The sequence below is a fragment of the Rhopalosiphum padi genome, chromosome 3, assembly GCF_020882245.1.
Source record: "Rhopalosiphum padi isolate XX-2018 chromosome 3, ASM2088224v1, whole genome shotgun sequence".
Classification (NCBI taxonomy): Eukaryota; Metazoa; Arthropoda; class Insecta; order Hemiptera; family Aphididae; genus Rhopalosiphum; species Rhopalosiphum padi.
In genome coordinates, this window is record NC_083599.1 from 36,331,810 (window position 1) to 36,475,512 (window position 143,703).

Below are 143,703 nucleotides of genomic sequence, written 5' to 3' on the forward strand. Positions count from 1 at the left end.
GTTTAAAAAAAAAAATTGTTTTTTATTTATTTGTGGCCAAAATATTCGCCATAATATAGTTTTGAGAATTTATATTTCAAGCCTGTTGACAGCCAAAACCTTGCTATACTTAAAAAAAAACATTTTTTTCCCTTTAAAATGTATAAAACTACTTGAGTTTAAAATTAAAACAAGAAAAATTAAACTCTAGTTATTTTGTAAATTGACACATGGAATGTAATTTGAAGACATAATTTACACTATTATACTATAATAGTATACACTTTACACTATTATTTACTGCTATTTGGTAACTATACTATTTTTTAAATTAAAACAGTTTATGGACTTAAGCAATTATTGTCAATCCAAATGTTTACCTATTGATTGGTTTTTTATTTTACTAGGTCTAACAAAAAGTACTTACAAAATGTGGTTTACTCATGGAAAAGTTTACAAAGGCAGTAGTTGAGTGAATCTACCTCTGCTCATGTACATGATATTGAATAGACTTTGTTTAAAGGTCCACAATAGTTAAATAACAATTAATATTTATTAAAATTTGCATGGATTACTGAAACTTAAATCCCATTAATAAATTTAACAACTGAAATGAACAATTGTAAAATGATACAGCTATTGAAAAATTATCTATTTATTATAACTAGAGCGCGGATTTTTATGCACTTAAAAGTATCGAAATATGCCATATAATATGCAGTAAAGATCATGAAAATATGCAAAAAATATGCAAGAATTTTTTATTTATTTAAAATTTACAATAAAACTTATAATAATTAATTACTCAAATATTTAATAAAAAAAAATGTAGGGAATTTTCTGAACTTAATTTATTTTTAAAATGAATAATCATATGCACTTCGAGTTTTTCTTCTGTGAAGCTGTGTCGTTTATCGATTAACATATTTTTAAAGACTGAGAACGAACGTTCAATGTCAACCGAAGTTATTGGGGCATATTTGAAGTTTACGTCGTAATTGATTATTTATCTTATAACTAAATATATATATAAATTATTATTTAGTGACTATGAAATTTAGTTTTAATTTTTCTACTTGACAAAATAATATTTTATACATTTTTTTAAAATTATTTCTTCAATATACAATAAATTTTGAATTTTGCCAAATTATGCAAAAAAAAATTTCACCATTAGCTTCAAATTATGATGATTTGTGGAGATAACTGACAAAAATCCAAAAATATTAAAAGGAAAAAAATATGCAATTGCATAGAAATCCGCGCTCTAATTATAACTGATAAGTCGGTCGATGAAACTACTCAAATAGCAGAGATATATTTCTAAACCTAGAAATAAGTGTTAAAAAAGCAAGACTATTAGTAGAAATAAAAAAGTTGTGTTAATGATTTAATTCCTTGGAAGTCATCTTTATTTGTTATATTGTGTCACTCAAAGAAAAACCGACAAAAAAATTTAGTTCTTTGAGCAACATTTTTTAACTACAAAACATCACATCTAAAATAAATAGAATAATAAATACATTAAAAAAAACGAAATCAATAAGTAAATTAAATAGGTATATTCACAGAACATTATATTGAATTCTAGATCTTTTAAATTTAATTTTAATTGTATACCACCTAATTTAGTATTTAACATGTTCAGAAAATGCAGATGTACGATGTACCTATTAATATAAATTTATTAATATGTTTTTAATGACTATACTACTTATCTTCTTGTTTATTTTCTTTGTAATTCACATACATAAAACGATGAATAATCTGTGCATCTGATCAGTTTAAATAAAATTCTATAATTTACCATGACAATTAATGTGCAAAAAGGATTAATACGATAAAATGTAAATCATGTATAACTAATAAGCAATACGTCAATAAGAAAATTGTGAAAAAAAACTAGTTTTTATAAAAAAAAAAAAAAACGTGAAAAACAAAACATGTCCTACTTTCATTTGTTATATTACTATAGACAAAAACAATATATTTTACAACAGTTGTATACCTACGTAGTTTGTACACAGAATAATATTTAATATTTATTCTGTGGTTTGTAATCTAATCATCATAATTTTATTGAGCTGGCTGATAATAGTATTTACATAAAAATGATAACAGTATTGATATTGTTGAGTTGACGTGCACGTCGTCCATACGCTGTAAAATAGTGACAACACTGACAACAGTTTTGTCGTTTTAATTGTTATATTCTACTATACTCAAGTTGAAACATATTGGAAAGTGTAATTTGAACAAAATATTATTCACTAAACATAGTGTGAAGTCGATCGAGAACCGTTTGTTTTAATTGAAAGGTTGAAAAGCTAATAACCGACGGTATTGCATCTCATGTGTACGCGTACATGTAGTCATTATTTTTATTTAATTAATTTTTTTCTTGACCGATAGAATACTGTTGTAATAACAAAATGAGTACAACCACGGCTGCGGCCGCTGCGAAAATGACGAGCACCACGGCTGTAGCCGTGAGTCTAGTGTTGTCCAGTTGCGTAATAGCAAATGCTTTTCGTCAAAAGAAACAATTTTACCCATCAGTCGTGTATATATGTAAATCTAATCCAAGTATGGCAGTAAGTAAAAATACACAAAAGCATTTTGATTATTTTAAAATTAAACGTTAATATAAACCAAAAAACAATAATACTTAGGTACATTGTATTTATTCTCTTTAATAATTTGGTTATAAGTAACAAAAATATTATATATTATTATTATATGTTATTTTATATTTTAGATAATGTATATGCAGGCTTTAGTGGCTGTCTATTTAATTGGGAAATTAACCGGTAAATTATTTTTTGGCTCATTACGCCCTGCAGAATCAGAGGTATTTATTTTGTATACTTTACATTTTTATTATAAACTTCAAAGATCTACTTATAAGATTTAATTCATTAATTGTTTTGTTAATGTATTTATATTTCTAGCGTTTAATAGAAAAGGCCTGGTACGCTGTGACAGAAACATGTTTAGCATTTACTATTTTTAAAGATGACCTGAGTCCCAAATTTGTAGCTTTATTTACTTTATTATTATTTCTAAAATGTTTTCATTGGTTGGCAGAAGATCGAGTAGATTATGTATGTTTATATATTTTTACATTATAATTATGTTGTTATTTTGTATATATTTATATTATTTTTATATTTTTAGATGGAACGTACTCCAGTTATATCATATATATTTCATTTGCGCATATGGTGTAAGTAATATAAATATTTGTGTATTTATTCAAATGTATGTTTTAAATTTTTAGTAATTTAAATTGTTTTTAAATAGTGCTATTATTCATCTTAACTTTGGGTGACTTATATTTTGTCCATGATGCATACACTACTACAATGGCCAAAGGCCCTTCTGTGCAATTAGTATTTGGATTTGAATATGCATTACTTGTCACATTAGCAGCTAATGCAGGATTTAAGTATGTATTGCATGCAGTAGATGTACATAGTGACACCTTTTGGGAAAGTAAAGCTGTCCTTCTGCTGTACCTTGAATTTTTTATTGGTAAGATTATATTTTAAAATATATTTTCTAATCCATTACCAAATTAAAATTAAGTTTAAGGGGACAACACGTCATACAAAACGTTTATAATAATATCTTATCACATAGGAAAACAATAGATCTTGGTTTGATAAATTTTAATATTGATACATTATCAGTTTAATTATTTAATATATATATATATATTGTTTTTTAATAACTGAAGCGATTTTCAATAGATTTTTTTTTCTAATTGAAATATCAATGAATATAAAAAATGTATTTTTATCATACATTTGTATATTTTTATTTCAATATTTGAAATATTAAAAATTTGCTTTAGTTACAAGTACTTATAACATAGTTAACAATGTTAATTGATAATACACTAAAATCAAAATTTGTTCAACCAATTACATCTAATCTCTACAGATTTGTTGATTAATATCAATTTTTATATTGTTATGAGTGGTTTAAAAATAATGATCAATGATTATTGTTGATTTTTAATGTGTTCAGAAGTGTATCATTTACACGTGAACCATTAAGTTAAATTTGTTATAACAATTAAAGTTTTATTAATATCATTCATTAACTTGTTTATTTACTTATTACACACTGACTACGCATTAAAATATTTTCATATACATTTTCTTATATATTTTTTTTTTTAAATTGACTGCAGTCCCCTTAATAAGTATTGTTTCATTTTTTAGAACTTTAATTTTAAATTGATTATTTGAACCATTTTTACACATTTATGTATAATATACAATTTATTAGGTTTGTGTAAAGCTGTGATGTATGTGGTTTTCCTTATAATCATGGTTCGAACATATACAATACCACTATTTGCATTTCGACCAATGTACCATACACTAAGGTAAAAAAATAAAGTAACTTAAACAATACATTTTATATACATATATGCTCTAGTATTTCAGTATAACTAATAACATTAAGTACAAATTCTTAAGAAAGTCTTCACAATGAAGTTTATGCTTATTTTAGAAACAAAACAAAATAAGATACATTGTAAATTATTAACATAAACTTTATATAAATTATAGTACTTATATCATTTATTCTTTTAAATTAACATAAATATTATACGAGCAAGTAAAAATATATAACTATACTAATTTTCTAATAAAATTAAAACATAAACATATTATTTTGTAGAAATTTCAAAAAAGTATTCCAAGACCTTGTACTTTCTCGTAGAGCAATACATAATATGAATACTTTATACCCAGATGCTACGTTACAAGATTTACAAGCCATTGAAAATGTGTGTATTATATGCCGTGAAGATATGACAGCTGCAGGTAATTTTTGACATATTATTTACTTTATAAACATAAAATAATTTTAAAAATTAAATTGTAGCGATTACAAATTTTTATTTTATTAAAATGATAATAAAAATGTTTTGATGCTTTCAATATAATTATTTTTAGCTGCAAAAAAGTTGCCATGCAATCATATATTTCATACATCATGTCTACGTAGCTGGTTCCAACGTCATCAAACATGTCCAACTTGTAGGTTAGACATTTTGCGCCCAACACCTTCAACAACTCAAAATGTTAATGTTCCTGCACCACCAACACCAAATATTGGCAGGACAGTTCAAGAAGCACCATCAACTGATGCAGCTGCATCATCTTCTGCTACTGATAATAGTCGTGGACCAAATTCTATTAATCACGCTAATGTATCACCTGGTCAAGCTGGAACTAGTGGAAGTTCCTACTATAATCAAACGCCACTACAGTATCAATTCAGACCGTGCACATTTCAACAACGATCAACATCTATTGATGAAATTAATGGCAACAACAATGACAATTCAAACAGTGGTATACCTGAACAAAATAATATGAATGAATCATGGATTGCATTTATGAATGCAGCAGGACTAAGTGGTGGAATTGGGTTACCATCTCTATTCAGTAATAAAAAAATCCTAATTTTAGTGATATCAACATTTAAGGCTCTTAACTTAATATTTATTTATTTATTTTAATTAGATGATATACCGCAAACATCCTCAAATTTACCATTTACAAACATACCACGGATTCCACTTAATTTACCATTTGTCGGTGGTAAGCTAATTTTGAATTTTTTTATTTGATAAAAGGGGAGCCATATAATTTTACTTTAATGTTTCTAAAAAAATAATTAGGATGTATATACTCTGTTCAGTTTAAGTTGATCTATCTTTGCACATGCATAAAGTGCTGTCGAAACAGTTAGACCCCCACAGTTACTCTGATTGGTAGCTGGTGTGCGTTAATTGTTGTTAATCGTTGTTAGTGTCAGCCAGTGTGCATACAGATGCGAAATTCCTCACTAGTGTTGTTAGTCAATTGTAGTTTTAGGCAAGGATGAGCAGGTCAACATTAACTGAACAGAGTGTAGAAAAGCAAACCCTAATTCAAATAAGAAATCTTAAAAGGAAAAGAAGAAGAATAAAAATATATACAAAACAAAATAATTTTTGATTTAAAATTCTCAAGAAGGTATTTTACCCCACCTACACCATATTATGATAAATAACTAACTGAATAAGGTTTAGGAAAGTAGTATTTTTGCTATAAATTATTATTTTTACTCATCTATAAACATTATTAAGAGATGCTAAAATGTTTACAAAATAATATTTTCTAGTAAATGTTTATTATTTTAAGTAATTAAATATTTTGTCGATAAAAGGAATTGCAATCCAGCCACCAAATATACCTCCTAACTTGGATACATTAACTGATGAAGAATTACGTTTAATGGAACAAAATACAAGACAAGGATGTTTAGCACGCATTAAATACATTACTGATATAAAATGTATGCTGGATGCTGCTGTTGTGATGATGAATCAGTATTCATCAGCATGTCTTGTAGCTGGGTAATTTTAAATTTTATATATTTTACAATATTAAATCAAAGATATTAGTAATATTAGTTTTAAAAAATCTGAATACTTGGACCACTGTATAGTAGTATGACAACATAAGTAGGTATAATTACAATATATTAAATTTTGTCCAGTTGAGCAAAAAAAAGGTTGGGACGTGTAGTCTTTTGATTGGCTTATATTTGTGTATGTATAATAATATTAAAAACCAATAAAATACTGCAAAAGACTCCCATCCTTTTCCTTTTAATAAATACTAACTTGCAGTAGAATGGTATGAACATATTCTTATTAAATATAGTTAAATAGTTAATACAATATTACTTTAAAATTAATCTCAAATATTTCAAAAATTCCATAGTTTGTAATAAAGTATAATAATAAATAAACAAGTGTCCATGAATAATATTTTTGAATTACAATAAAGTAACTAAAATCTATATTTCAAACACTTATAAAAGAAAATCATGGCTCTTACTCAGGTATATTAAGTATTTTTAAATTGCTTTACTTACCTAACTTATTTTGTATTACATTTTCAAACTTTTGGCTAATTCTAATGATTTTGAAAAATTATAATATGCGATTAAATAAGTTATAGTGGAAGTATAGTATTATAACAGTTTTAGTGAAGTATTTCAAACTTTTTACAATTAATATTTTTATACTAAACATTTATTATTTATTATACGATTGGATACCCAATGTCATCTACATTTTTGTGGTTTTGTGCTAAAGTTAGTCATGACTTCATGAAAAGTTTAGTACACCTTTTTAAAATCTTAAGAATTTTATGAATTTTTATTAATGAAATAATTTGTCCACATTTTATTTTGATGAATTTCTTAGACATATTGAACATTAAATGCTTATAAAAAACTTTTATAAAATTTAGTTTTAAATTTCCAAGTTTTAAGAATCTTAATATCTATTAATAACACGAAAAGAACTTAAATATTTTGAAGTTTTTATTATTTCTAGTTAATGCTTAATAATTATTTGAGAACATTACTTGTCTACATTAATTCATTTTTAAAATTTATTAAAAAAACAAAATCAATTTTGATTTCATAAATTGATTTTGTGTGAAAAATCCAGTTTTTCTTATTTATTTTTATGTTTTGCCCAGTTACTATTAAAATGGTTCATTTTTTCACTTCTAAGGTATCAAGTAGGTTCAATTTAATACTAGAAACCATCTTTTAATTTTAAAATCGAAGTAAAAGTTAATGACAGACACTATAGTAAAACCTATGCATTTATCCCTCCATTCAAAATCTAAAATTATTTAGTATTATAATTTAATTATTTTTTGGGTTTTTTCTTAACTTTTAAACAATTCTTTTTTTCAATTTGGAAATATTCTGAAATGTTTTAATGATAAATTGAAAACAATCATTATTAATTTTTATTATTTTGTTTTCTAGTCTTGATAGTACTGATTCAACTTTGAACAGTGAAACTAAAACTGCAGATACTACAGAAAATGATGAACAATCGGAAACTAGACCACCAAGTAATATTTCTTCTGAAACTGATTGTAGTGGAGGAGTTACAAGGTATTTATAATAATTCAAAATTTTAACAATGACCAGAGTATTGGCAACTTTGTATATTTTTTTTTATTAAACTTCAGAAATTAATTTACTGTTTTATTTATTACTGTAAAGAGTATTATTTTGATTTAACTGTTTTCACTCCAGACTAATTACTAAAAAAAATTGTATGAAATTTAAATAAAAATAAGAAAATTCAATCTCGACTGTGTTTTCTTCAAAAACTAATTAGCCTAGTGTAAACAGATATAACTTCTAAAAACATATATTTTGAATTAGCCACACAATTTACTAAAAAACAACTTTTCCAATTTTTTTTTTAAATTTAACATTTTAACCCTTCAGAATTAATTTTTTAAATTTCAAATGTTACTAACATTTATTAAAAATGTATATTTAAAATGTAGAAAAGTTGATTTTTAGTTAATTTTATGATCAATTGTCATTGACATACTTCTCAACCTCACACTTCAAACTTTCAAGGTTAGGGAATCTATAATGTTATATTAAATTTACTATAGTATTAGTATTATACACGTATATAACTAAATATTTCAAATACATCAAATTTCATTTTTTCGGCAGCTACACTTTTTGAGTACACCTTGGAACTTTATATTGTAATCATGCATATTATATACATACAGTTCTTTATTTTGACAGTATCAACAACTTTTTTTTGCACATCTGCAAGTTCATAAGCAAATTTATTTATGCTAATTTTACAGTCTTCTATCTTATAGAACAGTGATTCCCAACCTATGGTCCGCGAGCCATACCTACAAAATTATAGCAATATTACCCCAAGAATATCTTTGTTAGTAAAGGAAATGCAAGCGCAAAAATCACATTAACTTGTTTTTATAATTAAATTTGCCTTTTATAAAAATAATAGTATGATACCCATTTTTTTTATTATAGTAATTTGTGTTGAATTGGTAATAGATGTAAAATTTTTACCAAATTAAATTATTTTGTATAGTAAAGTAGTAGAATTATAATATATAATAGTATAGTAATAAAAAGTAAAGTAAAATGATAAAAATTTAAATTTTTTGTATTCTTGTAAAAAAAAAAAAAGTCTTCCTAGTTTACGTAAAAATTGAGGTGGTCCGCAACATATAAAATATTGTCGAAGTGGTCCGTGGTGGTAAAAAGGTTGGGAACCACTGTTATAGAATAACTAAATTAAATTAAATAACAACAATTTAATGAATATTGCCAAAGATTGGGTTTAATATCATAATGGTGTTTAGTCATAAATTTTATACACTGGATGAAAATTAAAAGTGTGGTACAATGAATTTTCATTTTTATACGGTTTTATATTAAATTGAAAAGTTTAAAATTAGGTATTTAAAATTATTATTGAAATAATTAACCCATTTATCTACATTTATTTAAATTTTATTGAATTACAAAACAACTGAGTAAATAATTTATTTATATTAACAATGTTTAAAATATTTAGCAGCAGCAGTGGCAGTGGGAGTGGGAGTGGGAGTGGGAGTGGCAGCAGTGAAGACCAATTGCTCCCAGAAGAAACTGAACAGCAGCGAATTATTAGGTTAAAGAGGTTGGAAAAATTTGGAAGCAATTCCATGTAACTTCTGTTAGCAAATAACTAAGTATTCCATAATGTGATTAAAATGATGTAATAAGTATTATTATTAATTCATATTATAGTTAACTGATAGAATGGGTCTATGTTTGGTTTATTTCTTCAACTATTCTATCGTTTTGTAACATTTGTGTGTAAGTTATTTTTTTTAAATTATGTAGTTTATGTGTGTCAGGTTATGTAATTGTGTTTTAATGTTTATTTTCACTTTGTTTATTCAACTATATATTTAAACTATTTACCAATTTTTAATGGAAAGTGATTCTTTAATGGTAATTAAACTTGTAAATTATTATTTCTGACTAAAAAAATAATTTTCAAAAAACCACAAGATTATAATATAAAACTATTAATAATATAATTTTGCAATGATAATTTATGTTATTTAATTATTTAAAAGTTGTATTTTGCATCTATATACCTACATATAGATTATTTTATAAATTTATGTTTTATGGTCTAATAAAGTATAAATTGCTTATGTATATATTAAGACTGTCTATGTTACACTTAAAAATCATAAAATCAAGTACAACTTATTTCAGTTCTCAGCAGTAAATATTAACTTCTATGATGGTATCATACTATTTTTTACAGTACAGTTAGTATACAGTTAGTGTTTTCTTATCTGTCGACATTGAGTTTTTGTTCCTGTTTAGTGATTTAGAGATCTATTCATTAAAACCATAATGTTATATTTTAAGTATATAATAATAATACATCAGAATTAAATTAAAAAAATAATATACTGGGCTACTGAATAACTGTTGGCTGTGTGATCATATTGACTGAATGGTGGTAATGATATTTTGTATTTACTGTAATCCGATATTCTAGCCTTAAATCTTAAAATCATTGATTTGATTGAATTAGGTATCACTAAAGACTAGTTCACATAATCTAAAACTGACTAAAACATAAAATTAGTTTTTCATCTAATTTAGAATCAAAAATATATTTTTTCAAAAAATTTTGGATGAAAGTTTTTTTTTTTGTGTACCTATCTAATATAATATCTATAGTTTGTAGATCTTCAGAAACATATATTACTAATGATTAAAGGTTTAACGTTTATAACAAAACCAATCATATGTTTAAAGCCCTTACCTACTTCACTTCAGTAAAACACTACATGAGGGAGGACTGATTAAAATAATACATATAGTCTTACTTTGGTCTATCTGGGTTTACTTATATTTCAAATTTCAGTTAAACACATTTTACTTTCACATTTAGATAGGTACTTTAGTTAAGTTACAATAGGTATACCATACATGGATGAATACTGAGCAGTAAAAAGTACCTATAGGTTTTTTGGCGCCCTAGCATAGGCGAAAATAGCCGATAAGCCCCCCAAAAATGTTCTAAATTTGTTTAAGCTTTATCAGTATTCAGTATTATTATAGTGTATGATGCAAAATTCGTTTTAAGATTATATATTTTGTAAATGCACAAATTTTATTTGTCGTGGTATTATTTTTATTATTATTGTACATTGTAGACTTGTAGTCATAAGCCATAATACCTACCAAGAACGGCAAGAACTAAGAATACTAAGCATTCTTATTAAGGAATCTATAGTTTCAGGTTTGCAGCTCATATTGATATACTATTTAGCTATTATACATTTAAACGTCATGTTTTATACGCCTATACGGGCTATAAAGTATACAGTATACAATAATAACAGGTATATCGTATACGGATACCTAAATGTTGTATTAAAATATTTTTTAGGTGTTGATTACTTGCATAAATGCTTCATTCAATAGCGAGGGTTTCAGCCCCCCTCCCAAATCTCAAACGCTATTTGCGCCTATGCGCCCTAGAAAAATCTAATTTACACTGCCTCTAATCAATAGGCCCTGATTGGAATTTTTAACAAGAACTATAGCCATTGGTATACCTAGAATTGTTTTTAGGGGGAAGGGGGCACACACTATCTAAAATTTTACTAAATATACTACCAAAAAGAAAAAATTAACCAACTATTTAATATTTTTTATGAAAATACGGCTAATGAGGGGGCCGGGCGCGGGGGTCTATAACCCCTGTGTCCCCATCGGCCTTCATACTCCTCTGTATACGCCACTGATTATAGCTAGCCTACAAAATATAAATACATACTAAATGTGTATAAACGTAATGTAATAGGTAGGGCTGGTAGGAGTGAATAGGTGAAAACCTGTCAGTGGCTGAATGACAATATTGTTCACCAATGTGACGATATTTCTAAAAATCCATCATATATTTAGGTAAATTAACACTACCTAACTACCTTAGGCTTGGTTTAATTTTATCGTAAGATAAAAAAATGATATAAAATGATTATTTAGATATGCGATATTTCCCATATTTAAATTTAAAAAAATGTTAGTGTCCATATTATATATCCATAACCTACTATATAGGTACGTATACTCGTAATATTATTTTTATTTTTATTTTTATTCTATTATATTCTATCTCACTATCTGATAATTTCAATATAATTTTAAAGTATGATTCAAATTATTGTGAATTCTAAGGAGTGTGTGTTTTTTCATAATTTATGTCACTTTTTGGATGACGTGCGTATCTACTAGCCATAATAATCGTATCTATTATAAGTCATTAACTTTTCCTACAAATCAAAAATATACTACGGATTATCCAAATTATTTGCTAAATGTTGACGTAAATAAATATTAAAATGTCGTTATGGATTTTGGAGATTGTTGCCTGTTGGTACAACGAATGTGAAAAAAATGCTTCAATTTGCAACTTTTATAGAACCTAGTTCCTTTTATAAAATTTGATCCTTCGAAAGTCAAAAATAAAAAATTACATGTGTTTTTTAAAATGATTGAAAAAACTAATAACCAAAATTTTCAAAACACAAGTTTATTATTTTATTTTTCAATAAAGAATAATCATATAATATAGATTAGGTATATTAATAGCATTTTCTAGATCATTTTATATTTCAAAATATTTTGGCTTAACTGAACTATTTATAAATATTATATTTCTTTCGATTTATATTAACAAGTTATTTTTTTATCAAAATTAAAAAGCTTACAAATTTCTTTACAAGTAAATATAGTGGTAAAAATGATCTAAAATACCTATACAGTATACATCGTCACAATATAGTATTAGTATAATATATAATACAAGAGCTCTCATAAATTATTCTTATAACAATTATTAAATATACCTATGTAATTATGAGGCGTACATTTATTTTACTATATGAGCGTTTGAAGTTCAAATTTGACAAAATGTTTAAAATAAAATTAAGATTTAAAAATTATTTTTTAGTTATAAATGTTAAAATTATTAAAGCTTGATAACTAATTACAAAGTTTTCCATCTAAGTTATTCTTATAAGTAGCAATTTAAATAAACAAAATTTTTGTTACAAAAATACATATTAACAATTTTTGTAGATATTTCTAATTTAAATTTCGATAAATTTAAATACCATATTTCCTAATAGTAAGCTCGTTTTTGTAATATAAATATAATGAAATGAAATTTTTGAACGAATTATAATGAGTTTCCTTACAACGATATTATAATGAAATATTTTGTTGTAGGTAATTCAAATTCAAAACTAATAAGTAGAAAACTTTTACTGTTAAAACTTCGCAAGCATTTAAAATGTTTAAATACGTCATTACGTCAACTATTTTTTTTATTATGAACAACTATAACATTTTTCTATAATAATATTATGTCATAAAGATCAGTGAATCTCAACCGCCGGTTAATTGTATACCGTATAGGTACGTTAGGTACCTACCAGTATAAGTGTATAACAGTGGTGTATCGTATTCTGACGATTTAGGTCCATTTCGCCGAAATACATATAATTTCTTCAAATCATAATAAAATAGAATTTTGTTTTATTTTTGTTAAAAAAATATTAATAATAATTTGTATTGTCAAGTTAAAAATTATATAACAATTCGTCAACATTTTTTTAATTTTAATCGAGATGGAAATGGTAGATAATTGCGTCTAGATATTCCACTATTGTTATTTGTTCATTTCCAAATCTAAATTAAAACATAATATAATATTATCATAATTGTACCTATACGATTAATAAAAAATTAGTATTTACCGCTCTTTTGCAGTTTTTAATCTGTCTTTTAACGTTTCGTATTTTTTTTCTCATTTTTGGAGCTTGATTACATTTTTTTGGGGACAGAATATCAAGCTCAAAATATTTATGCTGATTTTTAACTCTTTAATCAGGACAAAAGTGTTTGGATGTGGTCGACATTTAGTCCTGTTAAGGAGCTGCATCATGCCAGCCCTCGAGGTGGTTAATTGTCCTAGTATAGTCTGTTTTGTATAGTGGTTCCACATACTACAATTAGTATGATTAAATATACAGATATCGCTATTTAAGTAAGTTAAAATATACATCATTATATGTGTAACATTTGTAGTCTTTTAGATATAAGTTTTTATTTATTTATTACTATTTTATTGTTTTCGCGATGATGTCACCTATACTATAGTTAGTAATAACTATATATTGTTAATATTCTGTCCAAGCTTTGATGAGTAAAAACACTAAAAAACTGCGTCTTTTCGGCAAAATGAGATTTTATATCAATCTATATATAACTGGTTTTTTGTCGGTGAAATGGGACAAAACGATTTTGACTCCTAAGTAAGGGTTTATTCATTTATCATAATTTATAATGTAATATAGTATTACGTATTTATCCCAATAAAAATATTTAAAAAAATAAAGTTTTATGTACTTTAAATTTACGGAACAATTGCAGTTTAGCTACCACGCGATTTTTTCAATTTTTTTTTTCGAAACATATGTATTTCAACGAGTTAAGAACAATGATGTAAAAATAAATTTCCGCAAACCGTTATTTTGGAAGTTACAGCCTTCCAAAGTTTGCGTTTTTGGTTTTAAACGCATGCGCGCAACGCTGTACCTAATGCATTGCCGCGCGGATTTTTTCAAATTTTTCTTTCGAAACCTAGGTAAATCGACGTTTTAAAAATTATGGTTCCAAAAAAAATTTGCGCAAACACTTAGTTTTTGAGTTATAACGATTTGAAATTCTTAAATTTTGAATTTTGAACTTATTTTTTTTTGGGGGGGGGGAGCTTATATATATTGATTATTTAAAAACGATGGTGTAATCAGTATTTGTCGATCGAACATAATTTACGCATAATGTTAAAAATTAGTTTTGAAATTATGAAACTTTTAAAATGCATATAATTAAACTGTTTTTATTATTTTACCGAAACAATAGATAGGTACGAGTTAATGACCTACAATTTTTATCTTAATGTCTTTAATATTAATATAATAATATAATATTAACATAATATTGTCTTAATATTCATTTAATAATAAGTTATCAGCTTAGTTATCACGTAACTGGGAATATCTGTTACATAAATATATTTATATACATTTTTGGCACCATCATTTTTAAAATGTCGATTTACCTAGTTATAGCTAATCAAAGTTATGTCGTAGTATAAAAGGTGATCACACGTTTTGCGGCACTCGTCGGTACGCTCCTCGGCGCCATCGCTCCGCTCCGCAAATCGAAAATATCCCTCGACTTGCTATGCAACACCACCTCAAGTAGGTCACAGGGTAATTACCAATTAGTTATTGCAGACTCGATGGCGAGTTAAAGTAACATAAGTATTTATATTAGTACCTATAGTATACATTTGAAAAAATCCGCGCGGCAATGCAGTAGGTACCTACAGCGTTGCACGCATGCGTTTAAAACTAAAAACGCAAACTTTGGAAGGCTGTAACTTCCAAAATAACGGTTTGCGGAAATTTATTTTTGCATCATTGTTCTTAACTCGTTGAAATACATATGTTTCGAAAAAAAAAATTGAAAAAATCGCGTGGTAGCTAAACTGCAATTATACCAAATTTATTAATAAATTGCATTTTATTTATGATTAGATGTACAAATTAGTTTTTATTTATTATTTATCATAACATTTCAATAATTTTAATCGAGTTAGTTTCAAGAAGTTAGATTATTCTCATATTTTTTTTATTTAAAGTAGCAAACAAATCAAAACGAAAAAAAAAAGATTATACACTATCGAACGTAAATAATACAAAATTTAAATATCTATTTGACGAATCGCAACTGAATGGTCATGCCCTTGGTGATTAGTGGTTACTGGTTAGTATTGCGGCTGCTAGTTGATCGGGTTTTTGGAATAGTCGGTATTTCACAACGATAACAAGTACTTATTGACTATAATTGTATAGCTTGCGCCGCCCGGCCATCGCGCAGTTATGGCATGGAACATGGTCTGTGAGTAAAATTTACGAATATACGATAAAATCATAATAAACAGTAAGCCCCATAGACGGCGTAGTCGTAATGTAAAACAACTAGATAGTCTACTTCATAGTTCATGATAATATATTAATATTGAAGTCTGCAGCCATATATGCTATAAGCTATAGCTATTATAATAAGGCAACGTTTACAAATTTCTGATATTATACGAAACTGTGAAAAGAAATCCGTTATTTGTATTATTATCAGTTTAGGTATATTATAATTTATAATAAGTATTGAATTATTTTATAAACATTGCCCCGTTGGCATATAGCCGCACAACTTCAATATTCTTATGGAAATGTATAAAATTATGATATGCAGTCAGTTTATCTAGGCAGTTGTTTTATATGGCTATTGTCTATGTGGTAAAAACAGATATATTGTAAGTATAATGGAAATAAATGTCATTTTTGTCATGGATACATTATGATTTTTTTTAAATACGTAATAATATATTATTGATGATAAAATTATCATTTTTTGTATGCCCGAAGAATTCGCCGCTGCTGTATAAGTTTATCAACCCCTATACGTATTGCTTATATAAAAGATTACAATAATATCTATTACCTATTTAAATTTTTCTAAAGGTACCACCTACCTAGCTGTATCTGCAAATTTAAATTGATACAGACACAATTATATCAGTGGGATTTTAATGTAAAATTTATTTATCATTTTTTATTTTACTCATATCATTATTTATTATTAATGTTTTATTCGTTATATTTTTTATAGCTTTATTATTAACAGGAAATAGTGACATAATAGCTCTACTATACTATTCATTATTGATAATTCTTTATCTACTAGGTATATGAAAATCAGTTTTTATTTCATATTTTAGATTTTGAGTGGAGCAATGAATGTATTGATAAATTTATTTTACTGTGCGTGTTTATATTTAATATTAATGTTTGTTTTATATATAATTAATTTGTATCTGTCACCACCAATTATTGGAGAAGTAAAAATTATTCAATATATTTTCAAGAAGAAAATTGATTCCAAAATTAACCTAGAGAGAAAGGGTCAAAAATAAAAAATTTCTATACAAAGTATTTTTCTTATAGAGAAAAACAAAACAAAAAAGTTACGTATCAATTATAATTTGTATGGAAAACGTGCAGGTATGTTGTGTTTTGTTATATCTACGATCTACCTAATAATTCTATATAGCAAAAACCGGAAATACTTGATATTTTAGCAAATATTCATATTAACATTTTCTATAAGTACCTACATAACCACAAGTAATATAATTTTAAAAATATAAAACAGGATCTAATGCACAAAACTTGATTTTGTTTTTTTTTTTATAATTCAAAATTGAATAAATATATAAAGAATTGAAGTATTCATCAAACGTTTATATTACCATTTTTTAGATGTGGTATAATTTTCAAAATATTTTATACTGTTATTAGGTATGGTCGTATGGACATGTTAAATTGTATACAAATATATATATATTTAAATGTTTGATTTGAAATTTAACTATTACTTGAAAATGTAATTCGAAGTTCCACATAAGTTGTTTTTAAAGCAATATAAAAGTAATAATAATATAATATAGCATAGGTATTTAAAATATTTTTTTATGAGCGTTTAAATTTAAAATTTTTACCAAATTTGTCAAAATCAAAAATATCAAATATATATATTTACTATGTTCATAACCATGGACGCCCGCAGGAAATTTATGAGGAAGGGACATAATGAAATCAAACACCAAAAAGTACGTTAAAAAATATATTCCTTAAAAATATAAATATATTCCATAAAAAAATGTGTTAGAATTATATGCTATTTATTCTTCGTTATTAAATAAAAACTGTAGTCTTCGTGGTTGTTCTATAGTTCTATTGCAAACCTTGTTATTGACTGTTTAATGAATTTTTGTTTTCTTATATTAACTCTTTCGCGATGGACACTAAACATGCATACGCCATTTAATCGGTCTTTGCCAGGCGTAGACCGAATAACTACCAAAGCTAAGTTTTAACCCTTTATAAAGTGTTAAATTGTTCAGCCAAAAACTTGTAGCTGGCAAAGATAGAAAAATTTCTAATGCAATTGTAATTCCAAAGAAAAATATTTTACTATGTTCTAGTAAATCTATTATGTCCATACTTTGGCAGTATTTTTTTGCCATAAACTATACCAACTTTCACTTTCAGCTAACAGATTTTCAATTTTATAAAAATTATAAACATTAGTTATGCTTTTAGTGTAAATACAGTATACTCTTGTTTTTTCATTTTTATAAATAATGCTGGATGAAGGTGTAGTGTCGTCGTCATAAGTGGTTTACACACTAGGTGATTAATATCAATTCATAGAATTTAAACGTATTTAATATTGCGCGATTAATGTAATACGCATTACGCCTTAAAATATATTGTTATTATGATCAACAACCCCACACACTAAAAGTAAAAATATCAATGAAATGTTTATAAATCAAAATAAAAGTTAAAATGTTCAACATTCTATTTGAATTTCAGGGGGGGAATGCCCCGTATTGCCCCACTCCGGGCGCCCATGTTCATAACAATGTTATTATTCATATCTAAGACTTGAAAATTAAATCAAATGTTTGTTTTACTGCAGTAGCTCAAAAATAAAAATTTAGAATAGGACCAGATACATTTTTATGAATAACTGAATTTCAAATTTTGACATTAGATATTCATATTATGTAAAATAATGTTTTCTTTCTCAAAGGATTTTTGATATTTGGTTATAATTTGAAGAATTTTAATCGTAGAAATTGAAAATATTATGCTGTTATATAAATTATAATTTTCTATACAATTAAATTGATAAATATTCAAAATAATTGTTAGCTATATATTTAAAAGGCTTTTTAAAAGAAATTTTTGATCTTAATTACCTAAATCTTTTAGGCTTGATTAAAAAACCTTGTACAGTTAATACAAGATATCAAATAATAGTATCTATAGCTCTTAATATTTATAGCAATTCAAAAATCTAGAAAATACATTGTTACAATTTTTTTTTATAAGCGTTTGTGAATTGTGCCAATAAATGTATTTTGATAATTTTATTTTTTCTACGAAAACTTACTATTATAGTATCAATCAAAAATGTCAAATGCATCTATAATTATAGCACAAAATGTGCCAAAATATTTTTAAAATTGTGTCATATTTAAAAAATACTTAAATAAATATTAATTGAAAATGTTAAGTTTTTACGGTTATTTATTGCTAAATTACAAAAAAATGTCAAAACAAAATATGATTTTATGGAAACATTTTCTACCAGAAAACACTCTCGCAGAACACAGTTGAAAATGGAAACATCCGAAACATTTTCTTCAACTACAAAACGTGTATTACCTATAACATAGTCACATTATAACACACAAAAATAAAAAACATAAAATACACATCATTGTAATATCGATACATTCATGAGTCATCACTCCGCTCAGAATCTCTAACAAATACTGAAATAGTGAAATATAATAGGAATTATAAAATTGATGACATTTTATATAGAGTTGTGATTATATTCAGCTTGAACTTTTTTTTTACATTTAATTCAATATATTACATTTATTGATATACCCTATATGTCATATACTCGTATGACATATATACGTATAATTATTTGATTCTTAAGAGTTAAGGTATATAAATAATAAATTATACTGACTACATGAGTTATGAGTACCTATGTTAAAGTTGAACTATCTAGTATCTACTACTACTTTGTCATGCGTTTGTCCGCCAACTATCTCCTGACTATTTTTCCTATGACCACTGAACTATAATTAATGCTACTACTAACACTGTTAGTACCTATGTTCTATGTATATAGTAATACCTATATAGCTAGGTATATATTTAAATTGTAATAAATCGTTATTTTACGCGATTTCGTAAAAAATTAAATTTCATACACTCATAAGTCATAACAATTTTTCTAGATTGACGCCGGAGTTTTTTTTTTATAGTTATTTAAAGAAAAAGTTATGGATAACCTTGTATTGGGTTTTTTTAACCTTAGGTGTAAACTACAAAAATGTTACGAATTTTCGCGATTTTGATATACTTCGTAATCATTTGAACTTTAAATGGTGAAAATTTCAAGTATTTAAAATAATTCGTTTTTAAGTTAGGTACAGCAAAATAAAAAAATCTATTTTGTCAAAAACTGGTTATGCGTAAAAATTTTCGTTTTTAGTGTTTTTCGTGACGTTTTTGAAAACTATTAGAAATTCACTTTTGACTCCCCAATGTATCTACCAACTAGATTCATTTTCCTTTTCAAAGAAGGGCAGAAGTCAAAAATCAAATCACTATTACTAATCCAAAACTTGATGACAGACACGAAAAAAAACATACATTATTGTAAAATCAATACATTCTTCTCTCCGTTCAGAATCTAAAAATAATAAAAATTAAAAATTTCTCATGCCTATAAAATAACTCAAAAAGTTGAAAGACAACTTTGAAAATTTTATCCTAAATAAAAAACGATAATATAAATATTTAATGCAAATTTCATGTATTTACAGTTGTTCGTTTTCGAGTTAGAACAAAAAAACCAAATCGATTTGGTCGAAAATTGGATTTGCATAAAAATCTCGTTTTTCCTGATTATAAAAATAAGTAGTGAGTTTTTAATTTTGACCTTTCCAAAATACTCTCATTTTTGAAAATCACACCATTTTATGGACAATTTTTCATCCTTTTAACTTTTATCATTTAAAAACATCAGTGTAAAATCAATACATTTATCGCTCCGCTCAGAATCTAAAATAATGAACGTCGTCACGTCAATGATAATAATATAACATTTCGTGGGTTTCGACTGGTTGATAAGGAAAACCCACGACGTCGTTGGCGATGGTCAGTAAGTCAAAACTATGACAATATTATAATATGCAAGTTGTCAGTGGTTGACAGATAAGGAAGAGTAAAAAAAAAAAAACTAATAATAATAATTTCAATTGAATTATTACTAATTATTAATTAATGAATAATCATCGTGTCTAGCTGAAAAGAAAATACTCCGCGCCTCCGTCATCCGCCGATAATAATATTAATATAATCGTGTATTTGACATTTGTGCCGTTGTGTCGTCGTCAACATCTCGCGGTCACCAATAGGCTCTAATTACAGAATTTATTATCGCCTTGGTCGTTACTGGTTAATTCGTTATTACATTATAAAATTTATTACATTCCGGTCGTCGTCCGTTGAGTTTATTGTTATCTAACAAAATAATAAAATAAATGTCATAATTTTCGAAAGTTCAAAGCACGGCCGATCTATCAGTCTATCATCTCTACGATATTCCCTGATTTGATATCAATATTTTCGTGACAATTTTATCACTGGCCAAATTTTTAATTATACTTTCGAATTTCGATTTTCGTGTCACTCGTTTGTGTTGTGGTATTGGTTATTGGTATTATACTAATCTGTTACTTGTTAGTGGGATCATCTAACCCGATTGGCGATCGCCATCGCTCGTAAAGTCGTAATTAAATAACATCCAATTCAATTATCGATACAAATAACAACTTTATAATTGTGTTATTAATTATTTATATTTCATTACTTAACTGCTGTGCCTGTGCGTCACGCGCGACGACGATCATTCGCCATATTGATCGCGTAACGCGTTATCAATATTTTATTATTATTGTGCTCGGTGTTTGTTTTGGGTCTCGCGCCGACCAGCCAGCCACACACCGACACCGCACGACGGACAAGTGTGAAGTGATAAAAAAATAATAATTTGCTGTAACACACTAACACGACAACGGAGCTCGAAACGCAGCCGCCGCCCGCCGTATACGGTAGACGGAAGTCCTTTTTACGACTTTGTTTCTATTCTACTTTAGTATTCCGTAGGCCGTTCTCGTTTGCGGCGGTTTCCTCTGTCGGCCGCGTCTGTCACCCTTGTCGACGCAGTTAGATAGTAATAATAATAATAATAATAACAATAGCTGTTGTATTGTGTTTTTGTTATTGCTGATTGCCGATCGTGAAAAAAATGCCGGACACGAAACCACTGTTGGACAACGGCGATTTGACCGCCCAAAAAGCGTCGGAAGCAGGTAAACGGATCTGATGTTAATTTATTTGTCAGATAGGTACTCTGTTTTTTTCTCCATTTGTCTTAAGTGCGTGAAAACCACAAAGGCTATAATGGTTGCATGTTAATATAATAACATCATGTGTATCAGGTAGTGTACATGTATAATCTGTCGATCAATAGGTGTAGTAGTGTCTGTTCGATTGAACTTAGAAAAGTTCTTTGCAAGTTACTTTTGTCTATATTTTTTGTATAGATATTATTATTGACACAAGACTATTGGGCCTTTTTATGTACTATTCCTTTAGTTGTATTTAACATTGTGTTCGTAAACATTTTTTGTTCATAGTTATTTTTCATTGTATGTTCAATTCTACGTATAATTATATTATATTATACTAAGATAATAGTTTCTTTCAATTATGAATTCATATAACAAAGGTACACAAATAGTGACTGTAAAGCTGTTCACGAGGTATTTTTTTTTTACCTCAAAACAAAATAACATTTTTAATTTTTTAAGTGTATCTACTTAAAAACCATATTCTTGAATAAGTACTTAAATTATTATATAATTCAAATAGTGTTCTATGAAAATATAATACTTTCTTTTTCTGAATGAAAACCTTCAGTGGCTTCTTTAAAAATTGTGATTTTAATTTCAATTTAGATTCATAGAAATTAAAATTTTGTAATTGCTGAGCTATGTAGGTTCTAAGGATAATTATTATTTATATTTATTTTTACATTTAATACAAAATTATGTAATATTTAGTCTAGAGTAACTGCTCTGATAAATCTGACAAACTATAAAATGCTAATATATTATTATTAATTACTAAAATATTCAAATCATCAATGTCTTTAAATCATAAATTATTATTGTTGGCCCTTAGTCCCTTAGTAATTCTTAAACATAGTCTAGTACTTGTTTGATTTATGTAGATAACTACTTATAAATTAAAAAAAATCATCTTAAACAAAAAACTATTGAAATCTCCTGTAAGTTTTAGTTTTTTAATCTGGTTTACTTGGTTTTTTATGTATAATATATATTAATTTTTGTTTTAAAACCGATAAAGCGCTATAAAAATATACAATAGAATGTCATTAAAGTCTGTGACCAATGTGACATTCCATTGTTTAAAAATGTATAAAATAAATAATTAACCTTTTTGTTTTATTTTGAACCTATCAGTGGCATAGTGTAGGTTTTGAGAAAATGCAAGCAGAAAAACTAGTATATTGTAAATTTATTATTATATTTTTACATTTAATTAATAAAAAACAAATGTACAACTCTTTTAACTTAATGGCATCTAAATTGAAAAATGAACTGTCTGGTTTATGCAAAGTCATATGTGTTTACAAATACACGGTGGTTTGATGCACAAATACCAAGTATTAATAGAATGAAAATAGATTTTCCACCATCAGATGTGATAACTGATAAATGCATCATTGTCGTATTCGTTAAGATTATTATCTTATCTTTTTAAACATAATTATCAAAGATTATTAATTATTAGATTATTAGTCAAAGATTTAATTTGTATTATAATCATAATAACATTATTAACTTTTTATTTTTAAGTAATAGCTGTGTTTACAGTTTTTACATGTAAACTATGCCCTTGGAACCTAGGTAGGTATGTACAATAATTGAATCAAAAATCTGGTTGGTAACATATTGGTTTATAATTATAAATTAGCTAATTTAATATAAACTATGCTCATTTTTTATTCTTTTAAATATAATAATAATGTTTAATATATTAATATAATTTTCTATATTTGAGAAACTTTAATTTAAACATTTTGTTGAATTTTAAACTACATTTTTACTTATATTGAGTAAAAAATATACCAGTAAGATTAAAAAAATTTAAAAGTATTTAAATGTTAAAAACTATGACTATTATTTAAATATTAATTATTTTATATGTTTGTGATATGATTCAATTTATATACTCGTCAATATTTTGAATCAGATGGGAGTTTTCAAAATTTTTGTTCTAATATCTTGTCCACATTAGAAAATTAAGTTCTTATAGTTTGACAGTTTGTCTAATAGAATAAAGTGCATGTGTAAGACATGTCATAATTTCATCAACAGGTAAAAAACATTAATTGTCACTGTGGATTTCAACATAGAAAAAGATAAAGATTTCAGATTATAAAACCTATGAAAATGTTTTAATTTAATTTGAAATTATTGTTGAGAATAGCTCATTTAAAACTTGTATAGTTGAAGAAATATGTAAAATAAATATAAGCTTATTGTGTTATGAATCTTATGATACAATTTTATATTTGTTCAAGTTGGTTAGTCATATTTTATAAAAAAAAAACATATTTACTTAGAAATCCTAATCCTAAATATACATTTGGATAGTGGTATATGAATTTATTTTCGTTTTCTTATTGATAATGTGAATAAAGTTTATGGGATATTTTTATTATAAAATAGTTAAGGCTGGTAAACTAAATGTTACTAAAGTGTAAGTACATTATAAAAGTCAATATTAAATTACAATATAGTTGTCTTATACTATGAAATTAAATTCCACTAACTAATATTGATTTTAAATTATTTATGTGTTTTCTGTAACTAAATACATTTATCAAGCTATACAAATGTAGGTATTAAAATATTTTAATAGTTAGTATTTTATTTATCAATACCTGATTTAATAAATATGTTTTATAAACATTTTATAGATATATAAAAAATATTTTAGATTTATTAACTGATGTTGATATATTTTTTTTTTAAACATTTTTCACACTAAAAAAGTCTCAAATGCCTATCTACACATAACTACTCACTTTAAGAAGAGATCTCAGTAGCAAACAGCTTACATCTGACATCAAAATAACAACATCAGTCCATACTCCTCACCTAGTCAATGATATACACTTGCTGTATTGTAAAGACACACCTTTGCAATTCGGCTGCCAAGGTTTCTTCTTAACATAAATAGAGTATAGTTTTAAATGTTTTAAAACAAATTATTCTTTTTAAGTGGATAAGATTAAGAGTATCTACTAAAATATTTGTTAGGTATTTTAATATATATTTATGATATATATATTTACATATATTTAGTTATATTGGAATGTATACATAACTTTTTATGTACAATATACAATTAATTATACTATTTTTTAGATTCTCCTTCATCATCCATTATTGGTTCCAATACATTTTCTACTAATGTACCAAATGAAAATTCAGATTTTACAGTTCCTGAGATGGGACCTGAAAATGCTGCCTCTAAAGTGACATGTAGAGTTTGTCAAGAAATGATTGATGTTATTGGTAAAAGGGAACAACATGTTGTAAAATGTAATCGTTGCAATGAAGCTACTGTGAGTAAAATTAAATTGATTTGGTTAACTAAGAATTAGAATTAGAATTTACAATATTATGTATTTTGTATATTATATTATATAAATGTTAAAATGTTATAAACGTAAAATGTACATTTTAAAAAAACATTCCATAATTTAAATTATAATTACAAATTTTAGCCAATAAGAAGTGCTCCAGCAGGCAAGAAATATGTACGCTGTTTGTGCCATTGTCTTTTGATTTGCAAAAGTACATCACAACGTATTGCTTGCCCTCGTATAAACTGCAAAAGAGTTATAAACTTGGCACCAAGTCCTGTAACACCACCGATTCCTCAGGTTCCAGGAATGTGTCGTGTTACTTGTGTGCACTGCCAGGATACATTCCTTGTAAGTGCTAAAAATATTTAAATAATTTTATGACTACTTTCAATATTCTGAACTAAAGATTATTTTAAGTAAATTATAAATTATTAGGTGATAACTATAGATATAAATACTTTATTGTTAATTTACTATAAAAATTATTTTTTAAATTATAGTTTTCACATATTAGTGGATAGTCAAATACTTGTTTTTGTATAACAATGCAATTTTTTATTTTATATTTAATAGTTTATACTGTTTATTATTTAAATTATTTTTGAGCTTATTTAACCTAAGAGAAGTGTCAAGTTGCAAAATGCAATGAGTGGTGTTGCTTTGGGTTTTTAACCCATTTATAAGTTATTTTTATGTATAATTATTTGGATATATGTATTATTATATATTATATACTATATATACATTATTATATATTATAGTAGATTTCAAAACTCATCCTCACTAGCTAACAAATAATACATCATTTTTATAGACAAAAATGTGTTCTGTTAATAGGAATCCAAAAAAAAAAATAATTTAATTATTAATTTAAATTAATTTTAAAGAATGAATCTGAAATCTGATTGGGTTTATGAAACTAATGACTGATTATTGATATAAACATTTACCATGATAAAATGAATTGATAATATTCATCTAAAACTATGTAAAACTGTAATTTTACACAAGTACAGAAAGTATTGCTAATTACCAATATGTTAAGCAATATTTTAATAACGTAACGACTAAAATAAAAATAATTTTGGTCTTAAAGATCAATAACACTCTCTAGTTAAACTCTGTCTAGAATAATACCCATGTTATTATTAAATAAGAAAAAAGTAATTTTATATTTTATATTATTTAAATTTGATTAATTATTATTCAAATTATATTTCAGTTTAACATGTTACAAAATGCATTGGCTAGATGTCCACATTGCCGTAAAGTGTAAGTAACCTCTTGTTTTTTTTCTAAAAAATAAAACTGATATTGCATTTTTTATAATATTTGTTAATACTATTTGTTATAGGTCTTCTGTTGGTCCTGAATTTGCCAAAGCAAAAGCCATATTTTTCCTCATATTATCTGTTATACTGTTTATTATTGGTGGGGGTGTTGTATTCTTTACATACTCAAATGCAAAGACTCACAACGGTTATTTCATAATTCATATTGGTTAGTATTGAAATAAAATATATTAAAACATAATTCTGGTTTTATAATGTTGGTATATTATATTGTTTCATAGGAATCCTCATGTTAACACTTTTAGCACTTTGGAAATGTTTATACTATTGCCGAATTAAAGTCAGCTCAATCGATGGACCTGTTTGAAAAATATTAATAAGTTGTATCATTAGAATATTGGTCATTTTAAATGTTAAAAAAAAATTATTTTATACTATGGTAAATAATTATTGTAGTTTTATACCACTTGTTTTTTTTTTTTTTTTAAATATTAAATGTATTTGTTGAATCTTATAATACGAAGAAAATGATTCTATTTACAAGTGTACACTTGTGCAGTGATGTTGAATAATAATAATAATAATTCCATATTATTATTATTTTTGATGACCATAGTCTTCTATTTTAAGTAAAAAAAAAAAAAAAAAAAGGATTAAGACATTCTTCAATCTAACATTTATAAAATGCATGTCTGTTCCAGATAACTTAAATTCAATAATTAAATTATATTATCTATTATCTAAAAAAAAAATATTATGATTTCTTAAACTTAATTGCTGACAAAAGATATCAATAGACATTATATTTATTATATACTATTTTTTACGCATCTTTTGTTCATACTTATTATTTGGATTATGTTATTTTATGCTGAATAATTTATATATCATTATTTTAATATAATTGTAATTATTATTAACATTATACTTGTACTGTATTCTATATATATATATAAAAAAAATCTAGTTGAAAATTATTATCAAATAACAATATATATATTTTGATGACGAGTGTTATTTATTATTGATAATGATTTATTAACATATTAGCTATGCTAATATAATTCATAAATCTTCAATAATACATGTATTTTTTACACATCATTTGACCAGTAAGTGTTATCATTTACCAGCTGAGTTAGAATACTAACTATTACTATTTTTATTATAATTTAATTTGGTATTTTGAAAGTTATTTTTTTATTAACTATTTAATGACGTTTTAGTGGCAAACATTTTTGCAGACACAATTCAAATTGTGTATTTATGAAACTATTGTTAGAACTTGACCTTATTACATAAAGAAAAATCACTAATATGAGTAATATTAATGAACAAACTATAGAAGTTGATCCAGTTGAGATTACTTATGAATAATTACATTACCTATCGTATTTAGGTAGGTACTTATGTACTGCTACAAAAACTTGGGACTCTATTGAAAGGATATAGTACCTTTATCTTCTTTATACTATTTTAGTTTTAGGACATCGCAAGTGATACAACTGTGCTCACCAAATATTTTATTGCCTAGCTTTTAAAATATGTTGTGTATACCAATCGGAAGAAATGCATTATATTTTGTCAAGATAGTATGCATGATACCTATGGTCAAGAAGTGTTTGATTTAAATTTTTGTGAATAGGAAAAAAGATTACCAGATAGTAATACAATCTTAACTTTAAAATAAATATCCTTGAAATTTGAATGCAGTCTTAGCTACGTTGTATGAGTGACATAATAACAAATTTGATACCTAAGAATTACTTTTAACATAGCATAGAAATTTCTCATTATTAGTGTAATTAATTAAATTATAGCCAGATTAACAATTTCTCTAGTCATTAGGAATATACAGTAGTCCACGACAAAGTATAGTCTGTATCTAATCTATGAGTTCTTAATCATAATAATATGTTATAAAATAATAAAAAATACAGAATATGAGGACGTGCCGATATCACATCATTAGTATTTTCTCTTTTTTGTACGCCTATAGTGTATACCGTATTACTATATATAGCATAAAATAGTTTTTCAACATTTGCAAACTGTCTAATAAGTAATCATTTCTACTCGTTTTAAAAAAACTCGACAAAAGGAAAACCAGTGACATTTAATTGATATATAGATGACTGAAACAAAATAATGTGTAAGGTTATGGTTCAAATAGAAAAACACAACAAATAAAATAAATATATTATAGTATATTTAGAAAATGTACAGAGCGTGGAAAATAGTATATACTTCTATGTAATAATTGCAATGGTAAAAATTAATAATACTTAACTGAATGATTTGTGTAAAATGTGTGCTACAAAATTACAAAATAATATAAATTGTTTGTACTGAACGAAAAAAGGGTTTAGCTTCATATTTCTGGCGGTCAAGCATAAATAAACTTAAAAAGAACATGTTTCTAATAAAAAAAATACAAACTAAGTCAATTTTTTTCAAACATTTCTCCTACCCACGTATTTCTTATGGAATGAAGTTCAATTAATGAACCATGATAAGTGATAACAGTTTGTTTAGAACCGCCATTCTTATCAATAGATAATTTGACGTCATACTGTATGTGCGTTGTACCCGAAAAACACGGTTTTATACTTTGATAACGCGTAACGGTTATATTATTTTTTTCGTGTAATTACTCATACTAATACTAATTAGTCATTTCTTTTAGTGATATGGTGTGTTCAGTGATCGCCGTTTCGTTCCAATCGTTTCATTCGATTGTCTGGTAAACACTAAACGTGCGTGTGGTGTGAACAAAATACAGTCTTGTTAATAAGTCTCTGTTAGTTATTAATTATTATCATCAACATCATCATAATTATTATTTTTGTTATTTATTATAATTTATAATCGCAACTCGTAAGTGTGAACAACTTGGACGCTTGTCCATTATCAAGTAAGTCTATTTTATAGTTTACACTAACCTGTCTATTGCTGTCTTAGCTACTTTTGTTTATCGTTTAGAGGGATTTGGTTTATTATTGTGACACTACGAATGAACGTTTTATTGCAAACCATTTTTATTATTATTTTCAATAATATGTTTGTTGTAATGAAATTATCCATTTTGCCTGTTTCTTTATAATTAACTTGTTGTCAAATTAAAAAATTGTTTCAAATTCTAAATTAAATCTACTGTTATATTTAAAATTTTATATAAAGCCAAATGTTCATGATATGTATAAGTGTATTACTCAGAGTATTATTTGTGATAGGTAAATAATGCATTCTTACGACAACTCAACTTACCATACGCTCTGATTAATTATTTTTTGAAGTATAATTATTCATTCTTTAGTATTTATCTACCACTATTTTGTGTAGGTACTACCTAACCATAAAATAGTATAAATATGAGTAGGTTAAATGCATATACATTATGAATTAATTGGAATGTCAGTTACTGTAATTTGAAAAATAATGCATATATTGTAGTGCAGTTTTTTCAATGTAATATATGGCTAACAGTCTACCTTATATAATGGTATAATTTAGTTTTACAATGGTTTAAAATTAAAATAAGTCGATATCCACTTATTTTTTTTTTTGAATTTTTTTTATAATTATAAACAGGGTTTCGGGACTTATAGCACTAAAATCATTAAAATAGGCGCTTATAAACATCATTATAAGCAGTCAAATAAGCATTTAAAATACTTAAATTTGAGCAAAAATATTTAATAATAATAAAATAAATTTTCTTTTTACATGATAAAGCAGTTACTTAATTTAATTTGTAACTATACTTAAAATTATATAATTAAAGATTACAAAAATGTTGAAACAAAATGATTAGGAAAAGTTTCTAACTAAAAAATCAAAACAGATAAACAAATCTTTATATTATAAAAAAATTAAATTTCATTTCCGAGACATTTTGCCTTATGTTTATAGATTTTCTGAGGATCTTCTGAAAAAACCATATTGAATGTGTTGTAACATGACATATACTTCCATAGCATTCTGCTACATTATAAGTCAATCTGTAAAAATAAGCAAATGCTTTAAATCCCGAACCCTGATTATAAAGAAACAGGCTATTTAATTTGAAAATAGCCATTTTGTAGTTTTTTATTTGTAATGAAAAAAAAATTAATTTTGAAATCAGTTTTGAATGAAACAAAAGAAACTTCTATTTTAAAAAAATAAATCATAACATTATAGTAAAATTGTATAGTTTTGGTAATTTACTACTAAATTTTTTTTAGTTATTTGGAAAAAAATCAAGAAAAAAAATTTAAGTGGTTTTTGACTTTATTTTATTTTAGATTGTTGTAAAATGTAGACTATTAGCCATCATATTACATTGAAAAAAACTGCACTACATTTAGTGTTTTATTCAAACCTTAGAAACTCGTAGAGAAGCAAAAAAGTATGCAAGAGCTTTAAAAAATAACAGATATTCGTATAGCATATCTAATTTAATATAAAATAGAGGGAAATTAATTAATTAATTTATTTGTGATAATTTTAACTTAGAAATTTAAAAAAATAATACATTTTATCATGATGCTATTATTGTTAAACCTAATATTAATAAATCAATAAATTATTTTTTACTTATATCTAATAATAATAATTTGGTAGTTATATCGATAAATTAAAACATACAGCTTAAACAATTTAGATACATAACTAAAGAAAAATCTGATTAAATAACAATTTATTGTAGGTAAAAATATATTAGCAGCTAAATGTAATTACTAATATGCATATTATTAAACAATAGGCCAATAAATTATGTCTGCAAATTTATCAGTATACAAAATACTATAAGTTATTATTTTGGTAATAAGTATTACCTTAACCTTTTGAGTATCTTTATGATGAAATTGAATTATTTTAGTATCAAAACTTTTACATTTTGATACTTCCGTAATAACAACTAAACTAATTGAATTTTAATAATAGATGGTTTTTTTTTTTATCAATAAAATAAATCAAACTGTGCTTTATGTTTTTAAAATTTTATTTCAGAATGCCACCCATCACTCGACATCAGTTAAAAAAAACCGGTTTAAAAACCGAACCTTATTCTAAAGAGAATCGTCCATTAGATAGAAGAGCTGCTTTGTTAGATCTTATAACAAATAATGTAAGTAGTTTTTCATTTTGTCTTTTATCTTATTATTTATATATTTAAAAATTATAGACAAGTTTTTGTTTTGGAATAACAAGTTATGATCATTATATTATATATTTTATTTAGTCATATAATTAAATAAGATTAACGGTTTCTTATAGGATTAAAATGTTTAGTTTAAGCAGTTAATTTAATTAAAAATGATAATATTTTGTAAATCGTCATCCTGATAATCTAATTTGTTTGTTAAAACAGATGAAAGTTATAAAAAAAATAATGAACTAAATAATGAGTGTTGTTAATATTATTCTAAATCGTTTTTAAGAAAGATAACAGTTAAAAATTATCCATTGTTTCAGCAATTAAAATTAGAGTTTTCCAACTAATTTAACCAATATAAAATTAATATTTGATAAATTTTAAAATGACATTTTTGGTAAAAATCATGAACTAATATTGAAATAAGACCGATACAATTAAAGATTATTAAGTAAATAATAACAATTTTTCAGAATATATTGTTTGAGGTATAAAATATTTTAATTTAAATAAATAGTAAATATATTTAAAATAACTTAAAATAAATAAATGTGTTTACTGGTGAATTTAATTGTATTATAATACCAGGTAAAATATTGATAATCATAAAAAAGAGCCATGTGACTTTATGACAATTTAAAATAATAATACTTATACATTAAAATGAGCTTTTAATTGTTACTGTTCTAGAAAAAAATATTTCAGATTAACATACAATATTTTAAAATGTAAGTTCTATATTATTTATATTTATAAATGCATAAACATAGCAATAAAAGGCTATCAGCAAAGATAATTGTAAGTGCACTCGAATACAAAAATAGGTGCAATTTTTGATTAATTTACTAAAAAACTGCATAATTAGTATGAATTTATAAACAGACCTACTGAGTATTGACCATTAAACAACACAACACAACACACCAAAATTAATGTTATTATATGGGTTTTATTAATGTAAATTTCATTTAGATTTAAACATGTACTTGTATGAACTATGAATATATTATAATATATTGATACATAAACTTGACATGACTTATGACTTGATACATATTTTTTTGCATCAAAAACTTTGTTTAAAAAAAAATTAATTTTTTATTTTGTTATAATTCAAAAACAAAAGACCATAGAAACTTAAAATTTTTACTTAGTGTTTATATTATAATTTTCTATATTTGGTATAATCAGGACCCGATTTAGAGCCTTGTGGCCTCTCTTAGACAGTTACTTAAGTAGAATCCTTCTTTGTTATAATATCAAAAAATGAAAGAAAAAAAACTGTTGAAGTAATAGTTGAATTAATTACCAGGTAAATAATACTATTTATTCAGGCTTATAAAATCTGGATAAATAGTCATTAATTAATTATTATAATTTTGTCCGTACAAAGATTAATAGATAAACCAGTAGTGAGGGCGAGCCATATGTGACGGCTGGCCAGTTTGTCAAATATTGATCTACCGACTATAATGTTAAATTGTATTCAGATCCAGACTCATGTAATATCTTATTTTACTATACGAGTGACATCATAATGCAACTTGGAAGCCAAACTTAGAATGGAACGCTATTATTGACACAAATCAATGTTAAAATATTATTATAATATGTATAGTAGGCACAATATTAAATCATTTAATTTTATAGGAAGATATGATTATTTACAACATAATTAGGAAAGTAGCGAGGAATCAGGAATAAATCTGTATTATTTTTTAAATTTTTATATTTTTTTTTTATTTATTCTTCAAGAAGATAATGGGCCCCACTGAACATGTTCGTGTGGGGGCCCACGAGTTCACAGTTTAAATAAATTCAATAATTATTAAATATAAAATTAAAAGATTACAATTTGTAATAAACATTTTCACTTAATTAAAATATCAGTATAGATAAGTACATATCTTTTCTTTGTTTATATAATATAATATTATAATGTGTAAAAAATTTTCTAATTAAATACATATTTATAATACTAAATTTATCAATAATTACTAAAATAAATAAATTAATATTAGTAAATAATACAATAATCCTATACATTTATTGTGAGTCTGTTGTTTATATTTTGTTCTTGTAGTAACCAAAGTGTAATTTTTTTTGTAGATTTTTAAGAATCTTGAAAGAGTTGCTTTGTTTAATTTTTTATGGTAATATATTGTAAATTTTTTTACTGATATATAAGTATGTGGATTGATGTTAATTTTTTGTGCATAGTTGGTACTTTGATTTTAGATATTTGTTGAGTATTATGTTCATGTTCAGTTTTAAAAGTTAGGTTATTTTTAATTATATACATTACTGAAGCTTTATAAAATAATTTTTTTACTGATAGTACATTCATATCATTGTATAAGCATTTTGTGTGGTATCTTGAGTCTTTTTTTAGAATAATTTTTAGTATTTTATTTTGTATTTTTTTTAATGAATCAATAGTTGGACCATAATTAATTATGGATTCTATTAATCCTTGATACACTACTCTAATATTCTTAAATTCTAAGATATTTGTTAAATTTTTAAATACAATATAAATAACAAATAAATTTTTCTTAATTTATTTGTTACAAATTTTTTTTGGTCATTCCATTTAAGGTTATAAGTTTAAATATAGAAATGTTTTATGACTTATAACTAAAGTGCGGATTTCTATGCAATCGCATATTTTTTTCCTTTTAATATTTTTGGATTTTTGTCAGTTATCTCCTTAAATCATCATAATTTGAAGCTAATGGTGAAATTTTTTTTGCATATTTAAAGGTTATTGCATAATTTTACATATTTTGGCAAAATTCAAAATTTATTGCATATTGAAGCAAAAATTTAAAAAAATGTATAAAATAATATTTTGTCAAGTAGAAAAATTAAAACTAAATTTCATAGTCACTAAATAATAATTAATATATATATTTAGTTATAAGATAAATAATCGATTACGACGTAAACTTCAAATATGCCCCAATAACTTCGGTTGACGTCGAACATTCGTTCTCAGTCTTTAAAAATATGTTAATCGATAAACGACACAGCTTCACAGAAGAAAAACTCGAAGTGCATATGATTATTCATTTTAAAAATAAATTAAGTTCAGAAAATTCCCTACATTTTTTTTATTAAGTATTTAAGTAATTAATTATTATAAGTTTTATTGTAAATTTTAAATAAATAAAAAATTCTTGCATATTTTTTGCATATTTTCATAATTTTTACTACATATTATATGGCATATTTCAATACTTTTAAGTGCATTGATATCTGTGTTCTACTTATAACACATTTCTATACCTAAATATTTACAGTTTTTAACTATTTTTACAAAGGTTTTGCATGTATATACATTTTGATTTTGGTTTAAACACTCATTCTCGTGTATACATAGACTTGTTTTATTTGGTTGATTCGATTTAACTATATAATGTGGTATTATGTATGTTTTTTCTAAGTTTAGAAATAAATTATTTTCACTTAATCACTTTTGGATTTTACTCAAGTCTGAAAGTACACTAGCAAATACTTCATCCCAGGACAGGCCTTCAACAAAGAGTACTGTATCATCTGCATAACAAACTATTTTTTCATATGTATTCAAGTAATTAATTTGGTTTACATGCATATTAAACAATGTGGGTGATAGAGTTGTCCCTTGAGGTACACCACTCACTATTAAAGTTTCTTCACTTAATTCATTGTTTATTCGAATGTGTTGTTTTCTATTTATTAAATATGAACTTAACAAGTTGTAAGCCGTACCAAATTATTTGATACCAAATTTGTTAATATTTCATACTAATATTTTATGATCTATAGGTATCAAATGCCATAATACCTGGTGACTACAGTCCTAGGATATAAAGAAATAATTTATATTATGTTTTCCCCAGGAATATAAAGATAACATTTTTTCATATTAAATCAATAACACTAAATTTGTTAAATTTGTGTACAATAACTTTTTTTTTCATGTGTCTATTAGAAAATTAGGCAATAATATTTATTTTTATATAAATGATGATAAAAATGTATAAATGAGTAAGATGGTTGAACATTTAGTAGGAGGTTCCTAATAAGTTGTTCATTTCAAAATTATCAAACTACAAATTATTTTGTAGTTAAAAATGTTCAACATATGTTCATACTAGCATTTCCTACACATAGTATAATTTTCTAAATATTTTTAATTTTTTTTAATTCTCTATAGATATTTGAAATTTTTGTACGATTCTTTATGAATATCAATAAAAAATTATACACATTACCAAAGAATTTGAAAATTTAATACAAAGGTCCCATAAGTAGTTATTTTTGGATTTAAAAATATTGTGTATAGGAATTTGGAACCCTTATATTAATATATTTTACTATAAACAAAACAAATTTCTAAATGTTTAGATTAATGTTAAGCTATGGACTATTTATACCATAGCCTAATTATACAATTTTAAGATAAGTTGGTATTGATTCAAAAGTTAATAACAATAATATATGGTATTAATTTAAACTATTTTATTAACGAATAATGAATTTTGAAAATATGTATTCAAATTTTTAGAGGATTCAATAGTCAATACTGGCTTATTCTGATTTTGTCTATTACTTTTTACAAAATTGGATACCTATTTAAACAAAAATAAATGATTTTATTTATTTTATTGTAACACAAGGATATTATTAATAGGGACTAGAAAATTGTTGTAATTACTCACTACTTATATACAATTAAATTTTCAAAATATTTAGATTAATTAAAATGTGTTTATGCCATGATTGTATTTATATTGTTCTATGTATTAACCCATTATTTACTCATTATTACTTTAATTTGTATTAAGAGGATGCTACACCCACATGTGTTATTTCCATCTTAAAAATGTATAACATGTCAAATTTTCGTTCTGTGGGATCAATTTTGTGTGTTTAGCTTAAATATTAGAGTGAAATGACCTATTATCAAACTTTAAAGTGAGAACATTATCAATGTTCTATCATCAGATTTTTACAGTATTTTAATTTTTAAGCAAGTTGTAAGTATGTAAATATTTAAATTTGAAAATGCTCATAATTCACTCAAAAATTAAAATATCGTAAAAAAACCGTAAAAGTTTGATAATAGGTCACAATGTTATATATTATTAACACAGAGACAATATATGCAGGTAGTGCGTCTTTTAACTTATCAATTAATAACCACTCATAGCATTATATGACATAATATTACTATATAATATTTGCAATTTTTTATTAAAACAATTATAGTTATTTGTTGTTGTTAAAAAAATATGAACTGCAGAAACCTAAAACATTTAACTGTTACCTAAGTTATAAGCATTTTATAAAAACTCTTATATTTAGTCAAAAAGCTTAAATATGTAAGACAAATTATAAGATGTTCTTATAGTAATTTAAAATATATCAAAATAGTCATATGTTTTTATTATACACATATTTTTAAATTTAAAAGGAAGCAAGATGAATATGTAAATGATTACTAATTAAAAATGCTCTTATTTAGCTCACAAATTAAAATATCAAAAAAGCTAACACTTAAGCTTAGACAACATTGATACTTTTAATTTTAATAATAGTTCAATTCACTCTTGTATTAAAACTAACATCACATAATTGGATAAAATAAAAACAAAATAACAATTTTAGTTATTTTGTTGTAATTCAAAAAATATTATTTATAAAGACAAATTTTATAGTTACAGGTGTATGATAAATATATTCTTAAATTATAATTAATGCAATATATTTTGGTTAAAATTATTAAAATATTTTAAGTAATGAGAATAAACTACCTTCACTCAATATCATTTTTAAAAAAATATGCTAAATGCAATGATTTATTATTGAAATAATTCAAATTTAACTAATCCTCAGTAAGTGCTCAATTACATTGTTTATTTGACATGTATAATACTGCAGAAAATCCCCTTTTAGTTTTGTTGTATGTACATTGTATTACACTATTACTCTTGTAAAAGAAATTGAAAATATTTGTACCTTTGTAAAACAGAAACAAAATATAAAAACAATTTTTTTTTATTGTAAATTATTAAATTATAATTTGCCTATTTTAATCTGCTTTAATACTTGTTATTATTAAATTGAATTCATATTTTTCAGGGTACTAAAACAACTAACAAATTAGAAATTGTCAAAGATGATAATTTTACGAAGACTGAAAAGACATGTAAGGTCACACAAGAAAAAAAAGAAATTTCTCAATCTATTGTTATTAAGAAACCAGAAACCCGTTCAAGTAAAAAAGAGTTAGTATTATTTTATTTATAAATTGTTATTAATTAATAATAAATAAGTAATATTGTGTGTATTAAATATTTTTAATTCCTAAATATCTGAATTATATTTAGAATAAAAATGTATTTTTTATTTTAATTTCAGAATTGCACGTTTGTCTTTAAATAGTTCAGAAGATAGTAATCTATTTAAATCAACACTTGAAGAAACAGTAGCTTCAAGGCATTCTGCAAAATCTGATGATCTTTATACAACTGCTGTTGATAACACTCACAGCTCCTCTCTTGAAATCAATCACTCAGATTTATATCACTCTGCTGCACAAGAATTGTATGTTAATAATTAATTACCATTTTTTAATTTATAATAATATTGTATTGGTCTTGTTCTATTATAGGAGTGTTAATAGTAATGCAGAAGAAATATTTGAAATAGATCAGGCCAGTTGGAATAATTTCATTTATGTGGGTTGTTATGCAAGAGATATTATAAAATATCTCAGACAAAGAGAAGTTAGTTAAATTTAAATTTTTATAATGAACTATGGAACCAATAACGATTGCAAAATATATTAATTCATTCTTTCATAGGACCATTTCATTGTTACTGATTATATTAGTAATCAACCTGAATTAACTGCAAAACACCGAGCAATTGTTGTTAACTGGTTAGTCAGCCTGCAAGAAATGTATGGTTTAAATCATGAAGTGTTGTACATGGCTGTCAAACTAATTGATCTATATTTAATGGAAAATGAAACGTTACAAAATAAATTTCAACTTTTGGCCTCTGGAGCATTATTGTTAGCTACTAAGATTGATGTAAGTAAAAATCATTTTATAATACTTATTATTTAATTATAACTAATTAATTTTGTTTTTGTGTAGGAGAGGGGGGAGCCAGGTTTCCCATATGACCTAGTCAAACATAGCAAGTACATTTATACAGAAGAAGAATTATTTGTTACAGAAAGAGAATTATTTAGAGCTTTAAAGTATGAAATCAACGTTCCTCTGTCTTATGTATTTTTGAGGCGATATGCTCGTGTAAGTGAATTGTTTGTCATTCATTGTTACTAAAATTTTAATTTTCACTTCAATTTTTAGTGTATGAAATGTCAAATGATTTTATTAACATTAGCAAGATATATATTGGAATGCAGTTTGTTAGAATACAAATTTGTGACTTTAAAGGATTCACTGAAAGCTGCAGCATCCTTATACTTGGCATTTAAAATGTGTAATAAAGTAATTGAAACAAAAGAATTCCTTAAATATACAGGTAATATTTATATTTTATTAAGAAATAAAAAATTAAAAAAAAAATTATATTGAGCTTTATTATTATTCCATCATAGAAAATCTTAATTATTATTTTTTACTTCAAACTTTCAATTATTCAATGAAATGACAAACAAAATTAAACATGAGAAATTAATATTTAATATATTTTTTAAATACAATTTTATAATAATTTTAAACCTCATAATTTTTACAAAACATAATTGTTGGCTTGTTATCCTGTAATAAACTATCATCTATAAGACAACAAAAAATTTTCTTTTGGCAACATTTATGTTGTCCAGTATGTTAGTTAAAATCTACTGGTCAATACTAAAATTCAGTAATCACAGTATGCATTTGTTCGTTTTTATGTACATTTTAAAAGTGATCTTATGATCATATTACAGAAATACATAATTGTGTTATTTACATATACTATAACAATATTATGATGCAACTAATGTGCAATATTATAATCATAACTATTAATTATATTTTCAACACAAATATAAAGTTTACAATGAAGTAATTATAATATAATAAATAACTTAAAATAAGGGACAATCTTAAGTTGCAAAGAAGAAAGCTAACTAGCTTCAAGTATACCCTACTAATTAATCAAATTAATCATATCAAAGTTATCTTTGCATTAAATCCTATTACATTAATTAATTAATTGTTTATTTTAAGATTATGAAGTAACGACAATAAAAGAAACAGTAATTGAATTAAACAACATGTTGCATACTCAAACTTCAAATCTGTCTGCTGTTAAACAAAAATATTCGCATGAGTAAATATTTTTCAAAAATCTATTTAAGAAAATTGAATAAAATGTTATATTGAAATTATTATTTTTTTTTTCAGGACTTTTTTCAAAGTTGCTAATAAGTCATTATTAAGCAATTCCAAACTTACTTTTGACTAAACCAGGAATATTCAGCATATTTGGAAATAAAATGCATTTTTGTTTAGTTATCTACAAATATAATAATCATTGTTTTTTTTTTACTTTATTTTTTTAATAAGGTTTTTTAGACGGGTACACTTATTCAACAAATTACACATATTATATAAAACGTACAATGTATATTATCCATTTAAAATTGTTTTGTAGTTAATCACTTTAAAAATAACTTGAACAATGAAACTATCGTTAATTTATATTTATAATTACTGTTTTAAAATGTTAGAATATACTCAACATGTACTTATATTATACGTATTACAATTTTTTTTTCATATCAGACTGTTGTACTGATTACACAATAAATGTTTTATTTTTATCATATTGATAATGTTATAGTCTGATGTGAACGAAATAACCTTTAATTTGTATTATCGCCTTTCATCCCACTTCGATTAAAAAATTGTATATCGTAGTATATAATATGTATTTTTTTTTTTCAATATATTGTAAGTAACTATATTATATAAAACTATAGTTGTATTGAACTCCTCTTTTCAGTGTTATATTTTTGGGTATTCATTTTTGTACTTGGGTAACTATTTTGTATTGTTAAATTTAATTTTAATAAAAAAAAAATTAAGTCAATTATGTTGTTAATCAATGACTAGTTTCATTTTATTTTAGTCATATTTAATCAAGGAATGGATTTATATGTAAATAAATAAATATTTATTAAAATAAGCTATTTTAAATCTGATAGGAATTGTGCACGTTTTAAATTATTCTTGTTAAAATAACACCAATTTATTTCATATTTTTTGCATGTTTCTTACATTTTTAGTTTCTTTTCTTTTTGCATGTTTGTAATTTATTAGTGGATATATAGTGTGTATACAATAAAATAGATTATCTATGATCTACAATATCAATAAAATTAGAAACTATCACTTATTATTGGTCAGATATAAAAAATTGTCAATGTGTATAAATGTAGGTTAAAAATGTAATCAGTAAAGACTGAAATTATATATGCTTATTGGTGATATTTTATATTTACAGTTTTTTATTTAATATTTTTTTTTGATTATAATTTATTAATATCTAATAAAATAAAATGTTTTAAATTATATTTAATTTTAAATCCATATTTTAAAATTATTTATTTGATAATGTGGTTTTATCCATAAGCTTAACTCTTGATAACCAAAAATAAAGTAAAAGCAATAATATTATAGGTACTTCCATTCTATTGTTCCTAATTTAAAACTACCTTCCTTTACTCTAAAGTCTAAATTATCCATATTGAAGTAGTAAATTTGACTGGGTCCATGGATAATATAACATGACAGTGTAATATTTATATTATTGCTATGAATTATATTTTATGAACAAATACAATATTCAACATTAGGTACTTTAGTACTTATAGTTTGACTAGTAGTGTTTTTAGTTAATATTTAGTACCTGTAAAATAAACATGAAATATATTTTATTGGTTTTTAATATTTTTATGTATATAATACAAATCGTACAATCATTTATTGATTTTTGTTTTTTATTTGACTAGCCTTAAGACAACTTATGAGACATATATTGTACATTTTCAAGATTTTTAAAAAAAAAAATCTAAAATTTTAAATTTACAAATAGCTAAAAAAAAATTAAAGAATAATATTATGCAGAAAATATACTAATAATTGATGAAAATGTTGTATTTATGATTTTTATTTTTGAATTACAAAAAAAAAGAAATTAGATTTTGTTAAAAAATTTGTGTACAACTATAAGTTTTATCTGGTTTTGAAAATTACTGAGCTTTATACTTTTCAGTGTCTAAAACTCAATAGTACCAACTAATTATTTTTTATTAAAAATAGTTTTCAAAATAAAAGAATGAAGTATTTTCCTGCTCCAAAACGTGAAATCAACTACATAATAAGAAAACATCGTTGTAGAGAATAAAAAAAATACAATTCGTGGCTCCAGTAAAAATCTATAATTTGAATTAAATTAATGTTGATTATTAATCAATTACAATTTACAATATTGATTAGTATAGTGAAGAAATCTGTTAAAAAGTTATATTATTGATACAGGACCAGATTTAAAAGGTATATATTATATTATATAATAGTATATATATATATATATATATAATATATTTGTATATTTATATTTACAAATACAACGTAATCACATCATAATATGCATGACAAATTATACGAATTATAATTTGTCATGATAATATGTAAATTACTTATTGAAAGCAATAAGCATAGATCAAAATAGTTATACAATGTACTCCATGCCGAAAGTAAATGGATACAAATGTGTGTATACATTTACAAGTCCGTGGTAGATATAAGATAGGTAACAAATAAATCGGGATGATTGCAAACGTCAACGTAAAAAATCAAACGCTGAAAGGGAAGTTACGCATTCTTCGTAGACCTGTTTTTACTACTAAAGATTATACGGTCCTAGGAAAAATCATTTAGCGGTTAAGTAGCGCCATCGTCTTATGACCCTGACAGTACAAATTATCATTGTTGATGCATCATGCTTGGTTGTATTTGTATATCCACTTTGATAATAACACTATCTTTCCTATTAAATAAATATCATTAAACAGGCCCACGAGGTATATCATAGTGCTACGAGACATTATAATAATTATCATAAGCCGGGCTTACAGCTAAACGTTGTCTGTCGTAGTGTCGTGTCCAAAAATTGAGTTGGTCCAACTTTGGAAATTTCACATGCCTATGAGGGCGTTGCTCGTTACAGCACAAACGCGCAAAATACGCATGAAACAAAACCGCACACAGATTTTATAATGCTGGATATCCGATATTCCATTACTGTACACAAATTTAGCCGTATATTTTTCACGATTATCGTTGCTTATCGATAAATAAATATATTTTAATTAAGATTGCACGTCACATTATTAAGCTTAATTTGTAAAAGATGTACACGATATGCGCATGTGTAATTGTAGTGAGTTTTCAATCTTCGAACCATCGCACGACGTGACATTTAAAACAAAATAAATATAATGCTTAAGCTTTTTACAAATGATCGTGGAAATACTGGAAATGTGATCGGCAACGAGAAGTTGAGAGGTCAATTTGGTACCTATATAAATACTCGCTTTTATTAACAAACTGACTATACAATGAAATATGTTACGAGAACAAGTTTAAATTTTAAACCAAATAGCCAATAGGTACCTATAATATTCATACTTAAATTATTACATTTGTTATTACAAATTATTATTACTTTATAAATGCTATTTTTAATCATAATATCAATGTAACGCACACAAATGTAATTTGAATTGTGTACTTTTATTTTAGGGAATTCGAATTAAATTCTATATAAAATTTTTATGTTTAAATTTTTATCGGTTTCAATAAATTTGTACGGTATTATACTTCTCTACTTTTTGTGTGCAGAATTATAGGCTATACCTATATTTTCACAATAATCTCAATCTGTGCGGTAATGGGTTTGCGCGGTAACGGAAAGCGTCGGCCCATAGTGGACTATAAAAATACAATAAAAAAGAAAAGACCGAAGTCGTAGCAACAGCTAGCCGCATGTGAGCCCACCGAATCAGGTTCTAATTCGTAGCACGTTTATGGTTAATAAATTATAAGTTTATATATTTTGTTATAATCGCTGACGCGGTCCGCGTCCGCCGTAGTAAGCAATATTTATAGCTCGAGATGTCGACATGTCGTACTATCGTTGCCGAACAATAGCGGTAAACAATACACCAATACAATTATAACTGTCCGGTATGGATTATTGGTTATTGTCAAATTTCATTTCGTTTTTTTAATTATTATATTTAAACATTATTAATTATTATTATTATTATTAGTATGTTATCAAAATTAATTCACCAACCGTAAATGTTATTATCAACGCGGATATATATATAGTTACCTTTGACAAAATAGTATTATTTTATTTATAAATTAAAATAAACCGACATAACCTCCTCATTCATAATACCACAATGGTATCATTCACTTATACGCCTGTACATCGACAGTCTTAGTGAACAAAGTTCGAGCTTGATTTATTTTCAAATGATTTAGATATTTTAAATTATTGACAAGCTACCAGTTTTTATTGTTGTTTTTTTACTATTGAGTGTACACACAAGTTAAATGTAGTTTTCGTTTAAAACACGTTTAATATTTGTTCTGTTAAATATGTCGGAGCTGAAGACCAACGACAATGTCAAGTTTTTTGTTTTAGTATCTGATGAAGACCCAAATCGAAAATTTATTCTACTGGATAATGAACCTTTAATATTGGGAAAAAAACAACAAATTGGAATGGTCAATAATAGAATGTCGAAAAATCAAAGTAAATAAAATATAATATTATTAATACATACTCCATATTAATTATGTTTATTTGAGATAAACATTTACCATATATACTAAAATGTGGTTGAATTTGTTTTTTCTCATCTGATGATCATGTAGTGACTTAATTATATGATATACATAAGTGTCGTTGTGATGTTGCCGACTGATGTATATGTATTTTAGATATTTAAAATACTTTCAATAATATATAAATATATATATTAATTGGTACTGTATAATTTTATTCACATCAATATTGTTTGAAATTTTACATACTTAGTACCAGTAATAGTGTAATACTTAATTATATAATTTATATAATTATTAATTAGTTAAATATATTTTAATTTTTTTTATATTGATATTTTGTCATTTTATTTTAATCTATTTAATTGTTTTGAATTAAATTAAATCATAAATTAAATTGCATGTTTGTATATCTTATATTATATAATCTTAATTCTTGAATTACATAACTATTTTCTTCTTCAGCTTGTCGGCCTTTTAAATGGCATTGCTTACTAATGTCATAACTATAGTTTATTCATTGGTTTTTTTTAGTGAAATTTATAGCCAACTATTCTACGGGCCAAATATGTGTTCAACAATTAGGTAAAAGCAGGTCAGCTGTCAACAATCAATCCATGTTAAAAGGAGAAAAAAGACTCTTAAGACACGGAGACAAAGTTGCATTATTGTATAAAAGCAATTACACCTATCGTTTTGATTTTTTAACACCTTCTTATGGTATAGATTATAACAATAATAATACTTATTGTATAAATAAAGAAATAATACCTAAAATACCTCTCTTAAACTCTACAACCGTGTGGGATACTAGAGATGGTACATTGTTGGTGTTTAATAGTACAAATATTGTTCATAAGGATAAGGTAAATATTAATTTATTTAAATCAAGTATCAAATTTTTTATTTAAGTTTTTATTTGATGTTTAAGATTGCGGCATTTGATATGGATGGATTACTTAATATTGCTCTATTAGGTAAAGCTCTCCCTGATTATGAAGAAGACTGGCCAATTTGTAATCCTAAAGTTATTAGATCTATTAAAAAATTGTCAGATAATGATTACAAAATAGTTATATTTACTAATCAAGAAGATATTGGAGGTAACAAAGAAAATGAAACAACATTTAAAACAAAAATTGAAAATATTCCTAAATTGATCAAGACACCAGTTCAAGTATTTATAGCTATTCAGAAAGATATATACCGAAGACCTGCACCAGGAATGTGGAATATTTTGGTGTCTGATGTACAGTTATTGTTTTTTATATAACTAAATAAATCTTATATACATTTATTCTTATTTTAGTTCAATGGAGGCATATCAGTTGACATAGATAAGAGTTTTTTTTGTGGTGACGCTGCAGGCCGGCCTGCTCGTTTTGATTCTAAACGGAAACCAATTAAAAAAGATAAGTCTTGTTGTGACCGTTTATTTGCCATGAATATTGGTCTCAAATTTTATACTCCCGAAGAATACTTTTTGAAAAAACCTACTGCAGAAGTTTTTGCATTACCAGCATTTAATCCAAATGATGTTCTGTCTAATATCTTTTATACAGATTTATCATCCAAAGTTTTGTTTTCTTCATATAAAGAAGTAAGTTATCTTCTGTAAATTGAATTAATAATTTTAGCAATAATAACAATTTATGTCTAGATGATCATCATGGTTGGTTGTCCTGGTTCAGGGAAAAGTTTTTTTGCAACTAATAATTTGTTCTGTCATGATCGTATGAAAATAATTAATAAAGATATACTAGGCTCATGGCAAAGATGTATTGCTAAGACTACCAAGTATTTAAGTAATGGTAGTGTGAGTGTAGTGATTGACAATACAAATACAGATGTAGAATCAAGAAAACAGTTTATTGACATTGCTAAAATTTTCAAAATTCCAGTTAGAGTTTTCTTAATGAAAGTTTCCAAAGAACACGCAAAACATAATAACAAAGTAAGTGTAATAACAATAACTTTTACATTTTAAACTCTATAACAAAATTTTTTTCTTTTTAAAGTATTTGATAAATAATAACCACAATTTGTAATTATTAATTTTTTTTTGTTTCAAGTACATATTAAAACTTAAATTATAAATTAAACATTTAGTATTCTAAATACATAACTATTATTGAAAATTAATAGTTTGCTATTAGCCAGTATCATCTTTGTTTTACATTTTTTTACTCTTTCTGTTGCCTTGAAATCGGTAATAACAAGTTTTTCAGTAAACTTTTTAGATAACTTATATAATTTTAAAATTGTATTCTTAAATTAAAAAATGTATTGTCTTGTTATTAAAATGGCCAGTTGGTTATAAAGAATAAAGCAAATCAACCAATATATTGTTATGTTAACATAGAGTTCACTAATGCTAGACAAGTTAACTAATTTTTGTAACTCATTAAGTTAAGTTCATGTAGAAAATGTAGGTAACCTTAAAGTTAAAAAAATTTAACCTATTTTAGTTAAAAAGCATCATATTTAAAAAAAAACTACTTACATAAGTTTATCGAGACAATATATGTTCATTGATGTCTATGGGGCCTTGTATTTATTCAATATATGTATTGTACTTATATCAAATGTAGTAGATTGCAGACATAGTAAAGCAAGTTCAATATAGGTACTAATTTTTCTAATTATTCATGCTACACCACTGACTTAACTAGTAATATTATTGTTGAAAGACTTGAAATAATTGAAATTAATTTGTTAATGAGAGAATTTAATTTTAGAAATTTGTATTCAGTTGTAATTAGGCATTTAAGTTATTTTTAATGAAATTAAAAAGTGCATTAAACATTGAAAATGTATTATTTAGAATTTACATTACATATGACAATTATAAATAATATATTTTATATATATAGTTCATGCAAAAAAAAAAATGTACTTACCTAACATCATGGAACAAACTTTTACTCGTTAAGAAAATACTTTAAAAAAAAATACTTAATATTTTCCATTTCAAGGAAAATTTATGAATCATAAAAAGTATATATGTTTTTGAGTTTTTCATTATTATTTTGCAGTTTATTTAGGAATCTGTATAATAATAATTATAATAGTTTATTATGTAACTTGCTAATATTAACTTAACTATAACTTTTTAACATGTTAAGTCTTGGTTTTCACCATAAATGAAATATTATTTAAAACATGTTTACTTTTATATCATGAAATATATTTTCTATATAATCAGTTAGGTAATGTAAAGATAAGACCATTTTGATTTTTAATAACTTCATTTTGATGATAATATAACTAATATAAGACAATTTAATATAAATAAAAACATTATGCATTAAAAACACATGCATGTTTTAAAATAGTCTTAATTTATTCTATTATAAATTATATTTATTATCCATAAAATATATTGTATATATTTGTATGCTGTATAATAATTTATACACATTGCAAATAAACTATTTAATTGTATTTATTTAATTACATTTTTTGATATTTTTCTTATAGTTTCGAGAATTAACTGATAAACAACACCAAAAAGTATCTGAAGAAGCAATAGATTTATACTTGTAAGTATAAAAATATATAATTTATTATATAGTTTCATTTTATACACATTTTCATTTTTAATATATTTGATATATATTAAATTATTTTAATACTTAGAATTTAATCTACTTTAAATAGCACAATATTAAAATACTTTTAAATATGTATTTAAATACAACAAAAAATAGATATTTATTAAAAAATAAAAAAATTTAAATACTTGTTGTGTTTTTGTAAAGCATATTATACTATGATATTTGATATCTTTAAATTTTAAATACAAATTATACAAAATAATTGTTTTTATCTTTGGAATTTGAAACTTTCAATTTAATTTGTATACTTGTTGCATTTATTATAATTTATTTTGGTGTTACATCATATTATAAACTAATCCACAACTTATTAATTTTTTGTGAAAAATTTTTAAATCAAATTTTAATTATTTGTTTTCCTAAAAACTATGCAAGGACATAAAATTGTTAGTGATCTACCAGTTTTTAGAAAATTTCAATAGCGACATTTAGTTTTAGCCAAATATTTTATATTGACCACTTATTTTGAATTTTGCAAATAGATAACTTTTAAATTATAAGTCTTGACAATATTATTTTTTCAAAGACAAATCATCTTATATTATAAATTTATAAGTTAACTGAAAGAAAAGCTATGTGCCTCAAAACAGTATACTATTAAAAAACCAACTTTATTTTATTATGTTTATATTAAAAGCCTGAAATAATATAATATTTCAATGTGTAACTGACCTAAAAATACGTATATCAGTAACTAGACTTATATAAGTAGTTTAGGCCATTTTGGTTGCTATATTTTTTAATTAATACTAGTTGGACCAACACTTAAATAACCAAGTTTCAATATTAATTATAGTGGTCTAATTATCATAAGTAAATAGCTGACTAATTTGAAAATAAAAGTCATTTGAACGTAATATAGCGGCTAACTATTATTTCTCAATCATAATTATTTAAGAATCATTATTTTTATTATTATATTAAAATAATGGATTTGTGGGATAAACTATCTAGCCTCAAGTCAACCATCACTGTAGTATATTAATTTTTAATTATTTAAATTAATTATAATTGTGTTTTTATTATATTATTATATATTTTTATTTTTCAGTTCTAAATTTCAGAAACCAACCAAAAAAGAAGGCATTTTAGAAATAGTTCCAATCAATTTTGTTCCTCACTTTAAAGATCCCTATAATGAAAAGTTATACAAAATGTTCTTGCTTTGATATGGTACTTTTTAAATTGTTAAAACCCATGTAATTATTTACAATTTTTTTGATTTATACAGAATCCTATTAGTCATACCAATTTTATGTTATTTTGAACATTAGTTCATATCAAAAAGTATACAAAATGTTTTTTGTTTTGATAAAGTTTTTTTTTACATTGTTAAAACAGAATTGCTATTATTTTTTAAAATTTTTTGATTTACACTGAATTCTATAAGTTATAACAGTATTATGTTATGGTAATTATTAGTTACCTATAACATGTTTATTTACATTTTTAAGTAACTTTGATATTTAATCATACGAAGAAAAGATGTTTTATAGATGACAAGAGAATTGTTTTTATTTATTGTTCCTTTTTATACATTTCTAATAAAGTACATTAACATATTTGAATAACCGTTTTAATTTTTATTATTATTATTTAAATTTGTTATTATTAGCAATTTAAAAAGATTTGCTGCAAGATATATTAAACATGTTGGGGGAGGGAGCTAAGTTAATTTTGTAATTTAATTATAAACTAAACTTCTAGTGTGGTTAAAATTCTTACTGGAGGAAAGAAGGAATATATAATATTGATAAATCTGATATATTTTACTGGTTAAACATAACCACAAATAATTTATTTTTAATTAAAGAAAAATACTCTTTCCTGCTTGCTTTTTAGAATATATTATAAAATTATTTTTTTCAGTAATTTCAACATTTGGGAATGTTGCATTATTACTGATTAATAATTATTGTTATTGAGATATTTTAATATTTTGAATACATTCAAACAATTATATTATCTGTCATCCCTCTTACCAAAACACATCACAACTGGCTATAAATAAGAGTATTATGCAATTTTTATTAAAATGAAAAACAATATATTGTTTAAAAATAAATTAGCATTTCCCAACTTAACAATAAGAGAACTCATTCATTAATTCAGAGAATGAAATAATTCGATTTTTATGATAGACATTTTCAGAGCAATTAAACGGGATGAACTAATCTAATGACGTAATGTTTGATGCGTTTCAAGACAGAAAAAGAATGTTTTTCTGAACAGTTGGTTTAATGTTTTGATAAATACTTTCTGAATATAATATTAGTAAATACTTAGATTCATGTACCTTTTGTTTTATGAAGAAATTAAAAAAAATATTGAATATTTATTATTGTTTTTAAAAGTATCTTCTGTAATTCTGTAAATAGCATGCAGAAAATCATTATAATTAGTCAGCTATAGTTCCAGTTTTAATATTTGCGGGAAAGTACTTATTAATAGACAATGTAAAATTTTTGTTTTCAAACATGTAGTTACAGAATTATATAATCAATTACGATCAAATATAGTATTCTTGTACTCAGATTTTCCATCAGATCCAGAATTCATTATTTTTAGTTTCAATAAACATTACCCCAGACCAACTTTAATACTTGGGTATGTAAACATGTAGTATTTAGTTATCAATATTTGAAGATTTGTTAATTGATCTAACTAACTTTCCTTCTCCTTTTCTTCATTTCATTTCCAAGCTCTACACATTTTTCGAAGTTAAATTTAAATTTAATAAGAAAGTTAATTTTAGTTAGTATTTTTTATTGAAAAAGTTGGTTTATATTTAGAAGAATATCTAAAGAAAGACAAATTAATTTATATGATTTTATTTTGATGTAGGTAATTGATTTTGTTTTGTGTTTAATAGCAATATTCTGGTTTTCTTTGATTGAAATTGGTAGAAAATTGAAAGTACAAGAATTCAAATATATCCAATATTAATTGATGTGCCGGTTGACCCACCGTTTGAACAAAGGTATGTTTTTTAGTAATGTTTGCAATTGGGTCTATAATTATTTATCTTAAATCACGATTATATCTACACACTACACGGCTACTCAAAGTTACTCAGGTTATGCAATGTATATTAATGGTGTCCATGATGTATATAAAATAGTAAACTAGTAGTGCTATAGGTAGTAGTATAGTCGACCCGATTTTAATCCGTTGAATATATTTGAATATTTGATCGAAATTATATTATATTGTTAATGAACATACATTAAATTTGAGAAATAGTAGTATACACGAGCCACAAAGTATAGCTTGTAGACTGTAGTGCACTGAAAAATAGCCACTGAATACGTAAATCGGGTTAAAATCTATAGATGATGTTATGAAATATCGATTTTGATTTTAATCAAACTATAGATCGTCGAATTAAACGTATGCGTGTCGTGAGTCGTGACGCCAATGGTGAAGCTAGGATTTTTTGGGTGGAGGGGGGGTAGACCCACTATAAACCTTCTACTCACCGACGGAAATAGAGACTTACCCGATTATTTTATTAGCTTAGCATAATTTAAAAGTTGTCAATGATTATTCTCATTAATAATTTAATAATAAATAACAGATTGAATCAAAAAAATGTAGATTGTTTCAAATGATGCAATTTTTATTAAAGTAGGTACTTACCTAAATGGCTAAATACGAAAGAGTGTTACAAAATATAATTATAAATATTCATTAATATATTATATAAGTACTCGTTACTAATAAATAATAATATACGTATTACAAAGTAAAAAAATCTTCTTTTCTTCATGACAGCAAACTTGTCAATAACAGCTGATGGATTATCCATAAATTGCCCACTTATTTCCCTTTCTATGGAAAGTAATGTCAAATCATTTAGTCTAAAACTTTTCATAGTTGATCTGAGGTATGTTTTCGTTCTTGTAATTATTAAAATTGAAAAGCTTCTTTCCGCTGAAGCACTAGATAGATACGGGAATTATAATAATAAGTTCAATAATTTTTTTTAATTTTTCAAATCCAACTTGATTACTGTACTTGATTCAACATTTCAGAAAGACAAAAGCTAGATGAAAATAATGTTTTACCTAATGCACATTGATGTTTTAATTTAATGAGAAATTTATCAGACTGATAAAATGGAAAAGTTTTTGCAAAATTACATAATGTTACACAGTCTATTTTTCTTTTTAAATTTAGTCTAAAACTCTAAAACACTTAAAACTGCACGAAGCTCACAATTTTCATCAATCGCCTGTTAATTTCATTACAAATGGATATGACATTATTAGTAAAATATTATAAAATATTATTTTTTAGTTCAGTTTTTATTCTTCATTTGAAAAAATACGTCTTTTACCAGTAATAGAAGTTACGTAATAAATTCTACTTGAGTCTTTATCACAAGAATTTTGTAAGCAACAATTTTATCGATTTCCTATTTTTCAATATTATTTATATGTATCGAATACGAAAGTGTCTGTGAATATAGAATTTTAAATATTATTGGTTTTTTTCTAAAGAAAATCTGTGTAGGTCCGGGCCTACCTACGGGCTGCGCCCTTGTCGTGGCCATTGACTTTATAATAGTGTGACTGAAACATTTTTATTATCGTATACCTATTGTATTATATTATTACTATTATTATTGTTTATTTCTTGAAAAATATAATGGACCTCATTAAAAGGTTTCATGCGTAGGCCCATAAGTTAATAATTTACAAAAATAAAACTTACAAACGTTCTCAGTGTGTGTGATTATTATTTGATTAATTTTCTTAAATATAAATGACTAAATGTAATCTAATTATAAATCATAATGTGTGTATCATTACAATTCTGAATGAAACGATGAATGTATTGATTTTATAATGATGTGTGTTATTACGTTTTGGAGTAGAAATAATGCTTTGATTTTTGACTTCAGCCCTTCTTTGAAAATGAAAATGAATCTAGTTGGTACTTTAGGAGGTGGGAGTGGTCAAAAGTAAAAGTTTTCAAGAAAAACCCTAAAAAAGTAACGGAATAACGTGAATTTTTATGCATAATCAGTTTTTGACAAAATCGATTTTTTTGATATATTACGATTAAATTTTCATTATATTTTGACTTTTTTTAAGCTATTCATTGACAATTGAAATTTTCGATTTTTCTAAGTTGTTTTTTTTGAAATGCTGATATAAAAAATTTGTGCGTTCCAAAAAATCTTTAAAATTTAATACAAGGTTTATTATAATAGTTGAACTTATTGTAATAAAAAAAAAAAATAAAAAAATCGTTAGTCACAATTTTTGTTTATAAGCATTTAAAGTTCCAAATGTTTACGAAATATGTCAAAGTCGCGAAGATTTACAAGGAATTTTAAAATTGAAAATTCATAACATTTTTGTGATTTATACCTAAGGTTAAAAAACCCAACACTCTAACTTTTTCTTCAAATAACTGTAAAAAAGAACTCCAGCGTCAATATAGAAAACATTTTATGAGCGTATGAAATTTAATTTTTTACGACATCGCGTAAAATAATTATATATTCTAAAACAATTTAAAATATTTGTAGTTATTAAAAAAATATAAGTTGTAGAAATTTTAAACTTTCACCAATAGTTGAGAAAATAAGTTACAATTTAAATATAGGTAATAATATAATATATCCTAGACTGACAAACCATCTCCGTTCAAAATCGTTTTTCGTATACAATGATACCTGCATTGCATTCAAATAACACATTGATTATAGTTACCATCTCTCCGTCTTTACTATACAGCAGAGCGATACCCACCTGCCCACTCTTTGTTTTTTGTTGTTATTTAAAACGAATAACTGTAGATAATTGAAATTTTCACTATATATGTTTATATTATCATTTTTTTTATACTATATAATTTATTAAAATATTTGGACTCTATAATTGAGCTATTTATAAGCATGAGAAATTTTCTATTTTTTTTCTATACGATTTGTATTTAAATAATATAATAATATTTTTTACATTTAGTATCAATAAAAATATATTTGATATGTCAAAAATTAAAATAAAACTATCTATATTAACCATACAGATTATATAATTGAACTTAGGTGGAGGTAATCAATAAATGTAAATGTTAATTTTTTTATTTGCGGTTTTATGGCACTGCTAATAGTATACATAATGATATTGTTACATATTTATACGAGTATAAGTACTAAAATATCATTAAATGAATAAAAGCCCTAAATGATGATTTTTCTTTTCGACACAACACACAACCAATCGCAAGTTCTCGAAACCAATAAGTAGTATTTATGCGATTATTACATTATATTTTACTATGTATTAATATTTTAAATATTTTTTCACTATACCTACCATGTTTAGCTGTTAATACATAATAATAAAAGTTATATTAAATAATAAATACAGCCAAATACAAGTGTGAGAACAGTTTTTTTTAAAGAAAAGTCAGCCTGCACTATATTGTTTTGTTCATCTATTAGTTCTATTTACATCATAATATGATAGTTTTAGCATATAATTATTCCGATTGACATGTATAGTTATTTATTAAGGAAGGATCCTAGGCCACTGAAATTGTCAAAAAAAAAAAATAAAAAAAATTGCTTAATATTCAAGTAATTATTATTATCAAATAAGTATAAATAAAACACAATGGATACCTAATTTAAAAAATAAAAATAAATATTTAACTTGTATCGTCGACTATTATATTTGTTTTTTTTTTAATTAATTGGTTGGTTTAGATTAAATTTAATGATTGTTCTCGTGAATCGCGATGCCCACCGTCATCAGTTCATCACTATACAGACATACGTCTAAAAAATAAATCTTAGATTTCTATAAGATATCGTACTCGACTAACTGCAAGTAGTAGCCAGTATAGGTGCGAACCACTGCTAACTTACTCTACACGGTACAGATAATATACCTACTTAATAAAAGTAATAAATTAATAAGTAATATAAATATTTATACATTTTAACTTCTATATAATCAGCGTAATAAAGTGTATAGTTACAATAAGGTCCATATAAAATTTAAAACAATTCAATTTTTTTTTTTGTACCCTTTATTTTATATGTTATTGATAGATTAGTAAAACATCTAAATTATAAAATATAATATATTATTATACTTACAATAACACTAAAAACTTAAATTATTATTTGTACTAAATTTAAATTTTCATATTATGAATGATTTTATTTATCAGCATCTTCTGTTTTAAGGATTTTAGTAGATGGTTCTTGTTTGATGTCTGTACTGTCTATGGTCAGATCGGCAAGCGTTTGTTCAATAGTATTCAAACCATTTGTTATTGGTAAGAAAGGATTTTCAACTGGGAGATTTGCATCATAGAAATAGGGATTAATCAAATCTTCATAAGATGAATATTTTGGATAGTTGTGTTCATTACCTTCTATAATCTCAACAATATATGGTTCCCATTCACCATTAGCATATAATGTTATTCCAAAGCTATTTTTAGGAAGATTTGAATCAGTAATAATATCAAAAATAAATTTATCTATTACCAAGTCATGGAATGGAATGGGTATCTTACAAACAGGGCATATCCAACTCGGTTTTGCCTTATTTGCAATAATGAATGTACACATATCAAAACATTTTAAGTGACTACAATTTAGAGATCTTGCTGGTAACTTCATTTTTGATTGGGTTATTGAACACAATAAGATGAACTCATAGGACGCTGAATCTTTACCTGAACTTTTCATTAATTCTATGGCCTTAGCTTTTGTATTTAGTCTCATACCATATAATTTATTGTAAAAATTTACTTGTCTTACCAAACCTTCAACCGACATGGTCTCTACAATAGTGAGCCCTATGTAATATGTTTTTTTACAAAATGGCCACAATATTGAGATCTCATTTTCAATGTTTAAAGTACTGCCGTCAAAAGTTATAGGGCTCTTTTTGGCTTTGGATGAATGCTTCAAATTGAAACATATATATATTTTCCCTGGTAATCCATCTGATAAATTACTTTCCTCTGCCAGCTGTTCTCCAAATCGGATCTGGAATTGGAATCTTTTTCCTTGTCTTTTTACCATATCTAATATTAACTTTGACAATGTGAATTTAAATATCAAATGAGTTTTGCCTGTAAACAAAATAAAATATATTGTTATTTTATTTAACAACTTCAAAATATATTATTTTTTATTTGATCTGTACCTTGTGATAATCCACATTCAGATTTAACTTCTGAGTCACAATTAAAAGCCACCGGTTCACTAATTGTATATATATATTTGTAAAATGGCTGAGGTATGAATGCTACATTGTATTTTGATTCAGATGTTAAGTTGACAGTATCGAGATAAATTAGTTTGCGGCTTGACGGTTGATGTTTGGCTATTTTGGATGCTACATCGCATTTTGATTTAGATGTTGAGTCGACAGTATCGAGATTAATTAGTTTGTGGCTTGATTGTTGAAGTTCAGACATTTTGGAATGAACACTCTTCTAATCTAAACATATTTAATAACACATAACTTAATTTTTTAATTACTTTCTTTGTAATCTTAATTTTTCAAAATTAATAAAAAATAATCAAAATATGACATGGTTTTGTGTGTAAAATGGAAAAAAATCAGTCTGGAATTAAATTATAGATACATAAACAATGTTCATACATTGTTGATTATATTAACTTTATTTTAAAATTTTTTTAATATTTTAGAATTTTTCTTGTTATAAAATGAAAGATAGGTACTTGTAATTCTATCATTTTTAGGTATTCTACATTTTTTCAACTTTATACTTAGGTCAAATATTTTTTTTAAAATTAGTTTTCACAGTCTTAATGATTTGTATTGGTCTTCTCAATCAAGATATTTTTTTTTCAAGTTTATTATAGCATCATTATGAAGTCTTAGTCCTTAGATCTGTTTAAAAAAATATTTTTAAATTAATTTTTATTTATATTTTGTGGTACAGCAATACTTAATTTCTTTTAAGATTAAAAATAGTAAGTTTAAATCTTGAGGATTTTGATTAATTTATTATAATATAGTCAAAAATAACATTAAATACAAAGATAAGCCTTTAATCATATAGTATTTAAAGGTATATAATTTGCTACTATATTATTAAAAATTTAATATAATATCAATATTACAGAAATATATATATTATTATATTTAATCCAAAAATTAAATTAAATTATTTCAATTTTATATTAAAAGTCCATAAAAATTTAGAACAATACATTTTGATATACTTGATTAACTGAATCCCAAATTTCAAAACTATAGGTACTTTCTAAATTTAGTTTAGAAAATCTAGCAATTTTAATTAAATTATTTCAAATAAGTTACCTTTAACATTTTTTCACTAGGGCAATGAAATAGATAGATATTATAATGATAATTTTATGATTTATATGTTTAAAAATTACAAAGGTTACAATTAAATAGTTGTTTTAATCTAGTGTAATAAATTGTATGGTAAAGAGTTGTGTAGGTTTCATTGGTGATAAGTAAGTATTATGAAGATATTCAGAAACTCACAAATAAGCAAAATAAAATAGATGTTATTTAACTATAAGTTCCATAATTGAGATATTAAATAATATTTATTAGGTAGTGTACCATAGATTATAATTAACACTAAATGCTAATAATTCATTTACTTTTTAATTTACAAATAATAACTATACACGCCCACATGGCATAATAGTTAGATTAAAATTAAATAACAATTAAAATTTAAAAAAGAGAAGCAAAGTATTATGCTATTGCACAATTTTCATAGTAAAACAAATGTCTTTTCCCAGAATCTAACAATATTAATAGTTTTATTTCATAACAATACAAGGTACAATAATTATTTTGAAATGTATAAGTATAAATGAAGAATACCTATTGAATTAGTATTTTTTTTACATAGAAGTATTAAATTAAATGATGAGTTGGTAAGAAACAGCACATTTTCTTTTAAAATCAAACATAAAATGTTACAGAAGTCTCTTACAAATTAATTAAATTTGTTAATAATTAATATGTGATAAAAAAAAAAAATAACATAATAAAGTTAAAATTAACTTCTACAAATTATATTTAAATATTATTTTTTATCATAAATTCAAAACATTTACCAAGCAATAAGTGTTGTGTATTAAAATATTGTACATTTTCAAAATACAGTGAAAACATTTTATAACAAACTTAAAGGAACTAAGAGATTTCTTTTGTTATAAAGTTTTCGAAATATAAAGGGTTTAAAAAAATAACATTTAAATTATTTATGTATAAAGGTATGCAGTAACTATGTATTATTTTTACATTACATGAGTCACATTTAATTAAATATTTATTATTTTATTAAATTATATTATAATTATTAATTATTATATGTATTATATTTTATAAAATTATTTAAAAAAGTCTAGCATCATTGTTTGAATTTGTTTACTCTTCCAATATTTTGTTTGTATTTTTATTTGAATTTGTTCCATGTCTTAGGATAATTTTTAATCATTTTCATGAAACAATAAGTATTTTTTTTTAAATTGTGTTATAAAACATAAAATATTGAGTGACTAATACGCTATAGAGAATAAATAAATTAATAGGTTATAAAGCAAATCAACCTTTATAATATAGGTAATAATTACGTTAAATAGAGTTTTTTGTTGTAACAAGTTTTGTTATAAAGAGTTTTCATTGTACATTGTATTTAAGATATTATTCGTATTTATCTATTATAATAATATATATTAATATTTTATTAGTGTTATAAACTTTAAAATTAATAATAGTAAAATACCTTACTGTAAATACCATAAACAGTGTGAATAGGCTTATACAATTAATAGATGTAATATGTTAAAATTAATCTACATATTTTGAAAATAACATTGCATATACCTAAGTTCCAAGAAATAATGTTTTTAAATTATAAAAAATAGTATGTTAAATATTAAATTGTTATTATTAAATTTGTTAAATTAATGAAATAGTTAACATTGTTATTCATCTTTAAAATATGTAATTTTGTCAAAATTTAAACTTAAAATATGTATAAAAAATAATCGTGAGCAAATTTTTCATGCATCTTGGTTCCAGCATAAACTTTTTAAAAATTTTATAAATTTTTTACTACAAAATATTTACAGTTTGTAGATTTTTGTGATTTTGTATAAATATAGATTTACATATTTTTATTATTTTCATATAGATACAAGAACTTATATGAGATCTTCTATGAAATTTTCAAAAACTGTATACACACACACACACACACACACACATACACACAATCATTTTAAAATTAATATATTCATCGCTCTACTCAGTGTCTAAAACATTTTATAACTATATAAAAATTATAACTAATATAAGTATATCTATATATAAAATATATATAGAGGGGGAGGGGTCAGAATTAGAGTAAGTCCTTTTAAATTCTCCTTTATCATTATTGATCAGCGGTATATAAGAATCATTTAAGTATTAATTTAACTAAGTAAATAAATAATATTCAAATTTCATCTACTCATTTATTATCTATTCCGTTAAATCGTCAAGCTAAAACATGTTTATACGTACTAGATGTAAAATATTAAAATAATAAAGAAATAAAATTACTAATATAGCAATACTATAACTTAAATTAATGTAATTTACTATGAAAATATTAGGTATTAGCCCATCATAATGTAATAGCTATAAAACATTCATAGTTATAAATTTTGTTATGCATTTTTAATACCTAGATATTATAGATTCTTTTTTATCAAATTTTTAGACAATGTTACCTTAATTGTTAATTTTCATAACAAATTTGTGTCACTTTTTTTAGTCTTTAATTTAAAAAAATAACTTCTGTAATCTGTGTATGTGTAAAGTCACAGTTCTACGATTTCAGTAACACTTAGTAATAATGCAGTTAAATCGATTCTTTTAACCCTAATTCTTACACATTAGGTAATTATTTGTTTTTTATGAAACCATATCGTATTTAATAATTTAATATTATTGACTATCAGAGATGAAACTACAGTCATTAATAACGAGATCTGTTTACAAAAGCAAATATTTAGATTGTAGAAGTGTAAAATGTCAAAGTTTAATCGAATATACAAGATGATGATGATACCATCGTCATAAAAATTTTCGATTTTATGATGCATAAATGGGCCACAACATTAATACGAATGTAACATTACAATCAATAAGTGCCGACAAGTGATAACGGGATCAGATATTACTGTAGATTTTCAATACTTATTATTTATTAATATTGTATATCTAGGTTAAAATAATACCTACAATGATTAAGGACAAAATTTACCATCTAAACGAACTCGTTAATACTTGTGGATATTATGGTTTCCAGATAACGGTGTTGGGTTTGCAAGTGTTGCGATGACGAGGAAATGTCTTCGGAACTGTTTTTGGCGATTAGCCGTCAGACGTCTGCGGTATAATACAATCATTAGTGATTACAGATTACAAAGTAGGTAAGACTGTAAGAGCACAAAAAAATTGAAAATTATATGGGCGTCGGGCACGCGAGAGGGAATCAACTCAGATTTAGGAGGGATATGCAGACTCCAAAGACAAGATATAAACGACCGATTATATCCCTCTGTAGCGGCAGCCATTTTGACTAGACCGGCACGCCAATAACGAAAGAGACATGACCAGGACGAGTGGTCCTGATTACACTGAACATAATAATTATTATAAAACTATTGAATAAACATAATACATATCAATGTATCATAATATTAAAATAATAATGATGGCAAACAGGTGTCTGCAAAAACTGAAAGATGACTGTGTGATGTCCGCGGTATTCTAGAGGCGTGGACGATAACATTTTTGTGAATTTGCGTAGACGAAAAAACAGAGTGCAGCAACCGATTGCGAAGACGAGTCACAGTGCTAGTGAGACAACAAAATGCGGTGAATCTGGACGAGGGGACGAATAAAACGGTAACAGGATACGGATAATGGCGTAATAATTATTGATTTTGTTTACCTGGAAAAGGTAGGTGTCCGCACGTCAGTAGTCGGTGGTTAGTTAACAGTGTCAAAACCGCTAGCAGAGTACTGAGTAGGTAATAGAGTAGCAGCCAGTCGGTGAAAAGTGTTCAGTCGATATTCTCATCAAACATAATAGATTTAGATACTTTATTAATTATTCTTTAAGAGGACGCCACTACGCCAGACTGGAAGTGAAACGCATGTCAATTACCTACGGTTTTTTGTACGGCGTTGTACGACTGCAGCGATCATGTCGATAAACAAAAACTTGTTGCAGCAGTGTTGCGTCTGTCGTGGCGTTAAATTATTGTATATAAACAACTACAAAAATGCAATAATTCCCACGGCTATAGAGAATAATAATATGGTTCTACTACGACTATGATTCCAATTCCAATTACGATTATTATAGGAAATGGTTACCCATCGATTCACGATTTTAATATTAAAATATATCGGTCGAAATGAATCGCTATTAAGAGCTCAAAATTCCAGCACTAGCGCTTGTATACGATAGTGACTATTATATATTTATTGTAACTACTATTTACTTCTCAAATACAGTAAAAACTCTTTATAACGAAACTTTTTACAACGAAAAACTCTATATAACGTAAACATGACATAATATTGGTTGGTTTGCTTTATAACTCATTAGTCAATTCAATCTCTATAACGTATAGTCACTCTCAATAACGAAACAATATTTTATGTTTCATAACACTATTTACCTGTTAAATATTATAAATTATAAAAATAATTGGCAAAAATGCCGAAATTTCCAAGAATTATATTCTTTCATTACCTATCTACTTTTAATTTCATAATAATACCATTATTATCGATATCGAATATATTCATTTTATTATCGACGTAATTTCTAACAACAATTTTTTTTTTTTTTAAACCTTCTGTCCCTCTCTATTACGAAAACTCTCTTTAACGAAAGAAATCTCTTGGTCCCTTCAGATTCGTTATAAAGAACTGTATATTAATTGTATTTATAATCACTTTCACGCGAAACCGTTAGTGCTGAAATCTCCAGCTGTTTAGTGGCGTTCATGATTATAGATGTATATTCATACATTATTCATACATATGTATACATTTATTATATTTTAATTTTTTTTTTTGCATTATTTATTCGGACTTCGGTAGTCACTTGATCAAGATTCGTTGGGATAATCTCTATGCAGAGTATAAGGTTGAGTATATGGTTGAGAAACCTTACTATATTTTAATCTTAATAATCTTGCTAACGAGTAACGACCACTGACTAGGATATAATGGTCTGGAAAGGAATTGGTGAATGGGTGACGGTAGTCGGGCCACTGAATGTTTAGGTAGGCTTTTGCGGGAGAAAATCAGCAATTGTGTTTCGAGATTTGGTTCTCGTTTCCAGTCCATTCCATTCTACCGTAGTCCGTGCGAATGACCAAGTCAACTCCGATTGTATCTCCTCTAAATCATTAGATTATAAATGTACAAGTACAATTACCTACTAGATCTTGTGTTTATTATATTATGAAGTCGTCTTTCTTATTTTTCCAAGCAGTCAATACATTAACTCGTGTGTAAAAAATGTAAACATAAACCATTAAACGCTTTGCGAATGGCGGCTAACTTCGATAAATATTACAGACGTTATTTAAGAGGACGTGACGTCGTTACACCAAAATGTGTACGACGATCCCAATAAGTAGCGTTGCGTGCCATGTTGGCTGCGCCGGCGCGTTGGCTCGTTTACCAATCAGACTAAATGATGGATAATAGTGTTCGCTATGTTTACAAGCATTTCCTTCTCCGTTTAACAAACAGATAGCCCAAATATTCCTCTATCATCAAACGTATCAAACGTTACCGCTATTGAATTTCATAATTGTTTGTTCTGAGTTCTGTCATATTTTGCATAGGTACCGCGTCAAACTGTGAGGTTTATCGCGTAACTGCAATGTTTCTGATATCAGAACGCATTCATTATTTAAGATACTGTTTACCTAAATATATGTACCAATAATAAATAGATCATAAATGCTGCAAAACATCATAGCTTGATTAATAATTAATATATATTGCTATATTACTTTTCAAAATATAATTCATTAATTCCTATATCGGCTATATTATAGTGTTATAATATAATTATTATTTAATAAACTCGGCTCATCTACATACATTCTTTTTCGTGTCACATATTTTGCGTTAAATTGTCATTAATACAATATTCTGTTATTTTAAACAAAGATTTTTTTAACACATATTAGACTATAAAATGCTTTTTTCTAAACAGTAGATTTATACTAATGTATAAGATATATTATGAATAATCCGTCGTAAGTATATTTTTGCCATGTTTGTTGCGAAAGAACAATTCCTAACGGAAAAGTTATTGTCTAAATAAAATTAATAGACATGAACGTATCTATCAATACGTATTGTATAATAAAATACATCAAATATTAGCTGGGAAGTGGGGTTACTTCCTTGATGTTCTATGCTCTATGAAACATATTATACATACGCTTTATTATCATACTTCGTTGAAGATTCAAACAACCGATATAATATTGATTCCATTAAAAAAAAAAAAGGTAATTTTAAATTTTATAAAAAAATTGAATATAACTAAAAAATAATTGTTTAATAGTACGTTTCCTGTTGATTTATATAACATGTTATCATACATATTTATATATTATATTAATTATTACTATTATATGTTAATCCACGCGCTGCTGAGTTAGAAAAACCGGTATTGGCCTTTACGCCGGACTGCCGTTGTTGCGCGCTAGGTGGTGGTGATATGTATTAATGTACTTACCAATACCTTTTTTTACTAAAAAAGTGAAAAACATATAATTTTTCATAAATCCGTCATCTAATAAGACTTTTTAGTTTTTACTGGGTCTTACACTTACAAGAAAAAATAATTAAAACAATTATAGAAGAGAATTTGGTTTAGTATCGTTCAAACTTGATTTTTGGTACTCTATTTTGATTGTCTAATATTTCATAATAAATTTTAAGTTTCTTTTTACATTTTAATTTTGCTAATTATTAATAATATTAAAAATAAGATTTTTTACAATTTTTGATAAAATTCTCCTATTATCGCCTATCGGAAGTACAAATGTTTTTAATATCTAATTATTTTCGTTATTACGTCCTTGTGCTATAAACACGGTTAACTGGCTGTTGTATATTTCTATACTACATTGTATGAGTGAAGCATATTAAGATGTCATATGAGAGAGACGTACATAATAAAAACTTGAGCATATTATAATACCTATTAACATAATAATGTTTATGTAATTTATTGTACTTGGTATTTTTTCTCTACGCTTTCACTACATGTTCGACATGTAGCCGTGTAACCCATATCGGGTGCTGGGACCCGGGTGGCCTTGACTCATTTTTTCCCACCTCCCGGAACGGTGATCGACCGGCGGCAGTCAGTTCAGGGCTGCCACTCGCATGATCGTACAAATCGGCGGTTGGTGTCCAGTAGTGAAGCGGAGGGGAAAAGGGCACTAACCGATGTCAGCCGCTTACCGAGTACTACAACTGGCCGCCGAGCGTCGTAAATCGTAATCTACCGAGTCGCCGCGTCGTTTGTCGTCATCGTCCGTTACCCCGCCGATACCCGATGGCCACCGTTGTGGGCTGGTGGCGTAGTGGGGCGCTGTACTCTTGTGATGGCGTGCTCTATCGCGTAATGACGGTGTTACCAGATAATATGATACAATATTTATGTATTGTGGTGGGCCATATAACTACATAAAACTCTGCGCACGGGCGTTCTGGCTTTTTCTGGACGTTCAGCTATCTGGTTGTCCGCCTCAACTGGCTCGGGTAAAATAGATTATTTTGTCATGGCGCACAGCTTCGTCCGCCTCTACCCAGTCGCGACCACTGGCAGACATCATCCTATATAACTAGCCACGAGCCCACACCAGACCAATGTCCTCACGGACGCCGGCCGGTCAAATATTTTTGTGTGCCCTTCAAAAGTATTATAAAAAAGGTATATTCAGAGATATCGATATATATATATAGTATCTAGATAGCAGACTGTGTTCTTATCAATGATACCTGGGTAGCTTATCATGATGGTTAATAGACATATATATTATATATCAAACTTGGGCGATGTTTGGTGAATCGTTCGAATAATAAGAAACAACGAATACGTCTAATCCAATTTTATTTTCTCAGATAGCCGAGTATAAATATCGTCGTCTTACTCGTCTACACGTCTTATTTTGTTTAAAAACATCACTTTGACTAATTCTTGCCAGTGTCCGTATATTAAAGTCATAGGTCTATATTAAAGAATTATATTCGTATACGAACAATAAGTAAGTAAAAGATCCGATACCATTAGTTACTAATATATGAGGTAACTAGTATTTTAATAATTTAATTAATTAATTTCTTCATTAATCGTCCATCACATGATATAAAATATTGTATTAATACGGTCGATGCCAGTTAATATTACCTATCTGACGCGAAGCTCATAGTGATATACCTAATATTTATCTATTTATTAGGACAGTATGGAAATAATAAGAATTTATAAACATACCTAAATCAATTGATAAATGTCGCTGGAAATCATAGTTTTATATGTTGTTGACAACTTGTTGTATATGGAGTCGGCTATCTAGTAAGTTAAACTACATACTTACCCATAAAAATCATCTTATTAATCCTTTTTTGAGTTATAGATAATTTATCTTATTGTCCACCGAAAGGGTTAAGATCGAAAGTCAATATTTTAAGACCGTGGTTAAACCCTGTTTAAACTGTTTAAAGGCGTATCACCAACAGATACGAATTATATTACGATATAGATACCATTTTCATTACTAAAGGTAACAACGAACGAGGATAAGAAGATATAGGTACTCTACCAGAGTTATATACAGCTAAAATATAGTAGATACCCGTTTTATTCTTATCACTGATACTGAAGTTATTTGCTATATTGACTGCATTGCATATTGCGGCTAACTTCGATCAATATTACATACGTAATAAACACTACTATCTATTTTTATTTATAACTATTTACTATAAGGTACCTATCTAATATATTTATAATATAATCATAGAATAGAATAATGTATATATGATAATATAATTTTATGTCATACATAGGTACGATGTGTTCGCTTTCAGTTGTATTCATGTACAGTCTTACAGTGTCATACTGTCATCTACTAGTAATAAATCTCAATTCGATGATATCAGCTGTGTTCGTATACTGAGTATGCATCAAAAGCCCATTAATAATTGTTCGACACAGTCTATTTTAAATAATAATAATAGTTTGTGAGATTTAAATTATTTGAGGGAATTATATGTGATGTCACCAATTATAGTTCGGAAAATTAAAGAGTAAAGTCTTCTTGTTTCATTGTTATATGAATTCTTATATCTTAAGATATTATAAAATATTAAAATCATTCACTAATCAAAAAGCAAGATATAAATTTCGAAATTTAAAATGGTTAAGTTAAGAATTGTTATATAAAAATATTTATCTGTTTTATATTCTTATTGGCTATTAGTATATAAAGAATGTACTATAAAAATATTATAATATATTACTTAATTTTCCAAACAATAATTTTGATTAACACATTAATGATGGTTTATAAAAATCATAAATCATCATTGTAGGTTTTCATTAAAATTTGCAGAACATCCATTGACATTTTTCTAAAGTAGGCAAAATAACTAAAAGCAAGAACAAAATAATGTAAAAATTCAAGTGGACTTAGGCATTAAAAATTAAATGTTTATAATATTTTGGATCGGTATTTTAACTTGTTCACCTGTAATATGGGCGGCAAATTTTTAGTTCTTTAGTAATTTTTAGTTTTATAAAAAAGCTAAATCCGCCTCTGAATTTTTCTCTATACTATTTCGAGCACAAACTATTTTAAATAATTGGTTAATTTTTCACGGGACCTGGCAGCAATAATTAACTATTAATCTTCAACAAAATGTTGTTTTATATTGTGTACTTACTTACCTGTATAAGAGTCTCTTTTTCTCCACAAACAATACGTCCCATTCTCGTGACTAATGATGGTGGTCGATTCGGTTGAATCCCGCTTTTCCCCTCATTATTATTAATATTCATTAGTTCATTACCATTTAAATAATAATTGTATAGTAATTATTAATTATTATAAAAATGTATTATCAAATTACTTCTATATTATTTTATTTCATTATTATATTTCAGTTATTGATTATTGACTTGTATTCAATGTATAGTATAATATAATATTATGATATCGTAGTGTATTTTTATATTCCTACATCTTAGAATAAATATAGTTATATACAATATAATAATAATTAATAATAATTATGAAGTACCTACACGTAGGCAACATTTTAGTTGTATATATTCTCAGCAGTGAGTTAATGCAAGATGCAACTCAGTTCTTATGATTGGTGATTGTAGAAGTGTAGACTGTAATAATCGACACTGAATGATTTTAAACACGCTAGTACATAATATTGTCAATAACAACTTTTTTTTATGATGAATGTATATTATTTGTAGCATATATAAAAATATATTTATATGACACCTAAAATTTAAATCTTTGATTCTCAATTAAGTAGATCGGAATAATTTGACTACAATAATGGCAGAAAAAAGGTGCTGACCCAAATTTACCGACTACGTCTGGATTGTGGTTCCAGGGACTCCTTCAAAATTACAGCGTTAAAAAGTATCTCAGAAAATTTTTTTAATTATGAATTGATTAGGTACGTAAAAAAAATGTTTGAATTATAAAATTTGAGACATGCGAATAAAACTTTTTTCTTAATTTGTTATTAAATAACAATATACTTAATACATTGTATTTATATTCCAATAAAACATCTTGATATAATAATTATTATATCGATCTAATACTAGATACTATAGAAGCATATTATTTATAAATTTGATAGATTATCAATGATAGATGTTTATCCGTTAATGTAATTTAGTATTTACCAGGTTATGTTTATGTTTATATCATGATAATAAGGTATATGTTGCGGGAGAGCTGTAATCGACATCCATGTATGCATGTTCTAATAAAAAATAGATAATAAGCTAAGTTAAATTTTACCTATATACTAAATTTCAATTAAAAATTAAATATAGCTAAAAAAACCCTTCTTGTATTCCCAGTACATAATTTATAAATTACACTTTAATGGATTATGTATTAAGGAAGCTCTTCTTTTGTCTATGTGGTAACAATTAATGTTTATGTGGGTAGTACCTAAATTATCATTAATAATTGTGTTTGTAGACTCAACCATTACTCGTTTATTTTATTTAGAAACATAGTTTGAACTCTGAACAGTGAACATAATAATTTCAGCAATATAAATTAAAAATTAAAAAAAAAAGTTTTTAAATATCTATACAAACAAATTCAGTTAATTTAGTCGTTTTGTTTTAAAAATTAAAAGGGGTTTGACTTATTGAACTATTTTTTTTAATTTTTTAAAATTACATTAAAGCGAAAATTATAATTTTAAAGTAAAGAATATTATGCTGCTATGACCGATTAATGAGAAGTAAACTTGTTTGAAAATTTCAACATTATTACCTTTTATTTATTAAAATGTCAATTTAATAAAAAATGTTTGCAGGGGACGAACTTTCAATGCATATTTTATTATTAAATTCTTCTTAGTAACGTCTTTTTTTAGAGAGACTTGTCTATATCAATACAAGGATTTATTCCTTAGTGATGGATGAAGGAGTGATATAATAATATAATATGTAATTCTATTTTTGTAAACATCAATACTGATAAATAAAATATGGATTATCATTTATCATATTTAATTATTATTATGTAACTTAAATAAGAATTATTATAGTTCCATTTAAAATATATATCACCTTATACTTTACAGACTTGCAGTCACATCCTTGGACAAAAATGTAAAAAAAAAATTCGAGAGAAAAAAGTATAAAAATCAACACATTTTTTTACTGCTTTATGTACATACACAGTCTCTAGTCTCAGAATCTATATAATAACATTAAATTCAACATTATATGTTTAGTTCGCAAGAGCGCGCTGTCATATATAGAGCGATACTTTAATCAAACAATATTCATTATTTCAAAATAAATGAATGTTTTTTAAAATGTTATTTTTACATAATTTTCAGTAGAAATTAAATAATAAAAAAATAATACATTTTTAAATATTTTTATCGTTATATATATTTCGTATACTAAAGCAGAATATTTTATAGAGTATTTCGAGTATATAAAAATTGAAATACTAAATAGTAGATTATTTTGTTATAAACATTTAAAGTTTAAGTTAGCGGAGTTAAGAGGTACCTATTGGAGTAACCCGTAATATTTTGGACTTTTGAGCCATTTACCTAAACTTTAAAATAACTTGTCTTATAAACTACTCGTCTGAATTTTGATTTTTATGTAATATTTCGATAAAAATAATATTCTACTTCAGAATATTAAATTAAAAACGTATGTTATCATTCAAAAAAGTAAAAACATAAAAAAATTAAACGATAAAAAAATATTAAAACATATATTATTATTTTTTTAAATGTCTAATTTTGACTAGAAATTATTAATTAATAATTAATGATTATTAATTAGTTAAAATATTACCTATAAGAACATACATATATTTTGAAATAATATGTTTTGTTTAGTAAATGGTTATTAGTGATTTGGTAAATGGTAGTATTGTTGACAGAGATCTCCTGGTAAAACGGTGGCACGGTGCACGTTACGGCGACTAGTTAAATAGTATTGGTATTTGGTGCAGTGAATAACGTAGTTACTAGTTTGACAGTTTGTAGCCTGTTAAATTGAAACCGTAACTGATCGTGGTTATTATAGAATTTAGGCGAAACTATTGATGCACTACAAAACGGATGTTATGATGAATTTAGAATGATCTCTAATGAATATTGATAACGATTTATACACATCTACTAAAATAATATATTTTGTATTAAAAAGTATAATATTATTATTTATTAGTTAAGGCCATGCTTTGGGTATAATATGTGTAAAAAATACATTAGATTAATTCCGGCTTGCATAAACAACTATAAACATTTAATGAAGTCAATGGTGAGTTGATGGTCCCTTAAATATGATTTAATGACTCACGATGGCTTAATTAAATTTTATATTTTTATTGAACCATTAAATTAATCAATTTTGAATGCAATTAAGCATGTTGCATGTGTATATATATATATTTAATTATAAATAATAAATTATATATAATTATATATATACATAGTAGAACTTCGATTATTCAAACTAATTGGGACACGCAAAAGTTCGGATAATGGAAATTAAAAATTTTTTTTTAAACAGTTAAATATTTTATATTATGTAAGTACATACATATTTATTATTTTTATTATTAATATTAATATTTTATTAGAATTATATACATAGGAACATGTAATGTTTGTTATATTTTTTGACGAAATTATCGATTTTTATTTGACGATGAGCTGCAACGCGCTTTTCTGCAGCCAAATCGCGGATACGAGTCTTAACGTTCGGATAGGCTAATTGCAGTTCGGATAATCGAGGTTTTACTGTAAATTAAATTTATTTATAAATGCTATAATATTATTATGCAATGATACATTTAACCTAAATAACACTCAAAAGTACTACTCCGTGCTTTATAATTTTTTTATTTTTCCAAAAATTATTTTAATTCTTTGTAAGATACTAATTCAAAGAATAGTATATATACTGAAAAAAGTGTTTTTCATAGATCAGCATTTTGTAGTGTAATATAATTTATAAGTTTATTTTCAACAAAAATTGTTGTACCCTTATAAGTTATAATTAATCAAATGTTCCATAGATTTCTCAAGTATCCACGACATTGGTTGTTGGACCGGCCACACATGATATTGTACCAATTCAAGGTAAACATATATCCATACCTTTTTTTATGAATGCATCCTGGGCTCAATTCGTGTTATTTTATAGAAATATAGACAGTAAGCACTAGCCACATTGCTCCTACGATAAATATTCATATAAGCAGAAGAGGTTCTAGACGTTCTGGTATTATATTTTTGTGGACACAATAACGCTGTGGCAGTTTAAGTTGTTTAAAATAAAGTGGTGCACAAAGTACATTAGCGGAATTCGGCAATAACTTTCCTTGTCTAAGCTTCTAGAATTGGTAATAGACCTAAATAATATGGCTTATTAAATTATTCAGAGTGTGAAGAGTACACCTCTGTTAATAGTATTTAGATACTTTGAATAATTTAAGCCAAAAAATGTTAATTGAACTTTTGCCTAGGCCAAAAATGAAATTCTTTTCAAAATATTTTCAATTGAGTTTATTTTTAAATTATACAAATAATTATTTTGTGTGTGTTAATTATAAGTGTAGGAATGTTTCAGACGCCACAATTCCAACGTCTTTATATAGTATTTAAACTTCATTTTAGATGGAACGGCGAGGTTACAAAAATAATTTCTTTTAGCCATCAAGTGTAAATAAATTTATGTAATTACATTATACATATGAGGTCAGCCTAAGTATCAGTGAATTCACATAGGGTTTTTTTTAAACTCAATGACTTAAATTTAACGTAGAAAATATACGTAGGTATTCTATCTATCTGCAGAATAGGTCACTGAAGTCCAAATACGTCTAGCAGTTTTTTAAAAATGCCAGTTTTCCATAACATTTGAATAATTATATTTATCTTTATATATTAATTACTATTAATAAGTTAAATGGTTACATTTTAATTTTTAATATATTTATATTCAATTTTTGTTTTATTTGTAGTTAATATTGTATATAATTGTAAATTATTTTTAAATTTTAAAATAATAATAATTTTCTTCTAACTAAAATATAAAAAAAGCTATGTGGACTTTGAAAATATTCTTATTTTTAATAAATTTAATTATAGGTCAAATTCATCATATTATTAATAACAATTGAGCAAAACGGATTATTTAAAAAAAAAAGATATGTGTTGATAGTAGTAAGACTACACGGAGGCTGTCTTGTAAAAATTACTAAGGTTTACCGTCTTCTTTAGGACGTTGTACTTGCTTTGTTGTCTCTGTCTTACGAATGTAAGACATACCAAATTTGCGTTCAGCAGATTCAGTTTTATACTGTTAACTTTAATATTAGAGTCAATTTACCTATTATTAGAGTTAAAGGTATAATAATATTACCTAGGGCATCTCATAGGCTTTTATTGATATCTTAATTTTTAAATGAGTTATAGTTATGTAAAATATTAATACTTTAAATGCTCGTAACTTGCTTAAAAATTAAGATATTAATAATAGCTTATGAGATGCCCTAGATAATATTATTACCTTTAACTCTGATAATAGGTAAATTGACTCTAATATTAAAGCTCATACCATAAAATTTAATTTACTGAGCGCCAATTTGCTATGTCTTAATTTCGTGAGATAGACAACACATGCAGGTATGACGTCCTCTTAATACATATATTTTGTAAAACTTATTTAAAAGCAATATATTTATGTACTTTTCAAAAACTGAGCTAGCTATAAATTTACCTTTTGTTTCACACTCTTACACATTGGTTGAACATTGCTCCTATTTATACGCTGTTTCAAAGGAAATAATCACTTTTCGCACATACCGACTGACTGCTTTGGCAGTGGCGAGGCCAAATTTCTCCCACCTTGCTGGCCGACGTTTCCCGAAGACCACGCAGAAACATTTATGACTAATATTCCTAATTAGTAATATCATTTAATTATATTTGATTTTGTGAACCACTTAATAGTACGGGTCGTTGGTGGGAAAAGCACGGAAATGGACAATTGGTCGGTTTTATTTTTTAATATTTAACATAATAATATTATATAATTTATTAGTTGTATTAACTTTTAAATCAATACTACGTTCCCGTAAAACGGCGCAAAAGGATTAGTGATATAATTAAGTTTAAAATTAATTTAACTGAAAATTTAAACTTCAAATGATTATAAAAAACCGTGCTCATGCATAACTTTAATATTAATAATAATAGTTTTAATTACATTAATTACAATATATGAGAAACTTTGTATTACATTTACAAAATTTATGTAGTTTATTATTATATTAGGCATGAATATTATATTTTTTTAGGATTTTTTTTAGTACCTACAAAACCATTTGGAAATTTTCACGATTTTAACGAATTCATCAAAAATGTTATAAAATTAGTGGGAATTTTTCACTTTTGACCTCCCTTCCCATGTATGACAACTAGATTTATTTTCTTACTAGAAAAGATATTGATTTTATAAATTTAAGCATTTTTATTCCTCTAAAATTAATGTATAAATTATGTAAGACAAATATAAAATTCATTTGGAAATATAACTTAAGAAGTCATATATAAATATTACCTGTAGGTACAAAAGTTTAAAAGTAAAATGAATTGTGTTCCGGACGATGTGTCAATAAAGTGTGTTTACCTGACTTGGTACACAATGCATGTTCGTTCTCTATTGTATTATGTCTAGGACTTGAGGTAAAAGGTATACCTACATATTTCATTGTTAAGCTCTCAATCCATGTTACTTATAAACTGGACTAAATCTACAAGAGTTTTGAATATACACACGTCGCAAATGTACAACTGGGGGTCAAATTTAGGTGTTAACAAGTATTTTGTCCACAATGTCATCGCTTATCGGTAAGTAGCTACTAAATTATAGAATTTTCATTCAGACACTTTAGGTTATCAGATATCAATGATATAAAAGCCATAAACATCACTCAGATCTTTAGAAGACGTGGAGTGTATCTACTGTACCTAGTCATTAAGTAGGTCATTGACCATACTGTTGAATGAATGCGTGTTCAATTTCAATTGAATTATAAATCATTGTCTACAAAAAACAATTCTAAGGAACGGCGGTGTCTTCAATTTATAGGAATATTTTATAATTTTTAATACCTGTCTACTACTAGAGTTACTATTAGTAATTTGTTTTTCAATTATAGCAGTACCGTTGATTAAACTAATTACAGCCAACTCGCGATAACTGGAAGTTGAAGGGAAATAAAAATTCGTTTCGAAATAACTAACTCGAATTTATATTTATTTATCTATAATTTATATTTCTAGGGTAATAAAAAAAAATTCGAGTTGTCAAGTTTTTCGAGCTATCGAGGTTCGAGTTATCGCGACTCAGCTGTATTATTGAAAACTAATCCCATATAAATATAATAATGAATAAATTAGTTTTTTTCAATCTGGTTTTTAATATGTCGAACTTCAATTATCTCGAATTTGAACTAGCTATTTTTTCACTGTTCGAAATTGATTTGAACATTATGAATTTTAAATTTGATTAATTAATTTAATAATGTTTTTAAATTTTAATGTTAAACAAAAATTTACCTAATAAAGTAATATAGCAATAACTCTATAAATAGTAGCGCACGCAGGATTTTAGTTAGGGTTTTCACTATGGATTGATTAGAGATCCGTGGGGGCTCCCCCCACACTTATAAATACAAAATACAAATAAAATACAAATAAAAATACAAATAGATAAACTATTAAATATCACCAATATTCTATAACATAAAATAATTCTTTCAAATTCCTATTTTTGTATTAATTGTCTTCTCTTATTATCTTAAAATATAAAACATAATATAACATATATATATATACTATAAACAAAATAATAAAATAACATTTACTAAACAATACTCATTTTTTTGAAAAAAAAACTTAATATTGAGACATGTATGAATGCCAAACTATAATTATAACTTGGTAGTTTAAGCTTTATAGTTTTTAATTTGTAAGTGTTAAGTCAAAATTCAATTGCCTTGATAAAAATTAAGTTCATTCAAATTTACTATAATTTATTATCAATAAAAATGTTATATCTAATCAAATATTTGAATAGTGATTTGTCTTAAATTATGAATATGGCACAGTGTTGCTGTGATGGCAGTCTAAAAGAAAAAAAATTGTTAATAGGTCTATTGTTTATGGTGTAAGTCTCGGTTGTAGGCATAGACTACCATTAGTTTAGTCATGCTCAGTATCTTAATAAGTTCATAGTTCAGCTAGTTTTTTGTTCAAAAGACCATAGTACATACACAATAGACATATTATTTAACATATAAAAAAATTTTTGGAGGAGGAAAAAATTTCGGGGAGAGTTAAACCCTTACCACTGCGTAACCACTGTCTATAAACTTGTAAGATTTTTAATATTAATTATTAACACTATATTATTGTTACCTATTAGTACAAAATTAAATGTCTAAAAACAAATATTTTTTTTACAATTATAGTATAGATATCAAACCTGATTTGAGTATTAATTTCAAATTAACTTCAAACTATTCGAATTATTTTTTTAAATTGTTGGATACCTAAAGACAGTTTATCGTAGAAAAGATTTTAATCTTCATTATTTAATTTAATTTCTGGTAGCAAATTAGATGAGTTAGTCAAAAATAAAATTACGGAAATTACGGAAAATATGAATACTTGCATAATTTTGGTTTTCAACAAAATTGATTATTTTTATTTTTCTATAATTAAAAAATAAAATAATCGTAGATATTTGAGATAGCAACTAAATTTTAAGTTATAAGATATTAGGTAGTTATACATTACATAATAATAATTATTGTATTTAGATACATATAATATTTACGAAGTAGGTATACATATACACGTACCTATTTTATCTGTTCTATGTTATCTAAACTATAAAACTAAACCAGAATAAAACATCTGAATAAATATGAAAACATAATCTTAACTCATCAATATCAAGAAGATTGTTGGGACTATTTATGTGTTCTTATAATATCTAATGAAAGACAAAAAAATCACAAGGGACGCCGGCTGTATCAAAGTCGGTTCATACTACCTGTGTCCGAGATTATTATCAGTAGGTGTTGTGCGCCACTCTAAAAAAGGTTCAAAAAGGATTATAGCCTATTTGCATCCAAGAATAACGTTTTAGATAGCGTGGTTGCATCCCAGCATGAATAAAACATAAATATAACATAAATTAATTATTACAAACTATTCTGTAACAGAATAGGTTAATTGCATATGAATCCACTACATTTGATTATAATATTATGCATATCACACTATCAAATTACATTTAAATATATAAAATTATAAATTATTTACAGATTATGTAAAAAGTATATTAAAACAATTATGCATACCTTGTTAAGAAATTTAATGACATGTACATAATATTTATGGACGCAACTCGGTGACGACTATAATTAAGAACGGTAAGAAAAATAATATGATTAAGTTGCATCTCCAAAACGGGATGCCGATTACCTGTTGAGTTTGCTACCTGTGAAATACACCTTTTTTTGAGAGGCAAGTAGTAAGCAACCATCAAAGTATGCCATCAAATTTTTAGAAGGTTGCAGAGTACTCTTGACAGTAAAATAATTATAGCTTCTCCAACAATTTTAATAAAATTAGCAGTAATTACTTGAAATTATCACTTAATATTTATATTATCATCTTTATTATGTAAATAAATTAACAATTTTCAACTGTTTTCAGCTATTTTTAGAAATCGAACATTTTTAATTTTTTTAGTTTGTTTTCCTATAATAATAGTTGCAAGATCCTACATAAATTATTCTTATTTCTGTATAAAAATATTAAAAATACATATGCTTGATTTTTTTATATACATATTTTAAGTTAGAATTTTTTCGAAATTACTTATTCAAACAACAAATAACGATATTAATTATTTTGTTATAACCTTAAATATAATTTGTAGAAACATAACTTAACGTATATTATTTTATTATGAATTTTAAGTTTTTACCATACGCAATGGCTTTTTTGATTTATTTTAAAATATTATGTACTTATACATCGAACATATTTTGACTTTTTTTTACAATATTTACAGAAAAATGTTATTAAATTTTGAGTTATATAAGTTGATATAATAAGGAATAAATACATATTATTATAATAATTAAATATCAATAATATAATAATTGCAATATTTTCAGGAAAAAAAATATCAACCTACCGTAATACAATAATAGTAAAATAAATGATTTGAATATAGTTAAGTATATCAAAAAAACATATTATGAAGTAGGTTGATACTTTGACGAGCTTTCTAGGCTCTGAATCGTTTTTCGTCTACAATGATAATATATTATTGAATTCAAATTTAACACATCTATAGTAGCGACCCATTTGACATCTAATGTATAGCAAAGCGGTAGTATCCACCGCATTGCTTACCTTAAAAAAAAAAAATTATAATTATAATATTTTTAAAAATTTTTATATATCGGCGTATTAACTATTTAGTAGTACTAAGTATTTTATTATTTTTAGTTTTCATACCATAATATACGCCGTATACGCCGGTCACTCGGACGTACATAATAAACGAACAGCAGAAATATTGTAAATACTTCATTAATGCTCGGCGTCCAGTGGTATAACCCAGTCACATGATCACTACTTCCGAGTACCGACCTCACTTTGGTCATCCCATTTTCCTTATATATTAATTTATTATATTATATCGTTGATTTTAAGTTTAATCTAGTTGTCTTATTGACTATGCAAACAATTATACTAGTTGTAATATTATTGTTATATTACCCTGGTTACAATAATATGCTTAAAAATGATTATATCTACAAACTCTTAAATTGTTATACAACTGTTTTCTTAACCTAGTTTTTAAATACTAACATCTATTATTATTATTACATACGATATAATTTATATTTTTATTAAACGCTTAATACAACATATCATAACTCCGATTATTATTATCATCGTCTATTTTTATCGAATTTTGAATTGTGGAAAAATGTTGTAAGTACCGATATATGTCACCGTACATCGACACGGCAAAGACAGCGTTGGAGTAGTCGTTTTACAGCGAACGATGAAGCGATATTGTAATAATAATATATTATAATATTTATAAAAATATTATTATAATCATTTATGTATGACAGCGGCGGCGCTGACAAATTTCAAACGGGAAAAAAAAAATACCAGCATTGACCCGCATTTCAATGAATTTTTTTCTACTGCAACACATACACACGCCGTACGTACACGTATATTTTTTTACAACAGCTGCTGCATTATTCTTTCGAAAATCACTTGCAGTGTTAACCGTGTGTATAGATGTGTACGTGTATATGTACGTACATATAATGCATATATATATATAATATGCACATAGAGTACGTATAAATTATATATATATATATATATATATATATATAATATCTATATGTAATAGTATTACCTTTACGCGCGATGGCAGGTGGTTAAAAACGCGCCGGGCCCGACTATTCACCTGCCAACAACAGCAGACTCGCACGAGCCGATTAGGTCTTCTCTTATTACACAATTTATTATAATTTTTTTTCCTATTCTCTTTTCGCCCTCGATTATGTTAACTTATGACCCCTATTCTTGCAAAACCCACACACAACCTATAAACCATCAGCTCATTTGCACCACGCATTATATCTATATATATACTAGGACAATTTTGGTCGTAATTCGTTTCGCGCTCTCTTGGCGGTTTTTTTCTTCTTTTAATTATTATAATTATTGTTATTATTATTATTACTCTTCCTACTCGCACCGTGTGTATATAATATACTACTATTATATCCACGAATGTGAAGCCGACGAGCGTCTAATATACACATCGTATAATGAGCGAGTCGTGTTTTTTACGCGTCTCGCGTATAAACAAAAAAAAGTTACAAGTTTTCAATCGCGTCGGCCTTTTTTTCTTCTGTACGACATGGGTCGTTTCTGTGTCTGTTTAAATTGTGTTGAAACATTTCAAATCAGGTGCATATCTGAATAATTGCCTCAAGTTATATGGTTTCTAAAAAAAATAAAACACCTGTATCTTTATGTTTTACATATTGATTATTTTCAATTATATACTTTCACATTTGTTTTGTTCACGTAAAATGAAATCACAAAAGCTTTAAAAAAAAGATTATAGGTTTTATTATGTAAATGTCATATAGAGTTGGTGCATTCGACTTTGACTAATTGCATCGAGTATATCCATATACATCATATACAGTGTACACGTATATTAAACATCAACACGCACAATACTACAACTGTTGTAAGTATAACTATTAATAATTATTGATTTAACTAATGAGTGTTCACCATCCGGTTATTGATAAACTCGAGAGGATAACAGGAAAATAACGCTTAACCAACTACTAAGTTTTATGGCAGAATACGTCATATACACCTTATACGCAGGTTGTATCATACAAACGTATTAAAAAAGGCGGGAAAATGTTATCACAATATATATTGTGAAAATAAGCTGTAAATTATTTGTCATTGAAAAAACATATTAAAATTTTATATTTTAATAAACAATTGCGGTAGCAATAATTATTATAATTTATTTTAGAGCAACGATTGGGTAAACCCATCATGTAGGTACATTTAATATGCCGAGAAACCGTTAGGGTAAAGTTGTTAGAGTATCAATTTTATTATATAATATACAAATTAACAATGTCATTATACTTAAATATTGGCACATTATGGTTTTTAATTTACTATTACTCAAAATAAAAAAAAGTTAAAATTAATTAAATGTTTACTTTACTCCTTGTAATATCACGTACATCATTTCAAAGTTCATTATACAAAATTAACATTATTCAGTAAAAATAATTATAATATAATATAGCAGGTGACATATACTAACACATTGCACTATTTGCACTGGTCATTATCCGGAAATAATTAATATTTGATTTTATGAATAATAAATTTAATGTATAATTTTACATATGATTTTAAATTACATGGCATGATCCCTCAAATTCACAGACATTAATTTGATTTATTCAAAACGCTGATTTTATATGCATATCTAAAATTAAAATGTATAAATATGTGATGTGCATTTATAAATATAAATTATGTATGAAATGATTTCTTGAGTCAATAATCAAATCATATAGTAATTGCTTCATTCAATTGAATGTAATGTATTCGATTGTATAAACTAGATACAAATATTTAATTACATTTTTGTCAAAATACCAACTAAAAATTAAAAATAAAATAGAAATATTCATGATGTTAAGCAGGTTGATGCAAAAAGATTAATGGTTTTAAAAATCTTTAGGAAGATTTTTCAAAGCAAAATTGAAATGTGTATGTATGCGATAAATGGATTTAAAAAACCCAAATACTGAATATGAATTTTAAAACCCGAGGATTTTTCATATCTGTGAAGTGTAAGGCCTTTATTATACTAATCAGTGTCAATAAATAATCTTTATGCATGTAGCATGTTATCAATTATTATTAACTAATATTAATTATACTTAATAGTTAATACTTATAGGTATATTTAAATAATAAAATATCATGTTTGTTTAATGAACTATTATCGTTTAACCAACGATAATAATAATAATGAATAACATTCGCACGCGTGCACACACACATACATAGGTATACATTATACACATATATAATATAAGTTATACCTATAGATATATGTATTGTATACTAAGCCACTATATAAGGTATACCTGTGCTTTAAACTTCTAAACTCGATACTCTAAAATTTAACAACCATATAAATATAGTACTTATAATTAATACTCTGTTGTTGTTTTGCAACACATTTACACGAGTTCAATGTAAAACGCAAGTGCAGTATAGCCGTGTGGTACAATAGATATGAGTATTCCAATTAATTTTTATAGTCAGTGCTTATACTATTACGCACGTGTTTTAAAAACCCTTGGGTCCGTGTCTTTTAGAACTGTTTTATGTATACCTACATAATATACACTTTCAAGTAGATTAGAAGTCATAAATTCAGTTATTAAATATTACGCACTACCGTCTGCATATAGTGTACAAAAAACCTGAACATTAAACTTGACAGGTGTTTGAAAGAAAAACATACTTATAAATTATGTTTGATAAAATTAATTCGTAAATTATGTTCTATCATTAATACGTATATTTATAAGGTACATTTGAATATTTTGAATAAACCATGAAAAACTGGCACATATGTATAAGATATTGTTTTTGTACTTTTCATAAAAGTAAAAAAAAAGTGTGAGGTGTATGCACACTCGTTTGTTTGCGCCTAAGTCAAACATTTCGATTCTTTTAAATTTCAAAATAATTTTTAAAAAAGAAATAATCATTTACCTTGTGTAAAAATATTATTATTTTTTTTTTTATTTAACATAGACTTTGGTGGTTTAATATAGTATATATGAACTGTTGAATATGTAAAACCTACAAAAATATCCAGACGACTGGAATGTATGCTAAAAATGTTAACTAAGTCGTTAATCATTATTATCCTCATTGTGATATTTCGTCGTTGAAATATAAATTGATTATATAACATTACCGTTGACGATGGAATTAGCAATTAATAAACAAATAAATATAATTAATAGACAATCATTTAGCTGTGAATACTAGTAATGCGAATGTAAGTATCTCATTGAAAAATTATAATACATATTATTGCCTTTTAAAGATTAAAATAACTGTAACTATACGTTTTTTAAAATTACTAAATGTCGTCGTAAAAAATAAAACAACGATATAATTATTTTTACAAACGTTTTTCATTATTTAAATGTAGGCACTTAGCATTGCAGTAAAAAATAAAATAAAAATTGAATCGCACCAAGCAACATAATATTGTGTGTGCTTTACAATTTATGTACATATATACTGCGTTACCGTGTACATACAACAGATAAGTAAATGCGTTTTATTTATTGACGTACATTAGGTGGTAGCTGCCCGCATGCAGGCTTGAGTGCACAATTATACACGCACGCGCATGGGTCATAATATTATCGTTAAAACGACAATAATAATATAGGTGCCATCTACATTCTATAATATATTATAATATAAAGTATAGTTTATTATTTGTATTGTCCATTTCGATATTTATATGTAGGTATTCGCAAACGGCAAACATATTCAAATGTGTATTCAATTAACGATTCAAATATAAAAATGGTAAATAACAAGTATAATAGCCTTATCTGCAGAGCTATCTCGTAGTATAGGTTTTTTTTTATTGTAGGTTTAAATTATGTAGCAAATACAATCTGCAGTACAACGTACAATTTTCCAACAATTTAATAATAATTATGATAATATTGGCAACATTTTTATAAATAAATATTTTGAATAAAAGTCACTGAACAATTATAATATTTATTGAAATGGTCGATATACTACTATGGTTTTATTTTATTTTTATATACTGCAGGTACCAAAATAGCGTATTAAATATAATCTAAATAAGTCAGTACATAAACAAAATTAAATTTTTGTTATTTGTTTTGCCATATAGTGTCTACCTACATAATGTTTCTATTCCATAATTTAACACTGTTACTTGTTAGATACTCAAGGCTCAACTTGAATAAACATCTCACTTAGAATAGTCATATTCGTATCAAAATACTTGTATTAATTACTCATTTCAGCAGGTGACATACTTTACTTATAAGTTATAAATTTATAAACAATAAATACTCCAAATTAAAAGTTAAGGTTCTGATGTATAAAACATTACTTAAACCACCATGGACTATAATGATCTCCAATTATAGGGGTACTGGGTACCGTAAATATATGTCTAATGCTTACAAAATCCAACAGTTCCAGAATATTGCTCTTCGGAAGATAACGAGTCAGTCTCGCCCTTTATATTCAATTACACACAACATAAAGATCTTTCAATGAAAGTTGTGACAGAAGAAGCTGCACGCTACTACAAAAGTTTTTACCATTGTCTTCAATCCAACTATAATTCACTTAAAAAACCTATTATGTTCACTCAAATCAGTCAAATCATACTTGGCTACTTCAGGCGTCATCTAAAAAAGAATTGGTGTCGTGACTTGTTTATACATTTTATGTAAAAAAAAATAGATAACTAAACAATTTCTAGTAAAATATCACTTAGGGCGATGTCTTATTCAAATTACGCATGAATATAATTTCTTATGTAGATGATTTTAGAACGATGTAAAATTTAAAAAAAAAGTTTTCATATACTACAGTGAAACCTTCAAATATCCGACACTCTCAGTCACCTGCATTTTTCCGTTATTTTGAGGTGTCCGCTATTTAGAAGAAGGGGTAAGTGAAAAAATGAACAATATTAAAATATATAAAAAAAAAAAATGATACGCGTGCATATTTATATTAATTTCATATATATATGAATATACTAATATGGTATAAGTATACTTATTATTTTTTAAAACAAAATCAGTTACTGAATGAAACAGCCATTTCTTACGATGGAAAAGATACTAAAATTGTATAATAATGTGTAAAACTTACATTGTAATAAAATATATTTGGATAATAATTACAATAAATATGATCAAAATCTAACTATAAAAGTTTCCATTATTAAGAATATACACTATTTAGAGATTTTTCCTGAAAAAAACATCCTCTATTTGGAGGTGTCTGTTAAGGTAGGTAAGTTTATAGAATTAATTTACAATTGTAAGTGTGGAATTTTCAGCCATATATATGGATGAAAGCAGTAGGTAAAAACTGATTTGAATTCACTGCAGATTATGTGGAAAAATAAAATCAATATAAATTACACTTTGTTTTACTGACAATACCATTACGAGCTACAGACTACAGTTATCGCAAAGACGACTTACACGCGCGGATAATTATTTAATATGTTATACCTTCTTTGGGGACTGGAGTTACAAATAATTTCATTATAGTAGGTACATTACTTTATAGATTACTCTACTTATAGATATCTAATGGTTTTTAAAAACAAATAATAATGAATCTGCAGAGCGGCATTAAACTTTAATGCCACCTGGTGCAACAATAAAATATGTCACCTTTTTTTTTTTATGTCAATATACGCTATTATATGACGCTATTATACGAGTATTAATAGTATAAAATAGTATGCAACTTAGATAAAAGTAGTAAAATAGGATCTCTATTTTATAGTTGCTCTTTATTATGGTATTTCATTATGATTTATGTAAAATAATGAACAAGTCATGAGCAATGAGCATCGCTTCTTTTTACCTCCTATTCATGGATTTAACCTGATCTATTAAAAAAAATCATAAGATATTTTTTCATTTAAGAGGACGTTACACCGGAATGTGTATGTCTCTATCTTACTATCGTACATCATTACAAATTTGCGTTCAGCAGAACACATTTTGTGATAAAATTATAAAATATCTCTTTAATATTAGAGTAAATTTATCTATTATCAAATTTATAGGTAAGCATATTATCTAGGCAATTTCATATGGTTTTATTGATATTACCATTTTAAAGTTGTAATATTTTACATAGTTATAATTCACTTTAAAATTATTATTACATCAATAAAACCATATGACATTGCCTAGATAATTTTTTTTAACTTTAAATTTGATAATAGGTAAATTATTACCAAAAACTATCATCAAAAAACTGTGTTCTGCTGAACGCAAGTTTGCTATGATAAACGTTAGTAAGACAGAGACAACACATGCGGGTGGAGCGTCCTTTTAAAGTCTTGTTTATTTTTAAAATATGAATGCACCGTTTATCCCACAGTTTTCGATTTTAACATATTATATTTACTCGTTAGGTAGATGCAGCAGTTGGTGTGGCCCCCTATAGTTATAATGAGCCATAGTAAATATACAATTATATAAAATAATACCCAATCCCGAGAGCAAAAATGATTATACATATTCATTATTCTATTGAAAATAAACTTAAAAAACCAACTATTTTATAAAGAGAAACAGTTCAAAACCATATTAGAAATTATTAGTTTTAGCTCTTTCATGTCGTCGTGTTAAATACACAATCGTACAAAATATCTATCGAACTTAGTTTTTAAAATATCAATTTAAAATCTGTTAAAAAAATATTTAAAAAAAACACTTGTTTGTTTGTTGTTATTTTTATAATAAACAGAAGTCAGAACATAGCATTAACTAACCTGCAGACAATCTGTTTAAAATCACTACATGTATATTATGGTAATATAATACCACATTGTTGTATATATATGCGTTAAAATTACAATGTTTAACATATTATTATAACGAGTTTATAAAATTCACATATTCTATTAGTGTATACGAGCCATAGGTAAAAACGTGTATACAATACACACGTAATATTTTAAAAGTGCGTTACATATATTATACCTAATATGTATTGCAATATACCATCGTAAATATAATATAGGTATATTTGATATTTTAATACAGGTCGTATCCGATGTAGAATTTCACAAAATATAATTGAGGTTTCATTATCCTAGTTTTCGAACTTATATTAAATATTTTTAAATGTTATTAAAATATTTTTTTTTATCACTAATTAATAAAATACTTAAGTTAAAAATAATTCAAGAGAAACAGGAGATAATATTTAAATGAGGTACTAATAAATATTTAACATTTATAGGACATGGTTATCGGTTTCTAAAAAGCGCAGGCTAAACGTTGTGTAAAACAAGCCGTAAATGTGCTTTAAAAAATTCAAAATATAATTAAGAAGGTAAAATTATTTTGGGTATAGAAACCTACCGGCTACCACATAATATTTTGTTATATTTTCTTATTTTATTTCATTATTATAAAGGTAACTTAAAAAATAATAATTATTTTTAATTACATTTTGCATGAGATTTTTGGTAACTTTGTCTTCCAAATTTTTAATATTTATTTTTCACTTATTTCACCCTTAATTTAGTATGATAAATATAGCGTTATTGATCGTTTTGCAGCAAACCTAAATATCATCATACAGGCTCAAAAATTACTAAAAATACTGAATTACCAAATGGCCTACGTCTTATGTATATAAATATATATTAATCTGACTATAAGACAATAAATAATAATAATACTAATAATATTAATACAATACGCGAGATGCGCACATACGGAGCTAGGGGAGAGATTTGGGGGCTAAGCCCCCCCCCCCCAAAATGTATACTCAACTACTCAAGTTATGTACCTACTACCTATAGTTTTATATCATTATTCACAGTAATAATTCACACTTATATTAAAGGACATGATAACAATAATTTTTTTCGTTACCTACAATTTAAAATATTATTTGATAAAATAGTTAGTTATTTCTTCTACAACAATTTTTTATCTTACAGTTTATTTTTATATTTTGTAGTAATATTGCAATACTATGCATTACATTAATAAATTTTAATTTATTTGTTCATATTTGTATTGAATTATAATTATAGCTGCCACACGCTGAACGCTGGCTGATTTTAATTTTTTTATTTTAACAATACATAAACAAGATTATTTCTAACTAAATAGGAAGTTGTTAATAATAATTTTCACTAAGTAATCTGGGACTTGACCCCCTCCCCCCAACTAAATTTACCAAGTTCCACCTATGGAAAGATGTTGTGAAGTCGTACATTTAACACACACACATATATATATATATATATTATATACACATCGCATGCGTCGCATGTCGAATTATTGTGTTTAGGAAAATCGGTTGTATAAAAGATTCACGTCACATTATTTATCGTGTATAGGTATAATATAGGTTGTACATAAAGGTACTCGCGCAGCATAATAAATATTTATCGGCAGATGTTTCATAACGTGTTTCGTTATACATACATATTATTATTATACACGTTGAAAAGTTAAATAAAATAATAAACCTAGAAACAACGCCAATAAAACCTGCGGTAAAGCATATGCAAAACGCTCATATATAGCGCATTGAAATCATTGTCGTCCCGTGTTGTGATGGCACTTACGTGCGTTACATGTATATTATATTATGTTTGTGTGTGTATGTAGGTACAACAAAAGCCCGGTATAATTGCAATTATAATTACCTGGGTTTAGTATATAGGTGTACATTACCTATATATTAGAACGTGTGTAAAAAAGCGATCTCTCTCTCTCACACGCTCACAATGCGCGCAAATAAATATAATATTATAGAAGTACACACGCGGTACGCAATGAGTTATCAGAAACACCTGTTAAATCTAAAAAAAAAACAAAGAATAAAAAAACCCCACTAATATCTATTCAATATGTTTTCTCTTGTACCTAGGTATATTGCGATTGCATTGGTTTATTAATTGCCCGTATTTAAATATCTGTTTAACGTCGCGCGGTGGCGGCGGCGGATGTCAAGGTCTCGTCGTCGTCAGGTGGTCTCCTGCAAAACCGATGAATTATATACACTACGCAGGTATACAAAATATTATTATACATACAGCCATAGGTATAGTAGAATATAATGATATGTATTATACGATCAATAATAATTGGCGCCGTAATTTTTATTCTAAAACAAAAACCACACGTGTGGTACTTAATAGTTGATGTATATTATAATAATGTGATGCACATAATAATAATATATTCATATTATGTAATGTGCATAGTTTAATCGTTATAACAACAAAATCAAAAATACGCATTGTCTTTGTCACTTGTGTGTATATGAATAAAATGTGATTTTTTTTATACCTGTTACCGTTATCCTGCCAGAACGAGTTACAGGCGCGTAATACACCTAATATATATTCATACGATTTGCCTACATACTTACTAATAAATCCCAATATTATTTGTTTAAGATCAACACTTGCTATGTAAATTTTGTTGGATTTACCCAATTTTAGTAGTTTGGTAATGAAATGAGACATGCATCATATAACGGTTTATATGGTTTGTACGTAGCTCACTGTAGCTGACACAGATAACAGATGTTTCACTCATAGTTATTGCTGTATATTGTTCAAGGAAACCTCGATTTCCCACCCCTATATGATAAAAATATGTTTTTTCTGGTACTTCCTGCTGCACGTAAGTAGAACGGATGTAAGTAAATGCGGTGCTAATATTTATTATAGAACCGTTGTTATCACGTTTTCCGATTCGCCGCAGATGAAATCGCTTATTTACTTCCCCAAATCCTGCAATGTTTGATGGGGTGTTCCAACTCCATCGTCTATGGTTTTGTATAGGTATTAGGTACTGCAGGTCCGATTACAATGGATTTAAATCAAATAGCGATTTTATATTATTATGCAGTTTACATTTATTCTATAGGTAATTAAATAAACTCCACTGTACAAAATACAATATTCACGTTTTCATAAAAACAAGATTAAGAGAGTATTAGTATATAGATATAGTATTGACAATATTGTATTATACGTTTCAGATCCCTTTTAATTTATATATATATATATATTAATTTGACCTTAAATACATCATATAACTACTATATATACTGTATTATATTATTATATACGTTGAAAAGTACTGGACATTTTTTTTCACTTTTCACTCCTCAAAATGTGTAATTTTATATTTTTTTTATATTTAATATTTATGTTAGTAAAAATTGTTCAATAGATATTTAAATAAATATCAACTATATATTTACCTTCTCATTTTCATGGACTAAGGACAGTGTCAACGTAAATAATTATACTGTTGTGGTTAAAACTATTGTATTTTACACTTTATAAGTTGTACTAGACTTATTTTTTATAGCCAAATAAAAAAAAATAATAACAATTAATAAAAATTATGCAGTATAAAATGTTTATACATTTTAAATTTTAACAAATCAAAAACTGTAATTTGTTGTGCTTTTCAAGTTCTTCAATTTATTCACGACCTAGCCTAACCGAACCTGATGGTTTATCAGTGAATTGACCACCACCTGGCCGTTACGATTTACAATTTACAACATTTGACTCGTCTATGCATATCTTATAGTTAATAGAGCAGCTGCATACTTTGGATGGCACCCGGTAAGCAGTTTGACTATTTTTTATTATGAGTAATTTAAAAATGTGAAACTTGAGAAGATTTATTTGATTTTGAAGTTTTTTGTATCTTTAGATCTTTTAGGTTACAAATTCTCACAGTGCCTATATCGAACAATTAATAATATTTACTATTTTATATAAAATAACAAAAAAAATATAATTTGTTTGATTAAATGTTTATTAAAAAATATATCGAATTAGCGTGTACAACATTTAAAATAACGCCTGTTGAAATTAATTAATTATAATATGTATTATGCAAAATATTATATCATAATAGACATAGGTAATATTTAACATCCGTGAATACTTGTCCTTGGAGTTGACTATATAGTTTATAGGAAGAAACCAAATCTAAATCCTATACCTATATAAGGCTGATGTTAGATTACTAACGATTTCTCGAACTGTCCCCTTTAATGTTGCGAATTGGAGTGCTTCTAAACTGAATTTTTACTGGATGTTGGACATTATAATCATTAAAATCATCATAATCTTTACCTATATTTACATACATAAAAGAAGAACAGGAAATTTTTATGTACCAATTTTGTGACGACATTCTTTAACTTTTTTTTGACAGAGCTGAGTGTCACCACGTCACTCGAATTTACCTTTTTTTGTCTGATGGGGTGTGGGGGGGGGGGTCGTATTTAAAGATTGCGAGTTTTTTAGTAAGTCATTTAATTAATTAAACGGTTTTATTTCACAAAGTTGTTCCAAATACTCCTACGAGTAAATCACTCTTGTTATTTCCAATTTTATTTTATTTGTCATTTCAGTTATAAATATCATAAATGAAATGAAATTATAAAAATAATAATAATAGGTTTTAAATAGTTCTGAATATAATTAAAAACCCAATTTATAAACGAATCAATCATTTAACACGAATTTTACGAAGCGAAGCCGGATTATTCAGCTAGTATAATATAAGATCATCTATTATAATATGAAAACCATAATTTCATTGAAACAATGTCTTTTAATAATAATCGTATTAATAACAAAAAAATCGTTTATGCATACCTATAAAATATTATATTAGGTATAATATAGCACCCTAAATTTTCTCGTACTTTATATGATTTATGTTGACGCAATATTTAATTTATATAATTATACTATAGTTATTCAAATAATAAATTATGTAAAATGAAATTATCTTTTATTATTTGCCAACCAATCACATTAAAAAGTAATAATAATAAATATTTAAATATTAAATTATGTCATTAAGGCATTAAAAAATGTGATATAAGATTTAATAATCTCTTTCAATGCTTACTTGTTATAAATACCGTGCATACAATTATTAATTAAATAATTTTCAGTTAAAATAATTAATATTTAAGCAATTCGTACACGTAGTATTTTATTACAATATTGAATATCTAAATATTTTCTGATATCAGTTAATTAATTTATATAGATAACTAGTTACCTTTAGTGATAAAATGACTGAAAAACTTTATGGTATACGGTATACGTAATTAGTAAATACAGTAACGACTGATTTAAGTTATGCATATAGAATTTGTTTTATTATCATTCAGTAGTAATTGTATTTAGATGTCTTAATCACATTAATTATATTTACAATTATTTATGTAAATCTGCGATGAAATAGTGTGAAAAATATGGTATGACCAATAATACAAAAATTATTTTATTGATTTTAGTTGATTTTATGTCATAAAAAACGATACCATTATAAATCATTTTTTTAATCAATTTTTTTTTATACCTTTATAAAATTAATTTCTCGGTTTTAATATGTTAGGTTAGGATATTTTTTTGGATAAATAGTAGTTATCTTTTCAATCATTAAATACTAATGTTCAGTAATGTCTAACGTAGAATAATTACTTAACATTTTTTGAATGACCAAAAATAATTGTCAAAAAACTTATTAAAAACGTTTCTAATGTATTTGGCGTAGTATAGTCTCGAAACCATTATAGAAGTGTACGTGTTAGCAATAAGTAAATATTAAAGCGATTGTTTTATCTATTTTATTTTTCATTGATAAAAAAACAAAAATAATTTTATCATTTATAAGTAGTTTCGTGGGGAATTAACAATAATAAGGGTCGTTCAATGATATAATAACAGTCAATTGTAGTTTATATCCATTGCAATTACATTACCGTAGTTAATGTAATATATATATATATAGTATATGGTTTTAATGAAAATAACAGGACACTACGTTTATAGTTTTTATAATAATAATTGAAAAAGTGTCTTTCATTTTCTAAAAAATGATCAAAACGAGCGATTAAATTTAAAACCATTTAATCATTGCTATACAATATTTTAAACTTTATGATATATTAATATTATTGATTAATGAACCAATTAATGATAATATAGGTACTAACAGGTATATAATAATTGGTAAACAAGTAAGCGGAATAGTGACGATTTTATTACGGAAATAGGTTTAGTAGTGACGTATATAAAGTGATACAATATTTTAGAAAAGCGACTAAAAGTGTGAACAAAAAGATCGAGTGGCAGCCCTGCAATAATAATATATACAGCCCCTATGAAACCGTACCTATAGCTTTTTTCAATATAAAGTCGGTTTGTTCGTCCGCATTTTTTTTTCGTCGGGGCCGCCTACATAGATAAATAGCCTCTATCGTGTAATCGACGAATGGGACGAGTATTATATAGAGCCCATCGCGTCCTGCATGACGCACGGGCGACGGCGGTCGACTTACGAAATTCCTACGTTTACGCGTATATGTAATTAGGTACCTCTATACGGAACACTTCACACAGCAGTGCGCGCGTATAATAAAACCGTTTGATCAGCCATCGCGCCGGTCACTGAGCTAGGAACGCGGCCCGGGGCGGGTATATTATAGTCATCATCATTCCGTTGGTTGTTTACACGACGATGAATGCCGTCCCTGCTTTTCCGCAACATCGCTCATACACTATATGCCTATACATACCTACCCCGCGTATTATTATCATTACACCGTTTGCTGTATAATAATAATAATAATAATAATATATCGTTATTATTGCAGTTGTTGTTGTTGTTATCGTCGTCGTATAACGCGCGTCTGAAGCGTATCGGACGCGACCGGTATGCTATTCTATATATCATATATATATATATTCATATAATAATAATACGATAATAATATTATTATGTAGGCGCAGTACGCGTGATGCACAATATATCTGTGGCGATTAATTTATAGTGCGGCGCGTGATGTTGGGCGGCGCACGCATTAGCGCACGCGACGTCATCGTACGAGTTCTCGTGGGTCGTGTGTTTGGTTTTTATTTCGTTTTCCGGACGGATGAGCCGCGCGCGCGTACGCGAAACAGCAACACGTGGTACGAAGGGGGTGTCCGTATAATATTATGTGTGTAGGAGGAGTGCGTGTCGCAGTCATCGTCGTCGTCGTCGTCGTCGCGTCCTCTGGTCTGCGGCGTCTGCCGGTATAGCAGCCGTACCGTAACGGTTTGCCGGCCGCCATCTGTTGTACACAAAATGCTATGTGTATATACAAACACACACACACACACGTCAGTATATCTGTACATACGGTTATAATATTATTATTACATATAATATTATATACACACTCGTATATATATATATGTGTATATATATAGGTAAAGGTATACAATATATAAGCTATATTATGTATATATATATACGTGGATGCGAGAAGAGCTGCGGTGTACCGCTATATATATATGGAAGGTATTATATATGTATATGTGTGGTATAGGTACCTAAATACATATAACCTTTTTTTCCCTCTCGTTTTTATCCGTCATTATCGTATATATATATATATGTGTGTGTGTTTGTGTGTGTGTATGCACTCGCGCTCGTGTGAGTGTGGGGGATTTTTTTTTCTATTATTTTTTTAATGGAAAGACGGACAGACGTTACAATACACTGTAATATCCGTGTATACGTGTATATAATATACTGTTTGACGTGGGCCAGCGGACGCGTGCGCGCCGTTAATTAATATTATATTGTAAAATAAAACCGTTGCCGCCGCGCCCACACTCCCCGTTACAATATTACACGTATTATTGGTATGATATATACATGTATTGATCTATGCGTTATTATAGGTAAAAATATGTGATATTACTACGGTTATATTACTTGTACGTCACGGCGGCGGCTGCCGCAGTATAGTAACAAAATTCGATTTCGATTTCACTCGCGGCTGCAGGTACGTGCGCGCGGTTATAGGATATAATAATAATATATAATACCAATTTTTAATCGCATTTTTATTTAGGGCTAGGTATAGGTAACGCTGCTGCTGTATTTCATCTGTAACGTGGAGCACGGCCTTATCCTTATAAAAAACCAGTCCTCTCAGTCTAACGCATAGTTTGTTTTCGATTTCGTTTCCTGAAAAATTATGTCTTTGAAAGATGATTGTGCTAAATAAATGTTTATAATGTAAATTTATACTGTAATAGCAAGTAACGTAAAAACACAAGAGTGTGAATAAACTATATTTTAAAATGTATTTAAAAAAGACTTATGAGGAACCTTGATTTGCATTTTTTTTTAAATACACTTCATTATAAAACAATTTAATCGCTCCGATCAGATTTTTAAATAATTCATTGAAGTAAATTCAAATTGTTCGAAAACATTCACATATTGTTCATATTGAAATATTTTTAAATATAATGATGAAAATGTTCATATAAGTCAAATAAATTTATATTTAAATTACAGTACCTATATTATATTAAAAAAATAACTATAATTATATATATCATTATCGACAGTTATTGCTGTACCTATATGTTATTTAACTGTCTGAACGATTGTTTACAAATTTCAAAGCACTATTAATTATGTAATATTATTTGGCATATAAAACATATTAGATTACCTAAAAATTTAAACAATTGGTTTCCAAACTTATAATACGCTGGTAGAAGATGGTTATTCGATTTTTGGTATGGGTACCGACAATTTGACCTTTGTTGTTCGCAGGAAGGTCTGTGGACAAAACGTGTAAATACACCTATATAAAAGACGTTATGATATTAGTTCGATACACTACGACTACGTGCAAGTGTGGCTAACATATGGTTCACGTCTCATACAGTTCATTTTCAATTAAACAACGAAAAATACGTCGTTTGAAACCGCGAGTAAAACAGCTATAGCATTAATTTGTTAATTTAGGTATGTATATTATAAATGCAATAATTAAATGATATCATCATATGCGATTATAATGATTATAGGCACACTCTAGCTTGTTAGGTATTTGATGTATTCCTATATTTTCTTAGTACCCAAAACTTAAGCTCGTTTGATTATAATGAATATAAAGATCGTAATAATTTGCTTAATGCAGTGAAATATACTTATGTTATGTAGTATATACATATATAAACAGCGAGAATTGTAATTTAAAGAAACCTGTAGGCCTAGTTACATATGCTTATTGCTTATATCTTATCATATTGCCTTTAACCACAATCTTTTATTGATATGCGATAGTATAATAATATAGCATTGAAGTATACATCACACGAATTTATTTTCTTTTACCATCCAACCAATGTAATACGTATATTTTATATATTAGGTAAGCATATGGCAAGCGGTTTAAAGCAATATTAACCATTATTATTATTAAGTGTTTACCCTAGCTATACCTTATTTTATTCCGACAACAATATCCATATAATATAGCTATAGTTTTAATTTTAAAATAAATATTTTGTTGCTCAGTTTAAAAATATTAACATTTGTTATCGCGGTTCTGTAGCTTTTAATAATATAGTGTAATTCTAGATTTTCAATTTACTGTCAGGTTTAGTTTTTATAGTTTGAAACACTGTGTATAAACATAAACTATAGTAATATTTTTGAGACTTGGTTTACAATATATATATATATCTATTGCGTCTACACCAAAAATGTTGTCAAATTATTTGATTGACATTAACATTGTATAATATAATAAATACATTAGTATATTAAATTATTATATTTATATTTCGTATTTACTATTTACTATTTACAATACATGAGTTATATGACACACGTAGTACTAGTAGTACTACTAACGTGTTTATATATACGTCTTATTATTATAAAAAGTTGTAAACTAATCGATTGTGTTCATAGGATGGAACGAAATCGAATTTTTTTTTTTTTTCTATAAAATATGACCCGTATTAATATGTGTGTAGACCTAAACATGTACGTTCAATGACTTATAAAATATGTAGGTTATATGCTTTTACCTATGTATGTGTATATGAACTAACCAAAAATATATGAGTAGACTTGAACGCTACAAAAATGAACAATAATTGAATAATATGAATGTCTAAAATAGTTAGTATTGAATGACCAATACCATTGATTTTAGAATAAATTCTAAAATCAATGCCAATATACACATTTAATTATCAGCTAGCGCATATTTCTATGTTTGTACTATGAAATATTATATTATATTACATTTAATAAATATGAAAATATATATAGGTACCACAAAAATAATACATTTTTAATTCACTTAATTACATAGGTTATATACAGGGCTAGGATTTGTATGTAATAAAAAATTGTAAAATATGCATTTTATTTACCAAAATATGCAAAAATAGGCATTTAAATTTGTATAAGATAAACACAAAAATATAGTTACAAAAAAAATATTAATTTATTGAAATACATCATCAGTGATTGGATGTTTGTCTTATTATAATATAATTGAGAAATAAAATAAAATAATTTAGAAATATAATGTATACAATTCACTTTCAATAGAGGAAATACTTTGAATTTTATGTTTGAAAAATTGGAAAATTTTATCCAAAATATGCAAAAACATGCAAAATAAAAACAACACCATTTATCTCATCACGAGGTGATTCGTGACATTACTGACAAAATCAATAAACAGAAGTCGCGCAATAAAAACATGCTGTTGCATATAAATCCTAGCCCTGGTTATATATATATAAATATATATATATTTAATCACTATTAAATTTAAACGCATATACCACTCATTATTTTAAATGGCTGAACGCGTGTGTATTCATATTTTTAGTTTCGTAAATTCGAAAAAAACCATCTGACGAATAACAATTTAATATATTATTTATATTATATTATATTGTATTTCTATACTTAAAAGTATAGATCGAATAATATTTAATATTGACTTAATACTTAATACATTTATATGGTCGTGTGCGGTGTGCACTTCTATTGACTTGAAATCGTTTTGGGTTATAATAATGATGTAATATAATATAATCACATTTTATTTTCTCTGCAGCGCGGCGCGCGGTGTGTCATTCCATTTTCAATTATGTTAATGGTTTTTTTTACCCAAACTTAATTTATTCTTCTGTTGATAATGACATTAATACTCTTGTTTTTGAATTATTTCGACGATCATTAACTTTCGCTACACGTATTTGCATGCATTTAGTATGTGTTTAGGTAATAAAAACACAAAAAAATCATATTATATATATGAAAAAGAATATTATGTAGACGAAACAAAATGAATTATTAAGCTGGTAAATTTGCAGAATAACCGTTTTACTAGACTATAAATAAAATATCTATAGATGCACCTAGTATCACAAATATAAGTATAACGAATGCAACATGCGTATCTATACTTTATATATGATAATGAAAAAAAAACACTTAGGTACTTACGCGGCTACGCAGATTTAATATAAAAATTTAATAATGTTAAATTGTTAAACTAATGTCTAATTGTTTATGTATACAAACTACGAGTATAAAAGTAATAAGTTAAAAGTTTATATTTTTATTGTTAATAAATAATATCCATCTTAGTTAAAATATATCAATTTTGTTAAAATATTTTAAGATGTTTTGTAAATACCTACACACACTTCTTTCATATATTATGCGATTAATTAAGCTGCAATATGTATTAATTAAGATAACGCATATAAAAATATGTTAAATACGTAATTTCATAGAAAAGTAGTTATATATTATCTTAAATCATATAATATATATACATTTAAAAGATACCAAATGACTGTATATTATTGTAGTGCATATTAAAATTAATAACATATATAATACTTAAGTCTATATTAGTTTATTATACACGTGTGTAATGTGTATATAATGTATATATACATAAGGCCTAAATGAGCTACAGTGAATCGAATACTGTTTGTTCAATTGAATGAATAGAGATTACACATAGGCTATATATGTACTGTGTTTAGGAACTACATTTAAAGTATAGACCGTGACTTTATCCTTAGCAATTATTATTTAAAAAAAATTACACACTTGTGTAAACAGCATTATTTATAATGTCTTAAAAATCTATTTCAACTGTCAATATCATATAAAATATGTTTTGTACATTTAGTAGGCATTTATTAATCTTATGCAGTTATGCGTACTGCAAGTGTATGAATAAGTGAATTTACACGGGAACTTTTCTTTACGCTTAAATGCTTGATGAAATTACTTTGAAAACTAAACTATAAAAAATACCAAAAGTATATATATAGGTATTATAGATGAAATTTAAAAATGTATTGATGTATTTTTACAACGGGGTTTTAAAGATTTTTATATGACCTGTAAGTTTTTAAATAGGAGAAAAAATGAGATCATTGTATAAAAAAATTATATAGCTTTATGCATTATATTATTCTTTTTAGAAAATTTAAAAGTTATTGCTAAAAAGTTTAGTGTGGTAAACTTGGCAAAGTTAATATTTTTATAATTTTATTGTAAGTGTTATTATTATAAACTGAAAAATGTTAATTACAAATATCATGGATTTGATGATTGCAGTCCACCATGGTTGATTTTGTAATTAATGGTGACTATTTTTTTTTAATATACAAATTTTAATGAGTATATTTAATTTGTTATTGTCAATTAACTTTTATTGAATTTTAAATGTTGTGGTCAGATAGAAACGGAGTAATTCTTCGTGATACCTATATGTTGGTATAATTATATTATATATACGCACACACATAAAAGTAATACCTACGAGGCTACAAATAGTGCATGCTATACATGAGATGATTATAGATAATAATCCAAAGAATATATTAATATTATTTATAATAGATACGGTACATAATAGTTATCGTATCTGTTGTTGGCTCATTGGCTGGCCGATGATCTTTCTGACCACCGTCTACGGTCGATATATAGTAAATTAGGTATACCATATGATACAGTGGCGTACCGATGTGGTGGCAGGCGGGCAATGGGCCACGGGCCCGTGACTCTAGAGTCTAGAGCAAGAGTCACCTACTAATTTCTATGAGGTCCGTTTTGAAACTTACCAAACTGATCGCAGTCTCTAACAGTCCGTAAAGTTTGGTCGAAACCCACTAGTTATAATTTAAAACCATTATTGGAGTACGGTATATATACTTATATAATATATACGAGTATACTTATTGCGAACCTTGCGTCGATAATATAATTTCAGTTTGTCATTATTCACCAATCATCATCGTAAATTTTATCAACAATAATTCACAATGATTTTAACCTAACCGTGATTGTTTTATAATATATTTGGTGCTATTATATTATGATGCAGTGAAACGAAATTTCGAATTTTAGTATTAATAATATATACAGAGGGATTCTTTTATCAAACAACACTCATTATTTCAAAAAGTATTAACTTTTTTCAATTTTTTTTTCAAAATTGTTGGTTTTATGTTTTTCTAAAACTATGTAATTTTTATTTTTTTTAATCGTATATTTAATAGTGAAACCACTATCGACTTTTGATTTTCAAATGGCAACCTATATTTAAAATATCATAAAATAGTAGGGCATTTTTTATCAATTTTAACGTTCAAATTATGATTTTTCGTTAATTCATTAGCGATATATAGCTTTTCAAAGTTGGGCGGTTTTTGGTTTTTATAATACTTCTTATTTCTGAAGACCAGTAATCACATGGATAATAAATAATAATAATAAGTACATATTTTCACACGTAATAACTCATTATCGACTTTCGTTCAACGCAGTAATGATAATGAACTTAGTACCTGTAGCCTGTATAGGTTGTAGTCTAGTCAGTAGCCACGTATTGTTATAACTAATTTAGATATAATAACCAGGCTGGTTATACAAATAGTTTTGATAAGAAATTAAATAAATGAGTTGAGAGCAATCGTTCAAAGGTCTACCACTCTTATCATTTTTGGACAATAGTGCTTATCACTCTAAATAAATGGGTACTTTTTGTTTGTAAGGACTGCGGTATAGGTAAAAACTATGGACTAAGATATACCCTATACCAGGGGTGGCCAAACTTTTTTTGGCCACGATCTACTAAAAATATACTTCACCTTTGAGGATCGACTTCCATAAAAAACCTAACCACCATGATTAATTTTCGTGTGCGTAGCCTAAAAATAAATTCTAACACAATCGACTTTGAAATCGTTTGCGATCGACCGGTAAATCGTGATCGACCGTTTAGCCGCCCCTACCCTATACCTACCTTTATATGGTCCGTAGTAAAAGCAGAAAATCTATACGCCATATGAGCGGCGTATAGAGAGATAACCAATATCAAAGACGGTAGAAAATAGAGATTGTGCATAGTTTTTTGAACAATTTAATCCTTACATATTATATCACAACTAGATCAATTACACAGTATAGCATTCTATTTATAGGATAAAATATTTAAATAGTTCAATCTACAACCATCAGCGTAACTATGGGCTTAGCTACCCCTATAAGGTTTTACTTTTTAGCCTCAATAATCCTACAAATTATTTTTAGCTTTGGCTTTCTAGGACTCTAGCCCCTGTAACTATTAAATACTAGTTACGCCCATGTCTACAACCGTGGTCTAGGCTAACCTGGTTTTAAATATTATCGTTCTGTATTTCTTTAGTGCAGATATTAATTTGTATTATATGTTAATGCATAATTCTGTGCGTTAAAGTAAAAACAATAAAATACTATTAACAGTTAACACTATAAATTATAAGTATTAAGTATTAAAGTAATGAAATATATTAATTGTCTTCAAAACTATGTAAAACATGTCTTGAAAGAAATTTAATTACAAGATAATTCTTACAATGAACTATAATATTAAAATATTATAATCCTTCATATTATGATATTGTTATAATAATGAAACCACTATAATAAAAATTTAAAATGATAAGTTCTGTTTTATTTGATTTATTATTAATTATGATTTTGTGATATTACGTGATATCATGAAGTGGCATAGTCCACTATAGTCCATTGTTCGTATCTCGTATTCGTGTATAGGTATAGTAGGAAGTACAAATCAAACTATAAAGATATTAGTACCTTTGGTCGAACGATAACAATTTATAATTTGAACTACTGTTTACTGGTCTTTGCAAATAATAATAATTGTGTTCTAATCAATGCTTCATAGTTGTAATAACCTTTAGGACCAATACCTATTAAAATATTATAAATAGTTTTAGAAAAGTATGAAGCTAAATATTTTGAAAAAATAAAATTGAAAAAATTGAATACTTTTTGAAATAATAATGAGTGTTGTTTGATATAAGAATCACTCTGTATTATACGTAGGTATACAGAACCGTAAACAGCTTTACCGGGCCCCGGCATCAAATATTGCAACTGTATTGTTTAATATGTTTTATTTTGTTCTCATAATAAATAATAATATTAATTTTATATATATTGATAATACATTTTTAGGCTTAGGGCCAGGCTCCGGAATACATATATGACCCGAGAAAACCGCACTGAATGCGGCCGTATATTATACGATTTATACGTATTTATAATAACCAATAACCCATCAATCACATACAGTTAGAAATCTGGAGTTAAATGGTTAGGTGGTGTCAAATATTTATAATACACAAATTATTATGTGTCGATTTCTGTAGCTTAAAATCAACAAGCCTGGTGTTGATTTCACATTTAGCTATAATTAAAATAAGTAATATTCGTTCAGTGTTAAAACAGTAAAAATAGATTCATATATAATAGTCGTATTAATAAATAGATAATTTTTTAATAAATTATAAATGTTACTGCGTAGGTATTTTAATAAAATTCATAATAATAGGTATAAAATACATAAAAGTTTAAGTTCCCGCAAATAATGTTTTAAATTATAAAACATATTTAATATTATATTAATTAATATATCGTTTTTTACCGTTTAAATAAATAATTTTGTCCAAATTAGAATTTAAAATGTCTAATAAAAAATAATTATTTTTACATATATGTATTTTAGATTTTATGATTTCAGTATGAATAAATACCTATATAGAGAATCTTGTATACCATTTTCAAAACTTAGATACAAAATAAACTTTTTATGAATTTGTAGGTATAAAATAGATAGTTTGCATTTTTTTTTTGCGATTTAGACGAAAGTCTAATTTTAAAAGTATATAGGTATAATATTAGGTATATAAAAAAAAATGATGCCTATATGTATTTTTAATATTTTTATACAGATATATAAATAACTTTTGTGGGATATTGCAGTATTCAGTTTTCAAAAATGTTGACCTAATAGCGAATAATTTTATCGACATTTATAGGAAAAAACTAAAAAAATTTAAAATATTTCTCACACCTACCTATAAATAATTCAAAAAGAATTAAAAATTTGAAAATTTGGATGTAAATAAAAACGATAGGTACCTAATATCAATATTTGGTGAAAATCTTGGGTTATTCATTTTTGAGTTACATTTAAAAAACAAAATCGATTTTATCAAAAATTGGATTTGCGTAAGATTTTTGTTTTTTCAATTACAAAAATAAAAACTAATGAGAATTTAAAAATTATTCCTCTGAAGAAAAAACGCTACAAACTAGATCCAATTTGATATACAAAAGCAAAACAACCCCCATTTTTGAAAATCGAAGTTTTTTTATCAACTATATATACTCATAGTGTACTGTATAGTAAGAGCTTTAAAAGTTACGAGGTTAGTCCATCCAAGTTGTCTTAAAAATTTGAAAATAATTGGTACCAAACGATAACTTTTAATTTGTTAGTATTTGCAAGTCGTTCACGTGAGCGCTAAATTTTGAAGTCGTGCAATTGACGTGATGTTTTAACCTGGAAGTATGAAATTAATATCAAATACGCGAAAGCTAATGATTATAACAAATATTTGCTAGTTCGTTATTATAATGTGAGAGTTACTCCGGGATCCATCTACTTATCATTCCTACTATATTATTCAATTTTTAAAAACGAGCTTATTGCACATAGAACCTACTTGAAAATCATTGACTTTTGTTTGGCAAGGATAACCAATAATTATAAAAAATTCTCGATTGAAACGGTTGTGCAAAATTCCACGCCTGATAATGGGCTACGTGAAGTTGGCTCAACTTTTAATTTTTTGGTTTCACGGTGAATATAAGTTTTGACTTGCAAATAATTTGAAAAATAATTGCATATATAGGTACATTTAAAAAAAATTACAGTAGATACTTAGGTGGGCAAACTTTACGAATGTGAATTATATTGACGTATATATATAGGTATATATTTGTGTCTTGTGTGTGCGTGTGTGTGTGTGTGTGTGTGTTTTATAATGTATAAAGGTTTGGAAAATCCAAGCGAAACAATAAAATAGGTGTAATATAAACTTATCGGTGAAAAAAATATTACCCCCCATAGCTCCTCTCACGCAATTGTGAATACGATCGTACTAGCTGCAGTATATCTATATATATCATACGGTAATATTATTATTATTTATTACAATATCGTATTGAAGAGGAGGTTTAGGTACCTGCATGTACATAATATATTTTGTATTGTGCACTGCGATAATGAAAAATAATATCGTCGCGGGACCATCGGACAGTGGTTTTCCCCTTCGACCACTACCGTAAAATTCCCCCGACCGATTGTTTGTGGTGGGCACTGCGCGCGCAACCATCATACACCAATCACAGGTCCTGTGGGCGGAGCTTGTTCTGTCGGACGTCTCGGAGGTACCGGGTCTGCCACGCGCCAACGTCAGTCAGTCGTCAGTGAATCACGGTAGTGCTTCCGTCTTCGTTAACGTCGTCCGTCCGTTTGCCGCCACCACAGCCGCCGATTGACGTATAGCCGTAATTTCAAAAAATCTTGCATAGGTCCAAGTCACGCTTATTTTTTGTCTGCAACGATCACAGGTGAGTTGATAACAATATTTTAATATTATATGATATAATTGTTATCGATCCGAAATCGTATATAACAGGTCACGGGGATGGGACTCACGCGATAACGACGAGTTATTGAAAGGCTTTGACGTAACGTAATTTAGATATTTAAGTATTTTCACAGTATTCGATTCTAACGTCTTTATTCTGCTAAATTATTGTGATATGATAATATTCTATTATATTTCACGGAAAACTATTGGGTAGGTACCTATAATAATTCGTTGGAAATGGTACTGAATTTTTATTTTCAATGGAACTAAAAATAAGTTTATCCGTACATTATTTTTATAAATACCTAGTAAGCACCTGTATGACAATTGACAATTATTGACCACATTTATTAATATTGCGTATACCGTATATTAATATCGTGTACGATTTAAATGTTTAAATGTGTATGCCATACACACATAATAATTATTTTTATATATATAGAGTTTAAATAATCTCTCTCTCTCTCTCTCTCTCTCTATATATATATATATATATATATATATATATTACGTGTATCTAATAAATTATCGAAATAGATTTATGGGGTATATAAATATTTATATTGTAACATTTTTTTGACCATTTCTTATATGTTTCAAATATGTTTATAGTATATATATACCTAATGTTTTCGTAAATTATATAACATGACGTAGGTATACTCGCTTACGGACATATCAGTGATTGTTATTTCATACATAATTTAATATATTTTAATTATCATCCAAAAGTTGAAATTGTGACTTAAAAAAATATTTATACTATAATGTATGCTCTATGATTACGCTATAATTTGTCTATTAACAATATTTTTTAATTAATCATTTACCTACTTACATATATAATATTAAATTTTTTATACATAATATATCTTTACTCGTATTCTTGGGAAATATATTGCTATAGTAATTGTTCTCGTTTTCTCGTTAATTTTGATATCGAATTACCGCTATTATAGAAATAATTTATTACATTATTTGAAACATTTTGAGCGTAGAGTTGTACTGTGTATATTGCAGGATAATATAAAAAAAAACTTTTAAAATAAATATTTACTCGTTTAAATTTAGTATACTGTAATTACCTAGAGATTTGCTCGAGCTAGAAAAATGAAATAGAAATTAAAAATGAAATATATTTTGTTTATTTTGTCTGTAGTTTAAAATATAATTTATCGTCTCGCTATTATTTTCTCAAAACTTGTCTTGATAGAAATTGCATGTTATTCTTATACACATATTTTGTTTATGCGCTGACCGCCAAAAAACCTCGAAAAAATAACAAGCTATTATAGGGCTACAGCACATAAACGCAACCCAAAAATGCAAAAATAAATATCTCATATTAGGCGTAAATAAATTTTACAAATTTAAAGTGTATTTTATTAAAATTATAATTAAATTATTTATCGAACTATTATACTGTAGTAAAATGTGTATATATATATCCCGGCTATTTGACGCCATTTATTAAGTGACTTGTACATGTTAATTTAATATAGTATGTATGCTAAATAAAATGTACCATGTGCACCCACTGCACACGTCATAATAATATTTTAATTTATATATATATATGCTTATATATATATATATATACCTTTAAAAAAATTTCAAACTGTCTCGTTATATATTTTTTCGTACATATAAGCATGTTTTTTTTACATAACATTTTTTTTTTGAATTATGAACTTACGATATTTTATTATGTTTCTAGTTGTTTAGAATCTATGAGTTATGATGACCAAAAAATATAGATAAAAATATAACTTTCTATTTCCGTGTCTTATATATAGATAACCTATGACAACATAAATATATAATATAATATATATAAACATAAAGTAGATACCTACATATTAATAATAAATTATTTATGTGATATAATAATACTTGAGGTAAGATGTTTCTATTCAACAAATATTGAGCAACCATCATATCCATATTATTTAAGATAAGTTATATTATATATAACCAATTGCGTTTAATAGCCATTATTTTCTGACTGTGATGTAGTATAAAAACGTTTGCTTGTAACTCCATTATTGAATATATAGGCATATATACCACACATTCTGCAGAATACATGTATCAATAATAGACAACCCCTAACTACTGTTCGCAACGACTCTCTAGCCTGATTATACGCATAACTCCTGGACAGTTAGATCGAGTCACATAATAGGTTTAATGTTTTTATTGAACAATATTTAATATAATATATATATATAGTGGTATATAATAAGGAATTATATTATAATACTCCAGTATAATGATTATTCATTAGTGTTTACTTTTTTGTCAGTTCAAAATGAAAAAATAACAATTGGTGGTTATAGGTATACCTTTATTGGAGGTAAACTGATCTATCGTTAAGAATTGGATTTCGAATAGTTTTTTTTTTTAAATAGACCAATTTTTTATATGACCTATGACATATGTATATACGGTGTTATTTGTAATTAGTATATTATAGTATTATATGATAAGTCGGTTCTGACCACGACCTGCGCATAAAAAAGGGCCATGTCAAAATTTTTTTTATTAAATTGGGTTTATTAATGAATATACATATTATATTATTTATATTACATTAGTAAGACTAATATTATTATAATTTTATTTCCTATACTTTTTACCCTAGAATTAGATCGAATTAAATCGGCCGTCTATATAATGTTACTCATATCATACCTCCATTCATATTGCTAGTTATAGGCCCGAATTCCGTAGACATATTTTAACTTCACGTGTATTATATAAATTATACTTCGAAATAATATTTTATATAAAAAAAAAATCTCCCTTTATTAGATATATATATATATAAATAACTTACATATTTATATTGTATATCATGTCTCCTACAGTCTACGTAAATAATTCACGCAAATGATCCGCCGCGATGTAATAATTAAAAAATCGATGAAACCCATTGGCAAATGACTATAGGATTGCGCGGCGAAGTCACGCCACAAGGTAATTAGTTAATATTTGAATAGTTGGTGCTGGCTGCTATATTGTTATGCCTATGCCTTATAATAAATATATATGATATAACGTGCACACACACACATGTGGACATACTTGGAACACACGCTATACGCTTCAGTATACTGCGGTGTATATAATATATAACTGTATAGGTATATGAATTATGATGTGTTATATTTCTATAGAGGTGGTTTTTGTTCGGCATTCGCATGTAATATATGCATATAATAATATAATAGTAATAATAATCATGCATTGGATAAGTCTCTATCCAAAATTTCTGGTTAAAACATTAAAATTTAAACGGCAAAAGAGATATTGATTGTTTAATTGGTCTAAGTTTTCGTCACGATATATTCTTTACGTTTTGCTTAATAATATAAACATGTGCCATCGCATGCGCAATCCCATTGTATACTGATCCCTGGACGACTGCAATAATAATTTATGTAGTCAGCGTAATATGAATTATAGATAATATATGTAGTTAGGTATGCACATATAAATATTTGGGCAATGAAAGTAACTATATTTTTAGAATTATCGCAGATCGATTTAAATTACTGAAAAAATAATAAAATAGTCTTACAAAAATTTAAATCAAAAATATAAAATCAAAAGAGTTGTCTGTTATACATAAGCTAGACAATACGTTTAAAAGGTTTTTTTATTTTTCACATTTTACAAGTCGTAATATTATACTTATTAATTTTATTTTATACAATATTATATATAATATTGAAGTATAGATATATAAAAACAAGTTATAAGACAGGTTCACTTTGAGAGTATGATAATCGATAAACTATAATTTCCATTGATAGGATATTTTTTAAATTTTCAAAGATCTTATATATTGATTTTTTTAAATTTTTATATTGGTTTTTATATATGAATTGATACATATTATATAAAAAAAAATTCTTTATTTTAAAAATGTTGTTTATTTTATCTATTTCATATTTATTTCAATAGTAGGTACTATTAGTTACATATTATAATAGCTAACATAGTCAATGATTTCCAACTGTAAACAAATTGTAAATCTTCATATTGGTAATAACGGCATGTCGATCGGTCAGTCAGATGAACACAATGTGTATACAAAGTATCTAATAAACTTATTTTTGAACCTTAAGAGGGCGTCACAATCGCATGTGTTGCTCCATCTTATGCAAGTACAAATTCACGCTCAGCAGATCACGTTTAGCTCCATATTAGCATATTGGTTTAAAAATTGGAGTGAATCAACCTATTATGAAACTTGGTGGCATCATCTGTGTTTATATGTTGGTTTTTTTACGATAGTTTAATTTTTTAGCAAGTTATGTGTATATAATATAGCATAAATTAAAAATGCTCATAACTCGCTTAAAAACTAAATAATCGTAAAATCCAACATACAAACACAGATAATTTTCTTACTATCGAGTTCCATAATAAGTCAATTTACTTTAATTTTTAAACTAACCGAGCTAAACGTGATCTGCTGTGCATAAATTTGCTAGGTTATACCCACTTATAAAACGGAGACAACACACGCAGATGTTACAGGACTCATCTTAAAGATATTATGTTTAAAACGCAAAATTAATTGTTTAGTTCAAATGACATATTTTTCACATATAATTAAATCTATCCATAACTATAGTACCGGAAATATAATAATCCGGAACTCAGTTCATTGATCACGGCTTTCTCATAATTATACAAAGATGAGGTGTATTTATTAAATATCCCTTAGCCCTTCCACTGAAAATGAACTATACAAAAGTGTTTGTATCTATAGCTAGAATACTTTTATGTATACTTAAACATAAGCCACACTGACCAAAGTATCTATCGTCGGTATCAATTAAATTGAAAATTTCAAAGATGACAGTCTGAACTTACTATTATGTGCATTTTAAGTTGATTTCATTTTCTTATACATTTACATATCATAATTTATACCTAGGTAAATTGGTTTAATTACCAATTATGTATCTGAAATACGCACACTTTAGACATATACTATCACGCTGATCAGTATTACGAAAGTCTCACCATTTCCGTTTTATTTCAGACGATCGTTGCCGATTACATATTATACAGTAATTTCATATTCAGGACAGCCGCGAGAACACATTAAGCAGTAGTATCGCGACATCACCTGTCGTGATATTATAATATTGGAATTTTGTTGTTGTCGTCGTCGAACGCTTTGAGGGACGACAATGAAACTTCAGGCACGTTCGTCGGGTGGCAGCACACCGTCGCCGCAAGGTCCACTAATGTCGCCGACGGCTGGCACCAGCGTCCGGTGGTCGCACCGGAACAGCGCGTTCTGTCCGGTGCGGTCGGCCGCCGCGGCCGCGGACACGCCCGCCGCCGAGATGCCGTATCCCGCGGTGGCCACGCCCGGCCACATGATGCCATACGGATTTCTCAACGTGCCCATGTCGCCGTACCTGTGGCCGCTCATGATGCCGTACTCGCCGCTGTCCGCACCAGGTCAAGCGTTCTGCACCGCCAACACCGGCACCACCGAATACCAGCGTCAGCTCCAGCTGCAGATCCATCACATGCACCGGCAGCAACACGAACGGTTCCGGCAACTGCAGTTCTCGCCCGACAGGGCCAGCGTGGACGCGGCCGGCCAAACGCCCGAAATGGCCAGGCTCGGTAAGTGTGTCTTTTTTGTTGGAGATCCGTTCGGATATATAAAATATATTATAATGTCCCCCATTCGTTTAATATTCGAATGTATTATACAATTAAGATGATCTCTCAGTGCACTATACTTTTTAAATTGTCGATTATATTATTATATACCGGAATAGTTATAAACTTATAAAAATATATAAAACCAATAAACTCAATAATAATTTGATCTTTATTTTTTTGTTGGTAATTTTGTTGGTGATTTTAATGTAAAATTAGGTACTCAAAAATCATAAATAATTATTATAATCGTTTTACGAGAATGCGTTTTATCCATGTTGCTCGTGTGCCTTAGAGAGAAAACAAATATTGCACAGATGAATATAAAAATAAAAATATAAAAAATAATTATGAGTACTAGGAATCTGCCTGTTTAGCGTCTATACAAATATTAGTTAAATGCTATTATTATATCAAAACAATATTAATATTTTTGTATATTATATAGCACAAAATATAATAATCAGAACGGCCGACAGTAAAATTAAACAGTTTAACAATTTATGTATAAAAAAATTTGACATAAATTTTGTATTCGATAAAATACTGATTGTAATATCGACTAAGTTAAATACCATTACTATACAGTCTATACTTCGATGCTAACATAAAATTTACAAACGTAACAATTCTGTATTTTTCCAAGTACATATTATATGTCGTTACTGTTACGTTCGGTGTCATAGCCAATTGATTCTTTAATATCGCCCAAAAGTGTTTCAACCACCGGTTATTGTTGTTATTTTATTATTAGGTGATCATATTATTTCCAAATATAAGTTTTAGCCATTTTTAATAATATCAAAAAACTGATTATAGGTCTTTTAAAATTATCGAACCTGGACAATATTAGGCAACTTTGTCGTGAATTAAACAAAAATATTATACTATGATGGCGTCTTGACACACCCCGCATATCAGTCATATCCATGTGTAATTTTATATTGTTTTCTAACGGCTGTGCAACCCTAAGTGTAAGAATGATGACATAAAAATGCTTTAAAATAAAAACCAATCGAATCATCTAAAAATGCATGTTTTTTATAATACATTTGTTCTAACATTGTATGCCAAGATACAAAATATATTAACACAATATTATAATATTTAAATGTCAATAATTGTATTACTTACCTATACTTATAATCGAAAAACAATGTTACTATCGCTTAAATAGTTAAAAATGTGATTAGTGAATACAAAAACCGTTAAATAGTGAAAAAGCTGCTATAAGCCAAATTAAAATTAAAAATGCTAAATGCTCCATAACATTGTAATAAAATCATGTTTTATCGTTATAAAATAAATTATATTACTTCAATTTACTCGTCATAATAGTCTGGAAGAATATGTTTAGTGATTTATTTCAAATTAGGTTGTGTAATTATTAAAAAACGTAAAAAATATTATATTATACGTATATGTAATATTTAATCATTAATTGTGGAGGTTTTTTTCACCGATGACAAAATTCTATTGTAGGCAGTGGCGTAGCTATCATCGGGCAAAGCAGGGCAGTGCCTTGGGGCCCCTAGAGCTTAGGGGCCCTCAGAGCTCTTGGTAAGTTTTAAAAATACATCCGTAAAATAATTGAAATAAAATTGAAAAAAGGGTTGGATATTTTTAATATGATAATTAAATACACGTTTTATTGGTATGAGTAAAGTCAACAAAATATTTGATTTTTTAACTCCAAAAGTATTACGTAGCATTGACGAAAGAACTCTGTTGCAAAAATGTGATCAGTTTCAAAGCAAGTATTCGGATGTAATAGGACCAAATTTTTCGCTCCAGTTTCTCAATGTTTACCATCTAACTTTTCCTGAATTAACTGAGACGTGTAATGTTTACCAGTTATGCAAGGATAAATAACCAAATTTGGAGTGATGGAATGTGATATAACAGAAGTGTTCATGGCAATTTTACTATTTTATACCATTCCTGTAACTTCAGCAAACTAAAAATAATCAAAAATTATCTTAGAAATAGTACCGGACAAGATTGACTCAAATATTTATCATTGATTGCAGCTTCAAAATTGGATTTAAGTGAAGTGATAGATCAATTTGCTAATATTAAAGCTCGTAAAAGATTATAAATTTGATTTGATAGCCTTTATTTTATTTGATTTGATTCGATAGAATTAATAAATTAATAATGATAAAATGTTAATATTTAAAATTAGTTTTAGTATAATTAAATGGATTTCCTTTTTATTTTGAGTATCAATTTATTATCTATATTTTATTTTCAATAATGGTTTTTATAGAGGTATTTATATTTTAAACAACAATATAACGTATAATGTGGTTTTTCCTATATATAGAATTAAGGAGCCTAATTTATTAATTGCCCCGGGGCCCATTCCCATCTTGTTACGCCACTGATTGTAGGTAATACAAGTATGTTATAACATCTCTCTTAACAGAAATCACCTTTCCAAACACTTCCGAAGTCATCGGTTAAACCTATTAAAAATAAACGTTATGTTATAAGAATTTTGGTAGATTTAGATTACTAATATCGGCATACGTATTATAGCTGAAATATAAAATCATTATTTAATCGTTACGTTGATTATATTATTATAATTTATAGTATTATGTCTGAAAATGAATAACTAGGTTTTCTAAAAGAATATAATAAAAATATATGTCTTTGGTTGAATTCTTAAGGTAGTATGGTGTAATAGTGTACGTGTACGCGCATGCATAAGTCATTGTACAGGCATTCGAAAAATATTTTTGTAAATATCCTATACAACGAATAATGCTAATAAGCTGGCGAAAAATTAACATACTTCTAGTAATCAAATTTCAATTTTGAAAAATCATTTGAATTTGTTACCGTCTATTCTATATTTTTAGGAAATAGATTTTGGACATTTTGGATAGTTTACGTAGTACTACGGTTCTAAATAACTTACTTGTTAAGTTAATATGCACTTTAAAGTGCTAACAAGACAAAAAATAAATAAAGAAGTTTTTCCTACAAAACATAAAAAAAAACTAACAAGTTCAAAATTCTTTTCAAAATTAAAATTGGACTACTAGAAGTATATTTTTTTTCGCCAGATTATTGTTCTAAATGTATGAACAATTTATTCGCTTAGAACACCCTTAAACGAATACGTTCTTCGAAAATTTACTCAACACTATCGAATACGGTTAAAAGTATTTCTTAGATGGATATATTAGTGACATTATTTTATATGATATTTACTATTCCGTTTGTATATAATATTATATACTCGTGTTATATACACCTAGTTATCTATATTTGATCTCATAAAATTATTTTTAAATTTTGAATTATTAATCATGTTTACATTGGCTTAATTTGTGAATTTTTTTCAACCCCAGCGCCTTTATCTAGTGCTGTATTCAGCAGAGCGATTGTAAATCCTTCCGATTTTAATGACCTATAATAAGGCTAAAAATTCTCCGAATAATCTATTTCAGTACTACTTTATGGATATATGTAAACTCTTCCGAGTCTTTAATAAATTTGTTTGTACATTATTGTAATTTATTGTATTATTATACTTTAATTTTGTAATAATATAAACGTAAAATTTAAAGTAATTTTTACGCAAATCTGAAGAGTTAACTAGTTTTTAAAATCGGAAATGTATATTACCGTCCGTCTATCAATCCTGTAGTAAGCCAACTTAAATACGTCCAAACGATTCATTCAAATCTTACCTCGCAGAAATCATCATGAGTCATAAAATATGGTTATAACGATGTCTTATGTTTTTATATATAATTTTATTATAAATATTAAATAGTACATAATAAAATGATAATGTAGTATACATATATAATATATATACTTACAACAATCCAATTGGCAAGATATATTTTGAATCTGATAGCTGTCGTTTTATCGCTTCATCAGTCGTTTTTTATTTTATCGTATAATAATATAATATATACATGTTGTAATGTACCTACTGTATGACGAGTTACATAAGCTATCATATAATAAATAATAAATATATACGCTATACGTTTAGATCGTCAAATATTCAACCCCGAGGAACCGTTTCCATTAGGAATTGAATTATTTTTTGATTTTATATATATTATACGCTGTATGTACTTGCATAGGTATGTTTATAATATAGTTATGGTATTATACATATTCATTATGCAGGGTACCTATCTGGCTACCTACCGCAGTCGACGAGATGGCTATCGCCAGTAATCATTTATTTTCACTTTTATTCACTGGCCATATAGGTGTACATATTATATTTACATAATTTATGCGACAACAACCCTTGTCGCATCATAATATTGTATATGACACGGAATTATAATATTATCGTTCTTTTTCGCCGTTTACGGAAAAATAAAATTTTACTTTATTATCATTATTATCATCTCAGTAATTTATTATTTTTTCAATACGCGCGGTAAGCAATTATAATTAGTAATGCGGTCAATTATGTGGCGTGTTATACAGACATTTTTGCCAACCGCCTCATGGAAATTAAAATTTAGTCGACGATAAATCGGCCGAGTGCATCGCCAACTGTCCGACGAGTTGGTCCGATTATAGGTATAATATTATAATATTATGTCCCCGGCGCACACCGTCATTCCACCACACAATGTATATTTAATAAAGAATTTTTATATAACAATGTAACCTAAATGTATAATATTGTTAAGAAATCCAACTGCAAATATTTCAGATGAAGTTTCTGAAACGCCGTTGAACTTGTGTATCAAAAAGCGAAGTCAAGAAATTTGGTCGCCCGGAAGTTTGTGCGAGAAGGAAACGTCACCCGTATCCGTTGCCCCGGAAACTTTAACAGACAATGTTTTGGGAGTAGAGAGATCTTTTCAGGTACCTATATATAAAACATAGTCGTATCATAATATACGCAATATCATACTTTTACTACGTTTGTCGCACAAGAAATTTTAAACGCACTTCGTATTACTTTTTTTTTTGTAATTTACACCTATCTATTGTATGGTGTATACAACTTCGGCGTATTTTTTTCCTGTTTGCTTATAAGAAAAATCGCACTAAACGTTTGCCGCCAATAGTGACATTAGAAATGCACATTATACTGCTTTGATTTGCCAATCGACGATTTCGGTTATTATTGCTTTATACATTATTTATATAGATCCCACTGCGTTATAATTAGTTTTATTATTTTTACATGTCATTTTTAAATGACGTATTTGCATCGATGTTTAAGTACAGATATAACTGTTCAGGTAGACCAATGCATTCATTTTATTATGGTAAGGAATAGGTGTTTCGTCATAGACATAATATGAGGAGAAATTGATTCTCTGATATTTTATGGCGGTGGCAAATATATGATTATGATGCTTGAATATTATTTTTATTTTTACGAGAGCATAGTATGTAATTTCAATTTTACCACAAAATATTTATGTTGTAATAGTTATGGAAGTACACTTATAGGAATGCTTATTTTATATAATATGGATAGTACTTCGAAATATTTTTACTAATTATACAATTCAACAACACTTCAATAAATGATTAAATGTTAATATATATAATGTGTATATACCTATATATATGTATATATATTTTATAATATCATTGGTAAATTATTTGAAGAATAAATGGATGTCGTCTTCTCCCATAGTATATTAATTTTTTATACACAATAAGTAAAAGTATTTATTTTATTTTTTTCTCTCCCAAAAAAAACCCTATTATTATGCAGATTAAATACTTACTATATTACTATATTAAAATGGTTATACTTGCACGTCTTTCTTTTTAATTTAACTGTCTTTATTTACAAATCTTTCGTTTATTGCGCAATAAATATTTTCATAAACTGGCCTCATTTACATATTGTAACTTGCGAATGATTGTAAAACAATCATTAACCTTATTATGATACAATGCGTAATCCATCCGTATTAGATCGTCGTATCGAGGACTACTAACAGTACACATCTCACACGCTCATTAAAAACAATCGTCCGACGCGTATATTCATTTGTCGCCAATGTATACTATATATAGGGTATTACCGCATAATCGCATAGTTAATAAAATAATATTAATACAGAGTTAATAATCATAACGATCACATAATAAATTAAACAGATACACCAACATTTTTTTTTACCCAGTTGTGATCAATTAAAATAAATTTATAAAAAAATAGAAAATTACAGTATAATTCTCATTTAAATATTATTATAGCGGATGAAATACTTCATAATATAAGACATAAGTAACACTGTGTATACTTATATTATATTATACGGTTAGTCGGACTCGTTCATTTTTCTATTGTCTCAACGTTCATGAATTCTTACATTATTTCATTTAGTATAGGTATACATATTATTAACTCACAAATCTAAAATAGAAAAAATAATGATATTTTAGTGGTTGTTGTATCCAAATATCTGCGTGACAGGTCTTTCTTAGGGGGCGAATAGATTGGTGATTCAGAAAGTGATTTTTTTAGTGGGATTTAAAAATTTTAAATAATTGTCATGTATGTGCTGTGCAAATGTACAATATCGACTATCGACGAAAAAAAAAACAGGACGATAAAAAGCTCCACGCGACCATTATTATATAGATATAAGTACCCGTGCGTTCTTGACGTAGAAATCCAAATCAACGGAGAATTCATCATCATTAAATATTAGGTAAACGCACATGGTAACCATATAACTAAACGCCCCCACATAAATCTGTTTATGTCTTTTCGATTGATTATATCCAAAATTCTATTTACTCTGTATTATGCTATTTTACAACAATATATTAGATAATTATTTATTATACTTAAATTCACAAACGTACCGGACACGCGATATTATATGGCCACTATATTGCAAGGTAGTACTTACCACATTGACCGTTTTTGGGTTACTTCTCAATAGGTAAAATAATATCTATATACGTATTATATACTCGTGTTATAATGATTTATAACCGACGAGCAGAAAATATCCAATTGAGACTATTTTATTATTATTATTTTTATTGGTGCTTTACCTACTGTTAAACGAATAGCAAACAATTATGTCGTAAGCAATAAGCGTATTGTATGTGCACAAATGTAATGTATATAGCATAGAAATCTACGGATAATCCTAAAAATTTTATTTTTATGATTTTGTGTGTTTTTATTTGCAGTGGTTCTATATGATAATGTTATTTTAGATAATCATATGATAGCGTTATTGATTACCTAACTTCATATCTGATTTGGGTGTGTGTAACAATATTTTATCCTAATACTGCATAAAAACTAAAAAGTAATTAGATTAACTGTAATATGGTTTACGAAAACGCGAAAATATTGTATTATTATAGCGACGCACTGTACTGCAAACGCGTATCACCGCCGCCGAGAAGTCGTTAAAATATGTACGCCATGTCGGTATTGTGCGTGTATAAATATCACTATAATATACTCACACGCGTCATACGAGTTAATCGAGAACGTATGAGATTATTTTTTTACTGCCGAGCGCAATGGTACACGATATCAATATATATACATAACGACTCGATCTTGCGACAATAATTCCATATTTGTCACACCGCGGCTAGGAATATATTACAGTATTGTACGTACAGAGAAGCGAATGCGGCCACGAGTTAATTAACGAAATTGCAATTTTTTTTTATGCCACTCTCCGCGACGAGATAAAGCTCGCGGAACCGTTGTTGATTATTATTTTTTTATTTCCCATAGCGGCGGCGATTTAAACCGAGTTATACTGCGCGCCTGATATATTATACTGTCGTCGCGACGTCGAGTTTCGCAAACGTGTTTACCTCACCCCTCACCCACACGTAAACCGATCACCCAGTGCCTTTCTCACTGCGAGGCATATAATAATGTATTGTGCTAGTGCGCTGCTTTATACGACGATAACATAATTTATATACATAGTATTATGTATATTATAAAGCGTTAGGCATATAGGTATATATTATACGTGAAATGGTTTGAACGAGTTGCACTTTAGCACGGAGCTAAGAATAACAACTATAGGCGTGTAAGGGGTGGCTGATGAGAAGACCATACGTAGACGTAAAAATATTATATTCTTGGCACTGATGACAGATCTAAAATGTGTGACCAGCTATTAGTACTAATACGCCTAAATGCCTAATACGAGTAATGTGCGTGCTACCCTTAGAAATGGTATACGAAGATACGGATGAACAAAGCTTTAAAAAATAAATCGTCTTCGAATACCTTTGCAAAATTCTGAAACACGAGGTAAGAAATAAGAGGAAACAAAAATGCGTCCACTTAATTACTGATTCAACTTAAACATGAGTGTTGGTGATCATGTATTCATGTCATCCAAACAAACAAAATACACATTCCGCAAAATGCTTAACAGGTATGATAGCTACTGCCTATAATTTGAAAAATAACGATTTGATGACTTGGAAGTTGAAATATAGACACAATAATAAAAATGTTAAATTGTGAAATTGATAAAGTTGTTTTTATCAATAATTTAATTCATAGGTGGTACATCGGGACTGGTAACAATATAATATTCTTGTAGGTACATGTAAATCATTATAATTTATTTTAGGCTATATGATTATAATGATTACAATAATAAACAATGAATAAATAATAAATAATATTTTACTCAATAAATGATAAAAGTATAACAGTAGAAGATAAAACATTTGTTTTGTCTGTAGTACAAATATTACTCAAAATATTATATTTTATAATATATAAAATCGATGATATATATACCGAAACATGTATATAACAGTCTAGGCGATTTGATTCATGGAACTAGCAAAATAATTAATAGGAACCCTGATTTTTTCGCCACGATATGCGTGTTTTAAATCGTCTGCGATTTATAATCGTTAATAACTACCTATGCGTAATTATTACCCTAAGCTTGGTCGGAGAGTCACAACCATGCGGACGATTATAAAATCGGACAGCGTTACATTATTATATGTATACAATAAATCATTTGTATATAGATATACCACACGGTAAGACGCGGTCGCGAATCTCAACCCCTTAAATCGTATTTATGAACTTTTATATAACTATCGTCCACGCGAAACTCGATCAGCCCACTCACCCGACGTCCAACTGTTCGCTATGAATTCTTGCTTTCTTTCTTTACGTCGACTATCACTGGCCTAGAGTGCCAGCCATTTCGACAATTGCCGTGTATAATGACTATATAATATGTAATAGGTTAAATTATTAAGACAGTTATTCCTTTTTAGTTTTTATTTCAAAAGTGATGAAATCATCTTTTAAAAAAAAAAATTTAATACGATAATAAGTTATAAATTTAATACGTATTTCAATTAATTTTGCATTGCCTACTATACATATTTTTAATAGGTAAAGACTATTATTATAGCTTAAAAAACTGAAAATTTATTTTATAAAATCTTTAACTCGCGAGTAACAACTAGAGACTCGCCTAATTCATTTCACAATTGATAGATCACAATAACGAACAAAACTCACGAAGTAATGATTTTTTGAAATCCAGACTTTTTTGTAGTCTCTACGATGTAGGTACATACGCTTACACTTAAATTAGTTAATTCACACCACAGTCTCGCGCATGATGCAGTGTTTGGGTTTTCTTAATGTTTCAAAGCTAAATTTATGTATTTAATATATAGAAATTTTTTTTTATGCTTTTACGTTTATAGAGACTTTGCCACTTCTATAGTGTGTAGTATATTTACGAATATCCATTTACGCAGTTTTTTTTTCAGTGCCAGTTGTGCTACAAGACGTTCAAGCGTTCTTCCACGCTATCGACGCATCTACTTATTCACTCTGACACGAGACCATATCCGTGTCAGTTTTGCGGTAAACGGTTCCACCAGAAGTCAGATATGAAGAAACACACATATATACACACTGGTGAGTATCTCTATAATAATCATTAGAGTAGAGCAAAAATGAAATTTTATTTTATTCGAGGTTTATCAAATATATATAAAGAGTCATTATAAAGAATATTATTATTTAATCGATGTATAAAGTCACACAAAAACGATGATGATTTTGAATAACCAAAATATTCATGTATTGTATGTATACTATTATAATATTGTCAAAAACACGGTTTCGTAAAATAATATACGCCGTTGTCGGTGACAGCACTTATTAGGGCGTATTTATATTAACTGCAGCGAGCTCCCGTCTACGCTCGTCTTCATTTATTACTTCATTCAAAGCGTATACAAAAACTGCAGCTGCATCGTTGTATTATATATTATGCGGGAACGTACAATAATTTATGGTGATCCGTTTAATGAAGACTCATAATATTTAAGAAAATACTGTTTTAAAAAATATTTTTTTAACATACTTCTGTTATAAGATATATATTTTTTAAAATAATTAAATTTTATACTATTCTTTATTAATATATTTTTTAAGTGTTTTACACTTTTGAATGACTACATATATATTTTTATTTTAGATTCCAAAGCAGAATTTTATTTCGAGAAATTAGATTTATATAAATCAAATTTCGGACAAGGAGTTTATTAGTTATTAATGTATAAATATTTAAAGTTATGATCAGTGAAGTAGTGGACCAACATTTAATTTAATTTTTTAACTCATCTAAACTTAAATATTATATAATATCAAAGTACTTAGAAAATACATTCTGTTTTGGAATAAGGAATTAAAAAAACATTTTTTTTTATCAAAAAAGTAAAAAATTAGTAATAAACAAAAAAAGTATAAAATATATATTTCAGAAAAACATTACTTCAAAACAGTTTTAAAAAACTATAAAAAATATTATTTCATTAGTGTTATAATTTTTTTTTCAAATAATGAGTGTTACGTAAAATAGATCACTCGGTAAACCTATACCGCGTGTATCACATATGTAGTGTTTGGTTAACGGGGTGGAGGACACTGTAGGGGCGTCCCACGAGGATAGATTGACTTTTCCATTAAAGCAAATCGCGTCACTACACTATTCTTATACGTCGTACACTTAGGCGTATGTGCAGTAGAACATGCACCACAGTGACTGCACACACATTATACTATTATAGTAATAAACATACTATATTATATTATTATAATAATACTTAAGCCCGTATTGTGTTTGAACACTGGCACGAGGCACGAGCGCGCGTTTGCTCGGTTACCCTTGAGAGGGTTTTCGACGGTGGGCGCGACAGCGGTGTAGAAAATAAGAGGTTAACAAAATAAAAAAATAAATAAAACACAAAAAATGCGGTTAGGTAAACGGATACGTGTGACTTAACGGTTCGAAGATTCTACACACACATACGGTGAGCGCGTGGCGGTGCCGCTGGTTCCGGGTGGTGGTCTCGTCGCGCAGAGGATGCACGGGGCGTGCGGAGGAAATGCAAAAATAATAAATATATATATTATATGCGTCCCACAGTCGCACTCGTTACAATAATATATAATATTAATATCTATCGTACACACACATATATAAATATATACGTACATAAATACGACCCTATAAATAATACATCGACGGCGGCCCTCGTCGTATACAATAATAATAATAATAATAATAATATTATGTTATATTGACTATAAACGCGTGTGTGATGTGCCACCGCCGCCACCGGAGCGAGTCGTAACAATAATTTCTCGGACGTGTCAATATTTATTTAAACGGTCGAGCGAGGCACGCGTCCGGACGCGTAAATTTCCGTACGGTTTTTATGTTGTGTTTTTTTTTTACCTTGCCGTCTCGCTTCGTCCCCGCGGCGCAGGTTATGTATTGTATTATTGTGTATTTGTATTTTTTATACGAATATCAAACGATAAAGCGAAATTGATGGCTTTTTCAGGTTCGTTTTTTACTTAGTCTGTATGTGTTTGGTTTTGTGTTTGGGCAGGTACCTATGTAATTATATAGGTACAATAATAATATTATGATTTATGTGTACGGTTTATTGATTTGCCCCGGCGGGGTGTTTTTCCGTTATTATAATATACTTGTATTTGTATTTGCGCAGTAAATTTGTAGCGAGACCCGTGTAATGTCACCGCAACAAATTTGTTAGACGCGTCACCCGTATCATTGTCATTTATTATACTGCGACATTGGGACAAATAAGTTATAAGAAGGATTTTAGCACTCGTATTTTTTTCTGTGCTTCTAATTTATGTAGCAAATATCTGCAAAACATACACATTTTAATTTAATTCTTGAGCGAATGAGCAATAGGTGGAGATGGGTTTGTAAGTTGTAAATCATAATAAATAAAATCGTTCATATTATTACATAATCATTTTTAAAATTAAATTTTTTTGCTCAATATAATATTATTATTTTATATAATTTTTTAAAATCGATACGAATTTTAATTTTTTTGTCAGCATATCATCCAAATCTCCTCTCAACTAATGGTATAAAATATAAATGTGTTTCTTCTCGAGAAAAAAAATTAAATCGCCCTTATATTATCACGAGTTCAGAAGTTAAAATAGGTTTAAATTGCAATTATCAGTTGCCTAGAATTTTTTGAGAGTAGCCAAATTGGTTCCCATTTTGTCATTTTTATGACTATATTATACATTTTTGAATATATTTTTATGTAGAAAGTGTTACGTTACTAATTTGTACATTTTTAGTATGGATTAGATCGGTAATTATTGATTACTAATTTGCAATAATCATTAATCAGTATCCACATTGGCTGGTTGGTTAATATATAAGACTTTTTTTTTTTAGTTTCATATTTGAATGTAACCGAACGCATATTCTTAATTATTCTAAGTTTTTAACTTCCCCTTTTTATAACATTTCAGTCTAATAATCATTAGTCATTTCTATTATTTATACTATCGTAGAAGGAGGAAGAGGGAATTAAGTGGAAAAACTGCAAATCGGCGGCAAGGGCACCCTTCACTTCCTCCTCCCCCATTGCGAGTTATTGTTTTCTAGACGTCGAAAAACTCAGTTATACAGGTCGATAACAAAATATTAATATTTCATTATTAATTCCACCCGCGAGAGCGCGGCGTGCATCACGTCATTCCGATTATATATTTTGTACGCGCGGTATCTTTATATAATTTATTTATGATTTTTACGTTCGTTAAAAAACCTGTGCGGTAAGAAGGTCGAGCGTTATTATTTAATAATATATTTAAATATATAATATACATATATACTTGCGACGTGTGTACACACGAGAGTTAATGGGCGCCCTGCGATTCAACACATACACACACACACCGTGCGTGTGTCCGTTTTCAGTTATTTTTCTAGTAATTGTCGGCGACGACTTTACACTATATACGCATTTCGTAAATAATGCGTAATAATAAGATATTTCACCCGTAAATCAAACGTCCTTTAATAACGACGTTTACACACCGACTCTCAAAACTCCACCTCGCGTATATATTATATACGTGTGTGTATATAACATTATACATAATATATACTTTTATATGTTTATATATATATATATGTATATAAGCATTAAGTATATAATATATATACTGTATAGGCGTGTTTGTGTTGTTTGTCCGATCTGAATAATAATATATAATGATTTATCGATAACCCTCTGAAATATTATTATGTCGGTCGCATATACCGTAAAGTATGTGCGTGCGTGTGTTATGTAGGACTTGGGTACATATAATATTATGTTTGTTGTATATGTATATGTATATACTGTAGGAAGGTGGTGGGTATGTAAAGTCTGTTTAGACCGGAGGTCACACCCCTACAGCACTGCCGTAAATCGTAATAATAATAATAATAATAATAATAATATTATTATAAGTATCTATTATAAGTATATAGACGTTTTACCCGAATGATGTAAAACGCCAAACGGCCACGATATATACAATATGTGTTGGGTGTGCACATATTATTTACCGCGCTGTGGTTTTAGGTATATTTATATAATATATATACTATATAATATGTACCATATTTATTATTTACACGACTAAATCAAACGGAACTTATTGTAATTTGAATGTTTATTCTCTTTAAGTCCTAGACTGTTGTGTTTAGGATACAAATTAATAATTTTTATTCGCGTTAGAATCCGATGTATAACGCACACTTTCTGTCTTTGTACATTACATATTTTGTGCAAATAATATTTATTAATTTTAATTCGCCTCATAAAAAGTGATGTTACTACTAAAATACAAAATCCCTTTAAACTACAGCTCAACTTTACAAATAAAATGTTCACTATATACTATACTATAGATATACACTGCTATAATAAGACCGCTACTAACTTACAAATTTCGAGTTTAGGCACCCGCTTGCCAAATTAAAATTAAAATATATACTTCGTTTATATATAAATTGCATATTATAAGAGTTTTATTCTTCGTTACCTTTTAAATTAGATAATGTAGCCTACTATGTAGGTCGCTGTCAACATGAAATAGACACGTGAAATTACCATTCATAGGTTTTTAACGAGAAAAAAGTTTCGGAATCACAAAAATAATAATCTGTAACTTCTAAGAATTTATTCTGCGTATACCTATGTATAATTTTCTACTCTTCCTTTGGTCATAATCATTTTGTTTCCGGATGAACTGCGTATGATATACTTATATGCCACGGTCACATAAACTATTATATTTTGGCATATGCTTTATACATATACTTACATAGTGTATACAATTTAATTCATATAAATCAATTATTTGAATCAATTTTGCAATTTGAGTAATAAAATAGGTACTTACTGTAAGCAGTATAAGCTGTGTAATGTGTATATAGATGTATATTATACTATTATAAGTATCAACCTCGAGATTTTTAAATAATAAATAAATGTATACACTTTTTTAAGTTTGAGAAAAAACTGCGATATATATGTATACATTGTGCAATTATACATACATTGATACATGTAATTACAGACATCTACAAAGGTCAAAGTTGCTATTGTGTTTTTTGTTTTAATGCATCTCAATGAATTTCTATAAGTCTTTTTTTAGGCCAGTCGCGAAATGTCGCTGTCAGCCTAGGATAACTCGTCCAGCAACTTGTTCCCGGTTTATGGGTATTGTGTTGGTATACAGAGTGTATCACAAAGATCTGACACATTCAAATTTAATTTTAATATAAAATTGTCATATCTCTATGATACACCGTGTATAGTCGAGTATAATGGTATAAATAATAATAATATAAGAATGTGCGTGTTATATACTCGAATTAGCAAGAATTATTTAAACAAACGCTTAATTAGCTTTAATTCTAATCGTTAAAACTTTAAACATATATATGTTCGCTATATGTTCGTCATAATAATAAATACCTAATAAAAATACACATCTTCACATTTGCACAAAAACTTACATTCATTAGCCGTTGCCCGTTAGAGCCCATAAAAACAAATCTTATTGTCTTGTTATTTGTAGTCAATATGATTGTGTTACATTAGTTTTTTCTACATTTATAACTTCTTATTCCCATAACTTTTCTATGTACGTGATAGTCAATCAAACATTTTACGGCAACGAATTGACTGCTGTCATATAATAAAATACTGTTATAAATTAGTATAAAATTACTATACTTCTAATTCAGTCGTTACATTGTGTGACACGTGCATAACACCCCTTAAAATATTGAACACATAATTATTATCCACTTCCCAAAATACTCAACAGCACATTAACATCGGAAGAAACTCACAATCAACTGAAACATTACTTATACTTCAATGAAAAAAAAACCTAAATCTGTAATAATTCGTATGTAAATTAATACCATAGGACAGCAGTCCGGAACCTTTTCGTGTAAATGAAGCAATTTTTCAAATAATTGCAAAATCGTGATTTTCAAAGAGCCGCACTGATTAGGATAGAAAAAAACAGGCTAATTATATCAATCGCAGTAATGTATACATACATATAACAATTAATAGTAGTGACAATAATAATCACAGTATAAGTGTATAAGTATATTATTATTATTATCTATTCTTTTTGGGCCATCACTCCATCATTATGCCACTAGATTATATTTTATTGTAGGCGTATCATATAAACCCCGTAAATGTCGATCGAACGATTTGATGTCAGTATAGAATTCCAGGTAATACCTATATTTAAATATACGCATGTATATGAGAGGTACCTTATACTTATATATCAGTAAAATATTATATTACACACCCACGGTACGCGATACATATTTTATAAATTGACATATTTTTGAATACCTACCTACTATACGTGCGTATAATATAAGTGTGTGTACGTATATGCCCCCCCGCGGACACAATAATAATTATGGCCTTTATTATATTATTATGTCGACCTGTAATAATAATAATAATATATATCGACTTTCGACGAACACTTTTATTTTAAATACATTAATTTATTGTATGTGTGTGCACAAACCTTATAATAATATGATATGCCGCGGGCGCGTGGCGACGATTTTTGGCGAGCTATTTAAAATATTTTAATAAAAAAATCAAACGGGATTAAGTGCAAGGTGTACTGGCTATCGGGGTTTTTCACCGTGTAGAGTATACTTTGACGTCGTGTAAAAAGCTCAACCCTCGAAGCGTATGCACGTCGTCGCAGGCGTCGCACGAATACAATGTATAATTACGGTATAGTAAGTACATAATGGCGAATGCAATTAGTCGCGGTAAGTGCATTTTAATTATTGTATACGTATAGCATACGAAGTACATATACACTAACCTACCTGACTTATTATACACTCTAGTAGTAGGTATATCATACGGTCAAATTGAAACAGTGGCGGTGAGTCCTCGGCCACATGCGCCCTAATTCACCCCCTACTGACCCCTCCGACCCGGGCACGGGCGCACGCCACCCACGTACGCAAAACACTGACGTCACGTGCAGGGATTGGTGTAAAGTTTGCGCGGTCCGTCCGGTCACTAGCGGGGGAGGTCGTGACTGAGCGAGACGAAAAGGGGGCGCGTCGAATGTTTACGAGCATATTATATACACACACACACACACACACACACACACACACAGAATATATATTGTAATATTATGTGACATTATATTATAATATACAGAGTGATCGTTTTCCGTCTGAAATTAGTACATTTTGCCATTTTGGTATATTATGTTGTAGTGTAGTGACGTAAATACGTAATAAGAAATTTGTTTTTGTACTTGCGGGTAGAACTATATATGCTGTCCGCGTGTAATATCATCAAATAATGTTAAAACATTAAAAAGTAAATACTAATACCTAACAATATGTTGACAATTTAAAGAGTTTTAAAAACAGAAGATTTATAGACTATATATAGATAGGTAGTTAAGTTAGATAAGTTACGTATAATTTGGTGCATAGTATAGTGTTAGTAAAAATTATGAACTTCTGAGCAGATCTATCCCTACCACCTCCTTCCACATTAGAATTACGAGTTTGGAGATGTACATAACCCATAAGGAGATCTGTGATGATGAGAGATTTGAAAAACATGTTTATGATAAAATATAATTGTAAGGAGCTGAGTTGATGTAGCTATCTCTATGATGTGGCTGTAATGTAGGTTGCAATAACGCATCGTTTGTGTCGTATATGCAATAGGTGTCCCATCTATACCGAATGACCTTTGATTAAAATGTGTACTTAGATTGTGCGTATAGACGTATAATAGCAATATCGTCGAACGACGATGCGGGGGAACACGTTATCACAAAAAATTACTAAACTCGTCGATAGATTGTTTGCGGGGAGTAACTCGAGAAATTAATTTGAGCGTGGTTATTTTTCTCGGATAGCTATTACGTGTATTCACCAATGCACCGCCCGACCATCGCGTATTTCTGTATACACATAGCATATAATATTATATTATTATAAAGCCCCGCGTGACAGTACGGGTGCAGTGTTGTTGTTAACGTGTACGGTTGATGTTTTTTAAGGGTGCAGCGACTTCGAATAAAATACGATACAAATATATAATAATATAATGACGTATAATATTATACCTATGTATATATGTATATATATATATTATAACTGGGCGATACGGGGGTGTTGTGCGATGTATTATATTATATTTGTTTTTCCCTGTCGTTTTTCAGGTGAGAAACCGCACAAGTGCGTGGTGTGTCACAAGGCGTTCAGCCAGTCGTCCAACCTGATCACGCACCTGCGCAAACACTCGGGCTACAGGCCGTTCCCGTGCGGGCTGTGCGACAGGGCGTTCCAGCGGAAGGTGGACCTGCGCAGGCACCGGGAGAGCGTGCACCCCGGGTCACCGGCCGCCCAACAGTACCACATCACCAGCACCACGGCCGCGGTGGCCGAGCACCCGACCGCCGTCAGCATCGCCGCCGCGCTGCAGGCCCCGTCCACTGCCGCCGTATCCGCTTCCGCCGCGGCCGCAGCTACAGCCTCGGCCATTGACGCCGCCGCGGCCGGAAGTGGCGGCACGGTCAGCTAGTGGACGCGCCGCGGAAATGACGCGTCGACCGGCACACGTTCTCGTTTTGGCGGTGCCCAAGTCCACTGCCGCACTAGTCTGCACCGCGGCAGGCCTGGACACCGATGACGAAACGAGAGGACGAACTCTTGGCGCGCTCCTTTTCGTCGGATGTTCGACACGTCCGCGCAAGCGAAGACGGTGACCACCGCCGTATAGCGACTCGTCAAAGACTAAAATATATATATTTTTGAAAAAACTATTCTATATATACAAGTACGCGCTGCTACCGCCTCCGTGCCAACGAGACCAAAGTGAATATCCAAACATCACTGCTCGGGGAGGTGCCACAAGGTTTTCAGAATTTTGTCGAATTATCTTCATACCATCTACCCGTGTGACTGACAGTACACCGCGAATTTTTTGGCCACGAACATATGCAGGCAATATTGAAGAAACTAACGATTAGCATTTAAACCGCAACACGTGATGACGACTACGACGGTCGTATAATAAGCATAATATAATATAACACGTCATTATATGAATTACGACCGGTCGCCGCCGATCAGGGTGGTCTGTGCCGGGCTATTTCTTTTACGCGAGTTTTGCAAAAATAAAACTTAAAAAAAATAAAATAATGTCCGTTCGCCCCGGGAGGCCTGCAGCGCCGGTCTCTGGGGACGCATCTCGAACTTGCGCGAACATATGTGTTTCATCCCTCCACCCACGAATCTGTGGGTTATACATCATATTAGAAATGCGTGCAACACATACGATTATATTATGTCATGTTCGTCGAGGAACTTGTTAGGCAAAAACCGAAAATCGCGTGTACCTACCTACTGCAACTGGGAATGAGAACGGCACACGTGGTCGCTCTACTGCCGCCGTGGTGTTTGTATTCAATGTATTCGACAAGTCGTGATTTATAGTGTTATCGACCGGCCGAAAAGAACTAAGCGTGAACACATTATTATTTATAGTCAACAGAGTCAACAGACCATTATTATTATTATTATTGTACATATAATTATTATTTTAACGTCGAGTCATATTATGTATATCATAAATGTAGTTCATTACAGTCGTAACCCGCAGCAGTTCGCACACATACGGCGGGCCTCGAACCACATGGATTCCAGCCATGTACCTGCCGTACACCGTAGCGGACATGCGCGCATCTCTAGTCCGTCCACACGTTTACCATTCGATTCTACTAGTGTGCAGAATCGTGTAATATATAATATTATGACGTTATAGCCCTCTATGTTAAGTATTTCTATTACCAAATTATTTAGGCGCGTTCGAAACACGCCGCACAGTCGGCGACCGATGGACGCAGCTTGATCATTATTAATAATATTTAATAATATTATATATATATACTACGCATTCACCCCATTCGAAATATGTTTGAAAAAAATTATTGCCTATAGTTTTTATTATCACTTTTGTGTGTACATATAAATATTTTTATTATAATTTCAATTGCATTCAGCGTATTGTTGGCCATTGTATCGATTACGATAGTTATATTATGCCACGGGCTTTCGCAGCGTTATACGCGACGTAGCCGCACGCGTGTACAGTGGACGCGACAACAGCACGACGAATTTAAAAAAAAGAAACCGTTTTACTTTTTACCGATGCCCGTTTTTGTCCGAAACAATTATTTATACATCCCAGTGAAGAAGAAAAAAATAAACACCGGCGCACTCACAACGGTAATAAAAATATACCCGGCACACATTTCACAGTTTCGGTCATTTTTTACATATATTTTCTTTTATTTACACCTGTCTTCGCTGCAGTGTAGGACACGTGCGCATTATTAATTACCTTCCCGGCGCCGCCAGATAGTAGTAAACGGCGCTGATATTATTTTTACCGTTATATACTTATTATTACTTTAACGTAAAGCGAGCTCAATGCAAATTGACGAACAATCCGTAATATTCGCATTTGTCATAAATCATCACTATCACAATCATAATCATCCTATACTTGTTCCATATCATTTCCGAATAAACCGAAAATAGTCCGTCGGCGAACTATTTATACGACATTTTCTATGGTCCTACATCATTTCGGTGACTTTTTTTTCATCATTATTATTATTGATAATATTATTGAGATCGCTTCACTTCGTGTTAACCATATTATATACATCATACTCAATATTATTGTACACGCGTCGACTTATCGTTGTGATTATTATTATGTTATATAATGCATTTTCATTTTGTGCTAGCTTTAAGAAAGTGATAATTAAAACGAAAAATCAACAATATTAAATAATACGATATTTTACACTGTTGTCGTTCGTAAACATATTTTATTATATTTGACTAATTAATTATTATTATTATTATTGATATTGATATAATTATATTCGTACCGCTCCGTTGTCCGTATACACCAGTGATTTGTAAATTGTAATCACGATACGCGACGGTCGGTAATTTTATTAAACTCTATGTAAGACATTATTTTGTTCCTTTTACTCTAATTTTTTTTTTTTTTTATATTAATATGTTTTGTTTTATTCTTTGTTTTTCTTTCTTTTTTTTTTGAATCAAATCATTGTATTGCGTTCCAAAAACGGTACGTTAATCGGATATGACAGTTTTTAATTGTACGCCTACGTTTTTATTTTGTGCAAATTAACTTTTCATAATATTATTTAGTATGTATTAATTTTTAAATGTGTATAAACACCATGATAAACGAAAATTATGTCATCACATTTTTTGGCCCTGCATGTTGTCAAAAATCACGCACAGCTCTTTATAAAACCACAGATTAAATATGCCATATAGATATGCAACGCCAACGTCATCATTTATCGATCGTTATTTTTATTTTGAATTCGACTCACTATAGCGGCGGCACATTGTGTCATGAGATGGGAAATAAAAGTGTCTACTCGTCTCCTGACACCACGGCGAGTACTCTTGAGCCGAATACTAATTTAAGTAACGACCGATCAATGATTGCATGTAGGCAATATGAGTTCCATACATCTATATAGTGTTATTTAATTTATGATAAAACTAATGATAAAAATCACACTAATTGTATACCTATTATTTTATTATAACCAACGATAAACAATGATTTTGTAATGTACTTTTTTATACGACGATATTATATACATATAAAATAAATATACACGTGTGTTATTATTCCGTAGACCGTAGTTAGAACAGCTGGAGAGAAAAATAATCATCTTTGCCCGTTTACAGGTATGATATTATGTATTATGTATGTAACTTAACCTAAATTTGCGATGACGACAATTTGTAGGCAAATTCGTTTTCCTACACGATAATAACAATATTGATAGAACATAATTTTTTACTATGAGAGAATTCGCCCGATAAGTGTATACATGATAATTCAGATAATTATATATGCGTGTTCACTGTTTCGGCTTTTATTTTAAAGATTTTTCGATATCACGTTATTGCTATCGATGATGTTAATAGGTACTCCGATTATGTTCGAAGATTATAATATTATAATAGAGGTAATTTAAAATTTCAATAATAATTCAAATTATTTCGATGTTTTATGATATTCCTCAGAGCGTTGGAGTGGTAAGTAGTATACCTGAGGTTGTATGCGAAAGTTGAAAGTTGAAAGGATAATCTATTTGTTAATATTAAATATATTAAATTAAAAATAAACATGCGAAAGAAAATCAGTTTAACATTTAGATTGGAATCGAATTTTTTATTTTCATATTACGACTGCTGCCCGAGAAACGCTAATCATAATTTCTATGATAAAAGCGTTACATTTATATGCACATGTCGTATAAGTGGTTAACTGTGTGTTATCGTGGATTTTCTTTAGAACAGTATTAGGTATACGTCAAGATTTTCAAAACTCGCAAGCGGCAACGTTTATTTGTAAGTATATATTATTTAAAAACAAGGTTGAAGTCTGTTGACTCGGAGGATGGGATTAAACTATAGGACGTTGCGGAATCGAAAGCCCGATTTGAGTGTTCCCGAGAATCGGGCCCCCGCGTGTACGTAAACACATCAGTGCAGAATAACTTTCACGCGACGAACTTATTCCATTTGACGAAATATTTTTGAAAATCGTTGTTGATATCGAATTAGAACTAATCAACTAAATCTATGTAATTCTGTTTAACGAATTTCTCCATACTATGATCTTTTTTTTTTATTGTCCACGAGAGACTTCTGCGACAGCAGCAGAAGAAATCGCGAGAACAATGGGTGCTGCGCGCAGTTGTTCGTCTGCCTTTTATTTTATTCTTTATAATGTTGAACGTTCAACCGAAATTACGTAATAACCTTAGTCGCCGTCGTTCGTTTTAGTTTTAACATGTACGAGAGGTACAAATAACGTCTTCTGGAAGCCTCACACACACACACTAGCGTATGAACGCGTGCGCGGAGTCTATGTATATAAGTGACACCTGTCGCGGTGGCCGCCGCCGAGTAGGCATCTAAAGTCACCTGCGCGCCCCTTACGTTATACGTGCACTTATATATACATATATAGTACTTATATACATACCCAAAGGCGGCAGTGGTGTCGTCGTACCAGGTGCGTTATATACCTACACGTAGGTACTATAATACTTCATAGGTATTTTTTACCGGTAGTTACGTGTATATGTGTGTTGAAGAAAGTATGCGGTGAGTAACCGGTGCTAATGCTTTATAAATAAACAAATAATGAGAAATGTTTTTTTGAACGAATTGCAAAATAAACTATATGTTTAACAATACTCTATTAATTATTATTGTACGGATATCAAATCCTTAGTTTTTCCACAAATGAACAATAAAAACATCATAATATCGGATGTGTTAAATAAATTAGAATTTGAATTCAATGATATAATTCATTGGTAAAAATATAACGAATGTATCTATTTTAATTGTATATTCATTTCTTGGAAATAATTTTCAGAGTAAAAATAAGATAGGAGAACTATTAGAATTAGATGATGAAAATTATACGAATACTTAATACCTACATATAATAAGAATAAAAATGTATATTATAACAATTTTTTTCAATGTTAAAAATAATTTTAAGAGCCTTATTTTAGTGCATTTAAAAAAAAATATTTTATGAGTGTATTAAATCATAATTTTTTAAGGCACTTTTCTTGTTTTTTAGAATATTTAAATCCTTTCTCTAGTTATTATTATATTATACAACACGAAACATTCCACCAGACGATGGCGGTAAATCTTAAAAGTACATATTAAGTACTACCATAGTGGGCTTTAGTGGATGATAATTAATTGATTTCGCGCAAACATCCACTTTTTTTAAAAGGTATATGTCTATTCCACTAGACTACTGTTTATAATATCTTTAAACCGATTCTGTCGAATTTTAAATAATAAATTATATACACAAGTGAAACTGTCTATAACAGTAAGCCCGAAAAAACTATCACTTTATTGAGTTTTCTCTACAATAATAATAAATAATAATAATTGATTTTCGGATAATCGCTGTGAGCTGATTACTGATTAGATTCGTATTATTATAAAATATTCGATTTTTGTGGATCAAAACGAAATTCATGCTTGAACCACCTTTTTTAAGTAACTAATATAATATATAAGAGTGGAATAAAAAAGTTTAAAATACGCTTCGAATATCTCAAGGATCCCATATTGTTATAATATATATATTTAAATCGGTTCATTATAGTTTGAGATTTAGCCAATAGTGAAAAACTCATTTCTCATTTACATAGATATATTATAGGGTTATGAATCTTAAAAATTGAAAAATATTTTTTCTTTTTTAAACGTATTCGATTATAGATAATTGGAAATAATATATTGGTTACACGCAGAATTAATCGATAATGATTTAAAATTTGTCAACGGTTAAATAATATAAATTAAGTTTGTTATAACTGTATAATCACTTAAAATATGGCATATTGGTATTAATTGTATTATATTATCGGTTATAAATTATCAATTGGATCTTTATTGTCTATTATTATTCGCTGTTTGTTGGAGTCAAAATGTTAGGGCTGTTTCTTGCTTATTCTGTATTCATATTGATTGTTCGACGTTACTTCGTTAGTTTTAAGCGCAATATATACTTGTAAAGTTGTAACTGTATACCTACTTAATAGCTATTTGCCTATACTTATTAAGTATCACTGAATAATATAATAATTATTTATTATATATCTTAATATGGGCAAAATTATTAAAAATTAATTAAATCTTATGTAAATATAATATGTTACATATATTTTCTTTATTTCATACAATAAACCAACTTTTAAAAATGTTCACTAGCAAGTTGACAAGACTATACATTTTTAGATATAATACAATTTATTTTTATTTTTCATTAAAATTAAATATTTCAAGAAAATACATTTCATGAAATTTTAAAACCGTATTTATAGATATATTATGTACATGGTGCGGTATAGTAGATTTTAGGCAATGATTTTCAGGGTGATTGCTTAAACTGTTTTATGTTTATTATTAAAATCAGCAAATCTAAATTGTACAGTCAATCATTTTAATACGAGCTATATTAATATATTTAATAATAACTAAATTCGCATATATTATATGTTTATATAGTATATATGATGTGAGTAAATTCAACCGTTACGTATAAACACATTATGTTAGTTTATAATATATTATACTATTCTTTATTTTTGAAGTCTGCCAAAATACCATACGACCCGCGGAGATATTCGTACATGAGGTTTTCATCTCCGTTAATCTCCGTTAATATATTATGATAGTGTACGGTACTACGGTGACCTTTCCAATTTTATGCCTGGGGTGAAAAATTAATTGAGGTTCCTGCCTATTAAGTGATTTTTTCCTCATATTTTAGGATGAGAAAAAAATATTTCAGACATATGGCAGCCTGAAAGCGGCAATCGGGGCTTCGGACGAGTAGATAAATACGGAGACGAAGGTACAAAAGGGTGCCCCATTCGACTCTTTGACACCAGCGCAACATCATAGACCCGCCCCTAGTCGTTCAGCTAGGGCCAGCGCCGTCGGCGGTCTAACAAAAATTATTATAATATGCAGAACAAATAAACGTTTCATTTAAGTAACCCAATACCTACATCATTACCATCCCGAATGAAAATTGAAAACAGTAAAAACCTAACCTAGTCGTAGGTAGCGTTTGAAATAATAACGAATAAACGGCCATAATTTATTAATCAAGTAAAAATTCAGGAATTCTGAAGTTGATCGAGACTGAAGAGGATGACGGTTTTTTGGTACTAATAATATATTTGCTCAGATTCAAAATAAATCTGTCCTATTTAACTTTGGGATAAAAGTGTCTATAATGAGTGTGATTAAAAACATGTAGTAAAAACGAAATATTTTCAAGTACATGATTGCAATATTATCGTTACTTTTAAACAGTGCAGATATCAAAGGTATTATTATTTTGACTGATGAAAAGCAGCTATGCGGTGCTCTTGTTATAAAATCGTTATCTATATCGATGTTTTTGACCTTTAGCAATTATTCTGGAACGATTGGTTAAAGTCGCGGGGAAAAACATGGATGTTTAACGTTCGAAGTAGGCTATTCTGAAAATAAAATATGTATAATACACACGCGTCGGCCATTTGAGCGCTGAAAATTATAATATAATATAATATTATTACTATTATCGTGTCACCCGTTAATGTTTATTGCGCCACACTTTTATATTGTCTATAGTACGAAAACTCAAAACGACTTCAGTCCTATAATAGTGAATTTATAACACTGTCGTCTAAATTTCGCACTCATACACCCTCTCCCACCTCTCTATCTTCCTTCCCCTGCATATTATCTGAACACGCCACCTGCAGTCTATCTATACCTATATAATAACGTAATATTAATAATATAACGGGCGATTCCGACAAACACCGCTGCAGTGGGACGCGTTGTATTTTATACATATTCATTTCTCTACTATAAATACAAGCGTGCGCTGAAGGCCGAGTTTCCGGAAAGGGGACGGACAGAGGAAAACCGTTATATATGTATACCTATATGTTGTGAAGTATATAAATGGTTGGAAGTTATAAATATCCTCGATACATTGTGTGTTACGGTTGCAGATACGTGCGCGCTCAAGGGAAATCGAAGGGGGTCGGATCTGTGACGGGGCGCGCGTTTGCGGGGGCGATGTATCGGGTTGGGGGAGGTGCGGGCTCGACAGTTGTCGGACATCTCATTAAAATCGTTTTAGAGCGTGCGCAGATAATATAGGTACACGTGACGCGTATGTGTGTGTGTACCGACAGACGGCGGCGGCGGCCAAGTACCGAGAGAAAGCGAAATTAACGGTGTTTTGGCAAATTGTCCGCGTAACAATATAATAATATAATGTTATTACGACGGAGAAACGATTATACTACGCGTACACCGCGTAAACCTCTCCACCACATACTCTGGACCGCATCGAGCAGGGTTCGGGGGGGGGGAGAGCGCGCACGAGCCACAGCCAGCTACCGACGACGAACTCTCCAAAAAAAAAATAAAACAAACGGTAACAAATATACGCGCGAACGCGCCCGCGTGTAGTGGTAATAATAATAAATAAATAATGACTGTGAGCGCGCGCGTGTGTGTGTGATGAACCCGCCGCGAGTGAACTGGTCGGACGAGTGTCATGTGGGATATACAAGCCGCGTCTGGGTGGTGTCGGCCGCCGGGGCACGTGCCTCTCGCGACAGATGGCATTCACCTGGCCTCCTCCGCCGCCGCCGCCGACACACACACATACACACACACACATATATAATATACCTGCCCTGTTTTATTAACAAACCCTCGTCATTAGTGCCGTATCACGATATATATATATATATATATATATATATATAGTAATACGTATAGTATATAGTAGCTGCACGCTTAACCGACTTGCACGCACGCCACTCGGATGTACGAGGAGATGGGCAGCATCGTAATTTTGTCGTTATTATCATCGTCGTCATCATCATCGTCACCGTCATCATGATATCCACCGTCGTCGTCGGTAACTCGCAGGTAAAGCGCGCCTGATACGCGTACGGCGAGTGTACTTATATATATATATTTTACACGTGATATGTACACGTTTTACGCGTTAGATACAGATACCACACATACCTTTATGTAAATGTTTATATATATTTATATTGTATACTTGTATCGTGTATTATAGTATATACATTATACATATTATATGGTTTGGTGTGCACTGGCCCGCCGACGCGTATGGCACACGGCAGACGTCACGGGGCTCGTTCGTCGCCGCCGTACCGAACAGACGGAAATCACGGGATGTTACCTGCTTTTTTTTTTATTATTGTTTCTGTACTTTTTTTTCGCCTCCCCTCGATCCCCAGACAGTCGGGTCAGTGACTCGGTGGAGAACCGCCGCCTCGCATCTTCACCCGCCGGACGAACTACAGACGAATCGTTATCGTATGTATATACTATAATACCTACCTCGTATAGGAGTATCTATAGTATATATACATACCTGTCTATATATATATATATATATATATGACGTGGTCGGTATATTTGGTAAATACCTCTACCCGTTACTCGTTAGATCTACTGCAGCTGGTAAATCCATTCTATATAGGAAGTCATCGGACTTTGCCCGTTGGTTTCTCTTTATATATATAAAAACTGCAGATTCGTCTGTTCGACCTAACCATATTATTTGACCTCGAATAGATATCGTCTACAGTTTTATCATATGTTATCGAACACCAAAGGGCTGCTTGCAGCGATGTAAACGGCATTTTTTAGACACTAATAATAATAATTAATAACTGCACCTATCGCCCGCAATTCGATATAAAAAAATAGTACTCGTTTTCTACGGGACAAATTTATTCGGCTTAACGCCCTTAACTATAAGGTATAATTTCGTATAATTTAACCAACAATTCAAATAATATATATGAATAAACCTTAGTAAGAATTTTAATTTCTTTTCTTTCATAAAATTGTTTAGCAGCCAAAAATTATGATGGAAAATTTTTCAAGTGTAGGCCATCTCGTATATACGTGGTCAAATAATAACTGTACGATTGATTTTATTTCTGTGTTATTATTGTTAATTGAGTTTTTAATTCTTATAACTTATTATTCAAGTGTGTGAGCACCGCGCATGATAAATTGACAGACTGAAAGTTTATATTAGTATATGTTATATTATATTATAACGTTATTAATATTATTTATTAATTTATTATAGACCTCTATTAAACTTAAAAAACAATGACGTAGCTTCAGTCTGTAGGTGGAGGGGATGGTCTTCGGTTTCCGACAACTGGCCGGCCCGGCTTTTACTGCCTGCAATTATATAATAGGAATTTTTTTTTAACCGCTTAATAGGTATCATATTTTTTAAATATAGTTACACAACTATATAGTTGTCTATACATTTGTGGAGCATAGTATAAAATGTATTTTGCCTTAAGATATCTTATAGTATACTTTAACTAACTCTACACTTAATAAGTTAAATTGATCGATATATTTCGTGTTATTACTTTTTCCAATCCGATTTTTATATGGGATGTGACTATGCGAGTGCTCGGTGTACTAAATGTCAAGACAACAAATAAGTGTTGTTATTTTAATTGGAATTTTTATTAATATCTATAGCAAAATCATTATTTATAAATAATATACATTTTATTAGTTATAGTATTAAAATTAAATTGTTTATTTTAATAGAGTAATTATCAGGGAAATGTTTAAGGGGCGGAAGGACAAACTGGGTAAAGAATCGATATCGCTATAAGTAGATATTTTTTTTTAGAGATATAGGAGCGATATTATAACGTATAGCCAATAACCTGCACGAACATTTATTTACATGAGTAAAAATTTTTATTATTTAATTAATAAATTATAATTTAATTTTCAAGGTAACTTATTAGTAATAAATAATAATATAGTATTAAGGAAACAGCAACTTAATATCAATAAAATCAGTATGGATTTCAAAAATAGTCTGCAGGTCGTGTTTTACACAATGCCCAATAGTTGGTTCGGTCAAAGTAATGCGAGGAATTCATACAAATTAAAATTCAATTCATTAATATTAAACCTGCAATAGTACACCTGCGGATTAATTAATGTGAAAACGATCGTTTAAATCGACTAGTTTTAAACCACAATATTATTCTGCTTCTGGGTAGGTAGTGTATTATAGATAATTTTAAATAAAAACTTTTAGATAAACACGATGACATAAAAAGAAAATTTGTTTCAGTATCTAAGAAATCGTATCATCGCATAATATAGACAATAATTTAAAAAAAAAATAATGATTAAAACAATACCGTATATTATTTTGAAATAATTATAAACATGTTGTATTGCTCGTATTTAGTATTATTTATTTTTTTTTTTATTTTAGAAAGAGTTGTCCAATTTTTAATTTTGCATACCCTGCTAATGAAGTTTGTGTACAACTATGCATAACAATATTGCGTCAATAAAATATATACCTATAGAAAAAATAACATGGCAACTCAATATTACACCATGGTTATAAAGTGTTTAAAAAAACTATTCACCAAGTATTATAATACATATTATAACTCAAAACGTATTTTAACGTATAAACTATAAATGTTTATATTTTCTATTAAACGTGTTGTCCGTATCGAATGCGTTAATATTCTATGTTTGATTTTTTATAAAATAACTACCTATCGTGTAGTTTACGTCTTTTTCGTCGGTAACGTTAAAATCTTTGTATATATTTTGAAATCTTTAATGACTAATAATTTTGGTTGGCACCGATCGTTGATTTTGAAATGTACTGGTGATTCACAGTGAATTGAAGTTCTTATGTATAATATTGATTTTGGTTTTTATTTTTGATTATTTTTAGTGTTAGTACTTTAGTAGTTGATAGTACAGGTATTACTATTTGTCATTAATGACAAATATGGACTGTCCCGGTGTGCTAGTATACTGTAGCACAGCATGCCGATTGCCGATCGTACATACGCAACCCGGATCGTGGGGGGAATAATAACTCAATAATCTGGCCCATTTTCCAATATAGTTCATTTGAAAAATAATAGGACTTAGTGTATGTTTTTGAAGTATATAAAAATAAAATATAAAATTATAGCTTACGCTTAATTCTCGCTTATTACATGATGCTACTATAATTATTGATATAAAAAATATTGCAAAATTGAGTTGTTATCAATTTTTTTTAGTACTTTTTATTATTATTTGTTACCAACTAGATATATTTTCGGAATAGTCAAACTGATTTCGAATTTTTAGCATTCCGTGGCGTAAAACTTGTTTCTATTATATATTAAGTATTTGCTAAATACTAATTCAGTTATTTTTAATTTCAATTTAATTTGATTATAAATATAGTAATTAGTAAGTAATAAAGTATGTGCACGCATAATAATAACAATAATCATCAAAGCCGTGAATTTAATACACTTAAAAACTATTAAACATACATGCATAATATATGCACTAAAAACTAACAAAATATGCTCTCATTTTTTAAAAATATGTAAAAAAAAACTATAAGCTTTAATTCTTATTTTTTCAGTTTAATATTTTATTAATTTTACAATAAAACAAAGAAATCAACACGAATAAAAATAATACTCGAACACAGGCACGACGCACGTTGATCGCACCAAACTAAAAACGATTGTCTAACAATTTTTGTCATCCGTTATGTACCTACGAGTTGATATCAGTAAATTAATTTAATCTCCACTTCAATTGTACAATAGTCAATAATACCCGTTAAATAACTCACTAAAAATAGAATAGTACGAACAAAAGCATTTAAATAAAAACATCATTAAAACATGAATTTATTATAATATGCCCCAATCCATGAAATATGAAAAAATATGCAAAATAAAAAAGTATAGAAAAAAAAGAAAACATTAAATTCACAGCCTTGATAATAATAATACATTTTGCTTTATTCACTAGTAGTTCTATGATAAACACGAATGTTTAACACTGGACCAAATTAGATTAAGACGTAATTTCGTATTACTCTAAGACGTTTTAGGTTGCCTATTCCACACGCCTCTTATAGCTGGATCAGCGTAAATGAAAAACGGACAAGTTTTAACACAATATTATAATTTAATATAACTATTTACGTAATTAATTACTTTAAAGCAATTAATAGTTTATTGTTATTGTGTGTATATGATAATACTACATTTTTAATTCAATAACTTATGTATATTTTGGATTTAGGAAAAATGATATAATATTTTTTAATAAAAATATTAAGATGGGGGAGGAGTTTGGGTAAAATAATAACATTGATTCTGGGAGGGGGAAATCGTATGAAATTAAATTTGGTCGAGGTCAAATGCCACATGGGTCGTGAGCCAAATGTCTACGTTTCAGTAATCAACATGAACATCGCAATCGTATATGAATCAATTACTGAATTAACATACCGACCACTACGATTACTTGCCTCTAAAAATTAAAACGAAAAAAATTAGAAAGTAAAATCAAATACAAAATATGTTAATGAATTAAAATACATACGATAAAGATGGAAAATAAAAGCGAATTGGTTATGCTGATCGACAACAAATATGCGTTGTACGAATGTAACCCGACTATGTGGACTTTAAAATATTATTCGTAAATTTAATCATAACAAATTGTAATTAATCATCAAAGGCATTATTACGATTTTAAATATTATTGCGTACATTTTTTAGGGTCTCTACTCTAAGAATTTTGCGTGGTTTTTATTTTGTAAAGCATATTACGGTTAATATATTTTTAAAATTTCAAACATTATTTCTTTTCTGATATTATGTTATATGTGGTTATTATTTTAGTAGATCGTGCATGGTTCCCTGCTAACAGATTCCCGACAGTCGATCAAATCGATGGCAGCCCAACTGGTGTTGTGTATATTTGAACTATTTCGTAGGTCTACACGGTAACACTCTATAACGTATAATTGCCAAAGTCTAGACGACTAGACATCTTATTATTAATAATTATTATTATAGGTTGCCAGTAAAAATTGGCGTAAGTGTGATTAATAAATAACGACATCCGAACATTTAAACGCTCCGACGTCTTTATAATACGTATTATTAATCACCGAAAGTTATATATTATAGTGGTAAACTTATTATTCATACACTATTTTGTCTAGTGGTATTTTAATATTTACCGAACTTTTTTTAATTATAGGACATCGGTTCTGGATTATATTGGCGTAGTCGTACGCATCGTTCAGAGGGGTGCGACTAATGACTATTATAGTATTATAGGACTATGTTGGTAATATATAATTTTATATAGTTTGATTTTTGGCCGAGTAAGTAGATAATATTATAGTATTGCAAAATCCAAAATTAAATTTAAAAAAAAAATGTATGCTATAATGTAGACTACTTTTCCATAATTATAATACAATTACATGTGGAGAACAAATGTTGGTCGCGGGGGTAACGGAATTTAAAACAAGATACACATAAACATACGAGAAAACCTTGTATCCATGTCCTATAACTTTATTTTACAATTAAGATACTTGAAGCTATAAATATATATTAATACAGGTAAAATAGTAAAAATGTATAAAATATTTACGTATGTTACAAAAAATTATCAGAAATAAATTATAAAAAATAAACATTTTACTTTAAAGTATCTATTTGTTTAAATCACTAAACGTCTAAACCCATTATTTGTCCCCAAGTATATACTTGGGCTATATATTTTACACTATAGCGTTTAAAATATGCAAAATAAAATGTTATATTTCAATGGTAATGTATTGAATCAAAATCGTTTCTCACTTATTTAAAATTCTGAATGGAATTTATGAATGCTCTGCCCTGCATAACCTATATTATTTTACCGGATGATAATTATACAATCTGAATAAAAAATATGCCTTCCTGTTATGATTTTGATTTAGACAACTCAAATTTGCGTATATTAAACCACAAACGTCAGACTGATACACGTATATATGATATATATGCCTAATTTATTATACAATCCAAACTCACGCTGTTGCTTGAGACCGTCGACCAGCTATAACATGTGAGTATATATAGTATTATATTACCATAATGACTACACTATAAACTCCGTTAGTCAGAACGACCATACGAGAACATTTTTAATTATATGATACGCAAATGTATATTAACCATATACGGTCTTTTGGCGCATAGGTTAAGGGTCAAAGCGCCTATAGGGGGGGGGGCTTTACTCTTCTCATTATAATAAAACCAGGACGGGCGGCTTTTTTGGTCGGTATATATATATATATTTAGTTCGATATACGCTGTATATAATAATTCTATAGTTTATTAGTTTATATATATAATATATAAATGAACCGATGGTGACAATTTATGGAAACAGAATATATTACTATACATTACGCAGGAATCGCAGTGCTGTTTAAAAATAATCGTCCAAATTAGCTATCGCATAAACTGCATACATGAAATGCAGACAATTTAATAATATAACAAGAACGCCGTGTTATCGTAATAATGTTGTACAACGCGCACCGCTGTGTTTAATTATTGTCAGATTGCTATTTAATAATAATACCAGCTAATTAATAAGTGGAGTACGTTTGTATATTTTGTACAAGTGTTAAAAGTACGAAAGTCCATGCGCGTTCACACGTGTATATACGCTTATAACTGAATAGATTAAATAATCTTTTCAATATAATTATCTTAATAATTTACTAAAAGTATATGAAATATGAAAAGTATACGATGGTATGATGGTATTATAATGGTATGCCTATAAGTTTCAAACATGTATAATAAAAATTAGTCTATACAATAATATGAATTATTATAATTAGATTTAAATTATTATTTTTTAAACCTTCGTGATTTTATAAATAATGTGAGTATTTATGTTATG

At 27.5% G+C, this 143,703-nt stretch overlaps 6 protein-coding genes across 8 annotated transcripts; 5 read left to right on the forward strand and 1 right to left on the reverse strand.

Annotated features, from left to right (window-relative positions):
- Positions 1-2,123: 2,123 nt before the first annotated feature.
- Positions 2,124-10,082, forward strand: LOC132926361 (E3 ubiquitin-protein ligase synoviolin B-like). 2 transcript variants are annotated; one of them, XM_060990712.1, is made up of 13 exons: positions 2,124-2,319; positions 2,392-2,573; positions 2,738-2,830; positions 2,931-3,083; positions 3,157-3,205; positions 3,283-3,513; positions 4,276-4,375; positions 4,675-4,820; positions 4,953-5,447; positions 5,526-5,603; positions 6,214-6,403; positions 7,840-7,971; positions 9,440-10,082. In XM_060990712.1, the coding sequence occupies exons 2-13, from the start codon at positions 2,412-2,414 to the stop codon at positions 9,573-9,575; spliced, it is 1,965 nt and encodes a 654-aa protein (XP_060846695.1). In that variant the 5' UTR covers positions 2,124-2,319; positions 2,392-2,411; the 3' UTR covers positions 9,576-10,082. The 2 variants fall into 2 exon arrangements, with proteins under 2 accessions (XP_060846695.1, XP_060846696.1); XM_060990713.1 differs by having other exon boundaries at positions 2,124-2,573.
- Positions 10,083-20,968: 10,886 nt separating this feature from the next.
- On the forward strand, positions 20,969-27,716 carry LOC132926969 (type 1 phosphatidylinositol 4,5-bisphosphate 4-phosphatase). The gene is made up of 6 exons (XM_060991408.1): positions 20,969-22,045; positions 25,196-25,395; positions 25,558-25,767; positions 26,642-26,691; positions 26,774-26,919; positions 26,993-27,716. The coding sequence occupies exons 1-6, from the start codon at positions 21,982-21,984 to the stop codon at positions 27,076-27,078; spliced, it is 756 nt and encodes a 251-aa protein (XP_060847391.1). The 5' UTR covers positions 20,969-21,981; the 3' UTR covers positions 27,079-27,716.
- A 1,604-nt stretch (positions 27,717-29,320) lies between these two features.
- On the forward strand, positions 29,321-41,360 carry LOC132927346 (G2/mitotic-specific cyclin-B3). The gene is made up of 10 exons (XM_060991857.1): positions 29,321-29,625; positions 31,707-31,824; positions 37,981-38,126; positions 38,260-38,445; positions 38,513-38,627; positions 38,706-38,936; positions 39,003-39,161; positions 39,222-39,396; positions 40,089-40,191; positions 40,266-41,360. The coding sequence occupies exons 2-10, from the start codon at positions 31,708-31,710 to the stop codon at positions 40,324-40,326; spliced, it is 1,293 nt and encodes a 430-aa protein (XP_060847840.1). The 5' UTR covers positions 29,321-29,625; position 31,707; the 3' UTR covers positions 40,327-41,360.
- Positions 41,361-44,242: 2,882 nt separating this feature from the next.
- Positions 44,243-49,805, forward strand: LOC132924463 (uncharacterized protein F21D5.5-like). The gene is made up of 7 exons (XM_060988796.1): positions 44,243-44,694; positions 45,261-45,592; positions 45,658-45,975; positions 46,036-46,326; positions 46,387-46,680; positions 48,207-48,268; positions 49,395-49,805. The coding sequence occupies exons 1-7, from the start codon at positions 44,538-44,540 to the stop codon at positions 49,510-49,512; spliced, it is 1,572 nt and encodes a 523-aa protein (XP_060844779.1). The 5' UTR covers positions 44,243-44,537; the 3' UTR covers positions 49,513-49,805.
- Positions 49,806-54,927: 5,122 nt separating this feature from the next.
- LOC132928057 (uncharacterized) lies at positions 54,928-61,587 on the reverse strand. Of its 2 annotated transcripts, XM_060992621.1 has the most exons (4): positions 61,343-61,587; positions 60,650-60,774; positions 56,527-56,823; positions 54,928-56,452 (listed from the first exon to the last, which is right to left on the reverse strand). In XM_060992621.1, exons 3-4 carry the CDS (start codon positions 56,798-56,800, stop codon positions 55,527-55,529), a joined length of 1,200 nt encoding a protein of 399 aa, XP_060848604.1. In that variant the 5' UTR covers positions 56,801-56,823; positions 60,650-60,774; positions 61,343-61,587; the 3' UTR covers positions 54,928-55,526. The 2 variants fall into 2 exon arrangements, with proteins under 2 accessions (XP_060848604.1, XP_060848603.1); XM_060992620.1 differs by lacking the exon at positions 60,650-60,774 and having other exon boundaries at positions 61,343-61,585.
- Positions 61,588-103,425: 41,838 nt separating this feature from the next.
- On the forward strand, positions 103,426-130,907 carry LOC132928058 (zinc finger protein 574-like). Its single transcript, XM_060992622.1, has 5 exons — positions 103,426-103,565; positions 108,651-109,249; positions 113,991-114,145; positions 119,060-119,210; positions 127,395-130,907. The coding sequence occupies exons 2-5, from the start codon at positions 108,802-108,804 to the stop codon at positions 127,754-127,756; spliced, it is 1,116 nt and encodes a 371-aa protein (XP_060848605.1). The 5' UTR covers positions 103,426-103,565; positions 108,651-108,801; the 3' UTR covers positions 127,757-130,907.
- The last annotated feature ends 12,796 nt before the right edge of the window (positions 130,908-143,703 follow it).

Excerpts from the sequence above, each read along its gene's own strand:
- LOC132924463 (XM_060988796.1), top strand. The coding sequence starts at position 44,538 with ATGTCGGAGCTGAAGACCAACGACAATGTCAAGTTTTTTGTTTTAGTA. Across the intron at positions 46,327-46,386 it reads TGTTTTCTTCATATAAAGAA|ATGATCATCATGGTTGGTTG; the intron begins GTAAGTTATCTT and ends ATTTATGTCTAG. Across the intron at positions 48,269-49,394 it reads GAAGCAATAGATTTATACTT|TTCTAAATTTCAGAAACCAA; the intron begins GTAAGTATAAAA and ends TTTATTTTTCAG.
- LOC132928058 (XM_060992622.1), top strand. The coding sequence starts at position 108,802 with ATGAAACTTCAGGCACGTTCGTCGGGTGGCAGCACACCGTCGCCGCAA. Across the intron at positions 114,146-119,059 it reads GAGTAGAGAGATCTTTTCAG|TGCCAGTTGTGCTACAAGAC; the intron begins GTACCTATATAT and ends TTTTTTTTTCAG. Across the intron at positions 119,211-127,394 it reads ACACACATATATACACACTG|GTGAGAAACCGCACAAGTGC; the intron begins GTGAGTATCTCT and ends GTCGTTTTTCAG.
- LOC132926969 (XM_060991408.1), top strand. The coding sequence starts at position 21,982 with ATGCCGGACACGAAACCACTGTTGGACAACGGCGATTTGACCGCCCAA. Across the intron at positions 22,046-25,195 it reads CCAAAAAGCGTCGGAAGCAG|ATTCTCCTTCATCATCCATT; the intron begins GTAAACGGATCT and ends ACTATTTTTTAG. Across the intron at positions 25,396-25,557 it reads ATCGTTGCAATGAAGCTACT|CCAATAAGAAGTGCTCCAGC; the intron begins GTGAGTAAAATT and ends TACAAATTTTAG.
- LOC132928057 (XM_060992621.1), bottom strand. The coding sequence starts at position 56,800 with ATGTCTGAACTTCAACAATCAAGCCACAAACTAATTAATCTCGATACT. Across the intron at positions 56,453-56,526 it reads TGAATGTGGATTATCACAAG|GCAAAACTCATTTGATATTT; the intron begins GTACAGATCAAA and ends TTTTGTTTACAG.
- LOC132926361 (XM_060990713.1), top strand. The coding sequence starts at position 2,412 with ATGAGTACAACCACGGCTGCGGCCGCTGCGAAAATGACGAGCACCACG. Across the intron at positions 3,514-4,275 it reads GTACCTTGAATTTTTTATTG|GTTTGTGTAAAGCTGTGATG; the intron begins GTAAGATTATAT and ends ACAATTTATTAG. Across the intron at positions 7,972-9,439 it reads TGTAGTGGAGGAGTTACAAG|CAGCAGCAGTGGCAGTGGGA; the intron begins GTATTTATAATA and ends TAAAATATTTAG.
- LOC132927346 (XM_060991857.1), top strand. The coding sequence starts at position 31,708 with ATGCCACCCATCACTCGACATCAGTTAAAAAAAACCGGTTTAAAAACC. Across the intron at positions 38,446-38,512 it reads CACTCTGCTGCACAAGAATT|GAGTGTTAATAGTAATGCAG; the intron begins GTATGTTAATAA and ends GTTCTATTATAG. Across the intron at positions 38,937-39,002 it reads TGTTAGCTACTAAGATTGAT|GAGAGGGGGGAGCCAGGTTT; the intron begins GTAAGTAAAAAT and ends GTTTTTGTGTAG.